General features: G+C 38.8%; 1 protein-coding gene across 2 annotated transcripts; it reads right to left on the bottom strand.

The window, feature by feature from the left end:
• Positions 1-46,013: 46,013 nt before the first annotated feature.
• SLC36A4 (solute carrier family 36 member 4) lies at positions 46,014-137,618 on the bottom strand. Of its 2 annotated transcripts, none has more exons than XM_027647076.1 (11): positions 137,540-137,618; positions 128,653-128,776; positions 127,799-127,889; positions 126,684-126,772; positions 125,293-125,388; positions 123,644-123,728; positions 112,872-113,099; positions 112,000-112,098; positions 97,633-97,802; positions 91,747-91,916; positions 46,014-47,828 (listed from the first exon to the last, which is right to left on the bottom strand). In XM_027647076.1, the coding sequence occupies exons 1-11, from the start codon at positions 137,565-137,567 to the stop codon at positions 47,521-47,523; spliced, it is 1,488 nt and encodes a 495-aa protein (XP_027502877.1). In that variant the 5' UTR covers positions 137,568-137,618; the 3' UTR covers positions 46,014-47,520. The 2 variants fall into 2 exon arrangements, with proteins under 2 accessions (XP_027502877.1, XP_027502947.1); XM_027647146.1 differs by lacking the exon at positions 137,540-137,618 and adding an exon at positions 137,110-137,238.
• Positions 137,619-144,179: the final 6,561 nt, after the last annotated feature.

Here is a 144,179-nt window from a genome sequence, read left to right as displayed (position 1 = left end):
ACTCCGAGGTTTGGATCCAGCAGTGTTCATCATGTAATTTGTGAAGCATCTGAGCTGGTGTAGAGGTGGTCATTATGCTGAGTTCCCTCTTGGCACACTCTATTTCAGAGTTGACTTACTGATAAGAACCAAAAATGGGTTCAGGTCTCACTTCTGGAAAGCCCCTAATTTGAATTCAACATCAGCATAATAAATCAATATCCTTTCATTTATAACAATAGAGTTTTGTAAATTGATGGCTCTTCTACCAGAATGTTCAGCTTCTGTGGATAAGACAGTCATAGATCCTGTAATATTCCATAAAGATTTTTTTTGTTTATTTTAATAAGTTATAGGGAGTGTCTCTATTTTTCTTGGACAGATCAGTCTGAGTCTCTGAGTCATCTTAGACCAGTCATTGTAACCACTTCAGTATAAACAGATACAGAAGCTTCTTACTTAAGTATAAACAGATATATCTCTTCCAAATCCTAAATTAACATAATGCTTTTACACACATTTAAACTGAGTTGATGAGGCTCATTAAAGGTGTAAATAGTTGGATCCCACTGATCTTTATTACTGTTTGTAGAATCTCAGCTGAAAAATACCCTCTTCATATCCTCTTATTGAGACTGAGTTTTGAAAATATACCTATCCCCCCAAGCAGTACTATCAATGTCAATTTTTTGCTTTAAAAAACACCAGCAGCAAAATACCAACTGTAATGCTTTTGGCTGTGTGCTCCTCTCATTCGTACATCATTTAGCTTCCTTTTAGGAGGTGAAAACATCAGCTAATCTGAGGAAGGAGACAGCTGGTTTGAAGCAATGATTCCATGTAATGCTCTTTTCTTATATTCTCTTGTGTGCCATCGTGGCACATCAATAATTTATAGAGCATTTAATTACGCAGTAAGGCACAAGTGGGCATATTTTCCACAGCTATTCCATGCACATCAACAAGGCCTTTTTCCTCTTAAGGCCTTGAAGCTTGTATAGTAAGGGACTTAGAAAACTTTCCTTAGAGTACCTTATTGCTCTTGTTTTATGTTCTTCTAATTTATTTTGAGGGTGCTTTTTTGTTCTGGGTTTTTGGTGGTTGTTGTTGTTTTTTGAAAAGGGAATTTTCAGGCCAAACCTAGAGAATACTCCTATTGCTTTGCCTTCATCCTTTCATATGGCAAGTACATTAATAAATGTGCTGTCCTGCACTGAATTGTTTTTCTAAAAATCTTACTCAGGCTTCGCAGGAAGCAGAACATGGGTTCACAAGGAAAAAAATCAGAAGGCATTAGGCCTGTTCCTTGCTAATTTTGGCAAGACCTGTAGACAGTCCATTCTTTGTATTCCCTTTATCATCAGGACTCTTGGAAAACATGACATGATCACACTCATCCTCTAAATTACTCCAAATCTCAGGTATGATGCAATTCATCAGCAAGCATAAATATTTCCATCCTGTTTCTGGGTCAAGAAATTTTTTCTTCTCACAGCTATTTCCCCACATCTGTGACAATAAGACAGATTCACAAAAATAGCTTGAACTGAACTGAACTTTCTTCTTTTATTTACAGGTGATTTTTTTTTCCCAGAAAACATTTCCTGTGGGTTCACCAGAGGCATCATTTTGTTAAAGACCTTTGTAATTGTTGTGAAGTCAGTCAAAATTTTCCTATCAGTCTTCCTAACTGAAAATGCCTTCAGAAAAGGAATAGATATTCTGACAAAATATTTCTTCTCCTTGATGCTAAAGCATTTCAAAGAAAACTAACAATAAAGATTAATCTTCTGATCTGTTTGAAGCTGAAGCTTTCCTGGAAAGAAGCATCAGCAGCAGGGCTGGTGATGGGGCTACAATGTGCCCATCCAGGAGGTGAGGCTGAAGACATCCTGCGCTGTGAGTCAGAGGTGCATGCAGAGGAGCAGCAGGGCTGGAGATCAGCACACTTACAAGGCAGCTCTGGCACAAACTGAGGGCACCAGGCTGACCTGAAATGGGGTATCACATCTGGACAGTTCTGAGGGGAGCCCCATGTGAGGCTGGTCAGGACCAGTGAGAACTGCTGGTGCCCTCGGGGCCCTGACACTGGGCAAGAGCGATGGCAAAGCCATTTCCAGTTCTGCCACTGATTTGAACAGCCTTGGAGTAACAGGTTAGCCCTCTGTGTTTCACTGTATTTTGTAAAATAAGCATAACAAAAGCTTCCACTAACTACACATAAGGGTACTGTGAGACTGAGTATCAGGGCTTCTGAAGAACTGTTATATCCTCAGGCCAAATGTGTTATTGACAATGTTTCTTACTCTTGTAAGTGGCAATCTGAGCAAAAGGCACCAAATTCTTTCTTTCCCTAAAGCCACTGAAAACAGCAAACTAAGTTCTGCTCTCATACCTTCACATCACATTTTAACCCAAATTTGTTCAGGATTACTATTAAAATTCAGACCCGTTTCCAAATAATTAAGAAAAAACAAAAAAACTATTAGTGACAAAAGTTGAGCTACATTCACCTAATGCGTTGCTTGGCCTGGTTTCAAGTAAATATCATCCCCTGCACCTGTGACACATTTTTTATGTATAAAAGTGACACAACGGGAGATAATAGATAAAAATATGTGATATTCAAGGAATTAAAGCAGAAGGAGCCAGACATGCAAAATGGAGCAGAGCAGGACCAACAGCTTCTGGAAATTATTTCCCTTTTTGATACCATTGGCATTGTAAGACATGCCACTTCATCTCTTTGCTCCACTTAATAATTTTTATGTCCTTCCAATGTTCTGTTCACATAGTAAGATCTGGCGGTACAGAAATAGTACCACCTACTTATGTCATATAATACTCTGTACAGTTGTACCCAAGTGTACTTGGTAATGCTTAGAGGTATCGTAGAGCTTACTACAAATAAGTAATGAGCATGGGAAGAAGGCAAGTGGTGTGTTTATACTTTCTATATAAAAATTTATATATATTTTATATATATATATATTTTATATAAAATGTATATTCTGCAGAATGAAAGCTACCCAAACTTGAAATCAGAACGCCATAAATATGTGGAAGAAGCACAGAGTGACAAAAAGACACCGCAAAATCACCACAGAAAAGAGAGATGAGTGTGTCAGGGATTTGGAGTGCTTGTAAGGGAGCAAAGATAATTGCAAGTTTTTTGGCTTTATCAGTGATGTAGTGTTAAAAGAATAGGAAGAGCCAGAAATACTTAAGAAGGCTTCAGAGATAAAGTTTGGCCCATCACCCTGGGTACCAGGCTACAAGCCCAGCCCTATCTATCAAGAGAAAGTGATAAAGAAAAGTTATCTGTTTTCCATGTGCTTAGCAAGATAATGTTGTGGACCTTTCATGCAGATTTTCCAGAGCTAAGATACAAAGAAGAAAGAAAAGAACTTTTTTGGAAACAATGAGTTATTTCCTAACTGCTAAGTGTGATGGGCTGGTTAGTGGATTGAATCCCTATTCTGCTCACGCTGAAGTCTGTGCCAATTTTCTTGTTACTTGTGTGTTCTCTCCAGTATTGTTTAATTAGAAAAAAAAAATTGGACACAATAGCACATTTTGGGGGACAAAAAAAAAAAAAGAACCAAACCACCCAGTTCTGCAAAAGGGAGCTTCATTTATTTTGGATTAATGTTTAAGATTTTAGAATTTTCTGCAAGAAGTTTCCCATATTACCACTGTATACAGGGCACATCCCAAGCAGATGACATTTACAGCATTTGTCAACATTTAAGACTCTTATTTGGGAAAAGTAAATTAGAAACTACATTTTGCTTTTTATTGAAATACCCAGTAGGAAACCTTTCCAAATTAACTTTGGAAGATGCAGGGCCCTGTAAACACAGAGCTCTCTTTGGGACCACTGTGTTCTAGGATGATTACTTGGCTTGTCCATCTTGTTCCTGTACTTGGCCAAACAATTATTTTGGCAATGTGCCATTGTTAAACTTTTCCTTGGGAAAATTGCTGTTGTCTAACTGAATGTGCAGTGAAAAATACGTGCATATTTAAACTGCAACAAGAAGATAAGAGGGTTAATGATTTTGTATGTTGCATTTTAAAAAAGCATCTCCTTGGCCTTGATGGACAATGGCATGCACTAATTGCCTAAGTTAGTGAGCAAGATTTTAAAATAAAAAAGTCACAGAAATGTAAATAAACCCCCCTGATGTTGGTTCCAATGCAGGAGAGAATTTAGAGTGGAAAAGTATGTATTAGGTTGATCATCCTCACATGAAAAGATATTGCAGCACATACCTTTTTAGCAATGTTATTAATAAAGTGAAGTAAATGTAAGTATCTGTCTCGAGAAAATGCAATTAAAAATGAAATTTATTTCCTTACCCATATTTTCACTTTTATGACAACACTTGCAGTTGCCCAGAAACTGTAATGAAATGAAGGGATTAATGCCTAGTTTTCAGTGATGTCCTCTTCACTGTGGGTGTAGAGTTAACACTTAGATCTTGCTAGAGCATCCCTTGGGAATTCTGAGTATAGAACTATTAAATATCATTATAATTCACTTTTCTAATCACTGAATCATGTTCCCAATCTCCTTTTAAAATATATACCAAGTATTTGTCACAATGCTAAGCAGCCAGGAGTGTTTTGTAACACACATCCTCTGCCTCCTCTGTGAAAAGGTAGTATTTGAACCCAGATTTCTGGAAAGACATGGTTGGTTAATTAGCCACTCACATTGTCTCTTCTGTAATGATACACACATTTTCTCTATATATTATGGAGAGTCATCCATATAGTCAGCATGGCTCAAGACAAAATTGATAAACAATCATCACTTTTAGCCTCCTGCAGGTCAACAAGACAGTGAGCCTAATTTAAATCTCAATGATAATTTTAGGAGGATTTCCTTTCATATATCACTTGGCTTTCAGTCAGACACTCATGCATACCAGCAGAAAGCCATTCTTGTGATCTTTGTCCAAGCGTCTGTCCATGGGCTGAGCCACCATCAGCAGTTCACATATCCCACTCATGAGATGTAAGTGAGAGGAGACCTCTGACAGGGAGAAAGAGAATGGAAACAGCTTCAAAACCTGGTGTTTGTGACTGGAAAAAAAAGTCTTTAAAAAAGGCATTGTCTAGTAATATGAAATTGAGCTGGGCTAAGCAAGAGAATCAAATGTCAGCCCCGTCTTTCCAGACATTTTGTTTGTTTATTTTTTTATAATGGTAATTTGATGGGTTTTTTGGTCATTAATACTTACATCTGGCTTGAAAAGTTTAGAGTTGAGGGTCACCTGAAACTAAAGGTGCTTGTATTTAAACAGATCACCTTGGAATCCCATTACAGCTGATGAAGAGACCTTTAAAACAGTAAAGGAATCTTGATTAAAAAAATATCTTGTACTCATCACAGTTAAAAAGAGGACCTAAGGGGACAACTGAAGTTTAGATATCTGCACTACCAATAAGGGAAAATAAGTGAGATGCGTTGCACCCTTCTGTGCACTTGGGTGGTTTTTTGTTTGTTTGCCTTGAAATCCCCTTTAAAATATTGGAAAGCAAATATTTTTTCCTATTTAATTTGCGTTATACTATAGTTCAGGTTTACATGGCAAATCAATGTAGTAAGGTGTAATTAAATTGTTCTATATCTATACAGAACATCTGTATCATCATGTATAATTAGGTATATATAATGTAAGACAATAAAAATTTACTAGAGACTCTTGAGGTTTCGAGAGCTTGAGTGTCTGTGGTAACTTCTCCAGTGGCAGCTGAATACAAGCCCTGCTGCAAAAAAAAGGGGGCAGAGAAAAAAGGAAGCAGCAGCATGGAGAACGCACAGCAAAAGCTGTTTGTGGAAGAACACAGTAGTCAGCATTATGTGCACTGGCACCAAACAGTACACCAACGTGTCCCACCTCGCTGAAACCAGTGTTTTTCAGCACCTGGGAATGCCAGTGCAAGCTGGATTGGCAGTTGCAGCCCTGGTTCTTCCATGGACAAAACCTACTATGTCAGATGTCCTAAAAAGAGGAGGACTTTGACGCTCAAAAAGTGAGTAGAAATTCACCCAACCACTTCTTGCAAATCCTAGTTCACAGTACCAAACTTGTCCACTTGTGTTTGTCCTCTACAAGTGAGCTTGATCCCTGCCCCAAAGACAGCCTGAGGATGCCCAGGATGGTGCAGATTCTCTGGGGTACCACTTCAGCTAATCACAGTGGAAGGACAAAGGTGGAGCTTATTTTTACGAACTTCCATGTAGAAAGTAGTAGAAGCTTTCCTCTGGCAGTTGTCTCTCCTGTTTGCTCCAGATATTTATCTCTAAGACAGAAAAATCTCTCAGAATGCACTAGTCAGATCTGAGATGTTTCAAGGGAGAACGAAGATCATGTCATGACTGATGAACTATAAAACAAACACAGTTAAATGGATAATTGTTGGGTTTTTTTAAATTCTCTTTTAATGTTTCCTTTCAATTTTAGGCACAGTTACATTAATTTTACTTGCAGATTAATTTATTTGAAATTTAAGAATAATTTGTCAGAGGAACATATAATAGACTTTAACATAACATTATAATAGCAGCATAAGATTTTGAATCCAAAGACCAGTAAAAATATTGTGATTATCACTTTGCCATGAGTATAGTGCCATTTGATTTGGAAGTGTGGATTGTCTAGGACACATGACTACAACCTGAAGACATCAATAAACCCTCAGAAATAAAACGTAAGATACCAGAGGCCAATGAAATAATGATGTTCAAATTTTTCTTACTGCTGATTGGAATGATGGTGAAGGCTGTGCTGGCCATTGCAGAATGCCAGGAAGAAAATTGTGCACAATGAGAGCTAAAATTTTAGAGACCGTGAGTTTAAATTATTACACTCAGTTCGCTAAATCCCACCAATCCACCTCATTGAAGAATCCCACTTGAGGTTTATCTGACACCTTCTGATGAAATCATAACAAATTTTGACAGCAGTGGTAATTTGAGGAAGAATAAAAAAGGGCTGAAGTCCAGAGGTGCAGAGGGGTTGTTTTGAAGCATGTACAATGCTTAACCTAGTGTGGAAGGGTGTGCAATACTTTGTTTCAAGGTAATGGTAGGTTGGGCAAGACTAGCAAAGTCTTCGCTGAAAGAATTGGTTGATAAGAATATTCCCCCTACCAGAAAAAGGTATTTTAAAAGATTATTACAAACTATCAAGAAACTGTTTTGTTCAGCCTGTGCTCAGCACATTGGCTACACAGATGGTGTTATCCTTCTCATCTCCAGGTTGCAGCCATGCTTCACTTGCTATTTTATCTGTAAGCCTTTTTCAGTCATGGGCAATTGTTACCTTGCTCTTCCCTACAGCAGTGAGGGATGTGGAGGACAGGATCACCAAAGCTACCCACCTTACCATCACTGACAGCCTTGATAGGGATGTCTAAGCAGGGGTGATCCACACAGCACCTTCTGTGCCCCTGAGTATGGCTGCTTGCGAAGCACTCCCAAACACCTCCAGTGAACCCACCACCTAATCCCAAAAGCCACCAACTATGATGTCTGACAGAAAGAGCAGACAAGATTGAAAACACCATCTGTCCAGCATCAGGGAATAATTAGGTGATGTTAATGGATGCTGGTGGGAAAGGGCAGCGCATCCTAGACCATATTCCACAATGCAGATAAGCAAAAGTTATAATATTAAATACCACTTGGTACGTTGCTTTTGTTGAGAATGCCACCTGTGTGCTTACTTTGACTTCCTGATGGATGCACAGGAAGGAGAAACACAGGCAAGGGGGCAGAAAGAAAATTCAAAGTTAATATTCCATTAATATGAATGTGAGTTGTTCACAACAGTCCTCTCAAGGTGAGAGATTTTGCACTGTAAGGCACAGGATGACTTCCAAGAATGATTCTTTTCCCTATCCCAGGTATACACTATACCTGGGATATTTGTGATTTGGCTTATTGCATGAGAGATGTGGAAAAGCTGAGAATGAACACTTTCCCACTGAAGATAATAGGAATTTTGCCAGAGACTGAGATTCTGCCCAGAGGATTTATAGGTGGTATTTATCTAGGAGTCAGAAAATCTGAATTCAGCTTTTTAGTTAACTATTGATTTCTGGATAGATGTTAGTATGTCAATTAAAGCTTAATTTTTAAGACAGTTAGTTCTCAATAGTTTTAAATAGCTCTGCCACTTCCTTCAGGTCCCAAAGAGAGAATTTATAACTTCTGAAAATTCAGCCATTAGTCTCTGCCCCCTAGTGCTATATCTTTCTCAGCTCTTCTGATTCACATATGTTAAGTGGCCCATCTCTTTAGATTAGAGTACTTTTTTGTTCCTGGTCCCTATTAGGATGCAAGAAGAGTATTAAACATTTTTTGAGTGCTTCACTGTATCAGGCACAAGTTTTTTATTATTAGACCTAAGAAATTACATAAGTCGCACTGAATTGTACTTAGGCCAGTGAATGCAGCAGTTTTCATTTACTCAGAGTTAGTGTAGAAGTAAGTGCAATGACTGAAAATGAAGATGCAATACCAAAAATAGAGTCCTACAACTAAATCAGATGTGAGAACAAAGATATAGTCCAAGGAACTTCCCCAGGAACTAATTAAATAGGCATGCACCTATCTGTATCTGTGTAAGTATACTGGGTTTGCGTGGCAAGGTTTTGGTAGCAGGGGATGTACAGAGGTGGTTTCTGTGAGAATCTGCCAGAAACTTCCCCCACATCTCACAGAGCTGATGCCAGCTGGCTTCAAGGTAGACCCAGCACTGGGCAAGCTGAGCAATGGTGGTGATAATGTACTGAAGAAAAGTTAATAAACGCTGAACAGCAGACAGAAGAGAGGAGTAAGAACATATGAGAGGAACAGCCCTGCAGGTCAGTGAAGAAGGAGAGGGAGGAGGCGATCCAGGCACCAGAACAGAGATTCTCCTGCAGCCCATGGTGACCCCCCGTACATCCCATGAGGTCCACTGTGGAGCAGAGATCCACCTGCAGCCCCTGGAGGACCCCACACCAGAGCAGGGGGATGCTCAAAGGAGGCTGTGACCCTGTGGAAAGCCTACACTGGAGCAGGCTTCTGGGAGGACTTGTGACCCCATGAAAAGAGGAAGCCCACACTGGAGCAGATTTGCTGGCAGGACTTATGACCCCATGGGTGAACCCACTCTGGAGCCATCTGTTCCTGAAGGACAGCACTGTGTGGAAGGGATCTGTGCTGGAGCAGTTCATGAAAACCTGCAACCTATGGGAAAGACTCAAGTTGGAGAAGTTCATGGAGGACTGTCTCCCATGGGAGGGATCTGATGCAGGAGCAGGGAGGAGTGTGAGGAATCCTGCCTGAGGAGTAAGAAGCAGAGGCATGATAATGAAGAACAGTGTGATGAACTGGTCGCAGCCCTTATTCCCCATCCTCCTGTGCCACTGTGAGGGAGGAGGAAGAGAAATCAGGACTGAAGTTGAGCCAGGGAAGAGGGAAGAGGTAGCAGGAAGGTGTTTGAAGGTCTTATTCCTCATTATCCTTCTCTCTACTAACTAGCAGTACATTAAATTAATTTCACATACAAAATCCCCATTTTGGATGTGAAGTTAATCGATGTGATCTCTCTGTCCATATCTTGAACAGTGACACTATGAGTGGACAGGATTTCACAAAGCACAAAGATGTTCAGAGGGTTAGAATACTACTCCCGTGAAAAAGACTGAGAGACATGGGGTTTCTCAGCCTGGGCAGAACTTACTGCTGTCTTTCAAAGTAAATAGAGGGAGAGATATTTTTACCAAGGCCTGTAGTGACAGAAGAAGAGGCAATCATTTAAAATGAAAAGAGGGTAGATTTAGATGGGACATAAGGGATAAATTGTTTGCAAGGACTGTGGTGGGACACTGGACCTGGTTGTGGAAGTGTTCAAAGTGAAGTTGGATGGGACTTGGAGCAAGGCTTATTCCAGCCCTTCTTCTTCCGAATGCAAACAAAATGAGGTCCGAAGTATAGCACAGGTCCAGACTCAATCACCTCCTCTCAGCAGTTTTTCAAAATGAATTCCGTAGTCAGAACACCTCTGCTTACACTGACAGGCTCTATCTGGATATCTGCTTCTGCCTCTATTAGAGTCACCTGTCTGTCCAGCTGAGAATCTGTTTGACTTGAAGAATCAGATCTTAGCTGAAGATCTTCTGGCTCCAGTGTAGGAACCTAAATGAACAAGAAAACGGAGACACAGTGGAGAAACGAATCCTCATCAAGACTGCAGCATCACACTACATCTAACTTCAGCCAAAGGCAATGCAATTCATCTGGAACAGAGCTAAGTACCTTATTCTTAGAAGAAGGGATAAAATATTGATTCTGCTCTGCTCCTGCTGCTGGCAGGATACCTAGAAAACAGGTAAACAGTGTGTTGCTACTCTGAGTACTTATTTCACTCTGCTTCTCCTCAGCCATATCACCCCAGAGAAATTCACAAAGGTAACCATTTAGTCCCTCTGAAATTACCTTTGCCGTGCTCTACGGCAACAGAGCGGGCATCCAAACTCTTGCCCACTGCAGCAGGAAGCGTCAAGTCAGCCAACACTTTCCCTTGAGCTTTGGAATCAGTCTGTGTAATTTAAAAGACATGTCTGAGAACTGGCAAAGGCTCCTTCTCAACCCACTTCCACACACAACACTTCTGCTTCAGCCAACAGGCCTAATGAGCGGGATTGAGTGATGGAAGGAACAAAAGAGGCAAACACAGCCAGCACGTTCGGCATCACTCTTGAGCAGGGCTTTCCAAAGGAGATGAAGTACTCCTGCCCAATCCAGTGAGAACCTAGGCAGAAGAAATACATCTCCAGACTGTAGGTCATAAGGGAACCATTTGACATTAATGGATCCAGGGAAGCAGACGGAGGGGTGGAAAACAGCAATCCTCACAATGCCAGTCTTGTAGGATTTCAGAGGACTGTAAGCAGCAGAAAGCTTTACTGCTTTGTTCTAGAAATCCAACTTGGAGGTCAGCTGCAAGGAGACCCAGGACATTAGCTTGACCTCACTTTATCTCAGCACTAACTGAACAGGATTTCAGAGGATGGGATCCAAGCATAGGACAGGGACTGCAGTAACCCATCAAGTACCCAACCAGCTACTAAAACATTAGCACTGCTTTGGGATTGCTGTTGTTTTGTTCAACAGTTTACACCTATGTACTGATGGTGGGAGGGTGAAGGTTGGGTGGGCTATGACCAGATAGTTCAGCGAATTGTAATCTTCCTTCCTAGTCCATGTGTACGATTCTACTTTCTTCTATCAGGCCTTGTCAGCCACTCAGCCATTCACATATTCACAAGGCCTTTCTAAAGTGTCCTTTCCTTTGACTACAGCCTTTCAATGCTATTGCAGTATAAATGCCACTAGTTCCAATTCCATTTACAAAACTTACCTACTGCTGAGCCTCATGATGCTTTTTTAATCTGTGACTCTTTTCCTTTTTTCTGCTCTGCCACTATTTCTGGAGCAATTCCTTCTTTAAAAGTACTTTTGAAAGGTTCAGCTTGAGAACACTTTTCATTTAAGTACTGACAGTAGGTTCATACTTACAAAATCACGGTTGCAGAGCACAGAAACTCACCAACTTTCCTTGATGAAATGTCTCATAGTTTTTTTAGTAACTCAAGGAAAAAAACTGTCTTGGCTGCTCTCCTCTCTCTCCAGTAGTTCCCCAGCCACATGAATATGTAGCAAGATAAGTGAAAAGCCATTCTGTAAACAAAATATTAAAGCAAAATGAATCTTGTTGCTTTGGTTTTGTACAAGTCCTCTGTCAATCGTAAGGGACAGGTTCAATTCAACCCTGGCTTAAGTTTGCATGAATTAAGAAAATCCTTATTTGATGTCTGAGATGTTGTCATGAATTCTTCTTCCATTCCATGAACTTTCATTCTTCCATAATGGTACCCCTGAATGTGCAACGTGGGCTGACACAGAGTCTGTATCACCGAGAGGCTTTCAGAGAAAGATGGACACAAGCTGGAAGGAGGCAAGAACCTGTTCAAACTACTTCAAGGATTAAATTGATCCACCTCAAAATTAATTGGGCCAGAGAAAGGAGTTAACAGGCTCACAACTGAACTGTGCTCAGAGGGGTGCAAACTTCACAAAAAGGTTGGAGTATGGTCTAAGATAATTTAGAGCAGCAAGGCACTCTATTGCACTGGGCTGCAGTGAAAGAGCTGAAGAAGGGTCTGGAAACTTAATGCAGTGAATTCTTGGTGGCTCAGAAAGACTGATAATAAAATAAAGGATCTAGAACCTGTTTTTAGTAAAGAAAATATACAGATTCTTGTAAACTTCACACTAATAAAATGCTTATTTACGAATATTGCCATGATGGGTCTAAGTCGCAGCTATATGTGGAAGATTGAGAAGGATTTTGGAAGCCTTTTTTGACATTTCTTTTCAGGAGATTATTGATTCATGTCTGGTGTCATACCCGGTATGACTCTGCTCCAGCTGAAATGAGCAAAAAACATCCTGTGATAATTTTCTTTAAGTTTTTTCTTCCCTTATTCCCTTAAGAAGCAGCATAAAGTAACCCAATCTAATAACAAAACAAAGGTACCACCTCCCTGTTGCATCCCTGGGTGTATATGGGCTGATCATTCCTGTTCCGCTCCAACAGGAGGATCTCTCCTGTTTCCCATTCCCATGTACAAAGTTTGGAACTAGCCCCAGCACCTGGCTGACTGCAGTGTCAACTCCTCTGGATGAAGGAGTTTCTCCTGGTGAAGATGGCTGTGGAGAGTTGACCCTGGCTGGACACCAGGGGCCCACCAAAACCACTCTATCAGTCCCCTCCTCAGCTGGACAGGGGAGAGAAAATATAATGAAAGGCTCATGGGTCAAGATAAGGACAGATAAAACCAAATCTTAAAAACACCTTTTACCCACTCCTCCCTCCTTCCCAGGCTTAACTCTATTCCCTATTCTCTACCTCCTCCCCGAGAGCAGCACAGAGGGATGGGGAATGGGGGCTACAGTCAGTTCAACACATGTCGTTTCTGCCACTGCTTCCTCCTCAGGGAGAGGACTCCTCACACTCTTCCCCTACTCCAGTTTGGGTCCCTCCCACAGGAAGAGTCCTCCATGAACTTCTCAAATGTGAGTCCTCCCCATGGGCTTCAGTTCTTCATGAATTGCTCCAGCATGGAGCAGTCCTTCAGGCACAGACTATTCCAATGTGGGTCCTCTGTGGGGTCACAAGTCCTGCCAGCAATCCTGCTCCAGCATGGGCTCCTCTCTCCATGGGACCACAGTTCTGGACAGAAGTCTGCTCCAGTGCAGGTTTTTCACAAGGTCATAGCCTCCTTTGGGCATCCACCTGCTCTGGTACGGACTGCAGGTGGATCTCTGTTCCACTGTAGACCTCCATGGACTGCAGAGACACATCCTGCCTCACCAAGGTCTGCACCGTGGGCTGCAGGGGAATCTCTGCTTCAGTGCCTGGAGCACCTCCTCCCCTTCCTTCTGCACTGACCTGGGTGTCTGCAGGACTGTTTTTCTCACATATTCTCACTTCTCCACTCTCTGACCTGTATCAGTTTGGTCTGGCTCTCCCGCCAAGTCCAAGGTGTCTTCTCCCCCCTCCTGTTCTCCCCAAGCAAGGGAAAAAAAATGGGAAACACAGGAAAAAAAAAACTGAAAGAAGTTCAAACGAAATGGGATTCTATCAAATATATATATATATTACATATATTTGCAATTATATATACAATTTGAATGTATTATACACAATAGTGAGCTCCCAAGGGGGAAAAGGGAGGGGGAAACAGGGATAAAAGAACTAAAAACAAATATATTCTAAATATACGCCTTCAATAGAGAGCTAGCAAATAAATACAAAAACGAATTAAATACTTCCCTGAACGGGACAGCAGAACCAACTCCCCACACCTCCAGAATGGAACGGAGATAACGACAGGTCTGAGCAGCAGGCCCTGGCCTATACAAGCAAAACCGAGAGGGACCTGTCGCCTTCAGCCACCGGAAGAGCGAAGAGAGCAAACTCTCTTATCTGTGCCTTTTTATATGTCGTGTTATGGAAAGGAATGCTATGGAATACTTCCTTAGATTTCTGACCTCGTTGCTAAGGAAGGCCTAAAAAATCCAAGAAACCAACCCACTACCTGACCACAATTACTTCTGCACAATTTCCCCCCCCCGCTTCTTAAATACATTATCCCAGAGGCACTACCACCATTGCTGGTGGGGTCAGCCTTGGCCTGTAGTGGGTCTGTCTTGGAGCTGGCTGGCATTGGGGGAAGCTTCTACCAGCTTATCACAGAAGCCAGAAGCCAGCCCTGCTACCAAAACCTTACCATGCAAACCCAATACAAGAGGACTTAACCTAATGTGGAAAGCACACTGGAATAATTCAAAGCTTCTGGAATGGAGACAGTGGCTGTTTCTGAAGGCTGTTCCTCTCCCAACAGGTAGATTAGAGTACCAGAATATTTGGCATGAGTCAATGGCCTCTACACTGGATGGCTAGAGAAGTTTGTACTGCTGACTTTTCATTAACAGTACAGAAGAGAAGGGCCCTTTCATCAGTGATTGCAGACTTTTGCTAGAGGGAGAAGCAATTTATGTTCTTTAAAATTGCCTATTCCTGAAGTATTTCTCATTATAAAGGACTGCAGAGGGAAATACAAAGCTGTTAAATTTTTTTCACCATGCAAGTACAAAACGAAACAATTCCCTTAATGCATTAGTGTGATACTTGCAAATAAATGTGAGATAAGTTCTGGGACAAAACTAATGCTGTCTGAAAATCTGTGAAACTCTAATGAGGAAATTGGGCAGACTAATTAAGAAAAAAAAAAGTAATTTGGTTCAAATACTAGAGCTAAGCCAATGTGATTATAATTTCTTTTTCTTTTTCCTTCTTCCTCCATCCAGATAACAGTTTATTCATTAGAAAAATGGGGGTTTGCTAGGACCGGGTGTTATTAAGTAAAAATCCCTCATGTCTGGTTATGTGTTTTACTCACTGAAATATCACATAAAAAGTTGGTACTGCAAATTCTGCTCTCATCTTCCTGAAAGGAAGGAAATGGTATATTATGCATAATTAAAAGGTTGATAGTTGCCTAATATTCAGGATGCAAATGGGATTGCAAGCACATTTTTCTTTTCTGCATTGGACCTCCCTCAGCTTTGTGATTTCAGGGCCAGAGATGCTCAGTGGTGTAGGAACACTCCAAAGAATGTCAGCACAGCAGAGGCTACAAGCAGACTCCTCCAGTTGGTCTGTGCTAACTATGAAGCTGGTATTATGGGGAAGTCTGGGTTACTAAAACCCTGACTTAGCTCACATGGGACAGATGATTAACTGGCATGTGGATGAGAACAAGGGTTTGATAACTTCAGCATAGCACAGGGCTAACTCTCATCTGCTCTGCACCCTGCTTTGCTGTGAGTTTTCCTGGCCCCACATGCTCTAGTACAAGATGCATCGCTCCAATAGGCAGGACCCATTTCTCTCTACGCCTTATAGAGGCATTCTCATATGACCAGCCAGCTATGGTCAAATGTGTTCCATTCTCTCAGTCTTTGCATTGGCTAAGCAGGCTCTGGCTGAGAGGTCAGCATTATGTTCTAGTGGGGTTAACCAGTTTTGGAGACTTCACTCCTGATAGTAGCCACTGCATCACAGTATTCCACCCTTGAAATAAGGAGTGCCCTGTAGTCAAGCCACAAGCCATTCTGCTGGAAGACATTCTCTCCTTACTATACTCCCTAGAATAGTATAAAATTCACTGCTAGTTTCTACATTATGTTTTTCCTGAACTTTCCCTTTTTTGTTTTTCTCATTTCCCTTTGCCTCCCCCTCATTTTTCTCCGTGTTTCCCTCTACATTTTTCACTCCTATCTTCATTGGCATCATCTTCCCTGTTTCTCTTTTCTTACTGCTTTTATGTAATATCATTATTTATTGTTTTCTATCAACAATCATTCTCCTTAATACACTTCTTACACTTTTACTTTCCAAAAACTTCGGAATAGAAAATAAGTTCCATTCTTCTTCCTCTGCAAAACATCTATTAAATGTGTTAATATATATTTCGAAACAGTATAATAGATAAATGCAAACATTTACAGCAGAAAAAACTTTACATTCAGACTATTTTGTATGTAAAGATAAAATCTTTCTGAAAACTACACACACTTAAGGGAAAATAAATTATTACCCTGTATCACTTTTGTTACTTAACTTTTATTTCCTTACTCGTGTTCACACTTTCCTCAATTTTTTTGGTAATACAGCTCAGCTCAGTCACTCAAAGCTCTTAGAAATCACGCCCACCTTGTTTAGTCTCTGTCTTGCTTAAGGAACATGAATTCAAATGAAGAACCAGCTTCAAAAATTGCTTTTCAGTCTTCAGAATTTTGCATATCAACCCCAAACACAACTAATAAAAGTCCATCTGGCATCTTAATTGTTCCTTACCTCTTATCCAATGCTTACAAAACAACTGCAAAACTGTTAAATTTGGAAATATGTTTCATCTCTGGGGAGGTTAGAAGCAATGTTTAGGTTTCTGTATGCAGTATAGAATGCAGGATAAGATTGTTCCTGGATAGTTAAAACTAGGGAGTGGGACACAGGGACTCTGGAGAGCTCTCCACATCATGCACTGTAGAAGAACCCCAAGCTAATTTCAGAAAGGTGCTTGAACAAGTCAGCAGTGCTCTCCTGCTTCTGGAGCAAATGCATATGCTGGGTTTTCCATGAATGTATGGGAGCTAACTCAGTGCCAGCTCAGATCTCTAACCAGCCCTAAGCTCTGTCCTTTGCACTAATGTGGCAAGAGCAGAGAACCTCATAATTTTCCTACAGTTGGACATTTGTCAAATGTGGGCTCAAGTATTTTCTAAAATACCAAAACAATATCTCAAGTGTTCTTTTAGGTCATTGCTTAAGAAGATCAAGGAACTTATTATCATTTAGGCATTTGCGTACTTGGAGCCTAATACAGAAAAGCACTCAGCATGTGAAAAATCTCTCTCAGCAATTCTGATCCCCTGCTGCTGGCTGCAGCCTCCTTCAGCTCATTTTCAGTGTGAGGATATGCAAAACCCAAGATAAATACTAAGAACCCTCAGATTCTATAAACCCAAGCTCCACCCAGCCCAGGTGGTCTGTTTGGCCCTCTTACCCAGGGTATCCTCTTCTTGTGGGCATTCTCAAAAACACCTACCCAACCAAGACAACCTACCCTCACCTAAAAACCTCCAGGATAATATCTGCCCTTCATTTCATGCAACTGCCTCCAAACAGAACAGGGAGCTGGCTAGAGGAAGGCTTGTTCATAAATCTCCCATCTGATTTCCAACACACTTCACCTCATGACCATTTGAGCACCCATGCAATCCAGGCTGACAGTCCTCTGAGGTCCAACCCTGTCAGCTTGCTGCTCTTGCCAGTCTGCTTCCCTGACACCCTGTAATTTGGCCACAGGGCTCAGCCCTGGCAGCACACAGCCTGCAAACAAACAGGTACCAGAACAGCAAGCTGTTTGCCACTGATGGAAGAAATAGTGGAATTAGAGGGAAGTGAAGCAAGAAAACCCACTTCCATAGTGACCAGCATCTCCCTATTGCATTTATACATACAGCACTGCCCAAGCTTTAACTGGAATACTATTGTTTCTGGACACTGGGTGTTTAAATAGTAAAACTCAGTCTCTGACCCTAAGCATTGAGACACTTTGTTTAAACCCATGGTAGAAGGTAGGCAGGCAGCAAAGTTGAAGGATGCAATCTTAAAAACCTGCATCAAATTTTAACCAGTGCATTTTCTTAGATGCTTAAAGTTCACACCGACAGCCTTCAATCCTGCACAAAGCATGACACATGAATTAAATACCTTTAATTCAAAAATAAGACCATGGATCACTGCTAGAAACAGGTCAAGTGGATTTAATCCCTATTTGGTGCCTGGAACAGCTCAGACTACCCTGCGGTGACTTCCAGTTGGATTCGTAAGCTTCCAGACAAGTCTGCAGCTGCAGGCTTTTCTTCTTGTAAAATTTAGTTTCTGCATCCTAGCCACAATGTACTTAGGCAACTCCTGACATATTAATGTCCAATCATTTTGTTAAGTCTTTTAATGAAGTTTTTTGATGACCTCAATTCAATGATGCCAACATTTCCCCACATAACTTGTGCTGTTGTTTTAATCCCCTTACAGCTGGAAATCTTTTCACAATATCTCACCTCAATTTATCTAACTCCATATTGAACCAATTCTTTTTCACTCTGTCCCACAGTGGCCATAGTTAGCAGCAAAATACTTCCTTCCTTGTAACAAATATACTTGTATGTGTTTTCTTTTCTGGAATAAGCGGGACAAACTGCCTCAACCTTCTTTTCTGTTTTCCACATCTGCTGTTATTGGTATTGTTTTCCTACTGCCTTTTGGTTATGTATGTTTCTTTCTAAAATGCCCATCAGTATATTAAAAACACAGTGCAAACAGGACCACCCTGTCTGAGACCAAAACAAGCTTAATAAAGATAAAATAAGAAAAAGACTGAATCATTGCAGGACATGTGCTCTCTGCAAACCTGTCATATCTGCTACTCTCATTAATTGTCTTCTGCTGCCCCAGATCCTTTTCTTCTGGCTTAGGGCTTCATTATTTTCCCAATTCTATTCTCTGAATTTTATTCCCTATTTGTCCATATACTCCCTGAACATCTCCCTTTATTAAATTTAATTTCATATGATTGATTTCAGACCATTTTTCTAATTAAAAGACGTGGGAAATCTATAAGAGTGCCTACAGCCATTCCCAGGCAAGTGCCACCTGCAAATTTAAACTATATTCTTAGACCATTGAAAAAGGTGATCAAAATTATGAAAATATTTCAGTTTCTTGATGGACTTAATGCCAACAGTTGTGTATTCACCCTATAATTACATTACAAGGTCCCTCATATGGACTGGGGCAATCTCAAGAACACATATAGGCTAGATGGAGAATGGATTGAGAACAGACCCGAAGAGAAGGACTTGGGGGTGTTAGTTGACAAGTTCAACATGACTCGGCAATGTGCATTTGCAACCCAGATGCCAACCATGTCCTGGGTTGCATCAAAAGCAGTGTGGCCAGCAGGTTAATGGAAGTGATTCTGGCTCTGCTCTGGTAAGACTCCACCTGGAGTACTGCATCCAGGTCTGTGATCCCCCAACATAAGAAGGACATGGATATGTTGGAGTGCATCCAGAGGAGGCCATAGAGTTGATCAGGGGGCTGGGGCACCTCTCCTATGCAGACAGGCTGAAAGAGTTGGGGTTGTTCAGCCTGGAGAAGAGAAGGCTCTGGGGAGACCTTATAGCGCTTTCCAGTACCTAGAGGGGGCATATAAGAAAGCTGAAGAGGGATTTTTGACAAGGGCATGTAGTGATGGGACAAGGGGAAATGGCTTTAAACTGAAAGAAGGCAGGTTTAGATTAGATATTAGGAAGAAATTCTTCGCTGTGAGAATGGTGAGACACTGGAACACGTTGCCCAGAGATGTTGTGGATGCCCCATTCCTGGAAGTGTTCAAGGCCAGGCTGAATGAGGCTTTAGCAACCCAGTCTAGTGGAAGGTATCCCTGCCAATGGCATGGGGGGTTGGAACTAGATGATTTTAAGTCCCTTCCAACCCAAACCATTCTATGATTCTGTGTGGAGCAGAAGCAGCATTGTGGCACAGTGGTGATTTCATACATCCCATATTCAGTCTGGAAGCCACAAGCCTAGGTTCTTTTGAAAACTACCCAGAGCAATAAATAAAAGGATTTTTGCTTGCAACACCTGCTGCTGTACTTTGGAAGGAGAATCTGGAACTTCCAGCAGCAGATGGCCCTTTCACATCTTCATAGTTTCTTGGTGAACCTTTGACCTTTCTGAAGTTGTTTCAGTAAGCCAGTTAAGTCTGAATCAGAAAAAAATTTAAGGCACATGAAGAAGCTTAATAACCCTCTTAATAACCCAATCTTATGACATTTAGAAACCTTTTGTTATTCTTATTTTCAACAACAGGGTAGTAATCTTTTCTTGTCCAGCTTTATTATTGCTTCCAAGGACTTTATAGGAGAAGTATAACAATTTACCCACTTGCTGCAAAGGACCTGAATTATAAGTGTGCTGGAGCTACTCTCCTCTCCCACCCACACAATGTGTGTTTTTGAGTGCTGATGTAATTGGTGCGGTTTCACAAGCTATTGTTGACTTTTCTCAAAGACTACCGCTTCCCCGATGACTAGTCCTCTATTCCAGAGAGGAAACATCGAGCTGTTTTTGAAGATAGTCATCTTCAAGTCAGTGAAAACAGTGCACATAGCACCTCTTTGCCTCCCTGACTTACCAAATAAAGAAGTGTGGAAAGACTTCTGGAGCGCATTGTCTTGTATTCTAAGACATGGCAGGTAAGGCAGGTGAGATGAATTCCTCATCCTCCATGCTTTCATTTTCCTTCACCGATGGCTGTAAACTGGGCCTCAAACTTGAGTTATTTTCAGATAGCTAAAGTTAGTCAGGGTGAATGCCAGACCTGCTCTAGAAACACCAGAGTCAATAGTCGTCTTTCAGTTGACTTCTGATAACAAATGATTGGCCAAACCTTCCAAGAATTTGACTCTTTCTGAAGAAGGTTGATGAGCAGTGTTAGGAACTGTGGCAGTAGTTGGGATAACTTATGTACTGCAGTTGTTCAATATCTTGCAAGAATGGCTCAGCACAAGGATGCAGCAAAAACAGGGGATAGCAACTGTTGACTTGCACTTTGATTTCACTGTTCTTCCACATTGTTCTCTCAGAATAAAAGTCTCAGAATCACAAATTTAAAGGTAGTTATTTCGTCATTTTTACACAGAGTAATTTTATGTTCCTTTTCAACTCATCACTGAAGCTCTTCAATCCGAGGCATATACAGGTGTATCACTCCAGGCATTTGTTGTTGTGTAAAAAGCTTTGTAGTGTGAGCTATGTATGCTTTCCAGCTTTCCCTCTTTCCCATCGGCATTGGTAAAAAGGGAAAATTCAAGGGGATAGTGCTCCCCTCAGAGTTGTTGAAGCACACAAGTTCATTCAGTCAGTCAAGCAAAGGTAGAGGATTTATACGCACTGGCTGCTCTCTGTCAGAACTGAGGGTCTAGAAATTCCCACAGATGTTTCTTAGTTTTGTACAGTGCAAAGTAGAATTGCCTTTGACCATTTCTGTGCATGTTCCCATAGTTGTGCACACTCTTCTTACACTGAAGGGAGCAAAACAGGCATCTCCACAGCGTTGTCTTACCCACAGGTTGCATGATTTGCTTTCTGAAGCACTAGTGTCTTTCCACTGACAACAAAGGGAGATTACTGGCTACCACATTGCCAGGTTTTGTTGAACATATCTCAACTATCTTGTCCTTGTGACAATCCCAGGCTGCTGCACCTCCTTGTTCCATGGAACATCCCTTCCATGTCCTGAAGTGGGGAGAAAGCTGACAACATATATGCCATGTCAGCTGCTGTGTCTTCTCATACTGCTTCTACTACATGCACAAAAATATCACTTAAGAGCAAAAATAATATTTACCTTGAAAAGGGTATGCACATGCAATCTATTTTTACTAATGATGGCCTAAAGGAACGGGCATATCTGAGATCTTGCTCAAGTTACGAGAAACTAAAAATGTCTGATCTGTATCTTTTTCCATTTTTTTTTTACAAATTGAACATTGCGTTTCCCAAGGGAAAAATCAGGATGTGTTGATCAGGAAACTGTTAACACCAGAGACTTATTAATAGTAACTACAATACAAAAGCAGCCATTTCCAGCTTTTATACAGCATTACATTAGCTTGATGCAGATAAAAAAAATTACTCATGAGGCAATGGAAAGAAAGGTGTAGGAGGGTGAATCACATTGGAAGAATAGGAAAAAATGAAAGTGGGGGCAAAATTTTTTGAGCATGCTGTGTCATCACCAGTAAAAACTAATTTGCTATATCAGTGGAATGCTATTAACTCCTGCTTGGTTGGGCACAATGCATGGTGGAGGAGGGAATATTTCAATCAAATTGAATGACAATAATTTTGAGGGAAAGAGAATGACTCTTACTAATTTATTTTTTTTTTCTGGAAGGGAATTCATTGACATTTTCCCATCTAATTCTGATTTGCAGACAATTACCACACAGTTGCACAGCTGGAGCCAAACTCTTGCTGTTAGCATGGCACAGCCCAATTGTCTAAGACTGTAAATAAGTGAACACAAGGAGAATGCAAGATTTCCTGAGATCAGGATGACAAACCTTTAGTGAAGACATAGTTTATCTGTTAAAATTGCAGTTAAGTATTAGTATTTTTCTTTTTTGTTTTGTTTCAAAGGCTGTGGTTATATTATCGAGATTACTCTTTGAAAATGGACTAAGGAATGCTCTAGAAAAATCTCTACTTCAGGGATACCAGGCTTTTTCAAATTAGAACTAACTAGTATAATCTGCATATTACACAGGAGTGACTGAAACACTGGATTTTTATGCAAGTTTGTAACAGAAAATAACTGTCCAGTATCACTTGACTGTTTTTTTTTCAGGATTGCATCTTCCATTTCTCTCTGCCTAGGAATACTCTTTATTCCATAAGCAAAGATTGGAAAATGTATTTATTCATGTCAAAGTCAGAAAAAAAATGCGTTTAATATTGTGTCAGAGAAGCCAAAATGAAGGGCTTAATCCAGACATGAAAAGTGACACTACTTACAGGCACACTCCAGTTTTCATGTGCAGTTTATTTACCCTTGGTGCTGTCAGTATCTCTGCTTTTACCTGGTCTCTAAAGGGCTGTTCCCACCAGAGAGGGCTGTGACTTGGGCTCTTGGGGATCCTTCATATCAACTCCTCCACTATTCCTTACTGAAACCTTTCCTAGCACCTGATCTGAGTCAATATATGGAAGTAGGTGTAATGTTGCAAAATCTACAATTCTGTGAAAACTTTCAGGATTTCTTTCTCATTTGTGGGGCTCAAAATAGGCATGTGGCACATCTAAGAAAAAAATAAAATCCTCAAATTGTCCAGTCTTCGCAGTGGTACACAGCTCTGGGTTACATAACCCATGACTATGTTGAAATTCAGGTATGTCAAACATGCAGGGCACCCCAGGCCCATTTCCCTTTGCACCAGGCTGATCTCCAAGACAAGTGCTGAGAGCAGCCCCTATGCTGAGTCCTCCCACCACGAGGCCAGGACCAGTTTCCCACATCTTGTTTCCCCTCCTAATCCTTACTGCTCAGTGCAGTAATTCCACAACAGATCACCTTGCCATTTCACTGCGACAATCAGAAGGACATGCAAATTCTTTGCACAAATATTGGTAGGAGTGTAATGGAAAAAATATTACTCACAAACCTCTCTGCGCTCTCCAGTTGATAATTTGTGCCTTTTGTTCAGCCCCTTCACTTATGCTACAGAGCTCAGTACAGCCAGGTCACTTCAGCTCACTGACCTGCTGCCAAGTGATTTATTTCTCTGAGTTATTCTCTGCTCTTACTCTGCTCCCAGTACCTCTAGGGCTGTCTCAGTGTGCCACATGCCAGGATATGCTTTGGGCAACAGATGAAATCTTTGCTCTGTCACATGAGTGCTGCTGTTGAGAAAGTTCTTCTCAATTTAGGCTCAAGATTGTAACTTTTAAGATTCTACCACAATACACCACACATCTCATTGTACTTCTCCTCATCTTCTGAAGGGTTTGGAGAGATTTGCTGAGGTGTTAATACCTAAGCACACAGTCATCATCATGGCTAGGCTTTGCAAAAAAAGATTTGGGAAGGGCTCTATAGCTATTTGCTGTAAGTGTGCTGGTGGCTAAAAAGGCCAATATGAGATAGACAAGTCTGGTTGCAAAAGGCACAGCAGGAGGACTCCTTAGGTGGAATATTCTGCAAGACACGGTTCTTTCTGCGTTGTCTTTTCTCCTCAAGAGTGATCCTGCGTGCATTTTCAAAGGAAGCAGCAGCGTTATAGATGGTGTGTCTCCAGCCCTCCCAACTGGAGGCCAGAGTAGACCAATTATGGTGATCAATATGGCCAAGGCTGAGATGTTTTTTAAGGGAGTCCTTGTATCTTCTCTTTGGGGCTCCTCTCTTGCGGCAGCCGGTGGTAAGTTCACCATAAAGCAAGATCTTAGGGAGGCAGTGGTCCTTCATCCTTGAGACGTGTCCAGCCCAGCACAGCTGTGTTCTCAGCAACATGGCCTCAATACTTGTGATTGCTGCTTGTTCTAGAACAGATGTATTGGTCACATAATCTGACCAGTGGATGTTTAGGATTGTACGGAGGCAGCATTGATGGAAGCATTTTAAGAGTCACAGGTGGTGACGGTAAATGACCCACGATTCGGACCCATATAAGAGAGTAGACAGCACTATGGCTCTGTAAACACTGATCTTTGTACTTTTCTTCAGGTGTTTATTTTGCCAAACTCTTTTATGGAGTTTTCTGAAAGCACTATATGCCTTTGCTAACCTGTTGTCTATCTCTCCATCAATCTTACCATCTGAGGAGACGAGGCTACCGAGGTAATTAAACTGCTGGACTGATTTGAGCTCTGATTGGCCAATGGTGATATGGATGATGGAAGACTTCCTGAGGTGCAGGTTGATAGAGAACTTCAGTCTTCTTTAAGTTGACTTCCAGCCCAAAGCACTCAGCAGCCTCTGCAAAGCAGGATGCTGAACGCTGCAGAGCTGCTTCTGTGTGGGCAACAAGGGCGGCGGCGTCAGCACAAAGCAGCTCCTGGACAAGATGGTTTAAGGTCTTAGTGTGGGCCTTCAGTCGCCTTAGGTTGAATAGGCTTCCATCAGTACAATATCAAATGTAGATACCATCTTCATCATCGAGGTCTGCCGTGGCCCTTTGGAGCATCATGCTGAAAAAGATCCAAGCACACAGTACTTCTTTCAGAATAACACTGAAGATAATTTATCCACAAGCACCTTTGTATTGAAGGTATTTGACAAGAAGGTTTCAGTGTGGAGAAAGGTGAAGGCAGTACAGGAAGGAGTGGGTCTGATCAGCTGATCTTGCTTCTCCTTGCTACAACAAATATCATACTTGAGACGGTGTGATGGACTGAAATGTTGGTAATGTCTTAAACATTGTCAAAATCATAGAAAGACTTTTTGTCAAACTGCAAGGTAACAGCAGTCTGTCTGTGGCCACCAAAGCACCCCCCTCCTCCCAATGCCTCACAATTGGAATTTGGACTGTGACGGGGGACTTGAGATAAGACTACTGTCTAATCATCTCAAGTCTGAGGAGAAGTAAACAAGGTTCAGGAGAGAAGAATGTATCTGTATTAAGAGTCAGGTCTAGCTGGGCTCAGAGGGTGGTGGGGAAGAAGGGTTTTACGTGCGTGATGGTGAAATCTCTCCATACCAAACCAAAGGAGTAACCCCCTGCCCCCCTAGGAAGACTACAAACATGGGGGACATTCACGAGAGGCAGCTGAGAAGGGGTCATGAACCACCAAAGACCCCCAGAGTGCCCCCCTAATTCATTCCTGAGGCCTTCCTCCACCAAGACTGCATGTGATCCAAGTGAGGCAACAAAGCTGTTAAAACAGACTGCAAAGCTTCCCCCCTCCAAGGAAAGGTGCCTGGCATCTCCTGAATGTATATTAATCCATTGGATTCTATATTTTTTGGGAAACCCTCACCACCAAGAAGACCAGAAGAACCGGACTGACTGGACACCAATGGGTTCCGTGGAGTGGTGATACTTTTTCTATTTTAATCTCTCTCTGTCACTTTCTTTCTTCTACCCCCCACTCCCTTTTCTCTATTTCTTTCTATCTCTCTTTCTTTGTCTCACATATACCATTAAATAAAACCCATACTATTGACTTCGGCATTTGGTCTCGTTTGTACCTTAATTTGGGCAGAGGTATTTCTAATAATTTTAATAACTGGATCATAACAGACAGAGATCAAGGTAGTCCAGCTAGAAAGGATACAAAGAGGACAGACAGGAAATGATTAATTATTTTACTTAAAAGAAACAATATTCTTGGCTGTAAGCCTCCAGGTAATAATGAATTACCATTTCTTAGGTAATGAGAAATTACATCTCTACAACATCTGAATGAGAATGCAGTCCATTGAAAGCAATTCTTCAAGAAAGAATGTCAGAAAAGCTTAGGAAATGCACAAAGCTGGACCACATTGCTGCCAAAAGGGCAGTTTTTCTGAGAAACCACCAGAACTGGATGTAGAGCAGCCCAAAGTCATCCCAGCTGTGGTCATGGGAAGGTGCTGTTTGTATCTAATGATGCTTTTCCAGGGGCAAGGTGGATTCCAAGGGTTTTTGTTTGTTTTTTTTTTTGTTGTTGCTTTGGGTTTTTTCAATAACTAGTAATTATTTCAAGATCTAACTATTTCTATGTTTATCAAAGAGCAGGATTTAGGACCCATAAGATGGGAGGATGAGAGGATCCAAATCTGTGTTACTTCTGAAAGGCTTTAAGGGACACCCCACTATGCAAAGGCAAAAAGGAAAACAAAAAGGAAGAAATTGAAAAAATAAGGAAAAGTAAGGAAAGAAGCCTTTGGGGGGGTTTAGGAGAACTCTTTTGCAAAAGGGTACAGGGCACACTGGAAAGTGTGCATGAGGTGGATTTGCCCTGGCTGGATGCCAGGTGCCCACTAAAGCTGCTCTGTCACTCCCCTCCTCAGCTGGACATGGGAGAGAAAATATAGCAAAAGGCTTGTTGGTGGAGATGAGGACAGGGAGAGATCACTCACCAATTACCACAGGGGTGAAACAGACTCAGCTTGGGGAAATTAGTTTAATTTATTACAAATCAAATCAGAATAGGGTAATAAGAAACAAGAACAAAGCTAAAAACCATGTTCCCCTCACCCCTCCCTTCTTCCTGGGTTCAATTTCACTCCAGATTTCTCTACCTCCTCCCCCATGGTGACACAGAAGGATGGGGAATGGGGGCTGTGGTCAGTTCATCACGCGCTGTCTCTACCACTCCTGCCTCAGAGGTTGGACTCCTCGCACTCTTCCCCTACTTCAGCGTGGGATCCCTCCCATGGGATACAGTTCTCCAGGAACTGCTGCAGTGTGGGTTCCTTCCATGAGGTGCAGTTCTTCAGGAATAGGCTGCTCTAGTGTGGGTGCCCTGTGGGGTCACAAGTACTGCCAGCAAACATGCTCCAATGTGGGTTTCTCTTTCCATGGGGACTACAGGTTCTCCCAGGAGTCTGCTCTAGCACAGCCTTCCCATGGGATCATAGCCTGCTTCAGGCATCCACCTGCTGTGGTGTGGCGTCCTCCAGGGGTTGCAGGTGGATCTCTGCTCCATCATGGACCTCCCTGGGCTGCAGGGGCACAGCTGCCTCACCATGGGCTGCAGGGGAATCTCTGCTCCAGAACCTGGAGCACCTCCTCCCCCTCCTTCTGCACTGACCTTGGGGTCTGCAGGGCTTTTTCTCTCACATATTCTCACTCCTCTCTTCTGGCTGCTGTTCCCCAGCAGGCATTTTCCCTCTTTTTAACTCTTTTATCCCAGAGGTGCTGCCACCATTACTGATGGGCTCAGCCTTGGCCAGTAGCAGGTCCATGTGGAGCCAGTTGGTATTTGCTCTGAGGAGGAAGCTTCCAGCAGCTCCTCAGAGATGCCACTTTTGTAGCCCCACACTACCAAAACCTTGCAGTGCAAAGACAATATGGTATTAATTACAAAAGACAGAGACAATAAATAAACTTGAGATGGGTTTCATATGGCCCTCTGTTGCCTACCAAAGGTCTCCATCTTCCAATTTGTGTAGTATTCTAACTGTAACACTGACCCTAGACTGAATAGCAGAATAATATCCTCACATGCTGCTCTGCTCACACACAGAAGAGTGGAGCTCAGGCAATCATGCTGGGTTATATCTTACTTGTATTTCACTCTCCTTTTTTTTCAAGTGATTCATGAGAAGGTCATAAAAGGATCAAATGTATTTACTCTTCCAGATTCTGTACTCATTTCTAGTAAAATATTTTACCCTTCCAGAAGGCACTCTGCACTTTTGGGAGTGCATATTTCATGTTTTTCCTTGGAAACTTAGTGCAGCTGGTACCCATGTCATGGCACCCTGTATTCAGATCACAGATCAGTAACATTCAGAGATGACAGGTCAGAATTCCTGCAGGTAAGAGCTCATATTTAAAATTCCCTTATGTAAACATTAATTTTATTGAGATCTGTAAAAAAAGAACCCAAAACTGAACATTGAGAGCAAACAGGAAAGATTCACAATTTACTATTAATTTCAGTTATAATTTGATTTGAGACTATTTTTAACTGAACAGCCTTCTGAAAGTTTTACTTTGTATCATACATATCTTCACTAGAGTGCCAGGCCTTTTGAGATACCTCCTGTTAATCCCTGAATACTTACTGGATACTTTTCCCCTATAAGTTCAAGAGAAACTCCAGTACCCTTAAATCCTTATTTTCCCAATGGATTTTCCCAAAACACTGAAACTTGCTACTTTATGCCTCAAGGATACTCAAGAGCTTCTCCAGTCTGGGAGACAGATGACCTCTGCAGCTAGCAAACTTAAGCAAAATATTTCCTCTTTCTGTCTCTCTAGTTCCACTCTTTGTGTTTTCTGTATATTTTCTCAGTTATATTTGGAGGACAGGGACCAGCCTTTCATTGCCCGAGTTCTTGCAACAGTTAGTGGAGCCCTGACTCATGGACTGTGTCAGCCTCAAACTGCCCCAAACAACCTCACACTGAATCTTTAACATTCATTAGTTTCTTTTTACAATGTCATGTTTTCTCCTTTTCCTTCTCCTCCTAAGTATGTCCCTAGTTCTACTACTGCTCTCAATCCCACCTCCAGCAACTCTATCTTTGCCCAACTCCTCTCAGTGTAGGGCATTCAATTGCATTAATACAATCTTCTTTTCCTTCTGCATCATTACTGGAGAAACTACTTGACAACAGTAATTACAAAAATCTTTGGTATACCACCTTGCTCTGCTAAAAATATTACCTTTAGTCCTAATCTTATATGTTCTTAATTTCATTTTCAGTCCTAGGAGAGCTCATATTCAGGCTCATCTGAATTCTCTTTGAGTGTGAGTTTTTCAGCCACTGCATTTCATGCTCACTGCTTAAGGAAATGGGTTGTGATTCAAAAGCATAATAAACTAGATCAACTACTTTGCTTTCAATGACCATCTTTGCCATTCTATGAAAAAAAATCTGGCAAGATATTTATTTTTTATAAACATACTCATTTCTTTTTCTTGTGCTTCTGAGGACCAAATCTTTTTCTGTGCTAGGCTGGTTACCTTTTCCTCTGCTAAGCTGGAAAACCTCCATAAAAGTAAATAACATTATGCCAACTTTATACTAGGCATTTTATCAAAGTTTATTCCTCTTCTTTATAGGCAAGAAGTTCTGGATACTGACCTTAACCAGTCTTTTCAAAGAGAACATGTTGACTTTTTCTTATTTTGGTGTTTGCCTGTTCACTGTGACATATCTTGGATCTCATTTGAAAGTATACAGACATCTTTGTTAGACATACAGAAGTACAAGCAAATTTAAAAACACTAACTTTCCCCCATTCTCATTGTCCATGAAATGCAAATACAGCTTCTCTATCTTACAGGCATATTATGAGAAAAAATATGCTACTGTAACTTAAGGTCTGAGATGCTGTGCTAATGAAGCAGATACAGGCACACATCTCCATAGACATGAACTGATTTTTACCTCCTTTTCCTTATATTATTGATAGTATTTACACTTCAGCTGTGGTTATATTACTTGTGCTAACACATAAAATAGCATTTTTCATCCTTTTGTACTTTCTCCTTTACAGGCTCAGGATGGGTTGCTGTCCCAGGGGAAATCACTGAAATAAGGAACATAAGCAAGATCAGGCTTCTGCAATACAAATCTGACTCAAAACATGATCTATACTTTGGTGCCATGTAGGTCATGTAGGAGGACAAAATATATGCTGTAATAGCTGTGATTGTTAGTGTTTACTCAACAGGATCAGAAGTTGATATTACATCCGGTACTTTTTCTTCCATTTCAACCAGCCATCATAGGTCTTCTGAATCCCTCACCTCAAATTGTGAATAGCGCTTAGACTTCAAAATTATAAAAAAGTCTTCCAAACTTTAATCAAATACAGTAAATGAAACCATACTTGCTTTCATGTAAGATGCATTTGGGAGGTGGACATTAATCTCAGAACAAAAACTCACTTCTTCATCCAGTATTTGCATAAATACTTCAAAAGGTGGCTGGACAGATGACCTGAGCTCAGAAGAAGGAAACTATATGGAGCCTTACCAACCCCTTCCAAAGAGGACAAGGAAAGGAGATGACAGGCATAGGTATCAAGATAGGTCAACTTTTAAACCACTAAAAAAGAGTTAAAAAAAATGTAAAATTTTGTCTCCATATTAAATATCAATAATATGTGACACAGTTTACATCTATGAGTTATTACTTCTTGCTGTCAAGTCACTTTGTGGAACATACCTTATTTCCACATATCATTTGGAAAAATAACCTTAATCCTCAGAAAACCAATCAATTAACATGAAGACTGCTTTGTAACAAGCTAATGATTAGCCTTCAAGGCTTGTTGGTCTCTGGCCTTCCATCAAAGGTGACATGTCAAAGGTGCTCCAGCACTTTGTGCTGCCAAGATCATCACTCTTGCAGAAATACTTTCTGAACTTTATATAATTTAGTAGAAGAAAGACCACCAATACTCTGTTCTTCCTGTGCAAAACTAACAACATAAACTGATTATTTTTACTTCACATCTACAGGCCAGAGAATTCTCTGTCAAGTCTCCACATTTCTCTTCTGATTCAGTGGTAATAAGATTCAAGACCTGTTGAAGGGACACTATCAATACAAAACAGTCCTTTTATTTTCAAAACCAAGTTAAGCACAATGCAGTACCATACATCTGCCCAATGTTCTTTTAGTCTTTTCTTCTTCTCTGAAAATATGTTTTTTCTATTTTATAGACTATCTGTTCTCTCTCTTTCCAGATGAAAGACTGTAAATGCAAACAGATTTTGGAGTGAGGTCTGCGAACAATAAAAAATACTGAGTAAACCAACTTCATCCATCTCATCTCACCAGTTATCACAGTTGATGTTGACTGTGTAAACAGGTTCCTCCATGAAGAATAAATCTAATGAAGCCTGGTATGACACAGATTTGTGCTTAATGATGCTTACAGCCTCTTGTTTCTTTTCCTTCTGTAGCAAAACTCCCCATCCATCTCCTAGGCACTGAAGGGACAAAAGTTGGTGCAAGCTGGAGTTGCTTGCAAGGTTTGGGAGCACTGCTGCTGGATCAGCACGCTCCATGGGCAAACAGAATAGTCAGATGACAGTCACACAGGGGTTTTTTTTGAATGCATTTCCCAGAGTCACAGTTCTGAGAAAACTTTAAAGAGTGTCTCTGACAAAATTTTAAAGATGATAGTTTTAAAGATGCTCTCTGCCAGACTGGTGAATTGGCTAGAACATGTCAAGGTCATTAAAAAGTGATATGACAGACAAAGATCCAGATATGCAACTACATAATTGCTTGCCTTGGCATATGAGGCTAAAACCCTCAAATTTCCCAGAATAAAATGTCACCAAGGAGAAAATAGTGCAATCCATATGCAATCTGCTTTGCAGAGAGAGAACAGTAACTTGACATTTTTTTCTACCAAAAGGAAAATGAAATGATAATTCAGGTGTGATTGTCACACACCTCCTTGGGGAATAGATGCAAAGGATTCTCTCTGTAATAGATACGTGCCATAACAAGGCACCAAGATTATAGACTGAAGCTAAGTCTATAAGACTGAAAATAAAATGTAGTATTTAAGAAGTGAGAAACAACTTTAAAACACCAATTGATGCAGCAGTCAGAGTAGATGGAGTGCTAAGAAGGCAAACCCTCTATAGTATGTTTAAAATAATAAGTACTGTTACAAAGATACTTCACATTCTACCCCAAAGCCAACTGCAGGAAGTATTGGATACTCAAGACCTTCCATGTTATGCTAAAAGTTCATTTTGACTATCATAAGGCTATATTTTGGCCTTAGCATCTAGAAATACCCAAACTAGAAATTACATAGTATTTTCCTCGAAGAGCTATTATCCACAGTGGATTCTGTGCCAATATTCAGAACTTAAAGCAGGTCCAACACAGCGCTGAGTTACCGTTGTTTGACCTTACAGTGGTTCAGAATTACCTACAGTAGCAATAGTCTAATGATCTCCAAACAGCTTGAGAATGTGGGTAAATACCCTCTTACTTCTCTTACCAGGGTACCTGAGGCACAAGGGATGAGGGGATTTTACCCCAGGCCCCCAGTAGTTTAGTAGGAGAGTTGAGGGCTGAACTGCAGTCTTTGGACTCTTTTGCTGGCCCCTTGCTGCTGAAAAGCCTTTGGACCTTCTGTCCCTGCGGTGGCTTTGTGAGACCACTGATGAGCACAGTGTGTTTATGGAGCATGGGTCGATGCAGCAATGCACTCTGCTTTTGGCAGCAGTATCACCCCGTCACACTGCCCCAGGCTGCCTCCCGCCGGCGTCTTCACATGCACCCCAAAAGCCTCCTGGCCTGGGCCTTCATCCAAACCATTCAGAGCTGCCTTATCAGCCTGAAAATGCTTTAGCTGTCAGAGCTGGGGATCAATACTGTTCAATCTGTTTTCAAAGATAATCAATAAATTATCTTCAAATGCTTGAATACCTTTATGGGAGAAAACACAGTGTTCTAAGTCTTGAATGGGAGTTAACCTGGTGGAGAGTAAAAAATAAATAAATTTAAAAAGATACCTGGAAGCAAAAAGGAAATAAATCCAAATTAGAAACTACAAACAAAATTCTAACAGTGAGGGAAACTAAACTCTTGAGCAAAATATCAGAGAAAATGTTGGATTTTCAGCCTCTTGATGTTCCTGCATAATGACCTGATGCCTTTTTTTTCAGGGCTGAGATTCTGGATGTAAAGTAACAGTCTAGAATGCACTGGGCTCAGGTTTGGTGATCTCCTCATACCTTTTTTATTTTTAAGTTCTATGAATATATGTGAATATTGTCTTAACACTTTCACAGCTGCTCCTTTTTTTATTTCAGTCTCTAGTCAAATTGAGAAGGAATCAAACACTTTTGGACTAGCCTTACCAAAAGCAGTCCATGTTTTATTAATACATATCCATTTCTGATCCAACAGTTGAATGAGCAGAGAAGAGGTCTTAGGGCCATACTCAAACTCCTGGGCTATACATGTTTTCATATGTTTTCCAAATGCCAGTTAAACATTGTGAAGTATGAAGTGAAACCAGCAAAGCAGAAGCATATTTTCTGTGCATTTATATATATAAATTTTGCTAAATATATTCTGCAAATTTCTTCTTCTATTACCAGGAAGGCTTTTCAGCAGCATGCCATTATCCCAAACTGCATGATTTCTTGTAGATATTTATTTTGTCTCTATATGTATTATAGGTCCAATAAAAACTGATTTAATGGGAAAAAAATACAAAATTCTCAGATTTGTGAGCTGTAAGTAATCCAGTTGTTACAGGAAAGTTTGAATGCATTTATGTTTATCAGGCTCCAATTAAAGACACCATTTAAAAGGCAGACGATAACTGCAATGTTCAGCGAGGCTGCGGGAGATTCACAAGACGAGAGGTGGCAAAGAAAGTTCAGCTCAAAAGAGAAGTGTATTCCCGATTAACAACTCAACTAGACTTAATCAGGATTTGCTGACAGAAAGAGATATTGGACTGGATAACAGCTTCCAAGCCTGGAACAGAGAAGGTTCCAGGCAGACCACATAGCACCTTCCAGGACCTAAAGGGGGCATAGAGGAAAAATGGGGACAAACATTTTAGCAGCATCTGTAGTGACAGGACAAGACCTTAAACAGAAAGAGGGTGGGTTTAGGTAAGATATGAGGAAGAAATTCTTCATTGTGAGAGTGGTGAAGCACTGGCACAGGTTGCCCAGAGAAGTTGTGGATGTCCCATCCTTGGAAGTGTTCAAGAAGAGGCTGGATGGGGCTCTGAGCAACCTGGTCTAGTGTCCTTGCCCACAGAAGGGGTTTGGAACTATATGATTTTAAAGATCCCTTCCAATCCAAGCTATTCTGTGATTCTATAATGATTCCAAACTTCCAACTTCCAGATATTTTCAACTAAACTACTCAAGGATAAATATTGTGGAATCATATATTTTCAAGCAACAGTTATCTGCTGGCAGGGAAGAGCTAGACGTGTTATGCATCTTATGTTTCTGCTTTCAAACTACATTTGGATACGGAACAATAAACTCATCAAACTAGTTCCGAGCATGGATTTTCTTAACACTAACACTGAGCAATCCCACCAAAAGCAAGAGCTAGTAGAGCTGCTGCTGCAGGAGTAGGGAAAAAAACAGCACAACATTCCCAGAGAGCCTGTAGTGGGTTGTGCGACAGATGAGCACATCAACAGTCCATTTGGTGAAAATAGGACAAGAAAGATCAGAGCAGAAAAAAATCCAGTATCTCAGGAGCAGAGCTGTGCAGATCTTTTTGAAAGCACTTGATGGCATAGGATCATAGGGCTATCTCTAGTATTCTCCAAACGTGGGGCAGGAAAAAACTCCACAAAAGTCTGAAGTCTCTCCAAAGTAAAAAGCAGAACCCACAAAAAATGATCCAGTGAAACAGAAAGGATATATCCATGGAGAAGTAAGAAAGGTGAGGTTTTGCCAAAATGAAATTCACTGCCATGCTATTCCCCGAAGCAGCCTGTATTCCTACTGTGTAAGTACTGAGCCCTAAAAATAAGATTTCATCAGCGTTTAGGATTTGCATCAGATCTGAAACAGGAGGAAATTCTACCCAGATAGAGAAAACAGAGGAACTCAAGGTCTCTGGAGAGCACAAAGCACAGATGGAGGACAGCATACTAGTCACACCATCAGGCATCTGTACCCAAGCCTAATATTCCCCTGCATGATCAATGCCCTGGGACTGTACTTCTTGGGTGTACTGTTTTTCATGCGCCAGTTCTTTGTCCTCTATTTGTTTTCTTGGCAGGACTCAGTGCAAAAGGGACCTCAGTGTGTAACGGAAACCTACTAAGGAATTTGTAACAGCCTATCTAGAGACTAAGATGAAAATACTGCAGTTCTGAAGCAGCCACATCCTAACCCATTACGGTAACACATAAAGGTGTTTGTTGCTTGCCAGGAGCAGCCTCATGGAAAACCAGCCTTTGAGAACCCAGCACATACGGATATTGCTCATAAATAACTGCAAAATAAATGAAAATTAAACTCACTCCTGGGTAATAAATCTACCTTTCTCAAAATTAATAGCTTAGGAGACCATAAATATTTATGAAAAAGGAGGAAAAAGTAGAAAAAAGTCAGGTAGAACTCATAATTTGTTCCTTTGAAGTGTTGGATAGTCACTACAACTGTCTGACTGTGAAATTTAGTCTTTTCTGTCATTAGATATTGCCTTTCAGTTCCAGAGTCTTTTCTCCATCTCTCCCCAGAAGAGAAAGACCAAGAAATAAGAAATTACAAAGTCTACATTTTTAAGTCTTTTAGCATTTGGAGAGTACTTCAGGATCTGGCTTGTCCGGCCATGTGCTAAAGGAGAACTTTCCTGATTTAAAATGCTTTAAAAGCATATGTCCTATAAAGTAAGGTGCCCATAGCTAGAAAGAATTGTACTCATACTCATGTACCCAATAGCTCAAAAGAAGTAGGCACTTTCTTCCATTATGTCCATTCAGTGCAATAAAACAAGGATAAAAGTTCTGAGACCCATAGCTGGGTTATAAAAAGCAACAGAGCCACTGGAATGAGATGTTTGAGACAAGCAAACGTCAGGTCATGGCTCCTCAAGACAATCTGTCAGAAAGATTGGTTTCCTAATGCATTTATGTGTACCACTGTGTATTTTGTACATCAGCAAGAAAGAAAGAGAAAAGGACAAGAGCTGCAGGTGTTAGTCCAATAAATGCTGAGGGCTGTGCTTGGAGCCCCTGGTGTTGCATGGCACTGGTTTTGCTGCACAAGTTAAAGCATGCCTCGATATTTCAAAACTACAGTTAATCAATCCGAGAGCTCCTCACATGACTGCAGGGAGCAGAAGAGACTCATTTTGCCACTTAGTGTCATGGTCTAGTTGACAAGGTGGTGTTGGATCATACATTGGACTTGATCTCAGAGGTCTTTTCCAACCTAACTGATTCTGTGATTATTCACGAATTAAGCAAATGACAAGTGAAGCTACACTTCCAGATGAGACAAACAAAGAGGCATAGGGGCTTGAGATGCACATCGTGCTTTGCTAGTTACAAATCCTCCAGGCTGCTCGTGGCACTGTGACCCCATATCAGTAACAGGGTTTAGGAAAAATTTAGGAGAGTCTTACCAAAAGTTTCTATGATGTTGCAACTTTCTGTTAAAAAAAACCCCTGAACAACCAAATAGAAAAATAAAAATAAATGCTAGGGCGGTGTTTTGTAAGACACAGCAGTGACATTTGTTCATGATATGGATGAATCAAACAGAAAATCATGTACTATTTTACAGGGGAGGATATGTTGCATGAGAAAGGCAGAAACTAATAGATACCTGTAGCTTGTAATAAACATAGCCTGAAGTGAGCCACCCATATCCACATTTATGTATGCAGAGCACTGAACATCTGCCATAACTGTGTGATGGACAGTCCCTTCCTAAGTATGAATACATTGATATGAGCCAAAATTCTCAGAAGTAATTGTCAGATCTCACTTGCATGCCTGACTTGAGATATTGCAAAACAAGAACTTGCATTGCAGACAGTTCTGGGTAACTGCCCCTCCAGTTTCGATCTTTTGATAGGAATACATTGTGTACTATTGCTCTTGAAGTGTCTTCCTTCAGCAGCAAAGAAGAAAAAAAGAAAACAGGAAGAAAGGTATCAGTTATTCTCACCTGATTAACTGCCATGGTGAGCCAAATCTTTGCTGAAGCTGATACAAATCTGAATTATTTCCTCAAGGCATAGCACACTGCAGATCTATTTTACAGAGGTGCTTCCGAGACAATTCACAGTGAACTAGAGCTGTCTATAAGTGAGAACACTGAAGAATTTAGAGCAGGTACGCTCTTGAGGTAAATGGATTTATTTGCTAAGTTTGCTTGTCAACCCCATCACCTGGTGTCCAGTGCTAGTAAGAACTTTCCTTGCTGTCTAATTTCAGAATACCGTGATGGCTTTATACAATTTTCTTTTTTGATTCCTATTTTTTTAATTGAGCATTGCCATTACTCTTGCCATATAACTCTAAAATAACACTGAGAGAGAGAGATAAACCACACAGTCCCAATCTAAAAAAAAAAAGAAACTATTTCCCTCACAGAGAAAGAGTAAGGACTGAAATATGGCAGTCAAAAACCACTGCAAAACCAGAAGCTACATAGTTGGAAGCAAAGTCTCTAGGCAAGCCAGAGACTTTTTGCTACCACAGGGTAGTTTCCTCTCACTGCAGGAAAAACCGCACATTTCTTCATCTAAGTCCCCCCCCAAAAAAAAAAAATGCACCAGGAAAATACTGTTATAGCAACAAATTTTGCTGGTATTGAAATGTCTGTACGGAACCAATTAGCTTTGAACTGAACAATATGGCTGTTCTAGGACAATTGTGAAGCCAGCCTGGCCTCTGGTTGTCCAGGATTCATAGCCTCTTCTATATATATATATATAAATATATAAATATATAAAAAAAGAGCATTATAATTTAGGGCAGTGAGAGGGGTCATTCTGCTACATTTTAATTAAGAAATGTAGCACAATTTAACAAAAGAAAAAAGTTCTGTAATTAGATGTTTGACAAGTTTCTTACAAACTGTAGCATTGCCTCCAAAACAAGAAAATGCCAACATTTACAGGACAAAATCATAGAAATTGTAATAACAACTGGCACTCCATGTGACAGTTCAAAGTGAGGCATGTTACTGAAATAAAATGTCACATGGCAGAAATGAAATTGTAAAGAGGAAAGATGAGTTGCTTAGCTGGCTGAACCTGATGGAAACAGAAGCTGTTTGCTGAATAGAGAGGAAGGGAAATCTCAGGAAGAACAAGAGCTTGACTGATGCAGGTTTCTGTGAATGAAGCACAACCTATAGCGTGTAGTCTGAGGCTGCAAAAAATAGGTGGGACAGATGGTGAGTCCAGAAATAGCTCATAAAGGCCTCAGGGAAGAGCTGAGGCCACTGCTTATTGGTATGGGATTTTCTCAACAGCAGATCAGCTCTTGTTAGCTACGATCTTCCTGGATTTTCCCCATGTACTTGGACCTCATCCAAGGTTTTCCAGCTTCCAGCCTGCATCTTCATCTGAGCCTTTTCAGCTGCATTTCTACTGAGACATGGCCCATACTGGTCCTGCTCTCCTCCTACCACCCCAGCCCAAATGGTGGGTTTTCCAGAAAAGAGACATGGCCCACCCTGACCAGGTCTTTGACCTGGGTGATTGGAGAATCAGACCCCGGAGCACCTACAGATATTTGAGATACAGTCTGAGTGCCCCAAAAACCAACCTTTGTGGCTCACCAGAGGGAGCACAATGAAGGAAGCCTTTCCTTGAGCTGTCTGTGTTGCAGTCACAAGAGCATGGCTGTTTTACGAAGATTTTATCAAGGGTGCATCTGAGAGGCTTCTTGCACGGAGTCCTCATCTGAAGAGCTCCACACTTTCTAAGCCAAATTTTTCTCCTGTTGTCTCAGGTTATTTCAGGGCAAGATGTCTATGCCCACGGCATGGGGTTTGGACTGGATGATCTTTAAACTTTTCTTCCAACCAAAACTACTATATGATTTTATGATTCTATGAAGAAGAAAGAACTTGGCAGAAAGAAGGATCCTGGAAGCTGGGAAGATCCTGGAGATGGGAGAAATGCATGAACACAAACTCTGGAGATGCCCAGGTACCTAAGCTGGTAATGCCCATAACTAGGAACTGCAGCACCCACCAACAAAACTTATTACTTTGCCTTCCTGCTGGGAGTTCAGAACCTGCTGAACATAGGACTGGGGTGTGTGTGTGGTAGTGAGAGAAATTAACTGAATAGGGTAAAAGCTTCTTATCATGTTGGCAAATAAACCCCTGTACCCAGATCCACTATGAGTTGTCGCTACAACCATTAAGCTTGTGAGCAGCAGGTCCATGGTCTCATGGTTGGTTGGGGTCTATCAAGCCAATAGGGACCTCACCAGGGATTTACTGTGCCTGTAACCACTATGCCTATGTTCAGAAAGAACCAGGTCCACAGGTGGGCTGGGGACTACTGTGCCACTGTTGGATGTGATCTTTGTGGCACCGTTCTTAGAGTGATCTTTGGCACCACTGTAACAGAAAGGGTACAGAGGGCTCAGGAAGCCTTCCAAAGAATTTTTCTGCTTCCCACCTACAGCAACAAACACAATTGAACACACCTTGTTTCATTTCTTAGATAACTCCACTGAACGTGGGCACATTTGCTTATTAACATCACTGCCAACTGAGTCCTTAAACTCCCCCTGAGTCTCATATTTTAAATCAACTGTGCCACCTGGGTCCAACAAAACAAGCAGAAATTTGAGATACTGGAATAAATTTAATTCAGATATGCATTTAAGATATACAGGTGTTTTGAATGAACAAGGCAGAGCATAAACAAACAGCCCACAGCATGATGATGAGCAGCATGACTAAAACTGAGAGCCAGGGACAGAACAAGCTTCGCATCCGGAGCCAGAAAAGATCACTGGATGCAAGGCATCACAGTGACTTGAAGGAAAATACCTTCAGAAGAGAATGGGTAATTTTAATAAACATATGTATGAAATGTATTTATTTTTATATATAAAAAATAGGATCCTTCCAACCAAGCTGACATGAGTTCAGCAATTATAACAAAAATATAGAACTTTAAATGTCAGAGAATTCACTACAATGTAGTAAAGTAAAGAATCCCCAAGTGACAGGTAGGGTGAAGCACTAGTTTGGGAAGACAGAAAATTATCCGTGGACTCATCAGACTCAGGAGAGAGAGTATTTAGATGCAGTAACCCTGCAGAGGCAGCATATGCACCATGGGTTCTAACAGAAACTTGAGACAACAAGACAATGGAGAGGGGAAAGCAAGGAGATGAATCTGATCCAACTATCCATGCAAAAAATTGGAATAGTCTGATTAAAGTTTTGGAGATTAAAGTAAAGTAAATTAGTACCTGTGTTGTAAAAACTAACACATGTGCAGGAAAACCAATGCACTACATACTCTGTGTGGTGGTTTGAGCCACCACAGAAATCTAAAACCCAATTTCCAGGCTTCCCCCACCCCTTCCCACAATTTATCTCAACACCAAACAGAAACTTTCAGGGTAGAGGCTTCTATAGCGGAAAGGGGAATTATATATACATTTAGTTTACACAAATAAATACTATACAAGCTAAAAGCAACTATATATATATTATTATACACCTCTATCAGCCCCTTTAAGCCTCTCCCTTTAATTTTAGTCCAGGAAAAGCCCTTAGGCTGATAGGTAATGCAGTCTTTCTCTCGTGGGACTATTCGGGGAACTGGAACACTCCCTCCACCAACCTCCAGCTGTTTGCTGAAGTCCTTTCTTCCTCACGAAGTCCAAGAAGATAGCTCTGAGTCCATCCTCCTTGGTTCTGTGCCATCTCTGCTGTGTCACTCTCACTCTCATACCTCGGTTCGTAGGCTGTTGTAGAGTAGTCAGCTTATCAAACATCCTCCAAGTCAGTTTTTGGCTGCCCCCGGTCAAACCTCTGTAGGGCACCCGCCGAGCCTCTCTCTGGCCCGTCTCCAATTTCACCCGGGGCTTTTTCCTTCCCCTGGCACCGGTTATCAGCCTGTCTCTTTTGGCTCAGCTTCAAAATACTAAGCCTCGCATCCACTCCCACTTAACAGTGAGAGGGAAAAAGCCCCCGCTCAGCTGTTGCTACAGGTGTTCGGTCCAGTTACGAAGTGTCCCGAGCTCTGCAGTCTGGCTGGAAAGGGAGGGGGAAAAGAGGGCCTGGCCTCCTCGCAAGGAGCTTGCCTCTCTCTCCCTCTTACCTTCAGGTGTTGTGAATCCCTTCCTTCACAACACACACTCACTCCAATGCTGCCTCCAACCCTGGCTTAGGCAGAGTTGTGGGGCTGCAGGGCCCCCCTTTCCCCCGGACGGGGAAGAAGGAGGCCCTGCCACCCCTTGGCCTTCTCTCACACACACAGCAGCAGACACAGACCAATTGCCAACAACTTCAGCCGGTTGTGTATATATGATTTTTCAGCAGGAGCGAACAAAACAAGCGGTGATTGGCCCTCAGGGAAAACTGCCCTGGCATCCAAACACCTCTAAGCCCCTGGTTCCCGGGGGGGCAATCTCAAACCATAACAACCTGTCAAGGGTGGTTTGTAAGGCTGACGAGGTGAAAGAGTCCAAGTTCTTACTGATAGACTTATTTCTATGGACAGTTGAGTAATTTAGTCACTTTGGAGATAATTAGTTTGCTGAGCCTTAGACTGACACGCTCCGGAGCCCACCCAGCTGTGAAACAAATGGATCCTCTTGTCGTGCGCCAGAATTGCTCCAATACTTTACATCAATATGAATCCATTAACAGCAATAGTTTCATGGGCTTTGAAGAAGATGGTGTAGCACAGATGATGCTAAGAGACTAATTCTCACAATGATTTTATTAACCCTGAAGAAGTATGAAAAAAGAGCACTGGGCTTGGTTTCCCAAGACTGATTTCTCAGGGCTGGCAGTTGAAACCAACAAAGCAAATGTTCTGTTCTGCAAAGCAAGTGATTGTATTATATATGAAAATGCTAAAAAAAATATAATCAATAAACTGAACTTTCCAATGGCATTTTTATTCCAACATTTAGAAGACTGGATACATTAAAGATATGATTTATTTGAATTTTGGAAAGTTGCTGAAAACTAAAACACAGAACAATCAATTCTCCCTGAGTATCTAAGATACATATGGAACTACTCCCAAAATAAAACTATGTGCATAAGTTACAGCAGAACTGAAAGGACTTCACTGGCTTCAGTAGTTTGAGTTCACTCATTCAAAGTCAAATAGATTATCCAGAGAAGGCATGAAAAGCACTTCACAAACTTCCACATCCACAAATTTAAAGAAATCATTGAGCTGTTTAAAAAACACTAAAGAAGCTATTATCTAAAGAAAAGGAGTGCTGGGGGACACATGTATCCTCTACTGCAAAATGAGAGAAAGGCCAAAGCTCAGCAGTATGACGCAATGATATTGAGTTCCAGAGAATCTAGTTTTCTCAGGGAATATGAGTGGGGCCTGTTAGGAGCTACCAAAGCTGGTAGTAAAGAGCGGGTGAGGCTGCCACAGCTCCACATTCAGCCCATAGTGCGGCTGAGCACAAATTCCCAACAAGCACATGTGTATATACACACCCCCCAGACATACACACATCCGGCAGCAAAGATCAACACACACAGAAAACACAGTGGTCTCACACTCCCAAGCAGCACCAACGGTCTGATTCTGTTCCCCTCTCTGGTTGATGAGGATGAAAGGCTGTTAGTAGGAAAAATACACAAACAAACATATATGTAAGCATATACATATATAAATAAAGAAACACAATAAGGACTTCTCCAGCTTCTGGTTTTAGACATGGTCTCCAGCAGCTGACACCAAAGAAAACAGCTATAAATGGAGTTTAGTGAGAAGACAGGAGAGACTATATTGTTCAGGCATGAGGCACTGACCATCTCCTGCTCACATGTGGTTGACTGGCCCCTTTTATCTCTACATTCATAGAATCATAAATTATGTTTTTTCCCAATATGCTTTGATTTCTGACTTTTTCCACCTTTGATTTCTATCCAAAATGTTCATTGCAAGTCCTGTACAAACCCAAAATACACTTCCCATATGTCCCACAGGGTGTGCCCATCCCCTGTAAGCAGTACTGCTCTCAGTTCATGAGGTGATCCTGAGAGTCTCCCCAATCAACCCATTTGATGGTTTTCTCACCTGGACCACGGGCTGATTTCTGTCCTGTGAAAACCCTGGGAGCAGCCAGGTCAGGGGCTCCACTTCTCTGTTGAGGTTATTGGGATTCCCCCATTCCTTTTGTGTTGATGGAGACTGGCCTTCAGCCACACCACTGGCCCCTTTCCTTGCTGTTCTACAAGATGGGCTCCTCAATCACTTGGTGCAACCTGTGAAATTCATTCCTTTGAGATAAACCCTTAATAAGATCTTACTTGTAAGAATGTAAACCAAGGTAAACATATCTAAAGTGGAGTTCATCCACTCATGATTATGCCTCTGTGTTCCTTTGTGTCTCTGGAGATGAGCACTTTGCCATTTAACCTTGCAGACTCTTCTTCTGTAATTTGAGACATCTCCTTTTGCATGCACTGAAACTTCTGCTGAAGTCAGACTGAAGGTCTATTTAGATGCTACTTTCACCCCAGCTATTATCTGCAGGGAGTGAATCTATGGAATTGTAAATTGACATCAATTCTTAATTGTTAATAAAAGCATTTTAGGAAAACAAATTAAGAGTAAGAAAATTACGACTACCAGATGCTACTCATGCAACTGTTCTAGGAGAACTTGAAGATGAAACCACTGAGCTACTAGTGATTATAAACTAATATTTAAACTGGTCTCAGTACATATGTCCAGGGGTGTAGTCAGCTCACAGACCTACAATACTAATCAATACCATGCTGGAGTCTGGAGGGTAACTCAGCTAACTTTGGGCAAGATTCAGACTTCTCGTGCCATGTTAAGATGGTCCAGGATAACCAAGACATCTGTACAAGACCTGTAGATAACACACAAAACCATGGAAAACTCCACCAAAATTTTGCTGTGGTTTCTCCTCTGTGGACAGCATGTGAAAAATGAACTTTGACAGATGTTAGCTACATTGCTCAGTTTTCTACCAGAGGATACTTTGACACTTGAGAAACCCACAAGGAGCAGAAAAAACGATTATTCCATACAAAACAGAATAAATTAAAGCAGAAGAATGGGAGGTCTGACAAGGCTTATAATACATTCCAGCAATTATAGAATGGTAGTGATATTTACTGCTTCTCCAGATCACCTGGAAACATTTTAATATAAAATGAATAAAATAATCACTTTTCCACTTTCTTTCCTTCTACTCTACCTAAAATGAACTGAGTGGAATCCTTTAAGGTTTTCATCAACTAATCTCATTCCCCACTTCCAGTTGATAGTTTTCCAAGTAACACTTTCCCACATCTATCAACATGTTGACACAGCACTCATACTCACAGATAACGCCAAGTCCAAAGCAAATATGTGAGGGCTTGTCCAATTTAAAAAAAAAAAGATTGATATTTCTTTGTGGTTTTCGCAATAGGAACAGGAATTTCAGTGGGGACACCTGCATCCCTTTTTACATTTTACAATGTAAATTGTAGATTATAAATTTTACAATGTTAACTTATTTACTAAAGCACCTCTAAAAAGATAAAGTTAGGCAGAAGCCTAACTTGAACTGTGCTCTAGTGAAAAACCTTGGAGCAGAGGTGGGATTTTTCAGGAATGCTTATGTGACTTTGAGATGAGATTTATTATCAATGAAAAATCAGCTCTAGAGCTTGTCTGACAGTCTCAAGTCACTCACTTGCCATTTCTTGGATAATTTCAAAGGCAAATTCTGCATTAGGACACCTACTTCTTCTAGTGACACAGGTCTGGTGACAGGCAGGATAACACTGAGTTTGCATTGTAATTTGTAGTCTTTATTGATATAGAAGATTTAAGTTTTACAGAACATTAGGCAAACCCACCCTCTTACTTGCCCAGTACTTGAGGATGAACAGTTACAGACAAGAAAATGATCCAGTTACTTGTAGTGCAGCTAATTATTAAATTACATTAAAACTGTATTAACAATATGATATTGTAAAATATAAGTTCATGTACAGTATATAAATACAATAGCTTTCTGTTCCTTTTCAGGAACATAAGCCAATCACATACATTTTTCAGTTTAATTTAGCTTGTGCTAAAGTACATTTCCATCTTAAATATATATTAATGTAAACCATACCTATGAAATCTCTCAGTTTCACTCCCTGCCTCTTAACTTGTAGCTATTACTACAGTACTATAAAAGCTGAATGAACATTCTTATTCAGAAGAGGTGTTTCTGTCACAATTTCCTGTCTTTTACGTCTTTGGCAATGCTTCACAGGACACTCTCATTAGTCAGACTTAGTTTTTTACAACGTGACATTTTAATCTTATCCAAAGTAAGATACTCTGATGCCTGACTCTTTCTATTTGAAAGAGCAGGCCATGCAAATGCATTGTATGAGTGTTAAAATAACAAAAATCCTACACTGTAGGAGAAAATTGACATTGTGCAAAATATCTTAATAAACATTTTCAAGATTCAAATGATACAACATTGTTAGACGTGGCAACACTGGCCCACTGCATAAACACACTACTTCATATCTGGTCAGTCAGTGGCAACACACTTGTCTGAAAATCTGTGCCCTGACAGGCTGCACTGCTGTCAGACACGGCAATAAGATGTGTATGGCTTTGTATTTGGGCCAGGTTATCCAAAGTCTGATGGTTAAGTTTAGACCCCTCAAACCTATCAAGCTTCTAAACAAGTTACAGCCTTTCAAAAAGATATGGTACCTTCACTGGGCACCAAGGCCACCTCTTTAAGTTGCAGGTACCCAGGTCAGCAAATCTTCATTGATAGTACCATGGCAGTATTCACTTGCACCTGCCAAATTAACCACCCAACTCTGAACTGCTCAAGTCTTTCTGCACCCTGGTAGAAGCACTTTCTCAGAGTTGCTCACTACAACACAATTGATGCAGAACAAACAGTGTGAATGGATTTGAAAGTCCTTTATTCTCCAAACACACAAGGAGAAAGATGGAAAACTCGCAGGAAAAATAACTTGTATTTAAATCCTCTCAGTCTACTAAAAATGTTCCATGTACAAGTATTTAATGTCAAGTAAAATATGCTGCACAGAAATATATTCTTATTGGTGTGTAGTTTATGGTTTTGGTAAACAACAGATTCATTATGAAACAGATGGAAATACTTAGATTCCAAGTCTTTTAAAACAGCTTAAAGACTAAAAACCCTTTAAGATGAAAAGCTGAAGTTACCTTTTGTGTCTGCTAACTACCTGTATTTGCTCCTCTGTGGCACTTTCATAAGAAAGCACCTGCAGAGACTCCTCCTTTTAAAGTGCCTGCCAAGTACTTAACTTTGTCCATGCTAAAATGAAAATTAGAGCATTACTCAAAACTATTGCTTGAACAAATATATGCAGTTTAAACTACATGCTATAATGAATCCCTATCAGAAATGCCCTCATCAACACGGAGATGAAAGTGCTCATTACAGTCACCAGATGGTAGATGACAAGGGAAATATTCTGACAAGAAAATATATAAATATATTTAGCAATATATTACTCTAGCACTGTAATGCCAAATGGTAGATTACCAAATGGTAGATTTCTGAGGAATATACTGAAGGCAAGCAAAATATTACATATATTTCTATCTTAATTTGTATGACTACATTGGAGAGGTTTTGGCATACCATATTTCTTGGAGGAATGTTATAATTAAAAATAAGTTTCTTCAGAACAGGAATGAGTATGATAAATAGTTCTATTATTGTACAAAATACAGGGGGTTTTAGAAAACAAGACCAAAAACAGAGCTTCAACATTTGGAGGGAAAGTCATCTATGAAGTGTGAGACAGAAAGTCAAATATGAACCCTGAAAATCCGGATTGCACCTGGGGACTCAGCACACAGGCTTGCTAACAAAACCAATTTCTGCCCATTTACCAACTTATCAACTTGTTCTTTTTTTCTTCTAAAATAGACAAAAGAAGCAAAAATATATAAAGGGCATGTTAGATACTATTTAAGGCAGAACATAAGAATCCAAAGCCAATTATTATATGTTCCAACAGAAATAAAGATATGCAGTCTACAGACTTCTAGCAATAGGTAAAAAAAAATACAATATTTTATACATTTGTGTAGTTGAAATCAAGGATAAAGAAATGGTGTAAAAAATGGGTCAGGATAAGAGTTACCAAAAAATGTACAAAAATAAACTGTTTATCATCTGTGGTGTTGAATGTTTTTGCATCATGAAACTAATATTGCTCTGATAAACAACATCCTGTAACTTTTCATCCAGAGTCCAGAAGGGATATATAATTATTTTCTAAAAAAATAACGTATTTTCACATGTATACCCTACATCTCTAACGAACTACCTCTCTACACAGTACCAGTAGTTGAAAGCAGGTCCTGAGTCAAGAATTTCTTGTTAAGGAACAAAATAGTTCACAGCTCCTCGTTATTACTTTAAACCAACCACCACGTTTGTAGCATTTAAATCTGCAGGGAAGCTCTCTGTTGCGTTAGCTAGAACTGCGGATGCGGGATAAACGATTTCTTCAACCGTCACATATGTCCCTGTTAAAAATCCAACAAATCCAATAACAGCTATAAAAACATCCTTAAATACCGTCCATAAACTTAAGTTTTCCTTGTAGAAAGTGAGGATTTCAACCAGAGGTGGCAGAATCAGTCCCAGAGTGCTGCTGCTGACAGCTCCGACAAAAGAAATCACCAGGTCTAGGCGAGGGATCAGAACTGCTACAGCACCTAAAACATAAGAGAAACACTGGCTTTAGATTCAACATCCTCATGAAAAACAAAACTGCAAAATATACATAGTCTAGTGGTTCAGGCTTTTTACAAAGCTCTATCATTCACTGTTTTTCCAGCTCCAAGTGGTATGCACGATATAGATTAATGCCTGTATTTGTCAGTAAGCCTCATGTGATGCTCATCTGAGATACTCGGTTTCAATTCTGAATTTCTGCATGAGCTGGCAGAGCTTCAAGTTAAAGTGTTCTTGTACTTACAGGGTAAACAGATTTGGCCTGCAAATCACAGAGAAATGAGCAATATGAAATTGTATGGACATGTTTCCCTTTTTTGGTTGTTGATTGGTTTTTAAGATGAAAGAATAAAAGTTGAGGAAGATGAAGGGAAAGGGCTGTTGCAGGCTGCTCAGGAGACAGTGGGCAAAAAAATACTACCATCAACTAATAGATATAACTAAAAATCTAAAAGTGACATAAAATTACTCAAAATTAACAAAACCTGCTTGTGACTTGGCAGTCACAGTCATTTAAGTCACTTTACCCTACAACCTTGCCTCTTGAAAAATCTTGGTTTATACAATTGCATTTAATTTGTAAAATGTTGCTGTAATAGTTGCCCAGTTAAATAAATGAGAACTTGGCTCTGCCAAGGGGAATCTGAACACAAGGTCAACACAGCCTTTTAAGCATGGCCAGTCTCACTTACTGAACCTACAACATTTATAGAAACAGAATCCATCATGTTGGACCAGAAACTTCTGGTTAACCCCTTTGGCTGGCAAGCCTGGGCAAGTACCCTAGTATTAACTCAGATACACCAGTTGTCTGTCATGTAATGTTTTCAGTCCTGTATTAGAAAACAGCTTTCAAAGGCCTCTATATGACTCCTGTATGTGGTGGAAATGTCACTTTTCCCTTCCATGAATACATAGCTTTGTAGCTATCAGACATTAGTGTAAACATCCACAGCACTGGCCTACTTGCCACTTTCTGTCACTTCTTATCAGAAGAAGCAATCAGGAAGAAAGGGAATGGGGAAAACAGGTGTAAAAGCCACTAGCACATAAAAAATACAACATAATATGTTTTGGTTCTTCCACACCTCTTCTCTTAACTCTTAAGCCATAATAAAAGCATGTTTGGCTTTAGAAAAACTTCACCAATCAAATACAATGTAGACAGTGTTTATGGCAATAAACAAATCACAGAATCACAGAATATGCTGAGTTGGAAGGGACCCATAAAGACCACTGAGTCGAACTCTTAAGCCTGCACAGGACCATCCCCAAGAGTCACACCACGTGCCTGAAAGTCTAATGCAAATGCTTCTTGAATTCTCTCAGGCTTGGTACTCTGGGGAGCCTGTTCCAGTGCCCAACCACCCTCTGAGTAAAGAACCTTTTTCTAATACCCAACCTAATCCTCTCCTGACAAAACTTCAGGCCATTCCCTCGGGTTTTGTCACTGGTCACCACAGAGAAGAGATCAGTGTCTGCCCCTCCCCTTCACGAGGAAGTTGTAGACTGAAATGAGGTCTCCCTTCAGTCTCCTCTTCTCCAGGCTGAGCAGACCAAGTGACCTCAGCCGCTCCTCATACAGCTTCCCCTCAAGGCCCTTCACCATCTTTGTTGCCCTTCTTTGGACACTCGTAATAGCTTATGGAACAAGGAGGGAGGAAATCCCCACATAACATATGTGTTATCCAGCACAGAGCTTAATGAAATAAGTCACAAAGTACCCACCTCTCTAACTTTTGCAGCCATAACCCTGTTAAAGCCATAAAAGTAAATGCCATGAAAGCCTAAACCACACAGGATGAGCAGCCAGACCAGACTGGCAACATGATACTTACACCATCAAACACGGTCCAAAAGTAACTGAAAAGTGTAGCTGAAGTATATTTACAATGTCTCATAAAACTCTCAGCTAATTACTATGGTATTAATATGAACAATGTGTTGTTCAGAAGTAAAAGAGAGGGCTGCACATTTATTATTCAATAGATGTAGTGGGTGTATTCATTTAATACAGATTTTCAACTTCTGTAATAGGCCTTTCAGTTCCACATGTGTCCAGAGTTTAAAAGGCACTCATTAATTTATAGTTCATAGTTTTGATTGAAACACTCTGCTTTATTAAAATAATGAGAGTATGTTTCATATTTTTTAATTGGAAAAAAACCCCAACTCTAGTTTATAGTTGCTTTAGGTTACAGAAAAACAAAATGCTGTGTGTTGGTTTGAATCTCATCAAGCACTTGTCTGACTCATACAAATTTGTATGGATCTGGATATTGCTGTGGGAGGAAGTTTGGAAATTTGCTTCAAGGTTTTAATTAGTGCCTTATTTATTCTCTAACAATTGAAAAGAAATACAACTCATGTACTCAAGAGTTAAGAAAAGGGTCCATTTTCCAGAAGAAGTAAACAAGGGGTATTCCTACAGGTATGGAGTCTGATTTTCCCAGCCATGTGTAGGTTTTAAAAATACAATGCTAAGAAGAAATTCTGAATTTGTACCAATATCCAATTTGTACCAATTAGCAAATTTGCTAATGCTACACTCAATCCCTTCATCCAGATCATCAGTAAAGATATTAAACAGAAGTGGGCCTAGCACTGATTCCTGGGGGTCACCACTAGTGACCAGTTGCCAACTGGATGCAGCACCGTTCACCACCACACTCTGGCCCCAGCCCTCCAGCCAGTTCCTGACCCAGTACAGGCTGCCCCTGTCCAAGCCGTGGGCTGCCAGTTTTTTCAGGAGAATGCTACGGAGACAGTGTCAAAGGCTTTGCCGAAGTCCAGGCAGACACATCCACAGCCTTCCCCTCATCCATCAGGCGGGTCACCTGATCATGAAAGGAGATCAGGTTGGTCAGACAGAACCTGCCCCTCCTACACCCATGCTGGCTGGGTCTGATCCCTTGTCCATCCTGTAGGTGCTGTGCAATTGCACTGAGGATGATCTGCTCCATAACCTTGCCAGGCACTGAGGTCAGGCTGACAGGTCTGTGGTTTCCCAAGTTCTTCTTGCAGCCCTTTTTGTGGATCAGCATGACTTTCACCAACTTCCAATCATCTGGGACCTCCCCAGTGAGCCAGGACTGTTGGTAAATGATAAATTAATAAGACACCTTTTTTTTGATCAACATTTAAATTGTCCTTAGGCTTGAATAAGAGCATGAGGGCCATATGAACAAAGCAACCAGCAGAAATAACAAGAGATAGCATCCTATTGCTTCTACCTTAAACTCTGCAGTCTAATCTCAAAAACTACTACTAATGAATTCTCCAGCCTCTCTCAGCTATGTAGTCAGCTGAGGCTTTTTGGTGGCAGGAATACTGTAGTAAAACTATTCTATTTTCTGATGGGACATAACACTCCAGTGGAAAGATGCCCTTAATTTTATTCAGTTTATTTTGTAGTGTGGCTTCTTTTACAACTTTTTCTCCTTGTTACAAAATCAGCAGACTACTTGCTGGACTTGCTTGCTGGGAGGTTAATTCCAATGAGACTGCTGGGGGCAAAAAAATGTTTTGCCATCTCCACCCAACTTAAGTGCATTATAGCTGCAGATGAAGTCAAATATGTGATTACCATATTCCAATACTTCCTCCAGTAATCAAATACTGAGCTACTTTATTTCTACCAGAACATAATGCATATAACCATGCTAAATCCTTGAGCAAGATTGGTACAGCTGTAATTAGGATCTATGGATCTAAGTAAAGATTGAATAACATTTTAGTCCTGTCTGTACACAGTCCAAAACCAAAGCATATTATGACTTCATCAGGAAACTTTAATCACACAGGTCACTCAGAAAGCCTTTTTTCCATGTTTCTAGTAGGACTTAATTTATTAATAAGCATCTTTAGGAAACCAGAAAGCAATTTTGAAATTTAAAAGGCTAATAATAACGATAATTTCCACGATATTTTCCTTTTGTTCAGTAATAAAGCTGTTTAATATCTCTTTACTAAAATCATTAAAAGAAATGACTTCTCAGATAGTACCAGATTTTAGATTTTATCTAGTATTTAAACATAATTCTGACAACAAACAGGTCAGTGGTATTTAAACATTGCACCTAAAGAAAAGAATTGTGTTTCCAGATCAGTACTACAGCCCAAGCAAATTATCCTAACAGCAGATTTCATAAATCAGCATAGTCAAAAAGACTGAGGGCTTTTAAAGTACCAAAAATATTGGATATTACTAGAGGGCGGTAACTTCACACAGCTGAAAAGCAAATTGTCTCAAGTGACATACAGCCAGTTCTCTTCAAAGGCAGTGACAGTGCTGAAGAGGTTCCTGTTCTGCAGGAAGACAGCACACCCCACTCTCCATTTGTACTACTTTTCCAGGACCAAACCAGAAGACTACAGCATTGATGTATTAAAGACAGATGTCTGACATACATACAACTTTCCAAAAACACAAAACAAAATCGTATTTTTAATAGACAGATGCCTACGGTATGACAAAGAAAGGGTCCCTTCCAGGAGTTAAAATTGCCTAAATTAAACATTTGGCAAAGAATTCTGCTTGGAGGTAAAATGGCAAGTAAAAATATCAGCCTGAAACCTCCTTCCTAATCAAACATCCCAGGCTGCGCTCTGTGTCCATCTTTCTTTACAACAGCAGTGCTCAGCCAGTCAATCTGGCTTCCTCTTCTTCCCTTTCCCTACTGCAGTGTTTCCTGGATCCCCTTCCCTAATGCAGCACCTTTGTATTTTCTTCCAACTCCCTCCTCCTTTTCTGCAACATTCTCCTCCACACTGGCCAAGTGTTTTTCCTTTACCTTCTAAGAGAATAGAAAAACATTTCTCTGCTACAGACTACCCCAGAAGGCTTAGCCAGTTTGACTGCAAGGAGTTTACATGTGCAGGCTGGACAACTAGAAGGTCAAAATACCTACATCTTCTCAAGTAGTTGTTTGACCAAGGAATCCACGTTGTCTTTTCTGTGCATGTGTATTTCCATGCTCTGTCTATGAGTTGTAACTTCCACCTTGGTTTGTAGGTAGGCAAAGCAGTGGATGCTGCCCCTCAAACATCAGCTGGACATTGCTGATTTATTTAGAGAACCACAATAAATCATTTATCTCTCCTTTATAAAACAGTAACCTACTACATTGCAATTAAAACTATTCACATTTTAAAAATAAATGACAAAATCTAAGAAAATTTAGTATTTCAATAAAATATGTATTTAAATTACTAATTAAAAAAAATGCCTTCCCTGAGAGTTCCACAGCGGAAACCAAACTGTGTTTTGATATATATGTACTAATCTGCAGATAAACTAATGCAAATAATAACTTAAGAGCATTTGTGAATAATTTACATATTGAAAGACCCAGTATAAAAAAAGGATTTTAGATAAAGATCCTGGTATTACATAATTATGAATTAGAAATTTTTTTTTTCCTGGTTAGAAATGCTATTTAACATAGAGTTTGAGGTGGTGTTTGAGCTGTTCCTTGAGACATCAGAATACTATAAGACACATACAGAAGATAATTTCTTTAAAAACTTCTTCAACAGAAGTAATTTTCCTAACCCAATTTCCTAAAAAATATGTTTTTAAATACCAGCTTAATCTCAAAAACAGAACTAAATAGAAAAAGGAACAAAGCAGTAGACAGACTGCAGTTACAGTATGAGGTGACAAACGCTACTTGCACATTAGCAAGATAGAGATATAGCTTGCACACAGGATAACCACATGTATCATATAGTTTGGCTTGGCCTTTGGAATGAAAAACGCTTTCCTCACTATCTTCCTGCAACAAAGAGTATGAGAGACAGAGACAGAAAGTACTTCACATCACCTGCCCTCATATTACAACTCAGTGTTTATGATTGCTTTCTCCTGTGTTAGTAGAAAAGACCAGACTCATACAGGAGAAGATGGTTTCAATATCCTTACCCTTCACAAAGAGAGATGACCCAGGATGCTGCCTTGATACACAGCAGAGCCCTGTTCAGGGAATGGGCAGATCCACTTCTTCCCCCCTTCACATCACTTTCTCAGACAGGTAAATAAATTCAGTTTTTACAGCACTTTGCAGAGATTTCAAAGCTGTTTATAAAAGGGTTTATATTATTTTTATTCCTTATGTAGAAAAACACATAAAGAATTACAGCAGACCAGTGATTTAACAGCAGCATTAAGTCTAGCCTCCCTACCAGGTTACCTAAAATACCTACAAGCCAGGGTGAAGGACTGGCATGTATGACTGGCACAAGACACCCATTACAGGACAGCATTCCCCCCATGCTCTACTAATAAAATCGCTTCCCTCTAGCTGTCTGTGCTTCATACAACCCCAAAATTTAGGCAGTGTAATTCATTCAGATTTCAGCTTCCAAGACCTGCACCCATTTTAAGCAGAACCCCATGTCACAACAATCCTATGCAGCAGAAGCTGCATGAGCAGGTACAGCTTTACAGGGACAGGGATGGAATAGCAGTGACACAGCTATGAGGCAATTCTTCCCCTACTCACCTCCTCAGGACCACTCAAAGTGACTTCTCTCTCCAAGCCAAATGTCCAAGTGGTAGTTAATCAACCGCTTGACCTCCTCATCCTATTCTGTCTGCCCCCATCAGATCTCCAGAATTAGTGTATTTTTACTAAGCAAACCAGGCAGTGAGAGGCTAAGGAAACTCCTCACGCTGCACTTTGTCCAGAGCTGCAACACCAAGTGATCTTCATAAAACCAGCAAGCAGAAGTGCCTGGCACAGCACACACTGGATTAGGTAAAAATGTATTTGACCATTTAATTAACTACAGTCCATAGGGACACAAGTGGGATTTGGTTAGACTGTTAGATATGAAGCATTTTATTTATTCATTTGTCTCTGCAGTAAATTTATTTGAGCTTTGCTGCTGGTAGTTTATCATACAAATCTTTCTAGGCATACTTCAGTGAAATAATGCAAACAGCTGTTACATGCAGTTAGATTCTACAAATGAATGTAAAGCATACAGCAAATTCATTAATACTGTGCTCTAAATGGATGATCCTAGACCACTTCAGTACTGAGACTTCCCACTGTCTGTCACTCCCCTTCTGATTCTAAGGACTCACCAGAAATGAGTCCTCCATTGAACTTTTTTCCTCTTTGGCTCAGTCTCTCAAAATAATATTTGACTCTGAGACAGCTGAAAGGTTTCCAACAGTGCAAGAAAAAATTAATGTTTGCTTATCCAAGGACAAGACTGTTTTTGCTACAGGGAACAGAAGAAAATAATTAAGAGGAGTGGTTAAGCCTTGAAGAGCCAGCCATGATGCTTCCAATGATGCTGAAAAGTCATATTTTCCTCTACTCACTGTCACCACTCCATACTTCCCAATCTTTCTCTTGGATACACTGTGTATATCAAGATATGCCACAGGAAAGTAGGCAGGGATCCATGGCTGCTATTTTTTGTCTCATAACAAAAACAATAATAAGTTAAAATAACTTTATATTAAAAAAGTTTGTCTTGCCGTTAACTTTGAAAATAAAATTTTCATTATATACCTTTTGATTACTACATAAAGTGAGCAAGAAATAATGTCATGAAGATGAAACTGAACACACGTAGCTTTAATCTTAAGCTAATATGCTTTGTTCCATGAATACATATATATGAAGCAGAAAAATTGCCAAAGACACCTTTAGGAATAGTAACTATTACTTCTCTTTATTCTTTGGGTTTCTTTCCTATTTCATAATAAAATTTTATATTTCTTTAATAAAGATGATTAAAGAAACAGCTGATTAATATGACAAAAATACCTATGTTATTGTGGAATTCTATTTCTTAAATAGCAGATTAAGTTAGCTCTCCCTCCTCTCCCCAAGTATTAAAAAAACCTACAGAACAAGTAGATTCTGTTCTGTAACTTTAATAAAACTTCTGAGTCTCTAACCTATGTTTTTGGAGAGGGGGTTATATGTGCTATAGCTTCCATCAGCAGGAACACATTACTTTGCAAATGGAATTTGCAAACAAGAAGACATATCAGACCAGCTTGCCTAAGGAGGGAACTCATGACAGAGTTCTATCCTAAAAAAAAACAGTAGAGAGGAGGTGAAGCAAGGACATGCTATAAAAGAGAAATTGGAAACATCACGTGGACGTGTCTGGATGGTCTCAGGAAAGGCAAAATTCTACTAAACAGAGACATTCAAAGGATGCTAAGGGCAATAAGAAAAGCTTTTACAACCACTTTGGTAACAAAAGACTGAAGATGGAAATGTGAGCCTGCTGCTGAATGGGGTGTGGGATTTAGTGACAGTACACACAGGAAAGGCTGAGGTATTCAGTGCTGCCTTTGCTTCAGGCAGTCTCCTGGCCCCCACTATCAGCGAATGAGCTCAACAGGAAGAATTACCATCAGGGGATGAAGATTGCATCAGGGTGTATTTGAGAGAACTCAAACCATAAAGGTATAGAGGACATGAAGGGTTGCATTCAAAAGTGTTAAAGAGAACTGGCCAATGTCTTAAAACCACTCTATACTGTCTTTGAAAAGTCATGGAATTTGAGGGAGATCCCTGGTAAGCGGGGAAATTAAATGCCATCAAGAAAAGCCAAAAGATTAATACAGGGAAATAAAGGCAAGTCAGACTTCCTTTGGTCCCTGGAAAAATCATGGAGCAAGTCATCTTGGAGTCTTCTGGGCACACGAAGGAGAAAAAGGGTGTCTGGGAACAAAAAAGTAATGGATTTACGTAGGATAAATCACGTCTGACTCTCCTGATAGCCTTCTCTGATACAATGTCTGGATTTATGGACAAGGGGAGAGCAGTAGATGCCATTTACCTCAACTTTAGAAAAGTCTTTGACACTGTCTGCCATAATACTCTTGTATCTGGATGGAGGGAAAACAGATTGGTAAGAAACCTCACTGGACAAAAGAACAGTGGTTAACAGGTCATGTTCTACCTGGAGGCTAGTAAAAATCCTACAGCTGGTAGGGAAAGTAAAAGCTTCCTGTAACTGATAAGAAAATGAAACAATCACATGAATTACGTTCTTTAAGCCTAGAAAATGATAATGCACTTGCTACAATACTAGTGTCTCACAAAAATGTCCCTGTAGCACGAAGTGGGCTGATATCGCATTTAAGTAAACATTAATTTAAATCATTAATTTTTAATCCTCATTCAAAGCTGGATTATACTTGATATTTTAAGTGATACTTCACTGTATTTTGATTTCTTATGTAAAATGGCTTAAAAATTTTTATTGATGACTTCAGATGACACATGATATTATTTAAAAAATAGCTGTCCTAAGTATCTTACAAACCAAATACTTTAGTCCCCTGAGAAATTTTAGTCATTTTCAAATAGGAAGCCACACTCTGATTTCACTCAATGCTAAAAGTTTCCCACAAAAAGCAAATGCTTGGATTCTCAAGTTGGTTTTAAGTATCTGAATTGGCCTGCTCCTTTTGCAGTGTGAAAATGCAGAGGTTTTGGGTATGATCAGCAGCTATTGCACATGGCACATACTATATTATTACTGACACAGTAATAAATACCTTGTGAATTTGCTGTAACAGATCAAAAGTTAATTAAAAAATGCTACCCTTAAAAAGATAACAATCACTAACAATCATGCTGCAGTGGGATGATCAATGCATTTCCAAAATAGTACTTTGCAACAGCTGGTGTCACAGGCACAGGTTAGTTAAAGCCTGCTGAGTTGATTGATGATATAGAAACAAGCTGCCAAGTGCCTTGGCTTCCTGGAGAGAATCATGTGCAGTAGCTAGTTGAGGTTCAGCTCCCTGCATTGGCAGGCTTAGGCAGATTAAGTACTGAATTATGGCCTGCAGTCCAAATCCATCAAAAAATGCAGTCATCTGCAGATGTTTCTAGTCTTAATTTGTTGGTATTTCACCTCACAAAATGAAGTTCAAAGAGAGCAGCTTGCCTCATCACACAGGCAAACTCGCCTACGGCTCAGCACAGCAGAATTCAGGCACAGCCTGTGTCTGCAGCATCGCCCCCTCCCTGCATCCAGTCAGCTGTGCTCACTGCAGGCTGGGGCTTCCTGCACAGGTCACTCTGCCAGGTGTCTGGGAACATGCACTGCCCACTATGCATGCCCAAGGGAACAGGTCACCCTCCCTGGCATTCTTTCTTAGCATTTTATGACCCAAGTAAATCAATACCCAACATGTGATTGCATATCAGAAGCCTGTACTGCCATAGACTGTCCTTTACCTGTAATTTTCAAAGGGCTCACCACCATCTTTTCCACTTGACGGGAGAGGGGAAATAATGACCTAGTGCTCACAGCAGTTTCATGGGAATGGGGGAACTCAGGTTGGATGCACTCCTCGAGGAACTGAGGTTTAAATCCCACTTCGAGTGTCCCAAACACTGGGTTTCCACCTACAAAATTACCTTTCAATTATTTTTTTCTAAATAAGAACTGAGCTTGTGTTGTGTTGATCAGAAGCCTTTTTCTGGCTATCCTCAAATGCTCTGCATTCTGTTTTAGGGATGGATTTCTTCCCATACCAAACTCTACGTTTGGTAATGCTGTTAAGTGGACAGTGAAATGATTATGTGTAAATATAATTTATAAAACAGTATGAACTCCCACAGGATGAAAGGCAATACTAAGTATCAAGTGCAAGATACTACTGTATTACAATGTCATTTTTTAACTAGCAGGCATTACAACCACTACATCAACTAATAAAGCCAACCAAAAAATCTTAAGAGTATGTAATACTCCATACTTTGATAAAAATACTCGTTTAATTAAAATTAACTGGAATATTCTTGTGGAAATTATTATGTATATTTGCTGTCTATGGTCTTCATATTACTAAAAAAAATAAGCTGGAATTAGTTGTAAACTAACTAAAAATAATTAGTTGTAAACTAGCAGGAAAAAAAAGTGAATTCCAGTATGTTTGAAATTCATCAAACCCCTAACTTTTTATTCTCCAGAAAATTGCTGCAATGACTTCATCATTAGCTCTGGATTCCACTGTTATTTATAACATAATATTAAAATCTGGAGTACTTTTGTTAAATCTAATTAACCTTGAGAGGTATGTATGGGAAAGATTTTATACTGTTTTTTGTTCCCAAAACATTGATCTGGATGTTGGAGAATTGCTTTACTCTCAACCTAAACTGAGAGTGCAGTTCATTCCTTACCAAAAGCTTTGTAGATATTGATTTAAGGATGTGATTATAACCACGGAATTAGACTATTGATCTACCCATTGTCAGTATAAGAATCAATTTAGAAAACAAGTGAAACACAAAATTGCCACAAGTTTTTTCAATTAGAAGAGATAATACTGCTTATAAATCATATGAGCAAGAATTTCACTAGTTTCCCTCTGGAGAAAAAGTCATGAAAGAAACAAGAAAAAGGAACAATGAAAATACTCACAGGAAAACGTTATCATCAAACTGTATCAGAATGGACTAAGAGGATTTCCACAAAACTAAAAGGACAAAAAGCTATAGTAGGTGTGGATTTAAGTAAAAGGGGCTTATGGTAAGATAGATCATTGACTCTTTGTTTTGGGAAATAAACAAGAACTGATGGTTGAATCAATCTTGAATGCAAACATCATGTCAGAGAAAATCACATTTTATAGGTTAGGCATGGCTGCACACCAAAGAGAACTATGGAGGACTGTTAATATGGTCAGAAAACACAACAGGTCAAAATTTTGCTTGCAGTGACACAAGCAAATATCCCCACCTCGGTGGCAATGCTCTGTATTTGTTTGAATGAAAGTTTAGTGTTTACCCCAGGGACAGAATTATTCCATGTGTTTACTGGATAATTATATTTACTTAGCAAAATAATTTTTTGCTTGTTTTTTAGAATGTGGTTTGTGTAATTTTCATACGTTATAGAATATTGATCATAGTTGATTATAAAAATAATAACTGAACGGAAAACAAAAAGGTACAGGAAAAAAATCTGTACTAAATAGCACCAGATGTGGACAGATTAGGCATAGGTCTAGGAGATCGTCCCCAAAGACCTTGAAGAAGCTATTACAAATAAAATGAAGAACAGTTTTTGTACTAAGGAACGTTCAGATTTTATCCCTCTCTTTTGTTATCACAAGGTATCTCATACACTCTCAAGATAAGTGATTCTTTTTCAGATGAGAGAAATCAATCAAGAACACAGTCCTTCAATGAGGAGAAAGAGTAAATGACAAGTTCTTATTCATCCCTTCCTCTTACAGCACAAATTTAGCACATATATCCACACGAGCACGTTATACCACCATTCATAAGCATCTATCTCTTCAGAGTGAGTTGCAATATTTCACTAGAACAGGGAAAGGAAAATCGCATTAAAAAAAAAGAAAATAAAGCAGAAATGCAAAAAATGTAACATCATGAGGATTGAATTAATTTAAATATGCTATATGGATTTTTTCTTTATTTTGCTCTAAAATTTTAAAGCTGTATACCTTTATTATGACAAGTGATCTTTAAAGTCCTGGCTCTGCAACAGGTTGGTGAAGTCATTATAAACAAGTCACAGAGGACTTAATTCTCATACGGTTCCATCTGTACCTCAAGACTTAGAGTTAACTTTGCTGCCCATTACACACAGAAGGGCAGAGGAAACGAAATAAAATTAGGATGAAAAAATTCCTAATTTCCTTTTGTTCAGAAGGCACACCAAGCTACTACCACCCAGCAACTGCTCTCCAATCCTTTAAAAACAAGGCAGGTGTTTGAAGGCCTTTGCGAGGATCAGCTTATCAAGCCACAAATCATGAATAATGCTCAGGCATGATTAATATTTTAGCTTTTATGCTTATTTGAAGCACCAGCAAAGAAAATGCCTGGAGTGACTAATTCCAGCTATGAAGTAATTTTTTAAAAGACAGCTGAAAGGAAAGCAATGTTTCAACCCTTATCAAAAAGATAAAAAACCAATAGGGTGCTGGTATATAAACCAGCAGAAAAATTATACTTTGATGGTCCCAAGTATTTTCTTTATTGCTAATTGCTTTCAATATACAGTGAAAAAGCTCTCAAGTATTTTCAAGGAATGCTTTCACTACCTTACAATTTTCAAAAGGCTTACTTGAAACCTGCTTATCATGTCTAGCATCTTGAAAGAAGAATTCTGTACATTTTGCTCTCTGCACAGCAATCTATCTATGCATGAGGAAAAATATATTTCCTCATCAGTAAATTAGGAAATTATTTTGAAAATATGTTGCAACCCCACTTCAGCAGCAGCGTCCTGCTGGGGCTCATTTCAAGAGACTTCCAATCAATTTCTGATTTTTTTACACAGTATACATTAAATTGCTATTCGAATATTAAATGCTCTCTCATGCTAACCTAAAAACACAGACAGGTAAGAACAGTTTTCACTCATTTTTACATGAGCTCACACAAAACTGCAGTCAATCAGAGATGCTGACTACACTTGCCCCACCTCTCCTGGGAAAGCAGACTGCTCTTTAACAAGTAGCGCTGCTACAGAAATGCAATCACTGACTTCCTGTCACTCTTAAGTTCAGTTAAAATCCTACCTAAATGCCCCTTGTCATTTGAGTGATATCCAGAATGCCACACACACAGCACACAGAAGTATGTGTCAGTTGTCCAGTGAACTCTCCACAGGGATGGAATCCACAGCAGGGAATTCACTGGACCAGTCTGCCCCTATTAGAGCCACAGTGCAGTATTTTGCTGGTCTTATAGGTAGAAAAAATAATTACCACTAGAAAGTAAAAACAAAATGCCAACAATTTGTAAACATAAAATGCACCCAGAGATGTTTAGCTTAATTATTTCCTTCTCGCTCCGTAGTCAAATCTTTCCATGTGCTGCATTTGTGGCTAAGACATTAAAACATATGCACATCATTGCTTGAAATGCTTTCCTAATCAGTTAGCTTTACTAGTTACACCATCTTCTTCTCCCAGCTTATTGTGAGGACAGCATATGCAAAGAGAAATTAAATACCATAGACCATAGCTGGGATATGGTACTCTTTCAATCTTGTTTCCTTGTTTGAGTTAGAAAGCAATACTTCAAAGGAGAAATGGCTTCTGCCTGTAAGTTGCAAAGATTGGTAAAAATTTGACTGATAACGACATCTCTTAGCATTTTGCTCCACATTTTACATACATCCCTGAAGGGAACGAAACACTTCCAATGTATTTGACAATAATTTTCAGTTTCCTTTCCCCACAGAATTATTTTGCTCCCCAGTCATATTCACTCCCTTGCTCAGGAGCATGCTTGATAGGTCTTTTTTATAGCATGCATTTGAACACAACTTGGAATTGTATCTAAATGACTTTCAAAAGTATTTTAAGATCATAAGTCTCCCATTAAGTACTTGATAGGCTTCACTGTCAATTAGTCAGAGGAATTTCACTGAGCAAATATTGCTTAGTTTGTTTTGCTCAATGTTTTTGTATCTATTTTTCCCCAAAGCTGAACACCTCTCCTTTACTGAGCTAGTTCCTCAGAAGAGGACAGTGTTTGGCAACTTCCAGCTAATTAGCCTGCATATCTCTACTGGCAACATAATGTCCTGTCTTCAAAGATAAAAATTAATCAAGGGATTCACTGACTATCTCACCCTTTGTTTAAGCCACAGCCACTTGAAAAAACACCCACATCACTTCAGGCTTCAGTGGATGCCACTGAAGATACAGATACAACTTTGTAAGAAAGGGAAAACAATTTGCGCTAAATACCAATGAAATGAGGGAGAAGTATGAAAATTGGGCTTGCCTTTCCTTACAAATGTTCGAAGAAATGAAGCTCAATTCAGCAACACAACGACGGGACAGAGTAACGATTGCAAGATACAACAGCCCGCGGCAGAGTTCTTATGCCTAAAATTCCCAGGACTTTATTGAGTAAATTCTTCAGACTTCATTTTCTGCTATCCAGAGAAATATAAAGAAATAAATACAAACATCAGAAATGTATGTTTTCTTTGATGAGATAGCTCACAGAAGTAGGCTTATTTATTTAGCGCTCTAAACCAGAGAAGTCATCCCCTGGGTAACGGACCCATTTGTTCTTTTGCTGTGAAGTGGCTTCCACAAAGAGACAGGCACATTCCAGGAAAATCTCTTTTGAGTTACATAATCACCGAATATATCACGTTGGAAAGGATCCATAAGGATCATCAAGTCCCAACTCCCTGCTCCTCACAGAAGCAATCTAATCTAGTTTTCAAATGCCAGGCACAAGAAGTCTTCATTTCCCTAGGCCAAGAGACACCATCTGCATAACACTTAGGAGAAATTTGTTTTGTGTTTCACCCCTACCCTGAAACTAGTTCAATTTAATTTTTCTGTCAGTAATTCACTGTTGCTTACAGATTATCATGGGCTGTAAAGGCTAGGATTAAGCTAGAAAAGCAAGAGATCAGGAAGTGTAAATGATTTTTTAAAAATTTCTAAAATGTAAACTGTAACCTACCACTGAAAGGACAATGGAATAGCAATACATTGAAAATTAGTAACAATGCAAAACCAAACTCAACCTAAAGGAGAGCTTCGGCCATGATAAAAGTGATGACTTCAGTTGGCTGCTCTAACACTAAGAGATTACTAAAAGATGACTAGGTAAATTATATTACAACTATAATATCTTTTTCTGTAGAAAACAGTTCTTTTATTATTTTATTGATTTTACCTTTGTTATTATCGTCATTTTATCCTTACTTATGCTGGTTTAATTTTCTTCAAAACCTCTCCATCAGAAAACTGAAGTTTTTTGTTTTCATCTTTAACTTCCATATCAAATCAGTTCAGCACAACTTCTTCCTGAGCTATGTGCTTTAGCTCTGCTAAACACCACCAAAAAAAGTTTTGCCCCAGAATGGTTTTAACCTTTGCTACAATGTTTAAGATGTTTTTTTCTAATTAATGAAGACATTGACAAAGGGATCAAGTGCACCCTCAGGAAGTCTGCAGATGACACCAAGCTGAGTGGTGTGGTTGACACACCTGAAGGACAGGATGCCATCCAGAGAGACCTGGACAAACTAGAGAAGTGGGTCCATGGGAACCTCATGCGTTTTAACAAGGTCAGGTGCAAGGTGCTGTATTTGTGTCAGGGCAAACCCCGGTATCAATTCAGGCTGGGGGATGAACCGAATGAGAGCAGCCCTGATGATGACTAGAGAGGTGGAACAGCTCTCCCATCACGAAAGACTGAGACACTGGTGAGAGAGTTGGGCTTGTTCAGCCTGGAGAAGAGAAGGCTCTGAGGGGACCTTCTAGCACCTTCCATTACCTAGAGGGACTGTTTTCAAGGGCATGGAGTGGCAGAACAAAGAGAAATGGCTTTAAACCGAACGAGGGTGGGTTTAGATTAGATATTAGGAATAAAGTCTTTACTGTGGGGGTGGTGAGGCACTGGAACGAGTTACCCAGAGAAGTTGTGGGTGCCCCATACCTGGAAGTATTCAAGGCCAGGTTGGATGGGGCTCAGAGCAACCTGATCTAGTGAAAGGTACCCCTGCTTTTGGTAGGAGGGTTGGAACTAGATGATCCTTAAGGTCCCTTCCAATCCAAACATTCTGTGATTCAAGACAATGCATCCAGGGGTAGCCCATCAGGAGCACCGGATCATGTAGTCTTACTGCAGTTTAAATGACTTTCTGAGAGAATATAGTTCACTTTTTGATCTCAACAGACACCATTTTTATTACTGGCAGTCTCATCACTTTCAATCCAATGTACTAACTGTCAAACAGTTACAAAGCTGCATCAGGATGAGCAGCTGAAAACAGAGCATCAACTGATTCCAGTTGCTGCCATACTAATGCTCTTCTGGAAGCCCTGAATTAGCTACACTAAAAGAAATGGAGATGGAAAGAGATGAAACAAAAGAAAAAGTAATGATTCTCAAGGAAAGAAAATGCCAGAGCGATAATGAATGGAAGAAGATATGATACTGTGATGGTAAATATTTGGACATCTATAATATAGCTGTGGAAGGAGTTCATTGTGCTAAATGCCAAATAAAATACTATCAAATTTATTTCATACAGCTCTGTTTCCTTCCAGAAAATTTCTCATGCCTTCTGGTGAACAAGACTCTCACTTTTGACTTCAGCACAATTTTGTCGTAAATAGTTATCAACAGAGAAAAATGGAATGACTTTAAGGAGGAGGTAATTTTATTTTCAGTCCCACCACAGAATAAAACTGATGCAAAATCATGCCAGTTTTTACGAGCTTCTTTATACCTAGAAGTCCCTGCCACGGAGAATTTATAATCAAACAAAAAGGTACATATAAGATGCAGTAGTTGCACATCAGGACAAAAGTAGCTGTCTACTTCAACACTAACTCGTTTTATAACACAAGTCTAACAAAATACAGTGTCAGAAATAAAAAGTAGTCTACTCTGCATTAGTGTTCAACTGCCTGTAAAATTGTACACTAATAAGGAAGCTTTTCAGAAATGAAATTGAAAAAGATCCAAAACTATTTCATTTCTCCATTCAAGAAAAGAAAATTCAATTTAAAGAAAATCTTTTCTTGTATAATACTTCAGTTTAAAATTATATTTAATAGAAACTTCTGAAATTTAGTAGTGTAGCTGGAAACCCATACTTTTAGAAAATATCTATTTCAGTTAAGTATAGGGGAGCAGCCTGAAGTGTTTGACAAGCTGTAATCAACATCGTAGCACTGCTTAGTTGTGGCTAAACTGTGCAATGCGTGCTGTAGCAGCTGCAGAATGGTCACAATCAAACACTCTCCAAATAAGCACAGTTCTTATATCATAAGTGTAGACACAGTAACTCCTTGTAAAAACAGTGGAATAGAACTTTGAAGTTCTGGCCATCTTTCAAGCTTCTACCACATTAAAGACAGAGAAAAAGAATAATCACTATCAAAGTAAAGCCCAATAACTTTGTTTTTCTTCTAAAATTTAATTCAGTATTTAGTCATCAGTTTGAGAATTACTTTAGGGATGAGAGTGATCATGCTTCTTCTGGCTCTCCATTGACTACAATGAATTTCAAGTCAGGTACCTGCTGAGTCTGAACCTACAAGAAGTTTGTCTAAGCACAACTGCCAATACACCTAATACAGTGTCACACACATCCAACAGAGATTTGCTTCTGTACATTAAGAGATGAGATACAATCTGTTTGTTTTCTCAACAGGTATTCAAAACTTCCAAAAGCTTTGTAACTGTGTTTATTATGTCAAATGAATAAAAATAATGTAAATAAACTTAAAGGTCACAGTCCTTCATAACCACATATGCACATTATACTCTGTGGATGTTCTGGAATTAACCAAATACTTTATGTTACTGGATATTAAATACTCTAAATTTCAACTAGTTTCATGTTACCACATTCTTGTACAGATTGGACTATTTATGGCTGAACTCAGTTTTGCTAACCAAAAAAACCCAAAGTATGGGATAAAATCAAAAGCAATACATTATGATCTTAGAACACATAGCAGTTTGCACTGATAATTGAATGCATCATTTAAATACAAATATTGAAATACTAAGAACTTTTGAAGAATCAGACTAAAATTACTACTTCACAATTGGCCTGGATGTGCACTAAACTGCGGAAAGAGTAACTGATGATGTTTCAACTAAAATCAGTGCAACATAATTCTATCCTACAGATTTGCTGTGCCAAATTTTCCATCTCAGGTCGTTAAAAATAACCAATATTAAATCTCTTCAGTGTTGTACCTGTATTATAGCATCCGAATAAGCTGACTGCTTTTCTCACAGTCTGATCACCTGCAGTTGCATAAGACAACTAATGACATAAATCTTGTTGGCACACTGCACAAAAGTATCACTGTGTAAATCCAAACATCTGAATGTTTTCATACAGTCAAAGCTAAATACCACTTTAGGCACCTCATCAAAGCCTGAATTGTTTCCTATAGATAAACTGAAATTTAAAATTACTTACATGTATTAGCACAAGGATAATTCAAGACAAGTGTCTGAATGACAGCATTTAACCTAAGTGTTAGACACAGAGCAGCATGACTTGAAGAACAAAAATAAAACCTCTGGGAATTGCAACATGCAAGGATAGCAACTATCGTAAAGTACTAGGGAAAAAAAACTATCTTGTAAATATCTAAACTTTCTCAAATGTGTTTTTAATATTTGAAATTTTTAGACTTGTGGAGATCAAATTTTAAGTTATATTTTCCCAAATCTACAGATTTCAATCTCTGACTGCCAAGAAGCGAGTAGCTAAATGAAGGAACTGCAACATCTGATTTAGCATTAATGAAGTCAACACTTCAATGCTGAAGTAGAAATAGCGAACATTCAAACAACAGAGTTGATTAACATGCAGCTCAGAAGGAAAAAGCTCAGAAGGTGATAAGAACGTTATGAAAAGTGATCTGATTAGTCTGCAGTAGAAGAAAAGAAAATGTGGAAATACAGTTAGATTTTGTGGAGGATGATGTTTCAAAAATTCAATGACTAAAAGCCAGACAGAATTGGACAGGAAATGAAAAATAAAGCTTGACAAGCCTATTTATTTTGGCTCATAAGCATTTCCTTAAAATGAAAGAACATTGCTTTTTACTCCAATAGACTTTTGTGAGTTTGATTTGGGTTAAGGTATCAATCCCATTCAATGAAAAGATATTTCAATAAGTGAAATACTTTATGGGAAGACAAACCCCCTACCTATGTTAGCTATACCAGGGACAGATGAAGGGACTCTAAACTGCAGAAGTTCAAAATAAAGTAAGGACTATGTTCTATATCCTTATTGTACAGATGCATGTTTAAGGGCCTAGTCTTTAAAAGCGTAATATGGACAAATTAGTGCCATTCACTGCTCTAGTGGTCTATTTGTGAGAGTGGGAGCTCTTACTTTAAATCTTTAATATAAATGCTTACACAAAACTTTGGCAAACAGAAAAGTATGTAGGCAATATATATATTTGTATATATAGAATATAGTTTGCTCTTTAGATATTAGGAAGGATCAAGACTGCACAGGCAACCTTGATTTCATGATTTCTTGATGTCAAAGCTTCATACCTGAGACCAGACTTGAACACAAAACTGCATGCTGCATATTGAATATGCTTGACTTTTTAAAAATAATGGCATCCTGACCATTCATCAAAAAAAATTAAGACCTGAAGCCTAGAAGGAATGGTCAACTGTGCTTGGAAACAAACTTTCAGATTGAGAAATGCTATCCATGACACCAGAGTCCTTTTCTCTGCATCGCAATTTTCTGATTTCCTCCAGAAAGAGTAAGAATCATGGCTAACTACAGACAGGGTCTGTCTCTTTGTGCAGCCAGTTTCCTTTCTCCATTTCTATTTTCATAAGCTAGCCATCACAAACAGCAATCAAGGCATCACATGGTGTTTTAAAGTCAATCGAGACAACGCCATATCTTGTATTCCACTTCTAAGGGTCACAGGTAAGCTCACAGGTGCAATTAAGCACAAACTGCTACCATTCAATCCTACTCCCCAACACACTTTGTCCCACAGGATTTCCAAGTGATAAGCACCAGGAACACACAAAAATCCTCCACCGTTCCACCAGGTGTTTCCAGTAGGTTTTCCCTTCCATGAGTACCTTGAAAAGCCAGTGCTAAGGGCAACCACGGATTCCCTTCTAAGAATAATAAGAACGAAGTTTTCACCAGACTTTCCAGTGTAAAGAGAAGCCTCTGGAGGAACTCAATTAAAATCAATGCAGTGATAAATAATACAGAAATGATACACATCTGTTCCCTCCGGATGTCACAGTTCTGGGTTTTTCTCTCAATAGGATTGTGCTGGATACAAAGCATACTAACTCTATTTCCATTTATCATTTAGTTTTTCTATAAAAGCAACCCGAGAAATCACTCTGCTTTCAGAAGCATTATAATTAGCAAGGGCTAGTGTAGATACATATCATGTGTTTATCTTTCATCCCTTCATTTGATCATTTCATCTACCAAGTCACAGAACTCCAAAGAATCAGTTTTTTAGCTCATTTAGAGTAGGCTGAGGTATGAAAATGATTTAGTTTTGATTATTTTATTTCATTTGTGAATATTTCTTTTTGTGCAGGGAGGAAGACCTGTCCATGATTTCTTCAATGTCACAGATGTCCTTTATCAGCTAAAGTAGATATGCTTAAGAATCATGATTGATTATGAATAAAAAATTCCTGGGGAAGATTTTCAGTTTCATTTATTAGTTTAAGAAGCCTGAATTAAAAAATGCAGCAATGATGCCATGGCTCTTATCTACATAATATATTTCCTGTAAGATAGTAATTTCTAACTTGAGTGCAATGAAACATCTCACAAATACTCTCTAATACAAAATGTCTTTTCCAATTTGTGTATGGCATAAGAGATGCCAATAAAGACTTTCATGACATGAAAAACAGAAAAATCACAACATGAAATACTACAAAACCATTTAGAGAACAAGGTTTTGAAGTGAACAGTTTTACAATACTGCTGAAAAGCTCTCCCCAGAGAATTCTGATCCTCTGATAATCCCTTCTGCTTCTGAAACTCACAATACAGCTCTGCTCCAGCATTCTACTAGACATCTTTCCTCTACATTTCCTTCTCTTGAGTACCTATAAATCGAGTAGATATAAATCATGACTGTACTTAGAATTTTGTGTCAAGTTCTGTTCTCCTATTAAACAATGAACTATAAATTATTTTGGCATAAAGTTTCCTCTACAGAGAGTTCATACATCACACTTTTTTCCTTTTTGCTAGAAAAATTTGTAGAATATAATCATGGATATTTTCATTATATCATTACTATATTCAATCTCAACATTAATTTCAGACACATATGCATGCTGTGGATGCAAAACAAGTGGTTGAGTACAGCATGACATTTTAGGGCAAGTTTGTGGTAACTGAGTAATGAACATCACTATATATTTCAACTGATGCTATTTTTTCTATTGCAAAACCAATAGTATTTTACAAATGCTTTACCTATTGTGACATTAACCTATTGTGATGTTTGCATAACTCATGTTTGCAAGGTGCTCTACAATCATGATGCATGTGAAGCACCAGGATCAATACTTCACATTGGAAAGGTCTTCAGAAAATTGTAATGTAATTTCATCACATTGTTGCAGAAATAATTAGAAAGAACTCAGTAATCAGTGACTGAGGCACTCCAACACGTACCTATTTAAGAAGACCAACTGTACTCACATTGTTTTGTCAGGACCATCTGACAAAACCCAGTAATTGTTACAAGAACAAAATGGGAACACTTTACTGAAAAATAGAAAATAGCAGAACTGACTCTTTACGCAATGAAAAGTTGACCACATTAAGATCTAGTTCCACCATCAGGATAAAATGAAAAGAAAGAAGTTTTCACATGCCTAAGAGCACATTCCTATACCAAGTTCAAGTGGGCTGAATTTGGAAGACTGAATCACAAGAAGCACCCATACACACCATCTGCCCCATCATCCAATATGTCATGAAACATGCTTTTGTAGACAGAACAACCTTAAGAATGTTTTATATGTTCTTTTAAAATTAAATGTTTGTATTTTTCTGTCTGCAGTCACATATTTCACTTTACTAATTATTATCTTGTTTCTCGAACTTTTTGCTGCAACAACTACTTTGCCTGAATGAGAGATCACAACCCCCAAAGTAGAACTGAGCCCCTTTAGGATTTGAAATTGGTTTCTTCCCCTCCAAAAGAAGCTGATGACAGTGATGCTCCTGATTTTAGTATAATAGATAAGTGTCTAGTGTTGATCTGAATGAGTCTGGTCTTGTGATTAAAGCTCAATAGGGTAGATCTGTATGACTCAGAAAAAAAGTAAGCTAAAATGTTTTGGAGTTCTAACACATACCAAAACAGCACATTTTGAGAAGTTTTGATGTATGCAATGTTGAGCCTTTTCTGAGTGATAAGAAGCAACTCATCAGGAACCTGTAACTTTTTTTGGTAGCAAATATTCCCAGTTCACTCTTGCAACACCATTCCAATTGCCTACATGAGCAGGCAATAATGGATTCAGCTCTAGGAATGATTTTTGCCAATGCAGGTCTCAAGGCAATAGAAACCAGCAGTTAAAGGAAAAAAAAATGCTATGGAAAGGGGAAAACCTTACCCTTTTTGAGAGGCTGGGAGAAACAGAAGGAGCAGCCTAGACCATACCAGTGCAATGGAGCTCCAGATCATGTTTAATGGCACAGAAAGGTACAAACAGCACGCACCCACTCTTCATTACTAGGAACTACTCAGAAACTAGAAGCATTTGTAGAGCATGACAGACATGAGTCCAATGCCTGCAATCACTCTGTGAGAGCTCAGTCATTTTATCACCTCTGTTGTTCAGCGTACGTATTGATTTTAAAAACATTTCCAAATGACTGCAAAGCTGAAGGATTAAATCTATCTTGTTGGCTTCGAGTGGATGCTCCAAATTTGCTGAATAACCTCACAGTAATAATAGTAATATTCTTCTCTGACAGATACCAGGAACTAAACTATGAAAACAATATTCCAATATCTACTGGATGTCAGAAATGTCAATCACCAAACAATCACCACTTTTCTTCAGTTACATATGTTGGGTGGCTCAGTTCTTCAGAAAATGTGGTAATGTCTAGATCTAGGCTGCATCAGTTGTAGGCTTTCATTCCTTAGAACACTGCCATCTTATAAACCTAGGCAATAAATGAAGAAATAAAAAGGAGAATTTATAATTTAGACATATTCTACCATATACAGCTTACTATTTGGCTGGCCATAAATACAAAAACTTTTTATGTTTATATGAGTTTTGGTAACTGGTTACCCTGTGTCCCACACCTCTTTCACCTATAAAGGTGTCTTAAGGGCTTATATATCTATCCAGTGTTCCACTGAGTTGTGGCTCATAAGCTTATACAGGAAACACCGGGATTTAAAAAAGTACTCCTTTTTCAACTAAATCTCATCTTTACCCTTCTGTCCCTACCTTCTTCTTTATTTCAAATGTCTCCAAGTGTTAGGCTGGATTTTAAAAGTGCTGAATTAGCTTTGAAAATAAGTAGAACTGAGATCTAACAAAAATTTGCTCTTAAAACACTTAAATGCATTTTAAAATTGTATTTTTACACCCAAAGGATGTCCATCTGCATAGTACATGAACATACTGGTGCACATTTGACAAAGGGCCATAAAGATGACTAAGGGATTGAACATTATTCATGAGAGGAGAAGCTGAGAGAGCAGGGACTCTTCAGCCTGGAGACGAGATGTCTCAGGGAGACCTTGTCACTGTGTACACATACCTGATGGGAGGAAACAAAGAATATTGAGTCAGAATCCTCACAGTGCTGTTCAGTGAGAGGACAAGAGGCAGTAACCACAAACTAAAATACAAGAATTTCTTTCTGAACATGAGAAAAAACATCTTCACTGTTAGAGTGTCCAACACTGGAACTAGTCTCCCAGAGGGACTGTGCAGTCTCCATCCTTGGAGGTATTCAAAATCCACCTAGACACAGCCCAGAGCAGCTGTTCTCACTGGTCTTGCTCTGAGCATGGGACGAGGGCTGACAAGCTCCTCTGGTACCTTCCTACCTCCACTGTTCTATGATTCCAGATTTGCTTTCATGTTTTTGTTGTTTACTTGTATAATGGAACTGCTTATATATAGGTGCTATATACCTAATTTTTTCCAGATATTTCTTTTTTTGTTGTTGTTGGAAATGCCTGGAAAGGAGTATAAAGTAACATACACACTGTACATACATATAGATATATAAGCAATTTAAAAATTTAGTATTTTTCAAAAGCAAAAGAAACCCATGTCAGCTTAGAATAAAAATAATTTGGCTACATGAAGGAGAGTTGCACAGACAGATTAGAAGAACACGAGTGATTTACATGGTAATACTGAAAACAAAGTAAGACAGAATAAAAGTTAACTTCATAAAGTCTAAAATGAAGAAGTACTTGCACTAACTTGGCAATAAAAGCATTTACCTTTTTCAGTGTGACATTATAGCTAATGAAGCTGTAAGGGACTACATGTTTTAACTGATCTGATCTTTGTGTACTTATAAAATAAACTGAGTGAAACAATGTAACCTACTGGAATCATGGATTTTACACTACACTAGAAGTCTTTCAAAACTTGTATAGTTGTAAATTATGTTCAATTCTCAAAGACATGCATTGTGAATACCAGTATTATTAACAACATAAAAATCTGTATTTTATACTAGCCTAGATACCCTGTGTCTAATTATCTCAATACAGAGATTCTTTGGAAATGACCAGTGTTCCTTTGTCTCTAGAGCCTGAACCTTTCAACTACAACAGGGAAAAAGGGGATTAACTGCACTGTAAGAACACCAAGCAAAACCAAAGTATTTGTAATGAGTTATATACGTGCTCAATGGCACCAGTTTTCTAGAACTTGAAAGTACCTAATGATTAGGATATCTCTTGAGAGCAAGTAGGTGGCAAGAACATAAGATGGTAATGAAGGAACATCTAATTTTCCCAGTATGGATATGCATCACCAGCTCAGTGGCCATCCCCTACAGAGCAGATAAAGCACAATGAAGACAGTATAAGTACCATGTTTTACATCTCCACTAGACAAAAACATACAAACTAGCATTGCTATTTCAGGGAGGAAACATGCTGTTTATGTAGAATGAGGAAAACAGAAATAACTCTTTATCCACATTAAAAAAAAAAAAAGAAAAGAAAAGAAAATGAGATTTAACATTGATGAAGCCATCTGGTTTCCAGCAGTGGAATGTAATATTCAGTTTTTCTGTGAAGACATCACATCCCAACAGAATATTGTTATATGAGAGAATATTTTACAAGTGAGGAACTGACAAAGTGAAGATTTTTCATCCAAGCAAAGAGAATGAAAGAATCATAGAATATGCAGATGGGAAGGGACCCATCAGGATCATCGAGTCCAACTCCTGGCCCTGCGCAGGACACCTCAATAATCACAACATGGGCCTGAGAGCATTGTCCAAGATTCTGTTGCTACAAAAATTTGGTACAGAATCGTGTTGTAAATAGAACATTTAGTCTTTAAAATCTGATACATTTAAAATATCTGACACAAAGTAATTTTTTTCAACAGTTTTGCATGCAATTTGTCAGCATTCATGGCAATATTTTAAAATATAACAATTAAACATGTAACCTGTTAAATGTGATTTGGCTATAACCGGAAAAAGTCCTCAGGCTTTGTACATCCCTAAATTGCAGGGTTTTTGAACTTGTCTGGACCTGATCTGATTTCAGCTTGGTTTAATTGTAAGAGCAATTCTCTAGCCGTCAGTCAAATTGACTTTTGTCTACCTTGCTCTAGTTTAGTTCTGTGACTACAGTATATGTAAACAATCAGTAAGCTCATGTACCCACTGAGCAACCCTACATCATGAACAGTGATTTCATACTGCATATAGCTTTTCTATTATTCTTTGGATTATGAGTGTCATTATAACTGGACTAATAACAACTGCATTGTGTTTTAATTACAGTCACAAAATATTAGACTTAATTAATAAAACCTTGCATCTGTGTAATGTGTTCTCTCTTAGCCCATAGCAAACTTCCAAGCATAAAAAATACCCCACAACAAATTTAGGAATAAATTATAATTGAAACTTGAGCCAAACGTATTCTAATAGGCTCTGTTATTGTATAGTAATAAAGACGATACTGAACACAGAACTTCAGTCTTAATATGCCATATGTTGGTTTAACAAAGTTAAAACACTGACAGTCTCAGAAGAAAAAACAAGACAGTTTCAGAATTTTCAGAAGAAACTGTCAGATAACGTAATTCTAACCAACAGCATTTTTCCATTTGCACTACTCTACTTCCACACCTGTAATTGTAGCTGTTAAATGTTTTTCTTTGTGATATACCACCTCACATGCACTATGTTTCTTTTCTCTTCATAATCACGAATGTCTTTCTCTCCTCTTAAAATAAGGACTCATTTTTTCCCATTCCTCTGCAGGAAGCTGCTACAGCTCCCACATTTATTCACCCATTTTACATCTCAGGATCTATAAAAAACACATATAAAGGCTCAGTCTCAAATGTTTCACTTAGTTCATTGGCTTGGGAACAGGTCAATGGCTAGGAATTTTTTTTTTCTCTAAACAACTAATTAAAATTTTAATTTATTTATTTAAAGTTTTATACTATCCATTTATAAGCATCAGCATTTATGGAACAGAAAAACCCAACAATTACATTATAGTTTTCAGCTTTCTCATACATGAAAATCATTGGAGTGAAATGGAAATATATTGCAACTTGATCCCTAAAACAGAATCACTACCTGGTTATACAGCATTTCGGTATAAATACGGCATAATGAAACTAGACTTAATTCAGACATTGCAGCAAGTCTACCACTGCCAGCACTGTGCAGTGTTAGCCTGCTTTAGACTGGGTTTTCTGCCTTCGTTTTTGTACTGTGAACTCACTGTCTTTAACAGGACTCCGTATTTTATATTGAAATTTTCTCACACGTCCTGGATTGTAGGAGTACCAAACCACTTACAGACAATCAGGAGAGAGCAAAGCCCTGCACTAAAAGGATGGAGATGCAAACAGTACTGTGGAGGACCATGAAGGCTGGAAGTCACTCCCAAGAAGTACATGGAGTGGCTTTAGTACAACACTAACTACAGTGCTTGACCTTTCAGAACGAAGGTTGAAAACCACCATCCATACCTACATACTTACCCTACATAAAACCTGGAATCGATGATACTTGCTGGCTCTGATGGCAGAAAGCCTCTGCATTATGTGCTTTGGAAAGGTAATCTAATCACATTCGCAACGTGAACAATTGAAAAATCAATTCAAATGCCTATTGTAGGAAATTTTTTGCTTAGTTTGGAATTCTCAGCTGAAAAGAGCAAGCGATCACAGAAGTGTAACCATCGTTTATGCTACTACAGAATGCTTGTTTTCCACTTATGGAAAGCTCAGACCCTGAATCTTACAGAAATGAGATATCCAGTTGCAAAATTTAAGGTCCAAATTTTTTGTTCTTAAAAGCAGAAGTACAATACTGAAGTATTGTTCCATTTGTCTCAATCTCCAAATAAACACAGCAGACAATGCAACTAAAATCTGGACTGTAGAAGCACGCACACACACACATCATTGAACAGATTTGAACCTGTAAAGCAGCTAAATTCCATCTGAGATAATCAGTGCACGAACTGACCATCTTAACACATAAAAATACTCACAGCTACATTAAACTGCTTTAGTATCTTAGTCTGTGTGAATACAGTTGATTGAAAGTTCATTGGGATCAGAAAGAAATGTTTCCAGCACCATCAGCACTCCCTCATTCCTGAAGACAACAGGTCTCCAGGAAAAAATGATGCTACCATCTTTCTCCTGCCATTCAGATGTTTGGCCCTACTTCTCCATGTGTAGCCTTTCCTTGCAAAATGTTCCTTCCCTGCATGAGCTCCAGTTCCCAAATCCCCAAGAGATATTTTAAGCTTTGCCATCATCTCTCCTCTTTCACTGAGTTAGAGGTCAGGCAAATACATCACCTCCTCTGCAGTTCTCTGCAGTGGTGCTGCAGCCAATACCAGCACCTACCATGTGAGAGCAAATAATATCTTGCTCCTTTGCATCACAGTTTGTGCCATTATAGCTCTATACTGATTAAAAAGGCTGTGATGAAAACCAAACGTTACCCTTCTGAAAAGGCTATGGAATTACGAAATTAATGGAACTACAATTATATACTCAATTACCCAGTTTTGTTATTTAAAAAAGCTACCGTGTGGTAAGAAACTCAATTCTAAATAATGAGATCCAGTAAATTACTTCATTGTACATACTAGATCAATTTAAGGTCAAACTAAATTACATTTTAAGTAATCCATTGGTCTTTCACTTTGAGCAAGTCCCTAGATTCTAGTGCAACCTTAGAGTTCAAAAATAACTAACTACATAATGAAATTATCAATGTCAGAAAGTTCCCATTCATCTATAAGCAAAAGCTTAAACACTTTAGTCAATGCCCTTACTCCAAAATTTAACAGTACCCCCTGCTCAAAAATACCCCAATACAAGAGTAAATCAACACAGAAGGACTTCTATCAAAATGGAGAAAGGCAAAAAAGAGTTAAGTTACATTTTGTAAACTTATAGGTATTAAAGATGGAACAATTGTTCAGATATAAAAACTGAAAATGTCTGGTTTTCTAAATTCTCATGCTCTCAAAACATGTTGTTGTTACTACCAATGATTCAGTCAATATTTCTGTGAGTAAAACACCTATAAATATTAACAGTCTCTATCCTTCAAAATTACTTTTCCCCATGTTTTTTTATTTTAACAGTATTTGTGGTGGAATATTTTAGAAAATATTGAATTTTTATATTAGGAAACAAATTTTATACTAGGAAACTATTTCACTTACGTGAAACTCCAATTTTCCATGGTTCTACGCACAAGAAGGAAATTAAATATTTAACATTGTCACACAGTGTAGGGATTTCAAACAAATGAACTTTGTGATGAGAAAAAGGCAAAACAAATAGAGAAACTGGTAATAAAAGACACCTTGAAAGGACATACAAGCACAATATCTCCCAAGTCCTCTCAATACATACAAGCAGCCAGTTGAAATGTTTAATAGCCCAGGTAACACTGGAGATCACAGCATGAGTTCCAAGGAGAGGACAATCAAAGCGTAACAGCTTTTTTAAAAGAGCAGGTGTTTTCATGCAGAAAAGAAGAGCAGTGGTAGAATTCTTATCTTTCTATTTCCTGTGGTACACTGAATTGCATCAAAACCCAGATAATACTTTCCTAATGTTCAATAACCCCATGCAGGAGTTACTCTTTCACAGTCACAAAAAATTGAAGTGATTCTTCAAGCACTTACTGACACCTCATGTGCCTTATCCAGCTCTCCAAAATATGCACTATCTTTCTTTGCTTATATTTTCAACTACCAGTTTCTACAAAGTCTCTTCAAGATCCTCTACTTTCAGAGTTACCTGAAGTGCATACATGAGAGACACAGTATCAGGATTTTCAACGATTCCTGATTCAACCAAGGAACTGCCACAAACAAGGGACATATCTTACGGACTCTGCCCATAAGCAGAGATTTCTAGTATCAGGACTGTGTTACGTGCAGATCTTTTAAAGTAAATTTTAGAATTCCACTTCAACCTCACACACCACCTTTGAAGAAGCTCTGTCACCGGCCGATGGTACGTAGCAGAGCTGCACTCTGAATTGTGAAGACTAAAGAAGCAGAACATACACTTCTCAATCCATTTTCCTCAAAGTATTTCCTGCATTATCCACATGTACAATAGCTGGGAATTTCTCCATGAACTGACTATGCTAACAGTACATAGAGAAATTCCGGTCTTTGATGAACAATTGTGGGGCAGTTACTTAACCATGTGTTTCCTTGCCTGTTCTTTTTCTGTTGAGACCAAAGGTCTTTATTAACAGGGATTTGTATTTTTTTCTGTGCAGAAAACATATAGTTCATTCATACATAAATTACCATTTATAATGGTACATACTTTACCCTTCATCACACTTTACAGCTTAATGCACTTACCAACTCTGGTTGCATCTTTCAGATGGCACAACTCCCCCAGTTATTAATTAAAAATATTGACTTATTTTTACTACTTACAATTTTTTCTTTAAAATAATCTTTGCAGTATCCATTGTACAATATCTATTAACACTGCACCACTTCCAAGTACGATGAATTTAAGAAAGGAGAGAGGTATCATAAATTGTCTTTGGTTGACAAAAAGAAAAGCCATGGGTATTCATTTAGATGGCAATGATGAAACTGAAATTACATGGGGTTTTTTTCACAACTTCAAATACGTTAGACATCTTTACTCCCTATTATCTAACTTTTTTTTTTCTCTTTTATACATGCCTGCATATATACAAACATATATATATTAATACATGCATCATCCAAATTCTCCAGTGTCAGATAAAAAGATTGTTATAGGTATCTCAGTAAGAGGTTTTATTGAAATTTATTAGTATAAATACAATAGATATTTTAAGCAGGTCACAGAAAAGTGGTCTGAAGGTAGGAGAAATACATTTACTGCATGAAGTGCCTTGGCACTTTAGTGCATGAAACACTGCTATGCAACTTGCCACCAATCAAGGGAAAAGGTTAACTAGGATTTTAGCTATTAGGTATGCTTTTGATTCAAGCCATTATTTTGGTGATTTCTAGTCTTACTGTATACATTACAGCCTATAGTATAACGAATGATCACCTACTCTTACTGCTGAGTGAGACTCAATGAACCTGACTTTATACCAGAGTGGCTGGGTCTGATTCACAGATCTTCTCTCTCTAAAGTTTTGTGGTCTGCATAAGAAATACACAGGCGTATATCTGAATATATGTAATAGTCTGTTTTGTTGCATAATGCATTTTGCAATTTTTTTTCACAGGGATGTTATTAGAGAAAATTATTTTGATTCTCAGCTTGTGGGATAACTTTATAGCTGTACATAAACCAGCAGGCAGTTTTATGGAAATGCTAAGCCTTTTCAAAACATAAACCAGCAAATATTAATGATATCCTAAACAGAAACTCCTCCAGTTTTCTCTGAAGCATCAAAAGAGATTCAGTGTGTCTAGCGTTTGCTAACGCAACACACAGAAAATCAGCTTCAGGTGAACTATGCTGAATATAAACACACAAGTTTTTCTAGGATATTCACTTGCAAAGTGCAGCTATTCCAAGTGACAGCTGAATAAGTAAGTTACAATAAAGTTAGCAATAACTTCTCCTATTACTTTTTATCTAAGACAGGACCTTCAATAACAAGTAGAAGTATAACCTTGCCTGGAAGGCTAAGGATGAGATGGGCAATAAACACCATTGAGAACTGATCTTGAACTCACTCCATGAATGCTATTTGGTTCATGGCTTTTAGATGTAAGTTGCAAAATCAAGACACACAGGACCTAAGATGTTTTTGAGAAAACATATCACAATATTTATTATACTCAGTCCTTTGTCACAATGAAGTTGAAGACTGATCATCTTTTGTGAATTTAAAATGCTACCCTGCACTTTGGTAACCAAATCAGTAACAATGTATTCTTGCTTTATTTTGCTATCAAGCACTTTGTTCGTATTTAATCATAGCAATTATTTCTATTGTGCTTACCCCCTGTAATTTTATGTTATATAGAATGACAGTTAATTGAGCTAAAACAATTGCTCATAATAATTTGTGTGTTTATTTTTATTGTGATTATTGTCATTCCAGCTCTCTCACTGCAAGAGCAAAGCACTCAAAGTTATGCATATACAGACCATTTAATAACTATGTTGTTCTTTTCCTTGGGGTTCAACCACCTACTAAAGAAAAAACAAAACACAGCAACTGTGCACAGAATGAAAACATAAATTAAAATAATAAGTTATCTTCTTACTCCTCTGACAATTGCCAGTAATGATTGTAAAAGTACCACGAGAAAATAGCTACTGGGTTTTGTTGGTTGGTTGGTTGGTTGGGGGATTTTTTATTTGTTTGGGGTTTTTTGCCAAGATTTAAAGTCAGATATATTTACCAGCATATGTTAATAAGGAACTGAATCCCACAGAGCTGAATGTCGGCTGAAGTCAGAGAACACTTGTTTTTCTCCACATACTCTCTCAATCCAGTACATTCTGGTCAAAACACAGAGACCAGAACTACACTGACACTTAAAGCCACAGAAAGTCAAGTTTTATATGTCAACAAAACAACGCCCTTTGTCTTGCTTTCTGACAATTTCACTGGCCTCTTCTCTGCCAGTGGATACTGAGCTCGTGGTTTCAGAAATCTCTTGACAATGACTCCAAGATCCCTTACCAAGTTCTAATGCATACTTCTAAGCCCAGCACTACTGTAAGCACAATTTAAACTACTTTCCTCTTGACGGAGAAGGGAGATATTATAGCACCTTCCAGTACCTAAAAGGGGCTTACAAGAAAGCTGAAGAGGGACTTTTTTTCAAAGGCCTGGAGTAATAGAATGAGGTGATGGTTTTAAACTAAAACAAGGCAGAGTTAGATTAGGAAGCAACTATTCACTGTGAGGGTGGTGAAGTACTAGAACAGGTTGCCCAGAGAAGCTGTGAATGTTCCACCCCTGGAAGTGTTCAAGGCCAGGTTGGACGGGAGTTGGAGCAACTTGGTCTAGTGGAAGGTTTCCCTGCCATGGCAGGGGTGTTGGAACTAGATGATCCTTAAGGTCCCTTCCAAGCCAAACTATTCTATGATTCTACAATGCTCTTCAGTAATTGTCACCAACAGATGGTAATAACCTGGTCATAAACATAAAAGAATAATATAAAAGTAGGAAAGTTATTGTTCTGTATTGAAAATTGGGGTTTTTTGACAGATGTGAAAGAGATTGTACGATTGTTAGCACTCCTTTATACTCTGTATTAAAAAACTGTTATCTTTAACATGAAGTATTGGAACATGCTTCCTACAGTCAGTCTTTTTTAGTTTATAAAAGAATACACCAACTGTAATTTAATTATAGCCTGCTTGCATTAACATATGAAACAAAACACATGCTAAGAAAGGATCCTTAAACCTAGCGGACAAAAGGTAAGCAAGAATGGCAGCTAAAAGCTAAACAACAACACAAAAAAAGGAACATTTTTAAATACATAAACAAAAGAGCAAGGATAGTAACTCACTAGATTTATCTTTGTAATCCAGATGGATATGCCTGACACTTCAAGTATTTTTCTCCACTTGGAAGCAGACAACACCAGAGTTACACAGGACAGTAGTTCCTTCTAGCAATTTAAAAAAGCTATAAAGAGCCGTTTCTAAAACAGTGACTCATGGAAATATACCTGGCAAGACCCAAACCACAAAGGATTCTGGTCCTTTTTCTCCTACTGAACAAATGTCAACGTTGCCAAGTAATTCACAGTTTCTCATACTACCACATCAGACTGTTGTATCCTCAAAAGGCAGACTAATTTATCACTAATCCACAGTTTATTTGGCACAAAGCTGAATAATAATTAGATCTTAGATATCCAGCTCAAGAGCCACAAAAATGAAAAATTTCAGTTTTCATTCATGATACTTTAAACTTCCCTTAACCTCAGCTAGCTGCCTTGCAATTTCTTTTTATCTTATTAAATATTATTTTGAATTGAATGTTAAAAAATTAGTTCACTGTACAGACGGAGCTTTAATTTATGCAATGAGTTCCAAAATTATTACCCTGTTTTGCCAAGAGTAATAAATCTAGAATCTGTGCTTCTGCAACCAAAACTCTACTGGACACTTCCACAAAATAAGTAAATTTAGGCAGCAATCTTGAAACAAGATCAAAATGTTAAAACACTCCACATACACTTAGAAAGTACATTTAACTGAACAATAAATTCTTATAGCTTAGTCTACATGTCTAAGTATCAGGTCTTAAAATTAAACTCCTGCCATATTCTCAGTGGTGCACTTTGCAGCAAGCATTTGCAATCATTTTGCCTCCACATTCCAGAAAGAAATATAGTCTGTAGCTATCAAATAGGGATAATGAAAGGAAACATAAACCACATAATTGCAGCTCTCTTGACCAAACCACTTAGACTTTAGATCTGGAATATATTGTGTCAAGTGGATTACTTGTCATAATAGTAATAGCTCATTTTATGCATTTATACTAATGATCCTCTGGTTTGTTGTCTGATATTACAGATTAATAATGTCTGACAATTAAAGCATAAAATAAAGGGAAAGGCAGTCAAATAAAAAAGGAAAAAATAAAATAAATGCAGCAAAATTACAAAATAAAAAGTTTCTGGTTACTGGATAAACAGTGGATAAACACAGACTAAGAGACTGAGTGGTCTTTCAAAAAAATAGTTAGGATCTGAAAGGAGGATGCAACTAGCAAGATCATGGGCACACATCAGTGAGTGGAGTCAAAAAGTAGTCATTCACAGAAATAGAGCTGAGTTGTGCTGAAGAACAAAAATGTGTTCATGTTAATCCAGCAAAGACGGAGTTACTCATGGAGTGTATGTCGATGGAACAATTGTATACACTTAATTCCTTTGGAAACCTGACTTCAAGTAGTCTTCAGTAAGGAGGTTCATACCAGTTTATTAGGACAGCAACATGATTCAAGATATTTTTTACCAAAGGAAGAACTACAGTCCAGATAACCTTGCCACAACACCCCATGTGAAATAAAGAACATAATCTAACTTCAAAGATCAAGACACAGAATTTTTATTTTGATGCATTACAGAACAGCTTTATCAGTGAGCAATTACTGCAAGTCAAAAGACAATATATTCCATTCACTTGCTATGCCGTGGTGGGATAAAGAAAACCACAAAGAAGAGAAAGATATTCTACATTTGTAAGCAGTGAGATGTTAATTTGACTCATGTATCACAAAAACATACTGTAAAGATATTCCTCTTTCTACCTCTATCTCCTAAACTCTAGAACACAGCTCTTCTGGTTGTGCCAGGACAAAGGTCCTCGGCCACAGTGCAGGTCTAGGAAAACTTCCCAGTCAAAAAAAAAAAAATAGATGGAAAAAAGTTTAAGGGATGCAACAGGAAAGAACAAACTAATGAATCCTTGAACATGATGTTGAAAACATAAGAACTAAAAAGAGAATGGGATGCCTCTTGTGACACAGGTTCTTTAGACCTTCTGTAACTGTAAATCAATGTTGCTTATTATTACAACATCTGCACTGATGCACCTTATCAAGTGAAAAAGTACAGATAAATATTTAATAATATTCAACTCAGATTAACCAACTAAGCAAAGCATGGCATGCTGTTACTTTTGGTATTCCCATTAACTCAATATACCTTTTCCCCTCAGTGTTGTTGCACAACGAAAAGGAGGAAGGAAGACATATGCCAATCCCCTGGAAAAAATGGGGAGATTTTTAAAATGCCAACCATCGTTATCTATTTCGTCTTAACTATGTACTAAGAAACTGGTGTTTTCCATCTGCCAAATCCTTTACTTTCCCCTTAGGAATCTTTGGATCTTAAAGGAAATTTCAGGTCATGGAGTACTGGATAGATGCAAAATGTATAAGGGGTACATACAAAAATAGCTGCTCCACTCAATAAGCATGAAAGAAAATCACTGGCTCATGTACGACATTTAAGAAGAAACCCAATAATAACTTCCTCTTCTAAGCCACTTCATTCATAGAAATATAATGGGCTAAAATAATGGAGAGACACAAATGCACGAATTATTGAAATATTACAAATATAAAGTTTGCTTTCCATGAGCTAGAGAATATGTATATAAAAATATATATATTTTTCTGTTATTTGGACAAAGAATTTTCATATCATCTTCATTGTATTTGTAAGCGCACAGATGGAAAAAAAAGTGGAACGAAAAAATAAAAGATTAGTCTTAAAATTATTATTAGAAAGGGAAAATGGGATTGAACTGCAGGCAACTGAGCATCATATTCAGCGTCACCTCACTCTTCCTGCGAATGATTCATCATATCAAATGCTAGATATGTTTCTCACATCTATTCCTTCAAACACGCCAGAGAAGAAAATAAGCACTTCTCTGGCCCAGTTCAACTTGTCCCAAAGCAAACATGTAAATTATATCAGACAAATTGTGCCCTTCCAAGCATGTGTTCCTCTCTGCTCCTTACAAGGAGTCTAGTTAGCATGACCATTGCAGGTGTAGAAGTACGGAGAACATAGTCCTGCAAGCTAAACTAGATGAGTCCAAACCCACACAGTACTTTGCAACATATGCCGTGCATGACTTCAGATCTTCAGAGCACAGACTGACATGTACGTGTACTCTGTAAGTGGTATTATGAATCTCCAACTTGCACTTCATCATAAGTGAATAGGATTTGCAAAGGAGACTGCAAAAAGGAATCATACATTGTTTTTAAAAATATTAATAATTAAAATCATTTAAAAAAATCTAAAATAAGTATTGCCCCAGAATAGGACTAACTGCTTCAGAATACATAAATGCACTGCTAAACTACTTAGTTCTTGATTTGTTTTTGTAAATAATGAAACAAATGTCTCAAAAAGAAAAAGCAAAAAAAATTAATGACAAAGTTATTTCGGATATTTTAAATTTTCTGATTACAAATCTTTCAAAATTTTCCATTTTTCCCCTTAATCACAAATCACAGAATCAGAGTTACAGAATGGGTCAGGTTGGAAGGGACCACAGTAGGTTATCTGATCCAACCTCCCTGCTCAAGAAGGGCCATTCTAGAGCACATTGCACAGGATTGCATCCAGACAGTTCTTGAATGTCTCCAGTGAGGTATTCAAGCCCATACTTTTCTTCCTGTCCCATATCTACAAATTTTTTTTGCAAAAGAGCTGCATTTCAAAATCTAAGTTTACTCACAGAACTTTAATTAACACCTGAACAGAAAGAAATCCAACCTACACTGAAGTAATTAAAAAAACCAAAACAGATAAAGTAGGACTTGCTTTAACTTTTCAGGAATTTACTTCCCAGCTTAACTTTCTATATAAGGCTTTTAAAATATAAGAATTTGTAATGATGAATACTAACATTAGACCATTCTGCTGGTCAGTAGGGTTACATCTAGGAAATATATTCACAAGTTAACATCTCTAGAACAACCAGCAATAAGAAACACTTCTAGCACCATTTAAATAATCCACAACATCTAATCGTTAATTATAAACCATAGACATCTGGTATCCATATATTAAAATCAGGTTAAAAAATAATATTTGGACTATTAAAAAGAATATTAGCAATTACATGTACATAAATCAATGTCTACACCAACAGCTACTCATAAGATGCGACAAAACTCATATGGCACATCAAAAGAAAGGAATCATAATAAGGATATAACCCTGAAGTTAAGAGATTTATTCCTCTTGGAGAGAGACTCAAAAAGGTTGAAAGAAACTGATTTCACAAAACTATTTCTCACACCTCAGGACATGTCCAAAAACCACACAATGATACCTATTCTCATGTCTCAAAAACCACAGCACAGGATCTTCTACTAGGAAGTAAGAATTATGCTCACCAGCTACCTGCATCAAAAAAAACCAACCAACCAAACAAAAAAAAACCCCAAAAAACCAAAAAAAACCACCAAAAAACCACTACATACTGGAAAAAAATTAACTGAATTAATCAAATATTTCATTTTATTCCTTGGACAATTCATAAACAAATACTTTGTGTTTAAGCCCACTTTGAGGGGCGTGTTAGCAGTCCACGCAATTATTTTAAATCCCATCTGGAAGTTTCTTAATTCACAAATTTATCTATTCAATTTTTTTGTCATTAATACTACCCTTTAAAATGAACAAACTCTTATTAAAAAAAAAAATCTGTCTAACAACTGATACATAAGCCACTTCTGCATAAATGATTATCACTTTATCCTATCTATATAGATCTTAAAACTCCTTCATGTTACCTCTCCTGCAGCTCCTCTAAGCAGGTATTTTATTGGCACAATGTCATTAATCAGTGTAAGACATCTGGTAAATATCATCTCATCTTGTGTCTAATTGTTCAGCAAGAAGAACTGTTCTTTCCTAAAACCAGGTACAGTTAAAATGGGGAAATATTTAGAAAAGTGTAATTGATAAATTCAACTGAATAATGCATTTCTTCTTTTCTTGGTAAAATTACACACTAAGCTCAGAGTTAATCACAAGCAGCTCACTAACAGCTCCATTCATGCTCAGATGGATTAGCCCTTCAATTAAATTTCTTTCATTTCAAGCTAATAATCAAAACAATTGACAATTCAAAGGTATCTCCACATCCACATGCAAATGCAATATTTCTTCATTTTAACAGGAGAACCTTGGCTACAGGAATACAGCCCTAAATTAAGCTATTAAAAATAATAATCTATACTTCTCATGTGGATGAAAGATACTATCTATAATGCTTGACTCCAGTTTTCTCCACTATATTTTCTGATGTTCTTCAGCAGATTTTACCAATCCACAAAAAAAAATTCTTTCACTACTATCTTTAATAAATCAAACAGAACTTACTGTTTAAAAATGAAAGTAATGCTTAAATTGTTCTTTTCTATTTTATTCCCTTACTTCTTCAAGGATTTGCTGCCACCATTTCAGATGAAATACTTTCTCAATACTGCCTTTTTTTTTATCATACTGCTTCCAACACATCCAGCAAGAACATTTAATTTCAGTGCCCTTTGGTCACATGAGTAAGCCTTTGCCAGACAGTAAATGAGATATTTACATTTCCATTCTACTAGACACTTGCAGTCTTGCCCCATCCTAAACTGTTTAACCACAATTTTTACGGCAACATTTCACTTCAACAGAAGTGAATTTTTGTTGCCATTTAGCATCAATACTGAGTAATGCTTGGCAGATCCCTCGATCTCCAAATGCTCAGCGTATTTTGAAGCTGGTAACCCAGGAGAATTAATTGCTTAAGCTCAACAAAACCTCTCCAAACTCCCCCCTCCTGGAGTCACCATGATCTCAGTACCAGATAAGCAAGGGAGAGTAAAAAGCTGTCATGATACAATGGCAGTTTATTTCAAGCAATGTGCTAAACAGAACTTACTTGGTTACCAGGCAAGCTGGCCTCTCAAAACATATCATTCTGTGCAATGATATTTACAAATCTTTAATAAATTCATCCAGGATGGTCCAGTTCCTTTAGAAGTAAGCTAAAAAAGTTTCCCACTTTAATAGTTAATCCCAATGTGCTGGAGCCACAATCCTATGAGGTAACAGGCTAAGGGCTGAACCATGTGTTTGATGCCCATGTGTAGATGCAGCAAACACAGATCTAAAGTACTTTTGTGACATGTGTTTTAAATATGTAAAATCAGGGTAAATACTTTCAACATTATAAAAATTCCACCCTGACAAATATTTCGAAGTACTGAAGTTATTTGACATTCAAATACCACAAACACTAAGCAAAAACCTGTGAGAAAAAGAAATGTAAAGCACTTACAGTTCATATAAAACTGCATATGCAACAGTAACAACCTACAGCAACCACAAGGATGTGGTTGTCTGAGCACAATCAGATAGATTTTCTGTCCTCTTATGTATTAAAAGGAGTGTCTGTAACTAACACAGTGAGCTGAACTGACACACTACAGGACAAAACTGGCAAGTCACCAGGCAGAGACCAAAAGACAGACAGCTTCTGGAGATCCTTTGGCACCTGCATGGAGCAATCCTGTAGTGATGAACTTCTAAGCACAATCCAAAGGCAGCTCATGAGCATCCACAAAATACTAGACTTGCATATCTGTTCTCAGCACTTTCCAAATCCCATGGTGGCTCTTGTCCTATTCCTTCTATTTGTATGTGTTCCTAATTTCTAACTTTGCCCAGTACAGTGATGCTTAGTCCAACTTTCAATCCTATTTCTGCCTGGCTAGCTACAAGTCTACCTCCCACATGCTTTCAAAACAACTACCAAACCCAGTCTCCAGCGCTAGGCTGGACTTTTAACACAAGCCTAGCGCATCCCTCCACTCAGTGCAAAGGTGCTCATCTCAGTTTGTAAAACAATGGCTTAGTGTCAAGATTTATGTAGTATGGTGGGATCTTCTAACTTGCTACACCCAATACAGTGAAATCCGAAATCCAAAATACAGTATGTCTCTTGCAAATGGAATAGAAAGAAGTCTTCAGTATCAAACAATATGGAAACTCTCAGTTTCCCACCTTTTCCTTAAAATTCAAAAGTATCTGACCCATGCAATACTAACATGCTATTTTAACAGTAAATTGGAGAATGGGAAAAAAGCAGTAGGAACAAAGTCTGCCAAATCATTTGCATTCACTGTGTCCTTGCCCAAAAAGTACTGGCAAGGGGCTAACCAAAGGAAAAGCATGCTTTTGCCAATCTAGTACTGTCTCAGGAAAAAATATTTGCTTTTACTTTGAATAACAGAGAGTGTCAGAGTCTGGAAGAAGATGCTAAGAACAGATGCAAAAATTCAGACAGCTACTGTGAACATTGTTCTTAAACCTTTCGTAACTTCCTTTCCAATATGGTAAAAGCAGTCTTTTGAATACTTTTAACCACCAATTCTGCCTAGAAAGAGTCCACATGATCTCACTGCTCCTTGAGAATGGCTCAGCAAGCCAAGACTGACCTACTTCCAGAGCAACAACCACTCAGCTCAAACATGAACTTCCCAAGGGATGGGTACATTCCTCTCCGTCCCAAGCCTGAAGGCTTTTTCCCAACAAAGTTTCGTATATACTGTAACAATAAAATCATTACATAATTTGAGTAATGCAAAAGCCCAAAAAATCAGTAAGAACTGATTTTTCAAGTCTTCTCTTAAAAAGCTAATGCATTACTAGCAAACAGCTGAAGCTTCTATTCTCAGAGAATTATTTTCAAGCGAGCAGAGTCCCTTTAATCAGTGTATGACCTCTGAATGGTCCAGACATTACAACATATTCCGTCACCAATATCAAAACCACTTAATTTCTAAAATTCAATTTAAAAGGTTTTGGATTTTTACTTTCCATTAAAGAAATGTTTTCTGAATCATTTTAGGAACTGTGTTCTGCACTTAGACAAAGTGAAGCTAAGTGAAAAGTGAAGCTATTTAAATCAATTTTGTATAAAACCAGTGCTTTGATGAAAAATGATGAATAGAAGATGAATGTAACCATGGGAGCTTATACAAATGTTGGTGAAAAGGTATTATAGATACTGTATACATACAATTTGTACAAACCCCTTGAAAAAATCCTGAAACAACAGCTAGGAAAAATATATCACAGAACAGCCTGGCAAATATCAAACATTTAAGAGCAAACTTTTAATTTTACTTTTCTGTGTCTTGCAGCAAATAATCCTCAAATATCCCAGTAACCTGTAGCACTTCAGCAGGTCCATTTTAGAGATTCATATCACAGGTAAGTTTCAATGGTATAAAACAGGTCCAATTTTATTACACTTTTTTTTCGAAGAAACAAATCTGCAGGATTCTAACGTTATATCTTTATATAGATAGTTGTATATTTTATATAAATATATCTTTACATATATATAGCAAATTTTCTTTGTTTTTCTACTTTCTTTTCTTGGAGACTTCCCCAGTTTTCTCTTTCCAGGCTACTCAGTAATTAAAAAGGCAAAAAAAGCCACAAAAACCTATGGTTGAATATCATGAAGTCATTTATAATTTTCCTAAGTCCAACAGGGAAATGTGCCTTTAAGCCTATTCACCACTGGCTCTCCTCATTACACACATACACAAAAATATCTTTCACCGATAAACTCTTAAAACCTCTGGCTGTAAACAACAGTTTGGATCTACAAGATTCTTAGCTTTTCAAATCTGTTGTGGTACCATTACCAGGGTAGGTGATAAGGGGCACATAAAGGGCAATAGAGAGTGAATGGAAGTTGAAGGTGCAGTGAGGACTGGAGATCTTACTAATGATCTCTCAGAGAGACAATGAAAAAGCATTTTGGACCTTGAAGCCTTCTGATATAGATGACTCACAGGTATTACAAGAGCTACTCATATATCTTCAATCTAAAATCTTAACACCTTGATCACTTCAAGCGGAACACAGATTATATGGTGCTTCAGGAGATATGCACTTCATTACTCAAAAAAACCTTTGGGATTTGTTTGTTGCTTTTTTTCAATTCCACATAGCAGATGTATTTTCAGAGCAGCAATTTATTAGACTGATGGTATTTGCCTTTGCTTACTGTAGCAATTAAATCGCACTGCTAGAAAAACAAGCCAGATTTTCTCAACTGGCTTGACCTTAAGAAGGTCTCACTAGATTTTCAAGTTTTCTTGGACAACAATTCTTAGCTGTCATCCAGCACATGAGCTACTGGTCAGCATTCACCAAGATAACTGAGACAACAAACCAAAACTCTTCCCTTTAATCAACATTTTCCCTAAAAAACAAGGTTTAGTATTTTTTTACTTGTTTAGCAGTTTTGATTGTTTTTAAGGTAATAACAGCTTGTTTCAGTACACATAGTGGAGAGGTCAACTTTGTACTAGAAGCAATTTTTTTATAACATCCTTTAGAAAAGCATCCTATATTATTGAAGCACTTCAGGTGGGAGCTGTAAAGACAAAGTTAACTTCCTCCACAGTTTATTATCTTCAGAAGTATCGATTCCTAGATGAGACCATACTCACCATTCCATGAGCACTGCTGACTTCTACTAGCATCTGTGATATCTCAATGAGCTTATAGGAGGGATGGAAAGATTAGGGGACAAGCAAGAGAAACAACAGGAGTAACAGGCAGTGAGGACAGAGATGCAAAACTACTTTGGAGCATTATTACCTAAAATAAGTCTCCCTTCATGAACTCTTGTGACCAGGCATCCATGTTTGTCAGTGCAATTTAATGGATACAGACCAACAGATCTTTAGGCTTCAACCTCAGATCAACAAAACAGAGAAAGGATTTCTACATGACAAGCAGGTACTGCAGATCAACAGATAAACATTGACATGTATCAGCAATGTGTGTCGCACTTAAAAAAAATAATTTTTTTTCAAATAAAAGTTCAAGTTGGCAGCTTTAGGGTATTACTGGCAAAAGATGTGGTTGTCAAATAATTTGTCACACCTATAAAAGTGTGGTTAAAATACAAATACAGCATTAGATTCCTTTGTTCATGTAAGTCAAAATATAGTGAATTGTTGAAGCAAAATTTCAGGATTGCTAGCCTCTGGAAAAATAAACAACAACACATATGTTTAAATAAGCAAGTCCCAACAAAATGTAACAGTAAGATTTTTTATGGATGTTCTGCACATACTTACAGGTTGAACAGACTAATAGTGCTCTCACCACAAGCTCACTGAGTAACTTCCACTTCTGCTTCACTCTGGAAGTGACAACTGGAATGAGAATCTCCGCAGGGACATAGAATTGAATCGAATAGGTCACAAAAATCCCAAAGGAGTACAGCATTTTTACGGACTGATATAACCTATTGGAAACATTTACACACATTCACGTAAGTTGCAAACTCTTCATAAAAAAATCAGCTTGCCAATGGCACTAAGCCTAAATATATATATAAGTGAAAAATATTTTTTCCCCCAGCAAACACAAATGTTACACTACAACGGCCTAAGAAATTGCACAAGATAAGCCAACTACAGTAAATCTTCAAGAAACAGGAAGTGCAGACACCCTTATCACTGCTACGTGTGGCTGAGTAAACAAGTGTCAAAGAATTATTCACACTACCAACAGTTTTAAATTTAGATGCAGTTTAAATCCATGCAGCATAAACTACAAGCATTTGTCATAGGTCTGCTTGCAGTCAACTGATAGAAATTATGAGTCTCTTCATATGATTTGCTTTCTAAGAATGCAACTAAGGACATTATTAAAACTTTGGGTAAGGATTTGGTTCATTTGCCATTGGGTATTGTGTGTTCACAAATGAGCAAGGGAATATTTCTCATAAACAACATTTTTTTTTTTTGCTTCAGTCCTCAAAGAGAGATTGAACTGAAGCAAAGGCAACATGCATAAGTAAGAAAAGAAAAAACAGCAGCAAGGGTAGGGAAAGAACAAGCAGGATCTTCGTCTCTGTATCTTTCAAAGCCTGACAGGGGTCACTCAAAGTGCTTCCTCTTTGAGTGTCACAGGTTGTATGTGTACAAGTAAATAAAGTCCAGCCACGACTGCTTTTGGCCCCTTGTCCTGTGGCCAAATGGCACAACATGGCAAAATTTGTATCCATACAGCTCAGCTCTTCACCACCACAACAGGATGCCTCCATCATCCTTCCTTCAACATTCTGAAGGATGTGTCGAACACACAGTCAGTAATGGTTTTGAACACTGGAGTGGTGAACCGCTGGTGAACTTGAATAGCCCCTTCAGCTCAGTCTTAGGTGTTTCTCATCTCACAGCTACAAGCTAGGTCATCAAGTTTTCCATTTTTTATGATACTAAAAGACTGCTAACAAAGCAATAAGGGGGGTTTTTTTAGATGAACAAATACACAGAAGTAATTATTTTATATATATGTATGTATATATATATGACTCTATGATATGAGCGAAAAAAAAATATGCTTCAACTAAAAATACATTTTGACTAATAGGTTCTAAAATATCTGTAACAAAGGTTTGACCATCACTGTACATAACTTAGCGAAGCCCCAAAGGCATATTCAAATGGATAAAAAAACTATTATATCAATTTCTGTGGTGACATAATGGTGTAGTTAGTTTAGAAGCCACAGTTTTTGTGACACACTTCTTTTTAGAAATTTCAAGGAAAAAAGAGTCACTTTTGTATCAACTCTGCATGACTGCCCTTATTCCAGAAGCTTAGATGGATTTTAGCTGATTAAAAATAGAAAAACTGACCCGCTACCCACAATTCACCTCTAATCCTCAGGCTTCAGACCATCCCAAACCTTTACAAAAACAATTTTTAAAAGATACTCAAAAATAGGATTCAAAATTTTAAATACATAGTTGTTCAAAGTGAGTGTCTCCCTTACACTAACTAATTTTCTATAGATCTACAAGGATTAAAACCTTCCAAATTAGAAAACAATTTTTATATTATTGAGGTGATTTTACTAGTAATTTAATATTGTACTCCAATCAGATAAAGACAGCTCCTTAGGCTACCTTTTAATAAAAATGTAAATCATTCGTATGTGCTAAACCTCTTTTCAATTCTACATCTGACATTTCATTGTACCTCTTTTAAGGGTAGAAACATTGGCAAGTACTGTAACAAAACTTGCATAACAATACAGTTAGACCAAATAGGGAATTAATTACACTAAGTTTTCATTTTAACTAGTACCATGTAAAGCCTCCTTGAACTTCAATATACTATAGTGTTTGTATAGTAGTTAACCTTTGGGATTCACTGTCAGGGAACTGTTGCACAAAGACTCACTGATGTCTTAACAAAGAACAAGTGGTGAAAAGAACCTTCATATTCAGCCTCAAGAAGATGAGAAACTAAGCAAGGGCAAAGAAGAAAATTTTTGCAATGAGGGTGGTGAGCCACTGGCACAGGTTGCCCAGAGAAGCTGTGGATGCCCCGTCCCTGGAAGCATTCAAGGCCAGGTTGGACAGAGTTTGGAGCAATCTGGTCTTGTGAAAGATGTCTCTGCTCACAGCAGGGCAGTTGGAACACATGATCTTTAAAGGTCCTCTCCAACCCAAACCATTCTGTGATTTTATGAGACCCAAACCAAGGACACTACCAAGTACTAAAGCACAATTTTCCATAATCTACATTTGCAAATACTGCAGGACTTAGTTCAAACTGACGGTCACATGACAATAATTACTAAGATTCCAAGCAGCTAACTGTATGTAAAAAGAGAAATGCTACTTATGAAATAAACCAGAATTCTTTGATTCCAGAAAAGAGTTGTAAAAGATCAGCAAAAACAAGCTGAAAACTACTCTTTAAGTCCATTTTCAACATATTCTAAGTAATATATTGTGCTGAGTGATAATTTGTACCATCAAACAGCATCTAAACTAGAACTGCACTAAGTGGTTCCTCCAAAAGCACTAATCTAGCAGGATGATTTTAAGAACATGAGCAGTCTTCTATTTAAATTAAACTTAAGCACTTAACCAGTCTAGGGCCTGTGCATGCCTTCAAGTCAATTCATCTGCAAGGACATCAAATAAAACTCAGAAAGCAGTAGAATTCTAATTTAACTTTCTTTACCAGGAAAGGTTTATTTGTAAGCAGGAGTTGTCCAGCTGGAATGAAACACATAAGCCAAGTCTCACTGCTAAGGTACATTCCAGGTTCTTTTGCATGACCATCTTACAAAATCCTCCGCTGCTCCTTGCATTTCTCTAGTACAAACTGGCAACTTACTGGCTTTTTATGTGAGAACCAAATACCAAAATACTGTTCACTGGAAATCTGTTTTGTTAGCACAGTGATTGCAACCTCTTACCCCTCAATACTGTATCAGGTAGACCCAGAGTATAGCACAGCAACAGCATTGTACATCACAACCCCTGGGTGCACCCATGAGCTGCTTCTCCAAATTTTGTTTGCTGCTCTGGGGTACTACCCAGGGTAAGACAAAAACAGATGACTTTGTTAACTGTAGGTATGTGCCCTGAGTAGCTTTGAGGTTATTACACTTAGAATGCCAATTTTCTACCCTTTAGAGCACCAGTTTCCATCTCTTTTATTATCTCTTTCTATGCATTAGTCCTGCAAAGCTATCAGGATAAACATCATCATCACATCTGCACTGTAGCCAAGAGCTACTTGAAAACTGATATGTGAATAGCTCTGCTAGACAGCAGGGATGCAGAATAAAGTTCATTGTGTTGCTTGCACGAGCGCAATAAAAAGTGACAGTGAGTAGCAATCTTACCTTATTCCACATTCCTCTCACTCCTTGTTTTTTAAGAGCACTTCTCTTAAGGCACAAATAAACCCAGAGCTACCATTTAAAACAAACTTTTCACTAACCTTACAAACAACAAGCACTGCCATGTAATATTCAAAATAGAAGTATTTTCCCTTTCAGATGCATCACACAGACAGAATGGATGCATTAAACATTTGAATATTCCCAGATTTTTCTAATGTCACAGAATCAGAGAATGGTTTGGATTGGAAGGAATCTCAAAGATCATCTACTTCCAACCCCCTGCCATGGGTAGGGTCACCTTCCACTAGATCATGTTACTCAGAGTCCCATCCAGCCTGGTTGTCAACACCTCCAGGGATGGGGAATCCACAGCTTCTCTGGGCAACCTCTTCCAGTATCTCACCACCCTTATAGCAAATAATTTCTTCCTAATATCTAATCTAAACCTGCCCTCCTTTAATTTAAAGCCATTTCCTCTTGTCTTATCACTATATGCCCTTGCAAAATGTCCCTCTCCAGCGCTCTTGTAAGCCCCCTTTAGGTACCAGAAGGTGGTCTAAGGTCTCCCTAGTGCCTTCTCCAGACTGAACAGCCCCAGTTTCCTCAGCATGTCCTAGGAGAGGTGCTCCAGCCCTATGATTATTTTAGGTTCTCCTCTGGCCTTGTTCCAACAGGTCAGTATCTTTATTGTGCTGAGGACCCCAGAGCTGGATGCAGCACTCCTGGTGGGGTCTCACAAGAGCAGCGTAGAGGGAGAGGACCACCTCCCTCAACCTGCAAGCCACACTGCTTTCGGGGCAGCCCAGGACACAGTTGGCTTTCTGGGCTGTGAGCACACCTTGCCAGGTCATGTTAAGCTTTTTCTCCATAAACACCCTCTAGACTTTCTCCCCAGGGCTAGTCTCAATCCATTCTCTGACCAGCTTGTATTTATGCTTGTGATTGCCCTGCCTTGCACTTGGTCTTGCTAAACTTCTCATGTATCTATGTACAACGAAAGAATACAAATATATATTGTGAGCAATATCTCCAAAAACCAGAACCACAGGCAAAACAGGAAAACAAAACGCCCCAAAGCTCAAAAAAACAAACCAAAAAAACTTTCCATAAAATGGAAAAAAAATTGAGGGACAAATCTCAGTTTTTACAACAGTAGTATAAAAACAAAACAAGTAAACAAGCAACAGATGAAAATTCTAGCAATCAAAAAAAATTCATCCTTCAAGACCCATTTTATTATACTTCCATGTATTAAACACTGGAATCAGACAGGTAATTAAACAAAAATATTAAAAATGCATGGCTCATACTGACTCCAAGGAATGAAAAGGAAGAAAAAGTGAAAAAGTAACACCTAAAAATTAAGAACTTTCTTTACACATGTTCTCCTCTTTTTCAAAGAGTAAAAATTGAGTCAGCACTCGATTCATTAAAGCAGGGTTTTTTTCCCCACATAATTTGAGATTTCACTACTTCAATAAGCTGCCACAACAGACACTGAACAAGTAGATGCAAGCACATAACCTGTAACACATTATTTGATTAGAATGAAAACATTAAAATACTTTTCAGTTTTAATACTTGTGCACTGCTGATATGCCTAATTTTAGGCCCATCAGACATAAAAGTACTAAAAAAATTTAGAGTTATCTTTAAATGAATAGTTACAGTATATATATCCATCCATAGACAGATACAGAACTAACAGTGCACCAGCTGAAATTGTCTTCAGTGCTTCTTTAGCATGTGACATGTGGAGCGCTCACAGCATAAAAAACAAAGCTAAAGAAAAAGTATAATATCCTTGAGACACTGGCAAGCATAAGCTTCACGTTCCTGATAGGAAGCCATTATTATATGTTATCCATGAATTTGCACCTGAACTACAAATCCATTCAGCTTTGGTGTCTTACATCCTAGTTGTTTACCTGCTAAACTCAGTGATTACACTAAAAAAGGGTACGATATTACCAGGATATCCAAGGTAAAAGTAGCTGTTTTCAGAACTGTGTTATAGCTGGTTGCAAACTGCATATTCTCCCCTTGAACAGTCCAGACCTAGTTTCTGCTAGAGATGGAATAATTTATAATAAAGATCATTGATCTGTCTCCATATTCAAATCCTTTTAATATGCAAGAAATTGCTGGCTAGGACCATAGCTCTAATGCAGAAGGCACAGACACAGTACATACATTATAAGTCTGAGCATCTATCAATTATAAGCCTGACAGCACTGAGGCACAGAATAATAATCTTTGCAAAATTCATGCCTTCTAGATTACTGCTTTTAAGTCACATACACACTTACCATTTATCTTGTGGCAGGTTTAAAGTTATGCTGCCTTTGACTTCATCCCCAAACCGCAGATATCCCAGAGTGGCTAGTGAGATATACAAGGTCATGACTATTCCCATCCCAATGTTCAATGCCTGTGGGAAACGTGTTGTGTCCTTCATTCTGTTTTCCAATGGCAGTACCTGGAAATAGAGGGAGAATCAATTACATTTTATGTCCTAAAACTACTTTTCTCCCCTATTTCAAAGCCAATTTCCAAAATTTTGCTGGTTTTATAAATAAATAAGATTATTCTACAATAATGTTTTACAGTCTGAACAGTCACAGTGTTGTAGGTACCCAACAGAAACATTCAGTTACTGAAAAGCACTTATCTTGACTGAAAAACGGCACCAGTATGGGAATATAAAGTAATATTTATAGGTTAGAAAAACTGTCAAGAGAAACTTATGTTGTCCAGATGCAAACACGTAGGCAATATGAGTAACATGAATTTTTTTGTAACAGAGTTGTTCAGAATCCAAGGATATTTCTCCTACTTCTGTTAGGTATGCCTGCATTGTCAGTATCCCATCACAGACAAACCTACTGACACCCAAGCTCAGCCTCAGCTCTCCCAGCAGGGAGGCTTGAGTCCATGACAACCAGAATACAGTCTCACACTCTTTTTCAGTTTTCTGACAAGAAATAGGGCGGGCCAGGCATACTAAGCACTGCTTTCTCTAGACATAGTGTACGTGCCTTGTGCCAGAACTATAGTCAATCTACCTTGCTGGGCTTGCCATCACTTCAAAGTGAAGACAGAGATGTTGCAACCATTACTGCATGAAGTTTGCTGGAGAGACTGCCTTTTACAGGTACTATATAACATTCAGGAAAATACACTTAGTAAGTTCCAACTTAAGTTTTTAGGCACCCAGATAAAATTTCTCGGCAAGGCAGTAAAACCAAGTAACAGGTTCACATGCTATTCTTTCCAGCTTGAATTTCATCAGCATTAGCAGATCCTATTACATCATTAAAACACAAGCTGAAGGTACATGCGTGTTCCTAGATAATCATACCTTCCCTATCTCTTTCAGAGAACTGTACACTCAGATACTCAATATGGGACATAGTTCAAGATTAAAACACCTAATATAGTTACATTTAATAAAACATCTAAGCTTCCATAATGAAGTTAGGTAATGAAGATCTCATCAATACAGTCAGTGGAATAAAGTCCCCAGTTCAGTCTGTCTTTTGGTAGACATGCTGGTTATATTTGATTAACAGCATGGCACTGTTAATTAAACAAGCCTGTCATCTCTAGTTAGCACTTATGTTAATCTAATACAGACAAAACAGTCTCAGTGCAACAGGTTTGCTCTTTAAAAGTTCCTGTTTGTCACACAAAATTGCCTTTTAAATGACTCAATATCTACTATTCAATTTAAGCAATGTGAGTTATGAAAAAAAGGATATTTCGTCCACTAATTAGCAAATAAATTTATATTTTGGATTACTAGCATATTATTTTTTATAGGGTAATCATTCCTTTCCTCCTAGTCACCCACTGACATTCACTTCCTGACTTATCACTGAGTATCACCTCTGCCAATCTATCCCATATTATTCTATTTCTCCTACATTAGAAATCCCAAAGAAGTAATTTTACACTTGGGAACAAAGAGGTCCCTTAAAAAGTGCATATTTAGAGGCAATTTTCATTCCTATTCAATCAAAATACATTATACATCTTAACTTCTTTACATAATTTGGAGCCTCCACTGCTGATGTTTTTCCTCCAGAAAAAAAATCTGAGCTTGGACTGTAACTTGATGGTGGGGAATGCAAAATTTAAACCAAGAAGAGTTTCAAAAATTAAATCAGTTTTTAAATGACTGATGAGCAGCAGGAAAAATACAAAAGGAAATATGTGGCTACAAGTATTACTTCAGTGTGACACAGACAAAACTTTCTGATTTCTCTGAATTAATTAAGCCTCTGTGCCTGTGTAGTGCTTATCAAGCCATCTTTTGATATTTAACATCAACAACTGCCAGTTAGAGCAGAGTACACCTCAGATTCTTTTGTCCTCAGTTGCAATTAGATGGTTTTAATACATCGCTCTATTAAGAGCTTTGAAGGATGAAAATTAATGGCAATTTTTTCCTACATTGGAGTTCTCCCATTCTTGACTTCCTACTAACAGACAGCATTTGAGTCTGAACCAGTAACAGAAACTCATTCAGCGTGTATCTGTTAATTCTCTGGTTATTATAAATGGAATATATTTTCCGCATAAGTTCTGCCATGTTTTACAGCTTCTGGGAACCTTAACGAGCATGAATTGCTACTTTAAGATCTTATTCCAAGCTACATTATCTCTGCAGAGCTGTAATGGCAACTGCTCACCCAGCAGATATCAGGAGTCTCTTAGTAAGTTCACTGGCCCACAGGTTTGATTTCCAGAGTCTCCGGCATTCATTTCATACACTCTTAGCAGAAGAAGGACTGTGAACTCAGATACACATGCTGATCATGGAAAAAATCTCACGTTTTTCCACCATGACTGCTGGCCAGAAAGGGATCCTTGAGACTGCCTGCCTCTCTGAACTTACAAAAGTAATCCATGAGTGACTAATAGGGGGAAAAATTTCCTGTGGTTTCACAGTCAGAGGGAGCTAAACTCAAAGACTATAAGAATGTTCATTATAATGGACCTGTTGGAACAGGTTCAGAAGAGGGTCACAAAAATGATCAGATGGATGGAGTACCTCTCCTACAAAGACAGGTTGAGAGAGCTAGGGCTGTTCAGCGTGGAGCACACAAGGTTCCAGGGTGACCTTATTGCAGCCCTTCAATACTTATAGGGAGTCTATAAGAAAGATAGGGATAGACTTTTTACCAGTCCAAGCATTTACCCACTGCTCCAAGTCCACCACTAAACCATGTCCCCAAGTGCCACATTTGCACGTCTTTTCAATATCTCCACGGATGGTGACTCCACCACTTCCATGGGAAACCTGTTTCAGTGCTTGACAACCCTTCCTGTGAAGAAATCTGTCCTAATATCCAATCCAAAACTCCCCTGGATCAACTTGAGACTGCTTCCCCTTGTCCTGACCCTTATTACCTGAGAGCAGAGGCTGACCCCCACCTGCCTACAACCTCCTTTCAGGTAGTTGTAGAGAGTCAGAAGGTCTCCCTTGAGTTTCTCTTTTTCCAGGCTAACCAGTCCCAGCTACCTCAGATGGTTTTCATAAGACTTGTGCTCCATGCCCTTCCCCAGCTCCATTGACCTTCTCTGGACATGCTCCAGCACCTCAGTGTCTTTCTTGTTATGTCGGGCCTAAAACTCAACACAGGATTTGAGGTGTGGCCTCACCAGTGCCAAGTACAGGGGGGACGATCACTGCCCTGGTCCTGCTGGCCACACTATTGCTGATACAGGCCAGGATGCCACTGGCCTTCTTGGCCACCTGGGCACACTGCTGGCTCATGTTCACCCACTGTTGACCAGCACCCTCAGGTTCTTTTCCACTGGGTAGCTTCCAGGACCCTTCCCCCAGCCTGTAGCACTGCCTGGGATTGTTGTGATCCAAATGCACGACCTGGCACTTGGCCTTGTTGAACCTCGTACAGCTGGCCTCAGCCCATCGATCCAGCCTGTCCAGATCCCTCTGCAAAGCCTTCCTACCCTCCAGCAGATCAACACTCCCACCCAGCTCAGTGTCATCTGTGAACTTGCTGAGGGTGGACTCGATCCCCCTGTCCTGATCACCATGGCCTCCAACCGTCACATCACCAGTCCTTTTCAGTTCACAAACAGCAGGTCCAGCAGGTACCTCCCCTGGTTGGCTCACTCACCAGCTGCGCCAGAAAGTTCTCTTCCACGCACTCCAGGAACCTCCTAGACAATTTCTTGTCTGCTATATGGTATTTCCAAAAGACATCTGATAAGTTGAAATCCCCCATGAGAACAAGGGCCAGCGACCATGAGATTTCTCCTAGTTGCTTATAGAATATTTCATCTGCCTCTTTATCCTGGTTGAGTGGCATATAACAGACTCCAAACAGGATATCTGCCTTTTTAATCTTTTCACATTTAACAAACTTCTTTTTACAGGTTGACAATATTATCATACAACTGTCTATCCGAAACTTAGTTCATAAATGAAAATAAAGAACCAGTGACACATACTATGTTTAATGTGTTTTGACTCCAAAGCAAGCATTCAATTTTTTTTTTAATTTATAGCTATACTGCAATTTTTTATTAGCATTTCAATGCAGTCAATTTGTTGCATTTCTCCAAGAAAAAAAAGACTTTATTAAAAGAAAATTACAAAACAATTTTAAACCATTATTGGACAATTTTCTTAAGCGTACTAACTCTCATTTTTTAACTAACCATTAAACCAAGTTTAGTCATTAAACACAATATCATTTCCTGCACACTAATGAGTAGATAAGAATAAAACTTACTCATCTAAATGTGTGTTCTCATATCACCAACCTCACTTTAACATTACAACCTTCATTTATTCTGAATTTAAGGAATAGACACACTAAAAAAATATAGGATAATATCACTAGTGAGACACATTAACATATTTAGATCTTGAAATTATATTTAAAGATACTAATTTATCCCTGCTTATCTTTGAATTATTATCAACACTAGATCTGCCTCCAGAGTGAACAGATGAGGATGCTAATGTAGCCTTTCCTGCATCACTCAGTACAAGCAAGAGTGTCCCTTCCTAGCCTCAGCACAAGCCTTCCCAGACTCAGGTACTCTCTCTGCATAGCAGTAGACATTACAAGACAGTTGCTGTCACTGCAGGAGGTGCTTCCCTTGGTAGAAATGATGCCCAAAGTAATTATGTGAAGAATTTGAGCCATGTTTTATACAGTATTCAGTATCACCTATTCCATATAAGATGAAAAGTTCTGCACCTTGCTGAATTAACATGAAGCCAAGTAACAATCAATTTATATATATTGTATATTATACAAACTCTCTGCTCCCTAAGCTGCTAAATTCCATCAGGATCCAAAGGATTAGTGAAGTGTTCACAAGGAGACAGAGGCTGACAGGAGATATGGTGTGAGCCAGTGCTTGTTCTGACACTGTGTCACTGTTGGGCAGCTGCTGGATAGATTTTCACGTAAAATTTCTTTCCAGTCCCTGCACAATCATTCTTATGATGACTTCAGAAAACCTAACATTTTATCTGAATGCAAAAGATATAAGGTTCTTTTCACAAATGCTTTTTAGTTTTGGTTTGATTACTTCCCTTCTGGAACACTGAAGCTGAACATGCTTTCTTGCCCTTTTTTCTAGAGCCAGAAATTAATTTCACTCTTCAATTCTTTTAAATTATTTTCTTAAAAAGGTAACACCTTACCTAGACAACTGAATAGCTTTGGAAAAAAAACATTCACACCTCTGATTCTTTCTCTCTGTCCAATATTGCATCATAACACCTCTCAAAGGGATATTGCATCAACTCAGTATGACACACTAAGGCTTCGCTGTTGCTCTGTGCTTGTTCAAACACCCATTTCTGCTACAACAGGCAGTATCATTCATCTAGTCCAATACCTCCTACACTCTTCAGATCTATAAGTACATACACAACCACTGCACAACCTAGTGATGGCAGATACTAAGGTCAGGGGAAACTTCAGGGAATAGTCCTCCATCCCAAGCAAGGTCTCTGGAGGCAGAATGATGCAGGCAAGAGAACTGGAAGATGAGTTGAGATTCAGAGTTTCAAATATTTTTTTTTTAACCTTTTCTTTTTTAAATGGGTCACTTCCATGCTTCTTATTTCCATGCTCTGCTTCCTTCAAGCTCTTTCTCCCTCATTTCACACTAGTCCCTGTCATAGTCCCAAACACCTATGAAATCAGGTATTTTAGACAAAACCGATCCTTTTCATAATTTCTCATTTTCTATCATTGTTTTCCCTCCTCACTGAATAAATTCTCTATCATTTTTCTCTGTCACTTGCTTCGTAGAGCTTTTCCTATAATTTTTGAGACATTTGCACATGTCACTACCATTATCTTCCTTGAAACTTAATACTTGGTTCGTTTAGTTACTATCAACCTTTGGTTTCTTAAAATTACAAAACAAGCATAATCCATCTTACTTTCATCCACAAATAAATTCAAAAGAACCCATCATTTACTGGCAAAGAAGCACAACTGATTCTTTGAAATAACCTGGCAAATATGCTATCATCCATTATGCAAACTGTTTTCCCTTTCATTTCAAGCTCCATGAAGTAGGCATAAACATCCCCAATAATACCACTGTCTCCCCATCCCTTGCCTTGAATATCCTGCTACACTCAGTCTTTTCTGCAACTAAGCTGCAGGGGACTGCCTAATACTGATTAGAAATCTCTACTGTATGTTTTATATGACTGGAGCAAAAAAACCCTCACGAGAGAATTCAACCTGCAGGTAATCAGGTAAACTGTGATTTAATTCTCATGGCCAATCTTGTAATGGATAATTTAACAGCAGACACACTTAGTGTTTAAATACATATGGTTATCTTTCCCTTTCTCAGGAAATACCACTAAAACGGCAAGAATGAAGCAATCCTCCATCCCTGCCACTTCTAAAATATGTATTTCAGGCGGAAGAGACAGCTATACAAAAGATTTTATTAGTTTAAGCTAGAGACAACTCGAGAATTTTGGAAAATTAAACCAAATATATTTATCAATTTACTCATGGGAAAAAAATCCATCTATAATCATGTCCTACAGCAACAAGATAAAGTTCTATTCAGTCAAAGCAAAAAAGCTGAGGAAGCTGATACTGAAGGTATTCAAAGTATGTAACCATAAATTCTACTATCTAACCTCCAAAGACAAAATATTAAATCCTCAGGAAACCAATGGAGGCCAGGCCTGGCCCATTCTTTCTTGTCTGCAGAAGGTACCAATGAATTCATCTGTTCACTGAAAGGTGGATTTACAACCATACAACGTACCAAGGGACTGTCTGCAGCAGAAGTATGGTTTCTCCAAGTAAAATAATAATCATAACATACACCAATATTACATTGCTATTCTTTGCTTGCCTGTCCTTGTTCATGTCCTCTTGCACTGCATGAGACAGAAAAAGTCTCATGTAATATTGTGAGCAACAGGTTTTTATGCACTTTTGGATATGTTTTTAAAGCTCACTCTCTTTAGGAAGATACAGAACATCACTGTTTGGAAGACGTACAATAAACAATCTAATTTTCCTTAACAGTTCTCTCATGACTGCAAATAAAAAGGCAACCACTATTACCCAAGGAAAGATGCAAGCCAAACGGTGACCATACATCAATTTTTATAGTAAAAGTTTTATATGAAATAAATAAATCCAGAAGACAAATTCTCACTACAGAACACTACCTTCTGAAATCTGCTGAGAAATTTCAATCTCTCCAAAAATCAATCTCCTCAGATTCCAGCAAAGCAGCTTCCTACCTGTTTCACCAGGAAAAAGAACTATTCATATACCCCAAAAAACAAAACCCATTCTATTTGCCTCTTCTGATGGCCTTGATTTAACAATGCTTGCAGGAATTGTATAAATCCTACTTCACTTGTCATCTAAACCTCGCATTTTCTACAGAGGTTCTTTTTTCTTTTTCCCTTTTTATGCTTAAGAGCCTGTTTATCACTTCATTGTGACATTTCGTTAATCTTTAGCTTCCTCTGAAATTTAACAGAAGCTCTGCAAGTTTGTGTACTATCATGTCTTATTTGACTTTATTCGTGCATGAAATCAAAAATACTCCTCTCCAATGCAAACTGAAAATGAAAAAGCAACATCTTTTTTCAGTCACTAATACTTTTTAAGTATTTGTCCTATTGATATCACTGAAGTGTTATTTGCCCTTTACAATAGTATGCAATTTTATCCAGCAAAAGATATGTCAATAGAAAATGTTACTCAGCCTACAGACCATACAATACTATATTCTAATATGTCCACTATAAATTACGCTTCTCTCAAAATTTCTACCAGTTAAGTGCTAAAAGAAAATATTACTTAGAAACACAAACATTGCTGGAGGCTATGTTTCAATCTACTGCAATAATAAATAAAGGTATAGTATATGATCATGTATTTCTGGACTCCCTCTGGCTCAAGAGTTAAAAATTAGTATTTTCAGCCATAAAATAATTATTTTTCAGCTGTCTCCACCATGCTTGATCCAGTAGACTTAACTTAAAAAATAAATATGTTGGCAAAATATTTAAGAGGTAAACCAGAACTTAAACTTTATTTATTGTTATGTTTAGACACACATATGCACATACGCTGCAATGCTACCTTCGTCACTGAAAAGGCTGCAGAGAATCTATTATAGATGGTAAAGATGCTGCCAATTAAACAGCAGATACGAAAATCTAAACCCAAGGATGCAAGTCTTTATTCTAGCTAGCTGCTCTCTCCAGGAAAAGTTACTAATGTTCCTGCATCTTCAGAGCTATATTCAAAAGGTTTGTCACATACTGAAGACTCATATTTCCATATTACTTAGACAATTCCATACACTGTAGAGAAGTACTCAGTCAGAACATATCAGAAAGGAAATCTTGCCTCAGGCCATTACAAGTAAGTTTAACATAGCAGAATATCCTCAGAGAACTCCCACCTTTCACATTTTGAGGATACAAGCCTTTGCATCATCTCAAAAGAACACCAATGAAATGATACATCCTGGGCCAAGTAGATGATCGGCCACTGGGTTTCTTTTTTTATTTTTTAAAGGATAATATTAATCTGGCAAAAGAGTTTTTGACAATGAGAGGCTTTTATCTCAAAGCCACAGGCCTAACAAGCTCATCTGCATTACTTTCAAAATCCAAATAATGACATTTTAAAATTATAATCCACTTAGTTTTCTCTTTTTAAATCTTCTGAAATTGGTTAGCTGCTGCCTAATGTGATTCCAGAGCCTGTCTTTTGGTATACAAATACCACCATATCTTCTACTGCAAAGCTCTGATATCCAAGTTCAAAAGCAGTCTGAATAGACGTTTTCAAGTAATAGGCTAAAATATAAGAACTCTTATTTTCCAAACCTGAAATTAATGTTGGGAAGTAATGTTTTCTCTTCACTAAGCTAATCTGTCTGCAGTACTCAACAGTACTGCAGTACAGGGGGAAAAAAAAGTCATACTCAATTGTACAAACAGTAGTTAACTTAGCATATTTATATGTAATGGAGAAGGAAAATCATATTTCCTGTGTAAATGTTATGAATCTATTTCATCCTCCTCCTCTCTGAAGCTTATTATGAAATATGACTTCCACATTTGGATTTGATTTTTTAAATCTAGGACAGAAAAGCTAGTCAGACTTTTGCTGCAAAACATTTATTGAGTGTAACTGTTATTACATAAGCACAACATTATGCAAAACTATTACCTCCACATGGTAATGCTACAGACAGATTCAAGCCTGAAGGCTTTGGTTTTACACTTCTAAAAAGTGTGTTCAAGAGGCTTAACTACATTTAGGGCACACTCAGTCTGAAGTTACTTTTAGTTCAGTAACAAAAATTTCACATTCGTTATAAAACCAGGCCTACTCACCACCTTTGGAATATGAAAGAGGAACTCAAACATGGTTCTTACAAAATAACGTTACGTGTTCCATGAAAAGACACATTCACTGCATTCCATCACCTGCAGCTGCTGTATTCAGTAAGTAGCACTGGTGCTCTATTCTGTGGCCTGAACACCAGTCCCATGATCTGTCAGGCAGCATCATCTGGCACAGAGAACCCATAGCCAGAGAGAAGCAAAAGCACAGAGGGAAAGAAGCAGCCACAGAACCTCTCATCCCCAGCAGAGTCCTGTATTCAAAAAGGTCTAAAAATACATTTTCTCCATCTCCTAATCAACATACTGCCTTCTGAACCAAAATCTTCACTTTAAAGCTTAAAAAACCCCAAGTATCTTAAGCGGTTTGTTGTATCCATTTTAGAGTACTGCACTTCTGTTGCCACTACTGTTCCACAAACTGAACTGGTATCAGAAGTCCATACGATTTTCACAAGGTCACCCTGATGATCTTACAATCTTAAAAGTGTTGGAATTCCAAAACAGTTCTCAACACCGTGAATGATAACCACCAGACTGACAGTACTGAGCTTTCAGCTGCTGTTTGCTAACTCAGTATCAAGGGATCACTGGGTACCCCTGCTGCCAACTTGTCCTCTTTCCACACAGTAATGACTACCACCCAGCTGCCAAGACATTCACAATTTGCAGCAGGAACCTTTTACCAATGTGCAGTAACCCCATTTTTACAGACAACTCAAAAAGAGAGCAAAGAAATAAATAGCACAAGAAACCAACTGTAGAACTCTTTAATCCTGTTACGAGTATCACTGAGAGTTTAGCATGAATTAACATTAATCAGCTCTTTGATAGCACTAACCTTATTCCTTATTCCAGCAGTTGTAGCAATAAGCAAACAACTTGCCTGGACTTTAGCAAAATGACAAAACTGTTCAAATCTGCCATCAAATAAGAGTTTAGACTGATCTCACAGGCAGACATGAACAGCTCAATTCATCATCATCATATCATCAATTCATTATATCAATTGCTTTTATTTTAATGAAAAATATCTCAAAATAGTTTTATAACACTGGTTGATGAAATGTTTAACTAGCTTTTAGTATTTCACAAGTACTAGTTTCTAGGCACTGCCTTGGTTTCTTTGAGATTCTATATTTCAATTTTAAAGAGTCTACCTTTCCTCCTTTGAGTTATTACAGACTCGAATCAGTAAACTTGAGGGTCTTAAAGTTTATTTATCTACGGATCAACGACAGTTAAAGCAACAATATTCTAAATTGCTTTCATACTGCTGATTTCCTTATTATACAGGGACAGTTAATCAGTCCTAAGCTAATAACAAAGTTTAACCAAAACTCATGTTCATACACTCACCATCTATAAGAGAAACATAATCTCAGCAGATCAAGAAGAAAATTTTACTGTGAATCTGCTGAATCATTGCAGCTTCCCAAAACATGTTCCCTAGAGTGAACAGGACTTTAGTCTCCTCTATTTTATTAGTTACTAATGAACTATAGTCATATTTGAAGTGATGACAAGTGCTAAACTAAAAGGAAAAAGATCAGTATATAAGAAGCTTTTTGGAACAATGGGATGGAAAAAAGATCTGTGCTAGAGTATTTCCCCTGTTATTTGCTTCAAAGAAACCAGACAGACATGTTTCCACACTGAACATGCATTATGAACTGCCACTGGCTTTCTGGCAACATTACCCTCTCTTCTGCTAATAAAACCAAAATCAATTATGTATCTTTGAAAATAAATCTTCCCAACTGCTATGGCTCAAGCGCCTTGCTTTGTACTGTGTCTTTATAGATCATTTATTCTTCTACTTGAGTTGTTCATCATTAAATACTCTTAGCAGGAAAGACTATTTTAAACATAACAATGGCAGTAAAAAACCCACACTGAGGGAACTTTTCCTCTCTTATCAGGTTCTGCTTTAGATGCCTCAACCAGCCCAAAAAATTCAGAATTTCATTTACTGTCCCTTTTCATAACATCCAATAATCTGGCAGCTCTCAGATGAGAATTAGCATAAGGTATGTTCAGAATCAAGGAATGGGAAAAATGAGACCTCATAACTGCTTCAGGCCAATCTATTGCATGAAATTAATCAATCAGAATCCTCTTCTGATACAATTAAGACCTTAAGGCTTCTGTTCATAATGCCATGATCAGACAGCTTCCCAATGATATGTGTTGTTTGCAAGACATTCCAGAACAAAATCTAAAATCAAGTCTCTAACTACAAGACCAAGATTATAAAAATTCATTTTGAGTGCCTGCAGTCAGAGAAAGTAGACTAAAGAGTCAATCTAATTAAATGGCAGGTGTTTTTTTTTTTCCTTAACAGAACAACTTAACCACAGATATAGGAATGACAATAAATAAGACACAGGGTAACAAGTTGTCACACATTAGCTACATACAACAGGTCTATGATGGTGACTTACGGAGCTGTAATAACTAGCTATCAATTAAATCAATCACCAAGAATTGTATGAAATATTAATTATGTAAAGAGGAAATGTCTGTCTTGCTTTACTTCACTCATCTTTTTTTATTTCATGTTTCAACAACTTTGTTTAGTTTCGATTATCCAAACCCCTAAAATAATATTTTTCTTCAAATCTTCTCTATGATGCCTGCAAGTAGAGCATAAGCGTGCACAACAAATATTCTGCATGTCCAAAATATCCCTGGAAGCAGAGGCATCTTAATATCATTCTGCATATAAGGAAGAAACATTAAGTTCTAGATTTTTCACTCTACATTAATTTTAATTTGTAAAGGTAGCCATGTTTTTCTAATGGTCCTGTGCAATGTAAACACACACATACAATGTCTATCAAACCATAATGAACATAAACATTTAATTAGTTTGTAAACAGCAGTATTTTTGTGCTTTAAATGTACAAATAGAATGAACCCTCTTGAATAAAAGATAGAAAAAAATCAGGAGTTCTAAAGATGTCATTAGTAACAACCAGGGATTCAATCAAGCAAATGCTCTGGGCAGTTCTTCAGAAGTTTCGGAAGTCTGCTGCTGATGTAAATTTAAGGAGCTCTCTAATGTGGGATCTAATGTACCAGAAAATGATTACCATAAATCAATTCCCTACCTATAATTCAATAAACTACTGCTACCAAATGATAAGCCTTCCCCACTTTCCTGAGGTTCACAGGAATCTCATTTGGGATTCCCTGGCTACAAATACACATCTGTGTGCTATGCAGCACATGGGCAAATCAAATACAACTGGGACATGTATCAGACCTACTGTACATAACACACACAGTAGGTGAAGTCCGACAATGGAAGGGTCTTCTGAGAGGCCAGGAAGGGCAGACAATTGCTTGGACTCCTCTTCAATCACCGTGGCTACACCAAAAGCCCACCGGTACCCTTTCAGGTCCTTGACTATATAACTACCTTGCATAGTCCAATCTGTCTGTTTCATTGAGCATGGGGTTTTTTTCCCAAGATCCATAGGCATCAAATAATCTCAGACAAACAGCTGATTTCTTATGATGAAAGTTCTGGATGATGAAATGAAAGACATCCAGACACAGTCAGATATAGGGTAGCTAAAACTCCGAATCTGTCAGTTCACACCTGAGAAACAGTGGAGAACACTTTGAAAACACTCTTTTGCACCACAATAGGAGTTATTCAGCTCTTCTGCCACTGATAACACAGCATCGAGGTAAAATAATCTAATTTAAATCAGAGTTGACAATTCGAGAAAAGAAAACAGACTTGAAAATCTCCTATGTTATGTCAATGACAGACAATCATTTCAGATTAATTGCATCCCGGTTTGGGATTGCTTTAGTTTGTGGATTTTTTTGGGGTTTTTTTGGGGGGGAAGAGGAAGCAGTTGGTTGTTTTTCAGTTTTAAGCATACAGTAACACTTGCTGAAGTATGTAATTATATAACAAACAAAGTACATAGAGTAATTTCCCAACAATTTAAAGACATTGTGACCTGCCATTCCCAGAAGTCTCTTCAGCTAGTTTTTAAAATATATTGTAGGGAACAAAAATGGTTGACTAACCTGAAGACTTTGCCAGTTTGAGATGTTTGACTGAGTAAGAGATGGAAAAAGAACCACTTTTGAAAACTCAATTTTCTGAGTGATAAATCTATATAATTGACATATTTCAGAAAACAATGAAGACTTGAAGTTCCTTGTCAGAAGGTCATGAATCAAAAAAAAAATTTGGAAATTTCTATCCTTTTCCTTATCACCCTCATCTCTGTCAAGTCAGATCTATAGACAAGTCTGAAGCAGGAAAAATAATACATTTCTAGTAAATCACTTAGTCCTTTCTAACCCCAAAGAAAAAGAAGGATGCTGAATGCACTTCTATTTTTACACACTCATCACATAAAACTGAGCTGCCGAATCACTGTAATTACAATATAATCATATTATTAACTTAGTTCTATCCTACCATAGAACATATTATGTTACCAGTTATTATTACAGTATTGTCTCAATTTATTTGGAACTAAAGGCATTCTTGTAATTTGGGAAAGGGTTAAGTGTCCAAGTAGTAGTCAGTATCCACCAAATTCCCCTGTGATGGGGATGTTGTGTTCTCAACTTTTGCCTTTTTTGACCTGACAAATTAACCCTCTTCATACCAATGTGGGAAATTAGTGTTTCAATAAAAACAACAAAATTACAACAGGAGTAAAATTGCCTGTATCCCATCATCTAGCATAGAACCAGTGATTTTGAAGAGTCAGTAAAAAGCACTTACCACACCGATTCCTTCAAAAGCAAATACTGCAGTCCCAAAAAACAGTGGGTATTTCTTCCAGCCGACCACTGGAGGCAGTTTTCGAGGATCTACTATATCCTGAAGAAAACAAAGCAAAACAGTGTAAAGTACATTAGTTCCCTCTAAAATGTTGATTGATGCATTATGTTATAGGAAAGATAACTAGCAATGTTGACATTGCTATTTATAATCCCTGGTTTTCCTCCCAAACTTAGTCCTTTACACACATTTATAGCCACCTTCCCACACAGACACTTGCAGATATATTTATTCTAGGTTTCTATTACTGTCATGGAAAAATTTCACATTTAAAGTATCACACTGGTGTATATGAGGGAGTATCAGTTAAAGCACATTGGGAAAGTGTACATATAAAGCTTAATCTTCTGCAAACTTCTGAATTTTCTAATCTGCTTTCATACTGCACAGATATTCTTCATAACCATGAGGGACATTAAAAGAAAATATCTTTATTACAAGTTGAGTTCCTGCAGAGTAATTAATTACTATCTTCCCCAATTTTTTCTACATAACTTCTCCTGCCTCCTTGTCAATATCTCTTATTGCCTTCCTCCCCATTTTCCACTTCCCACTCACCAAAATATATATTTTTATTATCTTAAATGCTGCAATATTATTCTTTCTTTCAAAAGCACTGTAAAAGTCTGTATTTAGAGCATATCACAGATTTTGAGGCATCTCCTTAAATTAAGATGCCTCAATTAATTACACGATAATGCTGCCTTTCAGAAACTGTCAGTCAGTGTATATCTATCATAGACCAACTGCCGCATGCAACAAACACAACTTGCCACACTGAAAAAAACAGATAATAAACTTTTTATACTCACTCTAACAATATACTGGTAAATGATCACCAGGCTGACAGCCATGGACAGATTGGCAAGCAATGAAAGCAAGGACAGGCTCTTAAGGTCACGAATAAAGACCAGGAGGACCAGGAATGGCAGGAAACACAGCATGTATATCCGTAAATCAATATTCCTCTTCTCAGACGAACTGCTAGTGGCACTAACATTCATGGGAGCAATCTTAGTTTCCAAGAATCCTTCATGGACCTTTATTTAAAAATAAAAAAACCCACAACAAAACACACACAAAAAAAACCAAACCAAAAAAAAACCAAAACAAAGCAAAAAAAAACATGTTAGACAGTGGTAGTAGTGAGCATATAGTCACACTGCTGCTTTCCTATTGGGAAATTTGTTCCTCTGCTTCACATGGTGAATGACAGGAATTTTGCCTGTCCTTGTACTCTCGGTGTAGAGGGGAAGACAAGGTACTTCTAGCAAGCATTTCATCCTTAAGGCAAATGATGAAATCAGGACTTCAAAGCATCATTATCCCACCACAGACTAAAGTGGAAATCCACATGCACAGTTTTGATCAAATTCCTTTCAGAAAGGTAGAGTTTAGTAAACTGAAAGCAAGCAAGACAGAACTGGGCCTTAATCTTAAGAGTGTGAATCTTCCTAAGGAGAGTAAGGGGGTTAGATGACAAACTGCTATTGCACCCAAGTTCAGTGTCTAACAACCTTATGCCTTCGCCATGCACATGATAGCAGCATACATACAAAATGTTAGAATATGAAAACATCCATCTTTCATTTATTTCAAATTATTTTTTTTCAATCTTTACTCTTTTATTTATGAACATTAACTCAGCTTTAAAAACCATGAGCTCTAGGAGAGCTGAGAGTTCTGTACTCATTATATTGATATAAATTAACAGTAGCACAAAATGTGAAAGTGTATTAGGTTTTTTGGTACATAGTTCACAGGCATGGTCCCAAGACTGATTAATTTAAGGGCAATTCTTTCAATATGGTTTGTTCTCTAAAATATCAGTTATTCTCTGTGACATTGAAATAATAAGATCATAGATCCTGCTTCAAAAATCCAAACACATCAAGCTGTTAAATGAAAGGGGCAAGTACTACCATTAAAATGTTAAGTTTTTATTTAGCCACAGCATTCCTAAGCAAACACCACAATTACCAGTACTTAATGACATTTTTTATAGAGCAACTCAGGGCTATTAATGTTTTACTTTGAAGAAGAGGGTGAAAAGAAGAAATGAGGACAGGCTGGTGAAATGGCAGGTAATCAAGGTAATGCGGGCACTATGAGACTATCATGAGGTATAAGGAGTTAGTTGCTAATGGAAAACCAAGTGTATGTAAACCAAGTCATTCAACCTGGCAAGTTCAACAAAACTCAGACTTTACAAGTCTAGCAGAAAAAAAATTTTGCACAATTCACCTTATTTCCATTGTTTCAAACAATCCAAAAACTCAGAAAGATAGAATGAACTTAAGATCATTTTCTCTGTAACAAAAAGCATCATGCACTTTTTTTCCCATTATGAAAAAAGGAAAGAAAAAGATACAACTCTGCAACCACATGTTTTCCAGACATCTCACTTTAAATGAAAACAGACACTGGACATTATGGAAGCACTGATGGTTTCCACTTTGCAAGGATCTTAAGTGTCCCTTGCATGACATGTAACATCTGTTAGTTTTCATTAAGATAACAATTTTAGAAAACTACAAAGAAGTGCTAATTACATTTAGAATTGAATTCACAGAGCTACAACACCTCTACTTTGCCGAGCAATAATTCAAACACTTAACCAAATTACTTCCCTAATGGCACATAAGTTCTCTGCAGCAGTTTACAGCATTCCCACCATACTTAAAACAGAAATACAGAACAAGCACTTTAAGCCTTTCACTTTAACAAGTCTCCTGTGTTTACTTGCTTGCATGCGTTTCCAGATAGCCAGAGCTGCTCTGCACACAAGGACACGTAAAAGAGTTTTCTAAGAATCACAGTGTGATTTGAGCACACAAACTCAATTGAAAACCTCTACAATAATTAGTTAACCCAGCATGCCTTCCATTTATACAAATACCTGATAAGCTATTAGAAAAACATTAATAAAATATTTATTCCTTAAAAAAACCAAACCAAACCAAACCAAAAAACACCAGGCAAGATACAGTTCAGGCTCTAAAATACATCTGTAAAATACCACAGTATAAACCAGCTTCTACTCAAATAATTTCAATCATTCAAACACTTCAATTTTTTTCTTAAGACAGAGGTATTCCCTTAGTGTACACAAATCCTAATAAAAAGTGCCTGAAGTCAGAAATTTTATCTTTTTTTCTATTAGCATCACCAAATTCCAATTAGATATTCAACTGGAGTTTACTGGCTAATACAGTCGGAAAATGCAAGGTACAATATAAAATTCTATTCAAGTTTTGCTCTACTGTGATCAGCTACCTTGATGAAGGGGGTGATCACATCTCCATGTTGTGTTAGGTAAGTGTGGTCATACAAAATACCCGTAACAATTATCTGCCTTTTACTTTCACAAAAATACTGAGGAAAGCACAGAGAAAGAACATACTACAGCTGCACATAAACTCTCCACAACCTTCATCAGATGACTGAATGTTGATGTAGAAAGGGCAATAAAACTGCCTCCCTGACCCCAGCTTACCAAGTCCCCCTTGCACCCCTAAGATATGAGATGTATTCCTGCAACAAATCACAACACTGTATTCTGCTTTACAATATGGCAAGCATGGTACCCCTTCTCCTGCACTGTTCCCTGGCACAGCATTCACTGGAGGAAGGAAATGGGGTCAAATGGATTCTCAGGAATGTCATGACTTGCAGGAGCCTGCTGCAGATCCTGTTCCTTGCAATACAGTTTAAAGTAAGAAGTCAGGGCATCAAAGACATCCTAGCTGGGAAGGAAAAAAAAAAAAGAAAAATGAAATTCTGAACCTGAGCAGCACAGATTAATATTTTGCATAAACCAGATTTGCAATTACAGCTGTCTTTAGTCCAAGCTATGAAAAGCATGTGCTTCTTGTGTGTTTTTAACACAAAAGCTGCAATTCTAGGGGAATAAATGCCAGTTCCACAAAACACATGAAGTGTTCCTCTGCCCCTTCCTCTCTTCTACGCCATCTCTCATTTGAGTCACTTTGCCTTGTCAAGTCTGCTACCAACTACACAAAACACCGTATTCTTAACAATCTTCTCCATTCCCTCATCCAAAACCAGGGGTCTGGAGTCACTGAATCATAGAATAACTTAGGTCAGATAGGACCTCAGGAAGTCTATAGTCCAATAGCTTGCTCACAGTTCCATGAGCTATGGCATCACACCAGATTGTTCCTCTTCCCATTCTCCAGTTGGGTCTTGAAAACTTCTAAGGATAGACAGAGATTGCACAACCTGGACAACTGGTTCCAGTGCTTGACTGTATGGAAGTTTTTCTTTCCCTCAAAACAGAAATTCCTGTGCTGTTTTGTGAATGGTTTCTCTTGTCTTGTCATTTGACCTCAGTAAAGAACTTCATTCCATTTTCTAGACAACCTCTTTGCAGTCCTGGGGGGCGGCTCTTAGGTCCTCCAAAAGCCAGTTCTTCTTCGATGTGAACAAGCCCAGTTTCCCCAGCCCTCACAAGACAAATGCTTCAGCCCCAGTAATTTCAGCAGGCTCCCCCGAACCCACTTCAGTTTGTCAATGACTTCCCAGTACTAGGAATATCCAAAACTTGATAGAGTATTTTAGATATGGTCTAACAAATGTGAAGCAAAGGATGACAATCCCTTCCCTTTATCTACCAGCAATTCTTCTTTTCATACAACCCAGGATGCTGTTTGTTTGCTTTGCTGTCACGCCACACTGCTGGCTCATGACCATGAACACTGCTCTCCTAGTCTGACCACACAACCAGTGGTTTTTTTCCCCCAGCCAGTTGTCTGTCAGTCCACCCATCTATCCAGACCATAACAACCTTACTTAGATACAAATTTATTGTCAGAGACAGCATGAAAAACCTTGCTGTAAACGTTTATAAAGTAGCATCTAGTGATTTCTCATCATGTACAAATTCAGACTTTTTTTCTTACAGAAGGCAATCAAGTTGGTCAGTCCCTCGGTAAATCCATGCTGACAGGTTCCAGTCACTTTATTCTCCCTCATGTGCACAGAAACGCACGCCAAGAAGACTCAGTTCCTGATTTTCAAAGGGATTGAAGAGGCTGATTGGCTTGTAATTCTCCAAATTATTCTTTTGGCTTTTAATGAAGATAAACTCAACATTTGCCTCTCCCTGGTTCTCAAGAACCTCTCCAGTCTGTAAGGTCTTTCAAAGACTTCAGGTTTCTCCCAGCACTCTCAGACACATCCCAGTTTCCCTCTTTTCTTTTTGTCTTCAGAGGACAGCAGTGATACTGCTTTAACCAGATTTTGACAGTATAAAGCAGGTAATTTCTTACTCTCTTCCCATCTTTGTTCTGTGTGGTCACAGTTGTCAATGTATAAATGTATTTTGTAACTCAAATGGAATAAACCCTTTTTATTTGTGATAGCCTTCACCCTAATGAGATCGGACCAATCCCTGAGGATTACTCTGCTGTAAGTCTTTAGAAATATATTTAAAAATGAAGAAAAGTAGAGCCCTTTCTGAAACAGCCACGTTTACCAATGTCTATCCTATGGAGGATTATGGATTGGAATAGAGAAAAGAACACATGAAATGGTTAGTTAAGTTCCACTTACTCCCTAATAACTGCTGAAAGTGCACACACTTATCCCACACAGACTATTTCAGAGATCAGCTTGCCATTGGATGAAGAGGTTACTGTGAACCAAAACACTGCTAAAACCAGCACTATTGGCTTGGGTAAGCAGGAGGTTCCTGAAATTTACTCTGCACTGGCTATTACTTGCATGCATCAAAATGTGAAGCCCATGACGTCAAAATTAATATTTCAATTTGCTTGCCAAAAAAAAAGAAACTTTTTAAAGTTTCAACCGTTGACTGTCAAACTGTTTTAATTATGTCCATTATACACAGGTGAATTTTATGTATACACACACACACGTATATGCTGTGTAACTCATATTATGGACACAGTTATACTGATATAAATGCACAGGAGGACAGTTTATTCCCTTTTGTGGACATATATACCTTTAAACCAACTTTATATCAATAGAGCAGCTTTAACAGCATCAGTCAGAGCAGTACCACTTACGGGTTTAGACATGGCCACAGGAAATACCCCTCAAAGGTGTATTTTGAGACATGAAAGAATAGTGATCTTGCACACAGCCTCAGAAGAGGCAGATCAGATAAGACCCAGCAAGGGTTAATCTTGTGTGAGAGCTAAAAAAAACGGCAAGAGATACTGACAGGTAGAAGATAGCTGAGTAAGAAAGTAAACACAAAACTTACAGAATGTAAGGATCACTACTCTTCCTCTTAGAGTGCAGCAATAGGTTGTGGGAGAGTTGACAATAGAGAGCAGTAAAAAAACCCTCTCATGAAGATGAGATTATACTAATTTGTTCAGGTGTGGACTAACATCACCATCACTTTGAAAGTGTTTTCCTAGATTTTGCTTTTAAAAATTAATCAGATAACACTTAAAACTGTTCGAAAAGCAACAAAATACAAAGCAGCAGGAGGAATTTTTGGGTTTTAAACTTTCTCATATACTCTTTAGCTCAGTGCAAGTTTACTGCTGATTGTGTTAGGATGGACTATGACTCACTTTCTATCTAACCTCATCTCCTAAATACTAGAATTATTATAACCTCAGATTCCTATTCTGGACAACAGCCTATCACTGCTCTCTGCTAGTGCATCACTGCATATGGCAGTCATGCTGAGCCAAGAACAGCAGACACTGACTCTAACTGCCTCTGTCCTAAACAAAGCAACGTGATCTGAAGTGTCAAACACTTCTCTAAACTACATCAGGAAATACCATTATGGTTTTAGAAAGGAAGTACACGGCCACTGAAATCACTAGGCATAGTGATATCCACAGACAAAAGACTTCATCAGGAGTTATTTCAGTTATTCAAGCATTAACTTACATGCTGGTGTGATGTCTGAAACAGTTTTCTTCACCTGATGTCTCATTTACATAGCCCAATCACAGCATCCACCAACTTAAGCTGTATCCAGGAAGATCAAACACTTACACAAATCTGGTTATCAGGTTCCTTTTCCGCTCAGAAAACAACTAACGCATAGCTAGTGTTTGCAAAAAATTCAGTTCAACCTATGAATACACTTCTTACAAGAACTATTTCAGAGGCAAGAAATAATTCCATTTCATTAGTCCCTTCAACTGAGACCACTGTTTCCTGACCTGTATCTCAAAACCTGCTCTTTCTGTCATACAAATTATAATGCAGAGGTATTGGTAAAGGAGTGCCATTAGTAACATTTTTACCGTGTTCTTCTTTATCTCAGTTCTCGCCTTCTTGCCATCCCCTTTCCATCTGTTCATCTTTCCCATTCTCTCACTACCCCAAATCGTTACAGATTTAAGGCTGTAACAATTTGTGTTCTTTGGTGCCCTCTACGGGACAGATTTCTGCAATCGAAAGTTGCCAGGAAGAAACCCGACTTCCACCTCCCAGAAGAGCAAGAACAAGGCAATCTAAATTAAGTACACTTGAAAGTGGAACTTCTGAATTGCTAATGACTTTAATCCATTCATAGTGTCCATGTTACAGGTCTCTGCAGCTACTGCTTCAGCAGCACCTGCTTTTCTGTAAGAGCTTTCAATTCTTCCTCAATAAAGCAGCAAAAAGTTTCCTGAAAAAGGTTTCTAATTTTTTTTCCAAACCTACAAAAGCCAAGGTCAACAAGTGTTTAGTCTCATCTTCTACTCAAGGTCACAACGCATATGTGACAACTGGTTAATGAGCTACATATTTGATAGGAAAGGCTTAATTTGAACTTACATTGCAAGGAATGCAATAAAAATCTCACTTTGGAAAGCCAGGAAAAGGACATCAGAGAGGATTTTTAGCTATTGAGACAGATTCTTACAGTAGAACTGTAGTTTAAAAGGATTTTTTTTTTCCTCCCAAGACACAAATTACAGAGTATCCAGCTTCCAAATACACAAATATACCCTATCTCGACAGGATCTTCATCCAGAGAACTTGGAACACTTTTTAGACACGATATAAATACTCATCTCCAAGAGAATGAACAAAACCCATACTATCTTCTATGTACTAACTGCCCAAGGGGACACTCTTTTTCCTAATTAAAGGTAAGCTATGTCAAAACACCTGTAGTCTAGTTTTTGAGTAGAATAAGAATCTCATCATCATGACTGGGCTTCGCGAATGAAGATTTGGGAAGGGCTCTACCCACATTTGTTACAAGTGCGCTGGTGGTTAAAAAGGTCAATACGAGATAGACATGTCTGGTTGCAAAAGGCACAGCAGAAGGACTCCTTAGGGGGAATATTCTGCAAGACACAATTCTTTCTGTGTTGTCTTTTCTCCTCAAGAGTGATCCTGCGTGTGTTCTCAAAGGAAGCAGCAGTGTTATAGATGGTGTGTCTCCAGACCTCCTGATTGGAGGCCAGAGTAGACCAGTTATGTTGATCAACATGGCCAAGGCTGAGATGTTGTTAAAGGGAGTCCTTATATCTTCCCTTCGGGGCTCCTCTCTTGCGGCAGCTGGTGGCAAGTTCACCATAAAGCAAGATCTTAGGGAGGCGGTGGTCCTTCATCCTTGAGACGTGTCCTGCCCAACGCAGCTGTGTTCTCAGCAACATGGCCTCAATACTTGTAACTACTGCCTCTTCTAGAACAGATGTATTGGTCACATAATCTGACCAGTGGATGTTTAGGATTGTACGGAGGTAGCATTGATGGAAGTGTTCTAGGAGACGCAGGTGGCGGCGGTAGATGACCCATGATTCAGATCCATATAAGAGAGTAGACAGCACTATGGTTCTGTAAACACTGATCTTTGTACTTTTCTTCAAGTGTTTATTTCGTCAAACTCTTTTATGAAGCTTTCTGAAGGCACTGTATGCCTTTGCTAACCTATTGTCTATCTCTCCGTCGATCTTACCATCTGAGGAGATGAGGTTACCTAGGTAATTAAACTGCTGGACTGATTTGAGCTCTGATTCACCAATGGTGATATGGGGATGATGGAAGATGTCCTGAGGTGTAGGTTGATAGACAACTTCTGTCTTCTTTAAGCTGACTTCTAGTCCAAAGAGCTCAGCAGCCTCTGCAAAGCAGGATGTTAAACGCTGCAGAGCTGCTTCTGTGTGGGTGACAAGGGCGGCGGCGTCAGCATAAAGCAGCTCCTGGACAAGATGATTTAAGTATGGGCCTTCCTGTCCAGAACAAGTGGTGGATCAATCTAGTTGAAAAAACTCAATTATGCGTAGAGTGATCACAGAGGATTCTATGAGGCCTTGAAAACAGCGTATGGGCCTACATACCAGGTCCAAAGCCCTCTACTCAGCACCGATGGTCAAACATTTCTGACAAATAAAACCTCCATTCTGAATCGATGGTCTGAACCCTTTCAGACTCTTTTCAGTACTAGCCGTGTAGTTCAAGACTCAGCAATTCAGTTCATCACACAACAACTGGTGAAGAATGAATTGGATACTTGTTCCCGCTTTAGGAGAAACTCTTAAGGCCATACAGCAGGTGAAAATTGGCAGGGCAGCTGGGGTTGATGGAATTCCACATTAAGTCTGGAAGCATGGGGGCCAAGCACTCCATGCTAAATTTCATGAGTTTGTGGTACGCTGTTGGCAACTAGGCAAACTACCATCAGACCTGTGTGACGCAGTCATCATCACTTTGTATAAGAAGAAAGGAGTAAAATCAGACTGTTCAAATTACCGTGGTACTACTCTGCTCTCCATTGCTGGCAGAATAAGAATCTACACGGATGATTAATGCTCAGTAACCTGCCATACCTTATTCCTCACACACTTCTCTAAATACAGGAGCATATAAAGAATCACAGAATCACAGAATTGTTTGGGTTGGATAAGATCACCAAGATATCAAGTCCAACCTGTGACCGATCACACCTTGTCAACTAGACCACAGCACTAAGTGCCATGTCTGATCGCTTCTCGAACACTCCAGGGATGGTAACCCCAACACCTCCGTGGGCAGTCCATTTCAATGCTTAACAATCCTTTCCATGAAAAAATTCTTCCTGTTGTCCAACCTGAACCTCCCTTGGTGAACCTTGAGGCTATGTCCACTCATCCCGTCATTAATTGCCTGTGAGAAGAAGCCAACCCCCACCTCACTACAACCTCATTTCAGCTAGTTGTACAGAATGATAAGATTCACCCTCAGCCTCCTTTTCTCCAGACTAAACACCCCATCTCCCTCAGTTGCTCCTCATCAGACTTGTCCTCCAGACCCTTCACCAGCTCCATCACCCTTTCCTGGACAAGCTCCAGCACTTCAGTGTCTTTCCTGAAGTGAGAGGCCCAGTACTCAAGTACAAGGCCTCACCAGCGCTTCTACAGACACAGGCCCAGATTCATCCTCATCAGGTTTATGTCAAGTGACTAACCATAATCTCATAAGCAGGAAACACAGCAAAGCATATTGGTAGAGTCCAGGCATCTTAAAAAGCCCGTGGAGGAGCAAGCATCACAAACTCAACGTGCCTGTGTTTGAACATCCAACCTTCCTTCCTTCCATGGACCACCTGCTCAGACACACAAACTTCTGCCTGCAACTGCAGGGTGTGCAAAGGGGAATGACCAACACACACAAGGGACCCTGTCAACAGAATAATCTCCACCTATGAGAAAGAGCTTAGAAGGACTGGAAAACAAGAGACAAAACACATGAATGAAAGCAGGAGCAGCTGTCATGAAAGTCATAGGCATGGTTTTGTTTCCTTTTGTCAGTGATGGATGGTTGAGGTGAAGAAAAGAGATAGCTGGGTTTTATTGAAAGGTTTGGGATTGCTGGGGAAGTGTATAGGTATTTGTAGTTGTGGTGACTCATTTGCAATTTTTAGTTGATTTAACCAACTTCAGGGACAAAACTTGAAGTAAACTATGTGACCAATTGCAAAGCGTTCACAGAAAAGCAACAACAGTTACTAGATTCTATCATGTCTCCCCTCTATTAGATATTAGATAGAAGGGAGACAGGATAATAATATTCAAAAATATAAACAGTATCCACAAATCGAAAAGAATAAATCACTTAGAGCTAGAACATGAAATAAAGGACTTGCAACATTGATAAGAAATTTTAAGCTTCTACAAAGAAGCAGCTGTCTAGTAGATAAGAAAGCATTGGAACTGACTACTGAGGAGGCAGCGGAAATTTCAATGTCAGGCATTTTTAGGAACAAAAAGTCAGGATTAGTTTAGATACAGTGGATTCTGCGAAGGGAAGTGACTAAACAGGAACAAAAGAAATATTCCAGTGACAGGAAAAGGGTAAAATATGCCCAGGAAGTTTGGGGTAAAAAAAGGCTGTCAGCAGAAGGCCTAGGGGAAAAAAAAATTCAGGGACAACTGGCTCCTCATCCAGTTTCATCCTTATTTTCTATCGCGTCCGCAATTAAGTTTTAAATTCAACAAACAAGTCAGAAGGCAATAAACACTTTCACAAGGTCTGAGTTCCGTTCACTTTGGACATTGCTCCTATTTACCAAAAGCTTTATAGGGACAGGAAATAAAAGTGAGGAAAAATTAATCTAAACCCATAACTGCTTCCATATGGCAACATTACTCACTTGTTTCACATTTTCTGCCAAGAACACAACATAAACACCACAAAATCCCAGCTGTGTTATCACTAAGAAAAAGTCCACAATACACCTGAGGAAGAAAAAACAAACATACATTATAATTAAGATCCAAATAATTAACCCATTGTTACCTAACATGCAATTACTGCTCCTTTATTCAGTAATCAAAATGCAACACTCAAATGCCACATAAATCTCGCAATTACTGCAATACATGCTTCCCTTATGGCAAGACAGGGTGGGTTTTGTGTGTGTGGTTTTTAAGGTAACACTAAGTAGGCATCACAGTCTCTCAAAAAAAAAAAAAAAGGTACTCAACATATTTTAAAGTGGCATAAAATGAAATTCAAGGATTTAATGTGGTACAAATGTTAACAACAGACATACATATTTGATGCACCCTTTAGCCCCCAACACAGCAGTTTTCCACCAGGTCCAGAGATGAAATGTCTCATATGCAGTCTAAGACATAAAAGTTGCATCAACTCAAGATAATACTTTCACATCTTACCAGGCAGTTCTATGTCAATGTACCCAAATAAACATTCAGACACTGTATATTACTGAAAAAACACTAAACTATGGTTCAGATTGTTTTTGAAAAAAAGTAATACACAATAGTGGCCTGAAGACATGCTGTAATGAAGCTCTGCTAGAGTTAAGCATACAGCAGAGATCTGCCCCAGAGAATGGATTTGCTGCAGTACAGTGTCTCTGGAGATCCAATTGCCATTTGTGGCTTGTAACTCTTAGGTGCAATAGAGAATTGTCATTATATATCAGTACAAATCAATTTTCCCTCTAATTGAGCTCTTCTCCATTCCTACAAAGTCATCACGAAAGATCTTAAAAGAACTAGCTCACCTGTTGCTTACTTGAAACAAAGTAATAGCCAAAACCCCTGATGCAAGATGCTGCATCCTTGAAAATAACAGGAACAAAAAAAATTCTTCCACAAGTGAGGTAAAAACCACTTTAAATTAACGTTGAGCAATATGTTTGTTCCACTATTCACAATTTCACTACTGCGCAGTCATACTACAAATTCCACAAACAGCTCTACAGCAACAAATGGCAAAGAAAAATATAATAGTCTTTTTTAAAAGAGGGATAAAGTATTTAACAGAGAAACAAGCTATTAACATCTTCATGTCATTATTGCAAAAACAGTACCTATTTTATCCATTATTTGTATGTTATATTTAAACAGGAAGCAAAGCAATTCTTTGCTTCCTTTCTGAATAAATCCATTAAAGTAATTAACATCTACAGTGTCAACCTGCTTAAAGAGGGAACTCTGACGCAGGGAATGCCGGTAAAAGAGAATGAAAACTTCACTACATCAGACAATACAGAATGCATTTCTGGTTATAACACATCTCTTCCTATACTACTAAACAGAATTCTTTTTCTTCACAGCTCTTTTAGACCTGAAAATTGAAACGCCTAAGAGAGACAGACATCCTCCCATGTCACCACTACTACCTGGTAGCAAGAAATAACAAATGACACTGCAAAAAAATCATTTTTAAGGGAGGTAACATCTTAGTAAAAAGAAATTCTCCTATCATTCCAAGTCAAACCATTATTTTTTAATAATTAATTTATTCAATTAAATTCTAATTCAAACTTACCTGCCCCAAGAAGCTCGTTTCTGAAGAGCAGCAAGGGGCCCCAATTCCATGGCATAACTAACTGTATCACTATACCCCAGTGAGGACTTTTTCATCCTGAAATCAAAAAATTAAGAAAGAATGGAGTTATTAAAAATATGCCCTACCTTGAAAATGCTGTTGGTTTCCCATGATTATAACAAGTTATCACCTGTGGCAACATTCCACTGCTGCTGAATTTCAGAGGTATGGCTTGGAATTCCTCACTCCAGGAAGGGCTATTATTTAGCACTCAACAAGCACGTTAAACACAATGTTGCTTCCCCCACTTCAACAGTACTAAATAAGTTCCTTACAGAACAAAGTTTTTTTATAAATTAATCCAAAATCAGATACTTATGAGTTTAAGAAACTGATCTCAAATCTAAAAGTCACAAAGAATTTGAACAGGTTTCAAAAACTCTTCCTGCACAAGCAGTCACAACTGATTCATTGATCTTATTTCAGTGATCATCTTCAAAGATCATTCAAAACTACAGTGGAAGAAGTGAACAATTCAGGAATGACAGGGTCCATTCACAGTAAAATGTCATATTAATCTGGTAAGAGATTTTCCAGCTACGGGGACATGAATAGTTTTGCAATTCTATTCAGTTTAAAACCTTTACTGCACTTTTTAAACATGAGACCCTCTCACTGTTTTTCTTTTAACACCTGACAGTAAGATAAAAATGTTTAATAAAAGTCACTATTAATCAAAATACTCTGTCAGTCTGAATAGCTCTATCAATCCGAATAACTGCTTCCCCTCAATATTGTACAACTCACTTGGAGGAGTATTTAGTGTTTATCTGCTCGCTAGCTCATTTTAACTCATTCCTTCAGCACTACAAGTTCAATGAATCAAGTTGTCACAATTCAAAGAGATAGAACTCACATATAATCATGGAAGACATTGACAGCACTTCTTAGTTTATCTTTTATTCCTATAGGGTACTTATAAAGTGGCTATTTATAAATTATACTCTTTCCAAAGCTATGAAGATTCAGAAGCTATGAAGAAAGCTACAAATATAAAGAAGGACTAATGGACCAAAAATAAGCAATTAAAACTGCAATGAGAAAGATCCTATTATTTGCTAGCAGGGAGCAGGGTACTGGGCAACACGTTAAACTAATTTCATTTTGAATATGAACAGAGAACAATTATTTTTTTTTCAGTGAGTTGCACAAAGCACACCTATCATTTATAGGTACACGCTACAAATTTGAGTGTTGCTTCCAACAATTAGCAGATTCTAAACTGACAGAAGGAACTGCTATAGCTGTAGGCCAAAAATCACAAACAGAACAGACAAATTAAGGAAAAAAATACTGAAACTCAGCAACTGAACAAGTAGTTCCACATTTACCTCTGACACAGAGAGTGGCTGCAACGTACCAAGATGTGCATACAGTGAACTGATATAACTCCTATGAACACAAGGCTGATTGGTCCAACCTGGTATGGAAAAAAAACAGAGGGAGGACACGGAAAATATACAGAATTTCTCATGAAAATATTCCGGGGAACAATCTCTAAATGAAAAAAATTCACATTGTAGCAAAAAGAAAAAATTTTGTGCAACTGCATTTTTTCCCTCTCTCAGAGTGGGGGTTACTGCTGACGTTTCACAACATTTCTTACTTTACGTTCAGTACTTGAGAGATGGCTATAAGTACCAAATGGGCACAAACAACTGCACTCCTCTAACTGCTTCCTTTGCCCAAAAAAGTTTGTCGAGAGAGAAGACTGCATATAGTGTCCAATTCAAAACAGTGGTTTGTACTGGTTTAAAGTGGTAATGACAGCAAAAGTTACAAATTATAGATAATTCTCAAATTAAATAATTTGTTTCAGAGTGGAAGTTTAACTAGAAATTTTCACAGAAGGAATCTGCTTGTAACTGTCACTCTTAAACTGAACATCCTGTACTATAGAATTACAGGATTATTTAGTTGTAAGGTGAAAATTTCACTTGAGCAAAATTACCCTGCCCTAGGAAATGCATTGTTTATTACCTGGTATAAACAACCTGTGCTATAGCCTGTTTCTGCAGAAACACTACATTGATTTAACAAGCTGATGATGTATCCTAGGACATACAATCTGCCTCTAGAGAAGTGTGTACAAAGGTAACCACATAGTAACAATTCCCATGAGACACCATAGGACTACAGGAGTCTGAGTAAATCAAAATATTTATTTTTTTACAAAGTTTGTGTTTCGACCAGAAAAACACTTTGGCTACGCAAAAATGCAACTCATGCAATGAAGTCCTCAGGGTGAAGTAGTAACTTTTTTTAAAAAAATAAAAATCTTAATCTTCACTACTAATTTCACTAGACTAAAGAGGAAAATCAACACAACTCTATTAAGATTGCAGTAACAAATAAGAAGTATAGGGATTTTAGTTTTTCAGGACATATATCTGTAAATCAGTCCAGATATTTCTCCTAGTGTATGAAAAAAGAATTGAATTCTTACCACAATACCAGCATTTTTTATTGCAAGTGGAAGACCAAGAAGCCCAGTTCCAATGTTTCCCTTGAGGAGGTGAGTAAGTGTTTGTATAAACCTGAGGATAAAACATCACATTAGAAGTACACTGAGATGGGGTAGGGGGCAAAAGTAAAACCACATCCTCTGTCATTTAATAATAAAGTGATAAATTTTGAGAGCTTCAACTCACGTTGGTGGTCTAGTTATTTTAAAGTATGTGCAGCACATTCAAATAATGTTCTTATTCATCTTTATATGTGAGCACTCTCAAATAGAACATACAAGTCTGATCTTCAGTTCTTTACTCCAACTTGTGAAATGTTATTTTCTGTGCAATTCTATTATTCATTTGCCTCAGAGTCAAAATTACCAAGTTTTATCACTGTTTTATCACTATTTTAGAATCAATAACATTCAAAAACAAAATTACCAGCTGCAAATCACAAGTCTGACAGCCAAAGCTTTATACAAATTAAAAAAGAAAACCAAAACCCAAACCTTTGCCATCTCTTCTAATTAAACTTTCACAAACAGACTATCTCCAGAATCTTCTCAAAATCTTCTTTAAACAGTGTTTAGATTTTGAGTAATCCAGTCACTTTGCAAATAGGAACCTTGGAATATTTTACGGCCACATTCTTAGCTTTCAAAGAAGAGAAAACTTATTCGAAATGGGCTGCTTTTTGGCAGAACTATGTAAAGTCCTGATGTACAACCACAAAACCACAAAACTGTCCTGCAGGTGCAAAAAAACCCCTACACAGTTCAGTAAACTGCTCATAAGAAATGAGGCAGAGGCAACAAATTTAAACAAGTTGATACTTAAGAGTAACACGTACGTAATGCCTTCTTCATTACCAAGCTGGTAATGTGTTTTAACTGGCAGGAAATTATTTTCATGCTCTTCTTCTGAGATGCCATCTGAGTCTTCTTCATCAATTAAAGGCTTCATTACTTCCATGCCTGTACAACAGAGTTAACACTACATTAGCATTAGAAACAAACTTAGAATTCAGACTCAAAACGCAACTCAAACTTCCCATGCCACGAGGTTTACATGTGTTCCTAACCATAATGCTGATTTAAGCAGATACATACAGGACAAGTTTGCACAGGATATTCTCTCTCTATAAAGTGGTACACCATCTCATTATTATCATTATCATTATTATTATGGCCAAACACCACAGGTTTTCATTAAGAAAACCAACTTTTTATCATGAAAATGTCAATGGTTTAGATCCTTTTGCAAGCTAATACAACAAAAAGCAAAACAGAAAAGTCATCTATTGTTACAAAAGATAGAGATTTATCTTACCCACTGTTAGCTACTGCAAAACTAAGCATTTAGTCTATGTTTATCAGTGGTAAGCAACAGCACACCCCAGAGTCATCCCATCCTAAAATGAATAGGTAAGACAGGTACCGCAGAAGATATCTCCATTCAATGGAGAAAGAACCAAAATAAAGGAATCAGGCTCCATGCTTTGAAAGATGCAATTTCATGAATCTTTTAAACTCACATAAATTTCTAACTAAGTAACACCACCTAGCAAGAGCAAGCAGTCAGCAGTGAACAAAATCGCCTTTCAGGCAAAATTAACAGCTTATGCCAGTTTAATGTTGAGTAAATTATAACCATTTTTAAGTTACTACAGTTAAGTAAAGTAAATCCTGCCAAGAGCAAAAAGATCATTTACCCTGCACTTGCCTACCACAGTATCCATTCATAAAGTACGTTGTCTCAACTTTCATAACTTCCACCAAAAAAAGAGAGAAATCCCTGTGACTTAAACATTACTGAATATTTCTATTACTGCATTATCAGGCATCAGAACGGGCTGTCCAAGAAAGTGGTGGAGTCACCATCCCTGAAGGTATTTAAAAGATGTGGATGTGGCACTTAGGGATATGGTTTAGTAGTAACATGGTAGTGCTAGGGTAACAGATGGACTCAGTGATCTCAGAGGTCTTTTCCAACCTTAACGAATTCTAAGTATGCAAGAGCACAGTGAATTACCACATAGCTTACAGAACTCTGAAAACACTGAAGAATACCATGAAATTCATTCGCTACATTAAAACATACATTAAAACATTAGCTACATTAAAAGACTATTCAGCAAGCAAAAATATTTCATAAGTTGAATGAAAACTGAATACCTTAACTATTTTAAGCTTACTTATGATGTAAGAAAAACATGGATTCTAACGGAATAGCTGTGAAATCTGCAACACCTGTGAGCCTGCAGATACATTTAAAAGAAGGTACAGGCAACTGACATCTTTAAAGTACATAAAAGCATATGAACATGCCAAATAAAAGTTTTATTTTGGGGAGTCATTATGGTCAATCTGATAAAAATTAACAATTAATTAAAACAAGATATGCGCAGACAGGAAATATAAAATGCACTGAAAAGTAGCCATTCTATTGGGTTTGTGTAGCAAGGTTTTGGTAGCAAGGGGCTGCAGTGGTGGCTTCTATGAGAAGGTGCTGGATGTCAATAGAGCCAATGCCAGCCGGCTCCAAGATGGACCCACCATGGCCAAGGCCGAGCCTAACAGTGACAGCGGCAGCACCTCTGGAATAACAGTTAAGAAGGGGAAAACACTGCTGAGCAACAACAGCTGGAGAGGGGAGTGAAAATATGTGAGAGAAGCAGCCCTGCAGACCCCAAGGTCAGTGAAGAAGGAGGGGGAGGAGGTGTTCCAGACACTGGAGCAGAGATTCCCCTGCAGCCCATGGTGCAGACCACAGTGAGGCTGCTGTGCCCCTGCAGCCCAGGGAAGTCAATGGGGTTGCAGAGATCGACCTGCAGCCCCTGCAGGACCCAACAGTGGAGGAGGCTGTGACCTCAGGGGAAGCCTGTGCTGGAGCAGGCTTCTGGCAGGACCTGTGGTCTTTTGGAAAGAGGAGCCCACGCTGGAGTAGGTTTGCTGGTAGAACTTGTGGATCCCATGGGAGATCCACACTGGAGAGGTTTGCGGAAGACTGCCTCCCATGGGAAGGGACCCCCACTGGAGCAGGGGAAGACTGTGAGGAGTCCTCCCCGTAAGAAGAAAGGAGCAGGAGAGATAACGTGATGAACGGATCACAGCCCCCATTCCCTATCTCCCTGCACTGCTGGATGGAAGGAAGTAGAGAAATTGTGAGTTGAACCTGGGAAAAAGGGAGGGATGGGGAAAACGGGTTTTTTTAGACTTATTCTTATTTTTCATTACCCTATCTGATTTGACTGATAAGAAATTCAACTAATTTCCCCAAGTCAAGTCTGTTTTGCCCATGATCGTAATTAGTGAGTGATCTCTCCTGTGCTTATCTCAATCCATGAGCCTTTTGTTATATTTTCTCTCCCCAGTTCTGCTGAGGAGAAGAGTGATAGAGTGGCTTCTCTGGGCACCCAGCATCCAGCCAGGGCCAACCCATCACAGCCATTCAACAAATCATTAAGGTTTTTATGAAACCTTAAAGATGTCTAACCCACCAGCAGGGCACTGTCTAACCCACCAGCAGGGCACCAGCAGGGCACTGAAGCCAATGCTAAGTAAGAAGAACCTCTAAAGAAAAACTGTAAAACAAGTGTAAAAATCCTACAAAGCAGAAGGCAGCTTATTCAAGTTGTTAAAATTAAAAGCAGAGCTCAAACTCTCCTGAAAAAACCAAAGGGTCATCCGAATTTCATGTCAGTAAAGTTGAAAGCCAGTAATGAAAGCACTTGACAGAAGCAAAGATGACTAGTCAAGAGCAAAAATCAGAGGTCAGAGACTCAACCAGAAAGTACACTGTAGAGCAAATTTATACTCAGTGATATTCTAATTATAGAAGTCAAGACAGACTTAAACACGTTTCACTACATGGCATATAGTCTATAAATTGATCAAAAGAAGGATCAGCAAAGTTCCTTCCCTCTGCTCCCACAGCATTGTGCTGACTAATTCTTGAGGATGCCACAACCATCCTCTCTCAGCTCCGAGTCCCTACTGGTTCATTTGATGCTCACAAAGACCTGCACATTCTAGTTCTGGAGTAAAAGTTTGTCCCCTCAGGGGTCAGAGGGAGCTGGAAGTTTCACCCAGTGGGCAATTGATTAGGCTCGTTTTCATTCTTTAAAATATTGATTCTAAACTTAGAATCTGAAGTGTTTTCATTAGGAACAAGCCAAACTACAAGCGTGCAAAGTCTGTGACCACATGAGATTCAACTACATATAAAAGGAATAATAATAAAAATATTTTCCAGTTTTGTCTCCATCACATTTTGTAGGATGCTCTTTGTAATGCTAAACAACAATGACAACATGCAGCAACTAAGGTTCCTATTTAGCAGTGTAAGGGAACCAGTATGACCCTTAGGACCAATAGCTCTGGTGACTATCAGCAACTGCTCAGTCAAGGGAGAAAAGTAAAATTTTCTTCTTCCATTACAACCTGAGACTGGAACATTTGATATATACATACATCTACACTGTTTACCATGCAACCAGATGACACTCAGAAGACTGAATTTTTCAGACACCCCATTTTACTTTTCTCCCAACTTCCTGACCCATCTTCTGATCACAAAGGCAGTCCTTTAAGAAAGGATTTAGACATACTCAAGCATTTCCCTCATCCTTTAAATAGTAAGAATTTTTCTAAGACAAGCTATTTTTCTTCTGAAAAGTCATCTGCCCATGCTTAAAGCTGTCTATTGGAGCTGGAATAGTGATGACAATAACCCTCAGATGACTAACCACCTAACTTACTGTCAACTATTTACCTATGTTCTCAGAAATTGCTTAAACTAGACCTCAGAATATCTGTTTCCAACTTGTACACTAAGGTTGGCAATTTGCTGATCCTGTTCCAATGCAATAACACATTTGAGAATAAATTCTATTAGAAGTTTTCAAACACAGGCAACAGCAATCTGCATCGACTCACATTGTGATAACTATACTTACTACAGGTTCCCCTGAAATACTGCATTGTATAAAATATTCCAACAGTGCTATCTAGTCTCTATTCTAGCCATAGAAATGCTTTTTAATTGCCTCTTCTCCTTGTCATTCCTCCTTCATCTTATGACTGGTGTATAGTTTTGGCCTAAAATATGTGAATCTGTTAAGAGTAAAGGTCCTGGGACATAATACAAGGTTTGGGTCATGCGAATTTCTAAGCATGGGGTTTTATTTGATGAGATCTCTGCTGCTGGAAGGAATACTGTGGCTGTGTCCCACGGCACAGTCCATACTCACAGTGACATACAGGTTTGTGTAACATCCAGATTTAATGGATCCAAACTTGTAGTCCAGAGCACACCAAGCAAGAAAGCTTGAGCTCACAAGGTCAAAGAACGGGTGCTTTGCATACTTGCACTTAGCCTGAAATAAATGATTCTGGAAAGTCCACAGTCACTGCCAGAAAATTGGTACAGAATACCCACATTTACTTTGATTGCTTCCTACAAAGGTCCAGTACACACAGTTTAAATCAGATCTCAAACTCCAGCTACAAGAACAGCATATACATGTCATACTTGCATCAAAGATGAAGTTGTCTGGCTGCTCTCACAAAGCACCTGATGCAGAGCATACCTCAGCCAACCTTAGGTCCATGTCCTCCAAGCTGTTCTGGCGGCATCCAAACACACTATGAATGATCCAATCCAGTGCCCAGCCACTGAAAATTCTGCATTATCATTACTCAGCACAACTAAGAATGAGGAAATTTCACTTCTACACACCCTTTTGTTTTTACTTAGCCTAAGTACCAGCCAATTTTCAGCATTGTCTTTCAATCAGCTAATATGAATTTCTTTTCTCCTTGTACCACCACAAAAATCTTTTCAGATCAAATGCTGTCTTCTGATTGTCTTTAACAGTTATTTAAATATCTGTCATTGTTTCTGCTTTCTTCTTTGAACACCCATGCAAGTAGGGTGCCAAAAAGCTCTGCAAGTACTGCTACTATCAAGCAAGGCAACACAGAGTGCATTTCAACTTCACTGAGAGTTAACCACTGCAATGTTTAAATTGACTCCTTAAACCACTGGAGACATAAATTCACTTATTCATCACAGCTACACCTCACACTATAATCATGCATAAATGTCAACACTGTATCCTCAAAGACCTCTGACAAATTTCAGTCACTAATCAGCCACCAGTTACACAGTGAAATTAAACCTATGGTGTTTAAATCGCTATGACCAGGATTTCCAGATTTGAATCTTCAAGTGTACTTTTCTATCCCCTAGAATTTGCCAGTATCTTGACAACGTTTATGGACATATTACCAAAGAAACTTTCGAACTGTTATTAAATGGACTTAATTATAAAGCTTTTACAGCACAGTAAAGCAATCCTTTGGCTCCAAAATTCTGTAAAGAAACAAATTTTTCACCAAGAATTTTAGTTAATTTTTCTATACTGCTCAAGCAATTAACACTTCCAAATTTAACTGAACCATGCAGCACCACAAGTGAACAATCTTCTATTGTTCCTTTGGAGAAGGTCATGCCCTAGCCAAAGTCATATCTAAAACCCCCTTTACAAATCCAATTTAACTGTATGATCTGTTTTTTGTTAGCTTAGTTGTTTTTCCTTCAGGTTTTTGAAGTCAGTGTCAGCAAGCAATAAACTCGATTTGATATATAAGCATAAAAAGATTTGGGGGATAGAATACAGCCCACCATTAGCTAATTTTACTCATTTATGGGATAAGGAACACACAGACCTTGTTGGAGCAACACTTCACATGTATATTAAGTGCTCAGCAAAAAGCAGCAGGCAAAGGACATCTCATAGATACTTCCACTGCGTGGTCAGCTTCTACACAAGAATATGCCCACAGGGCCAGAAACACTGTACAAGATTCACAGTCCTGTGAAATCTGTTTATTAAATAGAGGGTGACCCAGGGCCTCCATAACTGGGATAAAGATTCAAGTTAACAAGTAGCTGGTTTGACTGTTGAATAAAAGAGAAAATCAGAACCATGTCATCTTTACACTCGCCTAAAATGTGGTTTTATGCTAATATTTTCCCACAGGCTATAGAAAGCCATATTCATGATCCAGAGGGCATACCCAGAGCTTGTGTCACCAACCAAGGCCAGCTGCTCTTATGGGACAAGGTTAGCGCTTGAGTCTGTGAATAGCAAACACAGCCAAGGAGACTTCACTACAGTGTAACACAGAAAACACATTTACGTCCGGCAGCAACCACGCCTGTGACAACTGGAGAGGCCTGGTGTTCCCAGCAACTACTGCAGTCCACAAATGACCCATTTATTGTCTCAACGCTGTGGAGAAGCTTTTTAATTCAGCGTTCAGAACCAGGGCTCTCAAGACAAATTTAGTTACAAAGAAAACATTGCCCCTAATTATTTTCAGAATAACACTCAGTTACTCCCTCAACCACAGAAAGAAGCATCTGTTTCTCCACTACCCAAGCTTTAGCCTACAAATAAACTTCCCAGCATTTCTCCAGAAGACATCTAACTGTATAGTCCAGCATTATCCCTGAAGGACACATGATCTCCCACGTTACTCAGTCACATGCTTCCGCAACCTCCAAAGAAATTATGGAGCAACACAAAGTGACTACGGATGGTAGTGCTAGGGGTACACTGGTCCAGAGCAATAAACATCTGTAAATTTTCCTGCTTAAAGGAGGAAATAACAGATAACCCCAATACACCATACATAAGCCAGCTCCCTTTTTATCTTCCACTACAGCAACTCTTACTGAATATGAGAGACATAAAACTAAACAAAACCCTCAAACTAAAACATATTTTCCAGTTTGAAAATTAAAAAGGAAAACTCATCTGGTTTAAAAGTTCCTGTTAAATACTAATAATTATATTTTCCAGAATAGTAAAAGATAGCATTAGTTTTTGTTGTGTTCGCTTGTCAAGAACTTTATGCTTCATGCTGTTATTTAAATCCCTCTTTATTTTTCTTTGGAAAATATATCTTGTGTCATTTATCTGTCTCCATTACATACTGTAATTTAATAAAGTAGATTTATTCAGCTTCGCGGTAGAATTTATTAATCATGAGAATCGTTATTTCTAAGCAAATGTTGAAAGTCAATAACGTACCTCAAAAAGCATGAAGAACTGTTTGCTTTTGCATCACAACTGTCAAATCCAGAAAGCTCATAAAGTGGGACAGAGTTATTAAACCAAGTGTACACAAGCACAGGTCTCCATAGTTATTACACACTTTAACCCCAACCCACAATTGATCATTTATTTGGAAAAATGCTAGTCTTAAATAATCCACTTGTCTAGACCAAGCCACACATTTCTACTATTAACACACTCTCAAGTGAAGACACACTGGCAAGACTTTCGCTTTATTAAGTATTCAACAGGACAAAACCACATAAAAATCTTCAGAATTCTTAGCAGGTGTTGATCTGCATTTTTAAACAGTTAATCCCATAAACAAATTCTGCTTCTACTGTCAGACCTGTAACCTTAGGGAAAAAAAAAAGGCTTAAATATCTTTCAGCCACCTTTCCTCAGGAGGTGGCAGTCCCTCGATGCAAGATGGAGCAGCCTTGGGGACAATAAAATTTGAAGCATGTCTTCCAATTCCCACCATTACCACTGGACAGGACGAATTCCTCAGATTACAGTGGAACTGTAATCTTCAAATTTCCAGCAGAGGGCAATAAGGATGATTAGGGTACTGGAACACCTCTCTAAGGAGGAAAGGAGGAAAGGCTGAGGGAGCTGAGCCTGTTCAGCCTTGAGAAGAGACAACTGAGAAGGGACCTCCTTAATGTGCATAAATATCTGAAGGTGTGAAGGGGGGTGTCAAGATAAGGCCAGGCTCTTCTTGGTGGTTCCAAGCAATAGGGGAAGAGGCCACGGGCACAGGAAGTTCCACCTGAAAGTGAGGAAGAACATCGTCACTGTGCAGGTGACTAATCATTGGAGCAGATTGCCCAGAGAGGTTGCAGTCTCCTTACTTAAAATATTCCAGAACCACCTTTATGCAATCCTGTGCCATGTGCTCTAGGACGACCCTGCCTGAGCAGGGAGGTTGGACCACGAGACCTACTGTGGTCGTTCCCAACCTCACCTATTCTGCGATTCTGTGGACACAGCTTTGAGACGAGATTTTCAACCAGCCCAGCCCGGGCTGGTTACACTTTATAGCTACAGTTGCTACGAGCTATCTTGTCCATCTGCGGACAGAAAAACTAAGAGATGAACATCGATGTACCCTCCCACACACAGACTTAAAGCAAGCCACAATCCTTCATCACAGATGACAGAGAACGTATTTTCATGTACTTCTATGGAGGCCGTGACTTCCCAAAGAAACCGAGCGCTAGCCAGGTGTGACTGACGCCCTCAGGGAGCGAGCCCTGCAGATCCCCAGCTCCGTTCCCCTCGGCCCGCCCGGCCTCAGGTGCCGCCGATCCGGCTCCGGGGTGCTCAGCCCTCACCACCGCTCCCCCGGCCCCGGCACCGCGGAGACGCAGCAGCACAGAGCGCACCCCTCCCCCAGGTGGGATGGTTCATCCCGCCCGCCTCTGTGTGCTGAGCGCCGCAGCGCATCCCCCGTGGGCCGAACCATTCCGGCTGGAGCGGAGAGGGGTGGGAGGTGGCCGGCCACTCTCGGCGCTCACGCCTCCTCCCCACGCCCCGAGGCCAGCCGCAATCCCGCCGCCCCTCAGCCGCTCCGACCAACGCCGGGCCGCACGGCTCAGCCTCGCCTCACCCAGCTCGTCCCTGGCCGCGCCGGCCATCGCCCCGCCGGGCTCCGCTCGCCCTTCCGCGGATGTGGAGCCGACCGGCGCGGCGCATGCGCCCCGTGGAAGCGAACCAAAGAGAGCGGCGGGCAGGCGGGGCCTGCCGGGGCTGAGGGGGCGGTGCCGGCTCCCGATGTAGGTTGTGTCTGTACTCAGTGCCCTGGTCTGGCGGTACCCTGGCGGCTTTGTGTCCACTTCAGGACTTGCCCGTAGAAATACAGAGTGTCTCAGTTTGGAAGAGACCCATAAGGATCATCAAGTGCAACTCCCTGCTCCATGCGGGACCACCTAAAACTAACCCATATGACTAAGAGCACTGCCCAGACGCTCCTTGAACTCTGATATTATCAGCATCGTTACTGTTGTTCCTTGGCTCTGCTGCAGCCCCAGGTGTGATGGCCCCATAAAGCACTGGCCACATCTGCCGCCCTCGGCAGGACTGGGGAGAGTGGCTTTGCATGGGGCACTGCAAGCACAGAGCCATAATTAATCAGCAGAGACTAAAATCAGGGGTGGGAACAAAGAGTGGAGTGGAACTTGACAGCTCAGCTTGCCTGTGATTTGCAGTTTGACCTCCTGAAAGTCAATCACCTTCAACAATTCAAATTATTTTCCCTGTGTGGAACAAGAAATGACTCATAGAATCATAGAATGTTAAGGGGTTGAAACAGACCTTAAAGATATCCAGGTCCAACCCCACTGCCATATGCAGAGACACGTCCCACTAGACTAGGTTGCTCAAGGCCTTATCCAACCTGGCCTTGAACAGGGCACACAAAACCTCCCCGAGCAATGTGTTCCAGTGCCTCATCACCTTCACAGCAAAGAATTTCTCCTGTATATCTAACCTAAATTTCCCCTCTTTCAATTTGTACGCATTACTCCCTGGCCTGTCACCACAGTTCCTGACGAAGAGTCCCTCTCCAGCCTCCCTGTAGGCCTCTTTCAGATACTGGAATGTTGCTATGAGGTCTCCATGCAACCTACTCTTCTCCAGGATGAACAGCCTCAGCTGCCTCAGCCTGTCTTTGTAGGGGTGGTGCTTCAGACACAAAAAATGATATTTGTGAGGATCATAGTTAATGATGGATGATATGAAGTGTTATCTCTAACTAATCGTTTCATATCAAATTACCCACTCCCTGAAACTGGTGTTCCACTTTTTGCAGATTCCACAGGAATGCTGCATCTCCTCTGCAGACTCTTGTAGATCAGAATTTCTCAACAGCTTCACCAATAAGCAAAATAAACATGAAGGAAACACAGATAGTGAAACAACTCAAAACACTGTGGATTTAGAAATCCTCTGCTCATAATTAAATGTTTCTATCCATAAAAAAAAGAAAGCAGTGTTTCTTGTAATTTCTTAGATTTTTTTTTTTTAATATTTGGAAATCAAATATATCAAGATGCTAAAATAGATTTCAATCATAGTCTCTAATAAAAGCTACAATCAGAGCTTCAGGTCACTGCAGTGATACTCGGAATTCTTACTCTCTAAACCTGTCCTCTGAAATTAAACTTTTTAGACTTGTAAAACAAAAGCTTGTACAATTCCATAACCTTTTATTTCATGGTTTGAGGACCCTAATGCAGGGCTGTTGGAAGGGGGGATGATGTCCTATCTTAATGACAGACACAGTGCTCTGAAGGATTTTTAACTGAAGATATACTGTCTAGCCTAAAAGGATCACCTTTTGATAGAACCTTCTCCTAGCAGGCTTAGTCTATTGTGACTTCCAAATATCTGGAGGCTGAACTTCCACTAACCTGACACCCACTCTTTAACCTATCTTTCATGCTAGTTCCTCCCAGAATAACGTATCAGTATTTCTCCATCAAAATTATCAATATTCTGCCCATATATATGATTGATTTGACTTAAGTAATAAAGTTTCCCACTGTTGGTTTCCTAAAACAGAACTTTTTTTTTTTTGTAATAAGAATGTATGATAAAAATTTTCTATGCAAGAGAAATGCAAGAATCATCTGAAACTTTTCAGAAACTTCAGTCATCTTTAAACAAATATCATTAATTAGTTTATCTACAGTGAAGAAATTCCAGTGTAGAAAACATTAATTTTCAATTGTCAAATTCATGTTTATTCTGGATACAATACTCCTCCAGACTTCCATTAAAAAAATGAGCCATGTTAGTGAGCTACTATGTGGTTTCCTCAAATTTATTTTGGAAAAGGCTTCTCAGTAGGCAATCTGTTAGTGCAGGTTATTGATTTAAGGAACTGATTCACTAATTATAATGCTTGTGTCAAGCCTTTATGCAGTGTATATGTATTTTCTTTGTATTCGTGCATATTCTGTATTCTACATTGTTTCTAGCAATGCCAAACTTCGTTTGGGAAAATATATAAGATCACTAGTGTATATTCAAAATTTGAATTCAGTTAACAGTGTTCATTCCTTCCACCTTGTAATTGCATCTTAGGACTTGGCTCCCAGTAAATCCTACATAGACATTGAAGAGACATTAAGGACGTGATACATCTTTGTTTCACATCCTACTCAATGGAAAACTACTTGTTTCTACTACTTGCCATTATTAGCATCAAAATTCCTTTCTCCAAGAGAAGGTTTATTATGTGTTTAAACACATTTTTCTTATATGCTCCAAAAATTATATCTAATATGTGACTAACCAGTGATCAATTAATATTAAAAAAAAATAGGAGATTCCATAATGTGATAGAGATTAATGATTTTGCAATATACATTTTGTTCTCCTTTGGTAAGAATAGAAGTATTTGCTTTACTGCAAACATCTGGTTAAATTCTAGACACCCATCCATCAATGCAAAATTACTTCATGATGTGAATATTGCAGACACCAAATGCCTATTTGCCCTAGGCTTCATATTCTGAATAGCATATACAGCTTGCCTCTTAGAAATCATGGATTCAAGTCATGTTGTTTCTGTTGATTCAGAACAAGGCCAGATGGAGCAAAATACATAGCTTCTTCCATTTTTAATCTTTTTTAATTAAAAGCTAACCCTGAAATCTTTAAGGGCCATTTTTGGAATTTTTTTTTTGTCTACCTAAACCCTCCTTATTAGAATAGATGCTTTGCTAGATCTATTTCCACACTGTTTTGGGGGAAAAAAAAAAAATAACAGAGTAAATTTACAGAATTACTGTTTCACTATACAATTCCTCCATACAAATGCCAGCTAGCTTTAGTTTGGGGGCTGCTCACGTCTTGAGGAACTTTTCTTCCATTTCTTCATGGAATCTTTTTTTTTTTGGCAATGCTTTATATTTGGCTTCCAGACCATCCAGCAGCAGCAAGTCCCACACTTTAATTATGCATTGTACAAAAAAAAATTGTGCCATTTGAGCATTCTACCTGATATTCATCTGATTACCTCTAATTTTGTAATATAAAAATAATTATTCCATTTATCTTCTCTAAGTCATTCTTGACAGATCACTGTCATACTCTCTCTCCTATGTCTTTTCCAGGCTGAAGAGTCCTAGTTTATTTAATCTCCCCTCACAGAGATGCCATTTCCTGCTTTTCATAATTTCTCTCCCCTTCCTCTGCAGTTTCTAGATCTCCTATGTTCAGCTGTATATAAGGGCACCAGACCTGCAGCCGTACAAAGCCACTAAAACTCTTCTGCCTACATCTGAGTGTTTTTCACTCTTCCTTTTTGTAACAGTTTGTATTTTAACTTTTACTCAGGTACTAATTTGTGATGTGATTACTTTGTATGGTGTTTTAATGAGCCATTGGTAGGCCTCAATTATGTTGCCATCCATCTGCCTGTAGACTATAATTCTGTCTGATTGGCAAATTATTGGCATTCCTCTAAGATTTATACCACTAATTTATTTCTAATAGCACATTTTGAAATCACCTTGAATATGAATATGGCATCCACATGTCATTAGATCCTGGATAGCATATTGCTCATCTAGGTATTAAAAAGCAATACCTCCTCCTACCACTCAACATCATGGGATCAAACTGAAAGAGGGAATATTTAGATTAGATATACTGTGAGAGTGGTGAGGCACTGTAACATGTTGGCCAGTGAAGCTATGGATGCCCCATCCCTGGCAGTGTTCAAGGCCAGGTTGGATGAGACTCTCAGCAATGTGGTTCAGAGTGACTTCCCTGCCCATGGCAGTGAGATTGGAACAAAATGATCTTTAAGGTTCTTTCCAACCCAAACCATTCTGTGATTCCATGAATCTGTGATGTAAAACATATATATATCTTTTTACCTCTTTAGCATTCCTTCATCACAAACATGAACTTTCACACTAATTCCTTATGATCAATATGCTGCTCTGTATTAGCCCATTTTCAAGGTTTCTTATTTTCCTTCTTTTCTTGGTACAAATATCAACCACTGAACATTCTGAACTGTGGTGAAAAAGTCAGTGTCTAAATGCAGCTTTTAAAAAATGCAGTTGATAAACCAGGAGACTTAAGGTTTTAGAAGGACTTGTTTGATACGTCCTGAATAGGGGACTGTTTTGTAACATCTTTTTGATATGAAGCTTCATGCCATGCCTGCCTTTCTTTGCCATGAAAACATTTTTAGAAGGAGGTTCAGAGGTTGACTTCCATTCCATTTCTTAGAATCATAGAATAGTTAAGGTTGGAAGGGACCTTTGAAGATGATCTGGTCCAATTCCCCCTGGTCAAGCATGGTCAGTGGGCCTATCCAGTATTTTCACAAAGGGAGAATCCACAGTGTCTCTGGACAGCCTGTGCCAGTGCTTGATCACCCTCACAGGAGAAAAGTGTTTCTCAATATTCAGAGGGAACCTCCTGTGTTTCAGTTGGTGCCCATTGCCTCTGGTCCAGGCACTGAGCGCCACTCAAAACAGCCTGGCTTCCACCTCTTTGCATCTTCCCTTCAGTTCTTTGTAGACGTTGATGGGATCCCTCTGAGCCTTCTCTTCCCCCGTCAGAACAGTCCCAGCTCTTTCAGCCTTTTGTCACAGGAGAGTTGCTCCAGTCCCTTCATCCTTGTGGTCCTTGGTTGGACTCTCTCAGTCTGTCCATGTCTCTCTTCTACTGAGGAGCCCAGACCTGAATACAGCACTACAGGAGCAGCTACACTGGTGCTGAGCAGAGGGAAAAGACTGACCACCTCCTTTGATGTGGTGTCAATACTTTACCTGGTACAGCCCAGGATGCCATTGGGTCGCCTTTGCAGCAAGGGCCCATTTCTGGCTCACATTCAGCTTGGTGTCCTTTTCTGCCAAGCTGCTTTCCAACTGGGGGCCCCCAGCATAAACTGGTGCCTGGAGTTGTTCATGAGGTGTGTGGCTGAAGATGGCAGACATTGTCAATGTCACCAATTAAGGACAAAGAACATAAAAGACCCATTGTTTTCAACAAATATGCATTAAACTCCAAAACTGCTGTTCATAAGTTTGATTGCTATACAACTGTGACAAACATGGAAATGTTAGATGGTCCCCACTGGAATCCATAAAAACCCAGCTGTTTAGTAACAAAATGTTAAGTCTAGTGTGTGTTGACTCTCTCTAAGCTCTGATGAAGGATAAGTATGATTACAGAAGATGCTGCAGTGTCAAAAATGCCGGTGGTAGTTCATACTTCAAATAGAAATAATCAGCACAGTTCAAATATCAGAAGCATTTGAGAAAGCCGCCAGGATTTTTCCCAACATGAATCATTATCACGTTAGTAAAGTAGAATATTTTTTCTCTCCCTTAATGAAATTAAAATATCTTTATTTGCATATAGATCTGTATGTGCTGGGACTTATCAGTCAAGCATTGCCAACATCAAAGTTTGCTATTGTTGTTTAATTTGGTGGGCTGCCAGTGTCAACTTTCTTATAGTACACTTCAAAATCAAAGCACAGCATCCCTTCAATAAGTAGGTCACTTGGGAAAGTATCGCAAATGTTAAGACACTTGTGAATCTTTGTCAGCTCTTATCTCATTTATCATTAATATTTAAGTAAAAAACAGATACACTGCATGATAAACTTAATAAGTTGCATTAAAGGAGATCACAGGAATATTTTGGGCAGTGCTTCAGATTTACAACACTTTTCCATATTATCCTGCTAACTTTATGACTTCTACAACCTGAAAACAGTGCTTAAATTCTGAGGGTGTTCTACAAATACAATACTCCTTTTACTCTAAGCACCTGCAAGGACCTATCTGGATGCTTGTGAAATTAGGTAGATGTCTGTAGTTCTGCCTATGACTAGAGATACTGTCAAGTCTTGACATCTGTCTCCAGTGTATGGTGAGTTGTGTCTTGTACTGGAGTATTCAGTAATAAAAGGATCAGGGAGGTCTCTCTTGTGGCCCTGTTCTGGACCTCTAACCAGATTTCTCCAAGACTATGTCCTTGGACTGTTAGAGGACAGTAATCTTCAAGTCAGCTCCCAAAAAGCACTGTGGACAAGAATGCGCAAAGTCTGTCTTCCTCCATTTCCACAGTCCCCCAACAGTATTCCAGCAGGCTTGGCACCTTCAGACAGCCCACACGTCCTCATACAATGTTTCCAGGGCATTTAGTATACACACAAGAACTGAAAATACATGACAGAACAAGGGAAAGGAATTGTGGTAGTGTAAGACAAACCT

The sequence above is a fragment of the Corapipo altera genome, unplaced genomic scaffold (genome assembly GCF_003945725.1).
Source record: "Corapipo altera isolate COAL_440 unplaced genomic scaffold, ASM394572v1 0, whole genome shotgun sequence".
Classification (NCBI taxonomy): Eukaryota; Metazoa; Chordata; class Aves; order Passeriformes; family Pipridae; genus Corapipo; species Corapipo altera.
This window is presented reverse-complemented; position numbering and strand designations above follow the sequence as displayed.

Excerpts from the sequence above, each read along its gene's own strand:
- SLC36A4 (XM_027647076.1), bottom strand. The coding sequence starts at position 137,567 with ATGGCCGGCGCGGCCAGGGACGAGCTGG. Across the intron at positions 112,099-112,871 it reads TTTACCAGTATATTGTTAGA|GATATAGTAGATCCTCGAAA; the intron begins GTGAGTATAAAA and ends TGTTTTCTTCAG. Across the intron at positions 97,803-111,999 it reads CTTTTGAAGGAATCGGTGTG|GTACTGCCATTGGAAAACAG; the intron begins GTAAGTGCTTTT and ends CTCTATTTCCAG.